Source organism: Mustela erminea, chromosome 1 (assembly GCF_009829155.1).
Source record: "Mustela erminea isolate mMusErm1 chromosome 1, mMusErm1.Pri, whole genome shotgun sequence".
NCBI lineage: Eukaryota > Metazoa > Chordata > Mammalia > Carnivora > Mustelidae > Mustela > Mustela erminea.
Genome location: NC_045614.1, coordinates 67,349,333 through 67,452,634, shown reverse-complemented (window position 1 = coordinate 67,452,634; position 103,302 = coordinate 67,349,333). Strand labels below are relative to the sequence as shown.

At 43.4% G+C, this 103,302-nt stretch overlaps 3 protein-coding genes and 2 long non-coding RNA genes across 7 annotated transcripts; 1 reads left to right on the top strand and 4 right to left on the bottom strand.

Annotated features, from left to right (window-relative positions):
• Positions 1-13,185: 13,185 nt before the first annotated feature.
• On the bottom strand, positions 13,186-17,707 carry LOC116568064. The gene is made up of 3 exons (XR_004276501.1): positions 17,616-17,707; positions 17,279-17,449; positions 13,186-13,214 (listed from the first exon to the last, which is right to left on the bottom strand). It is a non-coding gene; the product is annotated as an uncharacterized LOC116568064 (long non-coding RNA).
• A 12-nt stretch (positions 17,708-17,719) lies between these two features.
• SUSD5 (sushi domain containing 5) lies at positions 17,720-68,254 on the top strand. Its single transcript, XM_032302677.1, has 5 exons — positions 17,720-18,041; positions 28,544-28,721; positions 32,657-32,775; positions 47,478-47,666; positions 66,374-68,254. Exons 1-5 carry the CDS (start codon positions 17,735-17,737, stop codon positions 67,675-67,677), a joined length of 2,097 nt encoding a protein of 698 aa, XP_032158568.1. The 5' UTR covers positions 17,720-17,734; the 3' UTR covers positions 67,678-68,254.
• LOC116568027 lies at positions 33,648-54,486 on the bottom strand. The gene is made up of 3 exons (XR_004276486.1): positions 54,311-54,486; positions 36,854-37,234; positions 33,648-33,807 (listed from the first exon to the last, which is right to left on the bottom strand). It is a non-coding gene; the product is annotated as an uncharacterized LOC116568027 (long non-coding RNA).
• A 7,853-nt stretch (positions 68,255-76,107) lies between the features above and the next one.
• Positions 76,108-102,947, bottom strand: CRTAP (cartilage associated protein). Of its 3 annotated transcripts, XM_032302307.1 has the most exons (8): positions 102,378-102,943; positions 99,583-99,732; positions 96,243-96,414; positions 91,144-91,272; positions 87,657-87,802; positions 86,347-86,430; positions 81,037-81,089; positions 76,108-77,034 (listed from the first exon to the last, which is right to left on the bottom strand). In XM_032302307.1, exons 1-8 carry the CDS (start codon positions 102,846-102,848, stop codon positions 76,914-76,916), a joined length of 1,326 nt encoding a protein of 441 aa, XP_032158198.1. In that variant the 5' UTR covers positions 102,849-102,943; the 3' UTR covers positions 76,108-76,913. The 3 variants fall into 3 exon arrangements, with proteins under 3 accessions (XP_032158198.1, XP_032158347.1, XP_032158272.1); XM_032302456.1 differs by lacking the exon at positions 91,144-91,272 and having other exon boundaries at positions 102,378-102,947; XM_032302381.1 differs by lacking the exon at positions 81,037-81,089 and having other exon boundaries at positions 102,378-102,940.
• On the bottom strand, positions 82,718-84,440 carry LOC116567466 (general transcription factor IIH subunit 3). Its single transcript, XM_032302561.1, has one exon. It carries the CDS (start codon positions 84,419-84,421, stop codon positions 83,492-83,494), a length of 930 nt encoding a protein of 309 aa, XP_032158452.1. The 5' UTR covers positions 84,422-84,440; the 3' UTR covers positions 82,718-83,491.
• Positions 102,948-103,302: the final 355 nt, after the last annotated feature.

Sequence of the window (103,302 nt, the reverse complement as noted above, 5' to 3'; positions counted from 1 at the left end):
CATATAAAAGCATTAAGGACATTGTAGGGGAAGAACAATACATAATACTAGGAGTAATTTTGCACTAATAAATTTGACACCTCAGATGAAAATAGTCATTTTTCTATAAAGTGGTAAATTTCAAAAATAAATTGTGTATTTCAAAAAAAAAGTAAAGGAAATATAGATAACATAAAAAGACAACTAGTCACATGAGAAATGGAAAGACCTGGGAAACTTCCCAAATGTATCAAATGATGTTACAAACAAGTTTTGCAAAAACTTTAGGGAACAGAAAAATATTCTTACATAAAATATTCCAGAGCACAGAAAACATGGAACACTAACTGACTTTGTGAGTTTGGAAAAATCTTGTCATGAAAATTAGACATATACAGACAGCAAAAGAATAACAACTAAACAGAAGGCAACTCACTTATACACACAGATGTGAAAATCCTCAGTATTAACATTAACACATCAATTCCAGCAAAGTAATAAATCACCAATGATAATCAAGCTTTCATCACAGAATGCAAAAATAATTTGGCTGGCTTCCTGCATGTGCTCACTAACAATTTGCACTCATGCTCACTGTCGTTGGGGGTCACATAGGGAGGTGGCCATGGGGGTGGTGACGTGGATTGGGGGAAGTTTGTGGAGCTGGGGGTAGGGGATAAGGAGGAAACCCAAATGCCAGTTGGGGGGATCCACAAGTGAATCATCCTCAATAATTTGTGGGGAGCCTTCACAGTGGAGTCCACTTTGATCCTGTGGAGTGCCCTGGCTGCTGTTCTTGCCAGCCCTTCCTTGTCCTCCCCCACCCACCCACCCAAGTTGTGGAGCATACCTCCATATTCTGGATGGAGCAAGAAAGGAATGGTTCTCTTTGGCACCTCCCATACTCACTCTCTTCCATGGGAGAAATCACCTGCTGAGTAGGTTTCTCTAGGCACTGGAGCCACACAGCCTTGGGGGACATGTGGGTGACACAGGTAAAGTAAGGCTGTTCCTCTTACCCTCTTCAATGCATCTAATCTTGTATATTTTTTTCTCCAGTGTCCACAAAGTCACTTTCCTCTGTGGCTGATTGCCAAACTTTATGTTCTTTGGGGAAACATGATAGGAACTCCTATTTCAACACATGGTGCTGATGTAACTCTCCATTGTCTCTGAGATTCTTATTAGACACATAGTTTGACTTCTCCATAGGAGGCTAGAAAAGATTTGTCTTTCTAACCCTATATTTTCCACCTTTTATCTCATTGTGCTGTGTGCCGAGAGATAATCTCAGCTTGACATTTAGTTCTCTAATTACTCTTTGGCCGTGTCCAATCTGTTATTCAACCCATTTATTTGGGGTTTTACAAGTCCCAACAACTATGTATTGTGTTTTCAAAGCCTTTTTTAGTTTTTTCTCTCACAGCTGACTGTATTGCATAATGATTTTAAAACTTTTTATTTTGAAATGAATTTTAGACTTGTTGAAGGGTTGCAAAGATAGGACAGAGCTGTTATCATTCCCTTTAATGCTGACATCTTATATAATCATGGCGCAATTATCAAAACTAAGAAATTACCACTGCTACCATATTATTAACTGAACTGCAACTTTATTCAGGTTTCACCCATTTTCCATGGATGTCCTTTTTCTGTTCCAGTGTCAAATCCAAGATCTCACATTGCATTTGGTCTTCCTGTCTTGTCCATGTCAATTCCTCAGTCCTCTTCATTCTTTCATGACCCTAATAATTTTTTAAAAAGATTTATTTATTTCAAAGAGAGAGAGCACATGAGTGCAAGCACCTGTGTGTGTGAGGGGGTGGGGGGTACAGAGGGAGAGGGGAAGCCAACTTCTCTCTGAGCATGGAGCCGCAGGTGGGGCTCGATCTCTCAACCTAGAGATCACGACCTGAGCCAAAACCAAGGTCAGTCACCCAACTGACTGAGCCCCCCCCAGAGGCCCATTATGACATTAATACTTTTTGAAGAGTACTCATCAGGTATTTTTTAGAACGGTCCTCAACCTGTGTTTGTCTGATACTTTCTCATGATCAGATCGAGGCCATAGATGGGGAAGAATACAACAGAGGCTATGTTTCCTCCTCAGTGCATGGCACAAGAGAGTACATGATGTCAACAAGTCTTATTTGGGGTGACGTTAGAATTGAACATTTGGTTAAGGTGGTGTTGGTAAGAGTTGCCCTTTACTTATTCAATTCAATTATTCATTATGTTATTAGCTGTTTGATGCCTGTAAGTAGACATTACCAAATTTTATGCAAGTTTTAAATTGTCCTCATTGGGTGCCTGGGATGTTCAGTGGGTTAAGCCTCTGCCTTCGGCTCAGGTCATGATCTCAGGGTCCTGGGGTCGAGTCCCGCATCAGGCTCTCTGCACAGCGGGGAGCCTGCTTCCCTCTCTCTCTCTCTGCCTGACTCTCTGCCTACCTGTGATCTCTCTCTGTCAAATAAATAAATAAAATCTTAAAAAAAAAAAGTTGCATGCTCCATTGACTGAGCCTACCAAGCACCCCAACATACTGTGTCTACGGTAACTTACTCTGTGGCATTTCAAAAGATCCCACTCCTTCATTTTTTCTCAGTAATTTGGTCAATATTACCAGCTAGTCAATCCATACAACCTGTTCACTGGTAACAGGATCTTCCTCTGAATACTGAGTCATTCTTTTCATCCATTTTTCCCTTTGGATCACTCCGAGATCATGACCCACGCCGAAGGCAGCAGCTCAACCCACTGAGCCACCCAGGCGCCCCGGAGCATGCAACTTTTAATTTGTCTCAGGACCAAGCCCCACACTGGATAGACAGATTACTTAAACTCTCTTAAAAAATAAACACACTATGTTAAAAATAATCTGCAAATGCCAAAGAAGTTATCTGGCAAAGTGACACTCTCTTACGCAAAGGTCTTCTGTTTGTACTCCAAAATGCCCTTTTCACCAGTAGAACTACTCATGTTTCAAATGTTTAATTATATAACTCAAATTCATTCACCTTATAGAATGATCAAAATGTTATATAAAATCCAAAGTGCCCTTTGACTATTAACCATATAAAAAATCAAATCCTTACCTTACCTATCCATCATTCTGAATTTGGTGGTACTATTCAAAAAAGAATGAGGAAGATCTGTATGTTCTAATATAGAAGATCAAGACCTAATTGTTTAGAAAATAAAGGAATTTGCTGATTACACATTATATCATTCATGTAAAAAATTAAAATACATTCTAGACAATATTATTATTTTTTCATAAGAATGAAGAGGAAGTTCCTTAAAAACCAAGTCCAAAGAACTATAGAACAATCCTTTTATTTGCACATTTAGTCATACACAGACTATCTGGCAGGGCCCTCTTCAAAGTCGGTAGATAAGAGAATATGCTGTCTTAACATATAATATAATGAAAAACAATGGGTTTTAATTATTCTGTTTAGCAGTCATCTCTCTATTGCTGGAATTTACTGAACAACAAACAGAAGGCAACAGAATAACTCACAACATGTTTAATGACAGTCTAAGAGGGGGGATCTAGTTTTCTTTTCCTTTTTTAAAAAGATCTTCTTTATTTATTTGATAAAGAGAGAGCAATTGAGGAAGATCAGGTGCAGAGGTGCAAAGAGAGAGGGACAAACATGCCCCCCTCTGAGCAGGGAGCCCAATGTGGGGCTCAATGCAGGGCTCGATCCCAGGACCCCGGGATCATGATCTGAGAGGAAGGCAGAGGCTTAACCAATTGAGTCACCCAGGCGCCCCCTGAAATCTTGTTTTCTGATGGCCAGGCATCTTGGACCCTTCTATCAACATCATTTCTTGAAGTAAATATTAAAATATCTATGATTTGCCATACTTCAGCAAAAAGCAAAATCAACATATGGGCTAAGATGAGAGATATTTAATATGTCACATTATTAGGCTGAGTTTTCCCTGTCTTGCCACCATGCTTCATGTACATAATGACCATTTTTCTAAAAATAAAGATTTCAGTGCATAGCCTGACAAGTACATTTATACCAAAGGGTACAATAGGACTCTTTATTAACAATGCATGGACCATCTGAAGGAGATCTGGGATGAATGGTCCTCAGAACAGCAGCAGTCATCTTGTGTAATGACTGAGGGTCCAATGGAAATTGAGCAGGAGGTGCCCTGCTTACCCAGAGCAAAAGGATGGAGTTCAACCGTTTCTCTGTGATCCTTAAGGATGTGAGGATCTTGACATCAGACATGATAGAAGACTGCAGTGTATTTATCCTTCCTGCTGCCACAAGTTGTCCTTGCTCAATTCACCTACCCTTTATTGGCCACCTACTCTGTGCCATGTTCTGAGCTAGAAGCTGCAGATGTAGAGGAAGACACAGCCTTTGCCCTCATGTGCTTTACAGAGCAAGGCAATGTGCTAACATACCACGCACGTAGAAATTCTATGGATCATCATTTTATATGCAGGAAATGTTTTGATTTACCAAGTAATTCCAATCTCAAAAACCCTGAATGTTACATAGCATTATCACCTCTATTTTATAGGTAAAGAAACTAAGACCAGAGATGAAAAGTGAGGTCTCCATGAAGGATTATAAATTGCAAAAGTCACACTTAAACTCAGTTCTGCTGATTCCTTTCCAGAGTCATCCCTCTCAATGGCATCTGCATCTCAACCAGGATCAAAGTCTTCCATGAAAGCTGCAGGATTAAACCAGGCACTTCTGGAGATATTTGGGAGATTGGAGCATGGGGATCCTCCCTTGGTCCCTGAAAAGCCAGCACAGCAGTAACTTGTGATAACACATCCCTGGAAAAAAGTCTTATTCTGAGGGGTAGCCCTGCAGCCCACTGCTTGGCTGCCTGGAATGGTCTTCCTGTCAGGTCCAAAGCCTGTCTTCCTCTGGGGCCAGGGCTTCTGAATTGCTTTCTGCCGGCTCATTCCTACTTTTCATTAGATTAGGTGCAAACACTCTGAGTAAACAAAATAAAAATTTCCTAGCATTGGCAGTTCACTGCTAACAGCTATACCCTGGATGGTTTTCTTTTAGTTAATAATTCAATTGCAAAAAAAGCGGGGGGGGGGGGTGCTTGGCAGGGACTTGGCTCCAGCTGCAAATCAACTTCAGACCCCAAAGGAACTTGTAAGAACTACCAGTGCCCACAATGGCTCTTCAGTGCAGCCTGTGTTTATTCAGGACCAGCTCACAACCTCCATTGCCCCAAAGGCAGCCTACGTGTAAATGCTACATTGTGCAGTGATTTTTTTGGTTATGTGGCTTCAGGCTGGTGGCAGATGATTTGTGAGACTGTTTCAGATCCATCATATTTGAAATTCTACATTGGCTGGTATGTATTGCTTTTGAGGCTCATTCATTCATCCTTTCATTCATCAAAGCTTAATTAAATGCCTACTATGTGGTAGATACTGTAAAACCTACTAGAGATAGGGAGACATAAAGGAACATAGTCATTGCCCTAAAAAGATGCCAAGAAGGGATCCAGGCAATCCCCTGGCAAGTTCTTTATGATACTGAAAGCATGACCATGACCCTTAACATACTCTCTTCTTGGGGTCCTTTGATGAGTTAATAGCAGATTGGGATACATGATTAATTCATCAAACATAGGTTGAGAACCTACTATGAACCAGGTACTTCTTAAGGCAGTAGAGATGACAACACAGAAAAGACATGGATTCAGTCCTCAAGGGTATTCAGACTAGTGGGAAAGACAGATCTGCAAAACAACAGTTGCATAAAACGGCCACAATGACTAAGAGACAACTGTCCAGGCTACAATGGAAGCACAAACGGAAGAGTCATCCGTGGAGAGACTGGACTATGTTACAAAGAGGACTTCACAGAGGAGATGATGCTGGTATTGATTCAAGAAAGATGAGCAGGTGTTCATCCAAGTGAACTGTGGGAAACGGAGTGTCCCCACGACCATGGAAAGTACCTCACTCATTCTTTCACCAGGCGTGTATTCAGTACCTGTTATGTGTCAGGCATGGAGTAAGGGCTGTAGTAGGGACTGGTGATACAGAGGATGGGAAGACCACTGGAAACATCTCCAGAAAAAGGGACAGACCCATAAATTCATACTCACAATACGTGACCTAAGCTGTGTAGTCACAAGGTGCTCAAGAGGTTACTTAGGGTTTCTTTCTCACTCTGGACATAGACTGTCAACATTAGAGTCTGCCTTTCCAGAATTTAACCCTAATGTAATAGGAAGAAATGCTTACAGGGTACATAAGAGGTAAGGGTGGAAATTTTAGAATCATATACAGTTGTGTTCAAATCCCACTCTTGCCAAGCTAGCTGTGTGACCTTGGGCCATTTGCATAACCTATATAAGAAAAAAGCTCCATTTTCTCATCTGCAACCTGACTATGGAGTTGTTACAAGGATTAGAGATAAAATATGTATTAAAGTGCCTGGTTGTCATAGATGATCAATAAAAGACAGTTACATTTAACATTGAGAAGTGAATTTCCAGTACCAAAATGATGAGTTAAGTTTATTTCAGACAATCACTATTCATTACTTCACTGTTAAGAAAACTATGATCAATATTTGGCCTTCTGACTCAAGTGCCCAGGAGAAATCTGGACATAACAAGATATAAATGAGGCCTGGTAAGCTAATTAAATTTTAAAATCTTTAGTGGTTATTCTAATAGATCCTACTTAATGATCTAACTATTAGGTTCCCTGGTGAGATTTTTAGATAAGAAAACAACTTACCATAAACCAAGATAACAAGTTGGATAGTATACACTAGTTTATGGATTATCTAGGGATTTGAGCATAACCAGACATCTTTTTGAATGCATCAACCCTGAAATACCATAACCAAAGCAAAATATTTTCAATATAAACAATGGGAGTCTCAGGGAGGGTCTAAGCTTACTCCTTTAATTTCTGTGGAATGTTTATGAGTGGTGGGCTTATATGCAATGATGGGAAACTAGGCGAGATGGGAATCTGAAAAGGGGATGGATTTGGGGGTGGGAGAATGCTGAGGAACTGGGTGGATGGGAGTAGAGAACAAAAGGTGGATTCAGTAAATGGCAAGGTGACCAATAGGACTATTAACAATAAGGAAGTCTAATATTCTGTTTTATGTTGTTTGCACTTATGCAAAAATATGCTTTCACTTTTTAAGATCCTTTGATAAAAGACTATTTCATAGGTAAAGCCTTAAGTGAATAGTTTTGGTAAAAATAAAGAAAATGGTACTCCAACATGATTTCTAATTTGAATGGACACGAGGGTGAACATAAAGGGGCAGCCACTTTCTGTAGAACGGGAAATGAAGGCAGGAATTCAAAACCCAAGTCTCAGAGATTTTCAGAAACCTTTGGGTGGACTTTGGACTTTTCACAGAAACTTGTGACTTTGTTAAATTAACATGTGTGAAGTAAAGTCATAAAGAAGTTTATTACTTTCAGGTCCTGGAGTAGGTGGGTACTTAGTGTGTCTCAAGGGGCCATGTGGAAAGATCACAGCAGTAGAGGTGAAGGACATTCTGGGGGTAACTTTTTCTCCCATATTTGCTATCTCTATCTTTTCACTATATTTAACTGCGAGATTTCTCAACTTTATCTTCAAACCCATCTATGGAAATCTTTTTTTTTTATTTATTTCTAAATATTCTTTTTGTGGGGGGAAAGGGCTGTTATACAGAAAATCTATCCAAGTAAATACATAAAGATATAATTGATTTTATTAAATGACTGATGAATGATTCATGAACTAGATAGGCAGCATCCCACCTAGTTGAGGAACTCCCAGGAGTTGTACAAAATGGAAGGTTTTTATAAGAAAGAGGGTGGAGCAAAAAGTTATTAGCACCTGGGTGGCTCAGTGGGTTAAGCCTCTGCCTTCGGCTCAGGTCATGATCCCAGGATCCTGGTATCGAGCCCCCCATCGGGCTCTCTGCTCAGCAGGGGCTTGCTTCTCCTCCCTCTCTCTCTGCCTGCCTCTCTGCCTACTTGTGATCTGTCAAATAAATAAATAAAATCTTTTTTTTAAAGTTATTAGCAAAAGAAAAGAAAGGATTGTTTCAGGCAAGGTCACCTTCCTTAGGAGAAAGGACAGCAGGTCTTATTAGATGGATTACCTCATCTTCATTTGGGGAGACGGAGAGAGCATCTGTGATAGATTCTTCATAGAGGCTGATTAGAAGAAAATTTCTGACTGACCAGTTAAGACTACATTTTGAAGGAGGTTGAAACTACAATTAGGTATTAAGTGTGGATTGGGTAAGTTGACTTAAGTGACACCATTTTGGGCCTGTGATTTTCTTTTTCCTTTTATTTAAAGATTTTTATTTATTTATTTGAGAGAGAGAGGGAGAGAGACAGTGAGAGAGAACATGAGAGAAGAGACGGTGAGTGGGAGATGCAGACTCCCTGTGGAGCTGGGAGCCCAATGCAGGCTCAGTCCTGGGACTCCAGGATTATGACTTGGGCTGAAGGCAGCTGTTTAACCAACTGAGCCACCCAGGCACCCTGGGCCTGTGATTTTCTTTTTTAACAGAGTACAACACCCTGCTATACATTTTTTAATGTGGTTATCTTACCTTCATGAGAGCAGTAAGGTTACTGTGTTGAAATTTTCTTTTCCCTGCATTGTCTCTCTCTTTTCTGGTTTCTTGTTGCTTGTTTTTGTGGTCCCCCCGCCTCCATTTCTCTTTAGTTAGGTCTCCATCTGTCATCTTACAGGTTTTCTGCAGATACGTAGTGATTCCACATTGTCTACCTTTCGACAGATGAGGTCTTTAAGGGACGTGTGCTCTGACAACACCTACATCTAAGTCATTATACATCTCCACTTTCTATTTACATGGTTACATAACTTATGTGATATCTCCAGACACCCATGCCCCAGAATCCATAGATTACAGGTTTCTTTACCATAAGCAATCCTAGATATCCAGGTACATCCTTCTAAAAGCATTCCAAGGATAAGATACTCCCACCAGGAAAACCATTAGTTTGTTTGCTGATAAGTCTGTCATTAAATAGTTATAGAAATATTTGACTGGCTCACCCTTTCTTTCCCAAGAAAGACTCTGTGTCTCCCAAGTAATGAAGAGGATGAATTACAGACCTATTGCTTAGCCAATTATTTTGTTGCATTTACAGTGTTCTGGGATATCTCATTTAATCACATTGAGAACTATAAGGCATTGATATTATTATCCCCATTTTACAAACAAGGATAGGATACACTTAAATTGTTTCTCCAAAGTCATGACATCTGGCAAAATAAGGAGGCCCTCAAGTTCTCCCCCCCATTTTGATCCCAAGGATAGAGTCCCCTAGCCAAACAAACCTCCTTATCACAGGGACCCGGCATAGTTTCTGCTTTTCTCTGAGTAGTAGGCTCCAGCTCTCCACCAACCTGAGGAAATTATATAAATAGGGCAGCCACATCCTCCCAGAGGAACCAGAAGTCATGTGACCTTCTTGTTATTTCAAAGTCTACATCCCTTAGCCCCTACTTGTTCACCCTGTTCCCAAATGACAACCCCTATATGGCCCTGCATGGCATACAGTGTCCTTCCCTATGCTGTGAGTGTAAGTGACTATTAAACTGCTGTCAATCCCATCTGTCTAGTATTGGGTGTCATGTGTTCGGCCATCTTCATAACCCAAAAGAGAAAAAATAAGAAAACAAGAGAATGAATCCAGAAGACCCAGCATGTTAAAAGTAGAAAATCCAAAAGAAGAGATTTGACAAGGGGAGGAAACATCAAATAAATAATACAAGTTGGGGGTGGAGATAAGATTGATGTTGTTGTTGTTGTTGTTTTTTAAAGATTTTATTTATTTATTTGACAGAGAACACAAGTAGGCAGAGAGGCAGGCAGAGAGAGAGAGAGAGAGAGAAGCAGTCTCTGCACTGAGCATAGAGCCCAATTCACGGCTCGATCCCAGGACCCTGGGATCATGACCTGGGCCAAAGGCAGAGGCTTTAACCCGCTGAGCCACCCAGGTGCCCCAAGATTGATGTTGTTTAACAGTGTACTTTTGCTACTTGCAACAAGTAGTTAATAAGCCAAAGTGATCTAATACACTGTATAGCAAATATAGACAACAATATTACCATAATTATGGAATGTGATCAGCACAAAGGGCAATCATATTACAATATATAAATGTATCAAAGTGGCATTTTGTATACCTTAAATTTATACAATGTTACAGGTCAAGTATATTCAATAATAAATAATGCAAGCAAATCTCTCAAGTCTATAGGATATCACAGCTTGTTTGAAATTATGGATTATATGGGCATCATAATGTATTCAAGAATGCTAGAAACATCCAGTGGTTTCTTAATTTAGTGTAGAAATTATTTTTATCATCAAAATTTGTACTTAATCACCAGAAAAAAAAACATTTTATTATAGCCTTTAAATAATGTCAAATGTTTCTCCTTTGACAGAATGAGGCTCCAAAAAATTTATCTTGATTTCATGTACACAGTTGATGAAAAAAATTAGACCACTATTGGAGTAGACTGATTTTCTATTTAAAGTATCTGATAATATCGTGTGAAGCTGGCATCATTTCACCATCAATGAAATCAATGTATGCGTACAAGAAAACTTGAAATAAAAGAAATTAACTTAAAAGAAAAATCATTTGAATTGAAAAGCCATGTATCATGGAATGATGTGTAAAGTGATGTTGTGCGTGTTAAAATGTTGTCTTCAAACTTTTGGAATAATTGCCAATGCCTCTATAGCAGATTCATGTGTTCTGGTGTTGTTAGAGATATTCCTCAGGCCCATTATGGGTATTAAATGCTGATGAATATTTTGGACAACTAACATGCTTGTTATTAACTATCTTGAGAAATGGAAATACAGTACTTGATTTTCTTGAAATATGCATTTCCTTTTTTTTTTTCTTCTTAAGATTTTATTTATTTCTTGACAGAGAGAGCACAAGCAGGCAAATTAGAAGGCAGAGGGAGAAGCAGACTTTCCGATGAGCAGGGAGCTCAATGTGGGGTTCAATCTCAGGACCCTGGGATCATGACCTGAGCTGAAGGCAGATGCTTAACTGACTGAGCCACCCAGGAACTCCTCCTTTCTTAATTCATTGTTACCAAAAGGATTTACTGCAAAATAGTTACCAAAAATAAATAACTAAACAGTTGTAGACCATTCTAAGTAGTAAGGGCATTCAAACTACACCAAGTCCAAATTCCTCATCCCTATTTTCTGCACATATTTATTATAAACCTAACTGATAATGTCCCATTTTTTCTACTGACCTGTTGAGTAGTGGCCTCATGCATCTTTCAGGCTACTGAAAAACTGCCTAATAAACTAAGTGGCTGGCAGGAGCTTTGAATACTTTTCCCACAATGACCAAAGACTGTAAGGAGTGAGCTGTCTCTATCTATTTGGGACTCAGCATACTTGATTATATAATTGATTATATACAGTATGTATAATTGATATATACTGTCCTTGAAAGGGAGAAGATGGTTACATGGCATCAGAAAAAAATCAGGGGAAATGAGATGGGTCACTGGTTAGCTTCCATGTTTAGTCATTGTTCAAGTGAAAACCATGCATGCATCTCACACACTATTAGATGAGAACATTCACAAACTAGAAATACAAGATTGAGGATTGCCCTTTTGGCTTATCTTAATCCTACTATTAATATTTCTTCAGAAATTGAAAAATCTAGGTCAAATATGAAAGTGGATGGGATACTGGGACAACAGGTATAAATAGGAGGTATGAACCAGGATGTTTGGTCATTCAGTGTTTCCTGTTTGCCAGAGCAAAAAGCAGAAGAGTTTGGAAAATATTAGTGGCTAATCTTCAATATAACCAGGTGTTGACACCTGTTCTTCCCAGAATATTGGCATCATTAGAATAAATCAATACAGGCTTTGGTGCCTATAGGTAGTTATTAACTGAGTAAACGGTTTATTTTTAATTCCATCAGCAAATATAATCATGGATGGAAACCCATAAGGCTTACATTAAAAAGTACATAGCAACAGAGAACTCTGTAACAAGTACAAACTGCCTTGCCACTTGGCTTCATGTCACAAAAGACACAATACTTTACGTGTGTGTCGCAGATAGGAATGTCTTATGAAGCTTGGGCAGAAGAGACAGTAGAATGGCAATGCAAATCCCTAGAAGTTAAGAGTTGAATCAACTACTCTCCTTTGGATTAGCAGTTTGTATCCTGCTACTGGGCCCTGGTGAAGATTGACCACTGGACCACAGAGACCATCAAAGCCTGACACCTTAGCTGGTCTTATGAATGGGCTATTTTGAGTTGTATAGCAGAATTCCACTCTGAAATGGAAAGGTTATATACATCAGTAGGTCTGGAAGGAACAAGTAAATTGATGAGCAGGTGGCTCAGATTCCCATGGCACTTGGTTTTATTGATTTGCTGCCTCTACCTCCACCCACACTTAGGGATTCATGAGGAGTTTCACTTAACAGAGGAGAAAACTTGGGCCTTCTTTATATTTGAGTGTCTACAGCATGGCACTAGCCATCCCCACTGTGATACAGGACTGAAAAAGCAGTAGTGGGCACCTGGGTGGCTCAGTGGTTAAACATCTGACTTCAGCTTAGGTCATGATCTAAGTGTCCTGGGATCGAGCCCTGCATTATCTCCCCACTCAGCTGGTAATCTGCTTGTCCCTCTGTACCCTCCCACCCTGCTCAGGTGCACTCTTTCTCTCTCCCTAATAAATAAATAAAACATTAAAAAAGTAGTAGTGACACAAAAGGACAAACATTATATGACTCTATTTACATGAGGTACCTAGAACAGTCAAATTTGGAGAGACTGAAAGTAGCACAATGGTTACCAGTGGCTGGGAGGCTGAGGAAATGGGATTTATTTTTTAATGGGTACAAAGTTGAAACTTTAGGGATGCTGAAAAATTTCTGGAGATGGGTGGTGGTGATGGTTGCACAACAATGTAGATGTACTTAAGATCACAGATTACCCTTAAAAGTGGTAGGTTTTGGGCGCCTGGATGGCTCAGTGGGTAAAGCTGCTGCCTTCGGCTCAGGTCATGATCTCAGGGTCCTGGGATCGAGTCCCGCATCGGGCTCTCTGCTCAGCAGGGAGCCTGCTTCCTCCTCTCTCTCTCTCTCTCTCTCTGCCTGCCTCTCTGCCTACTTGTAATCTCTCTCTGTCAAATAAATAAATAAAATCTTTAAAAAAAAAGTGGTAGGTTTTGTGTTAAACATATTTTTACCACAATGAAAAAAAAAACAGTAGCCAAAGAAAATTCTCCCAATGGGTACAACTTTGGTTAATATGACCAATAGCCTTATGAATCTGCACTGATCTACAGATAATACCTAAAATAGTTGGTCAGAGACCTGAAGAATTCAAGACTGGAAGACTGATTACAAGGATATCAGTATGCGCCTCTGGGAATTAGAAATCTGTTAATATATGTGTAACGTAGGCTCCCCAGAGGCATTCAGTAGAGAGGATGCCCTTAATAATGGGGTGGACACCTTGGAGAATGAAACCCATTCTCTAGTTGTCAGGTACCTCTTTCTATAGCCATATCTGTGCTTCTATAGTAGAACCATATATGTAGAGATGATCATAGCAGAAGTGGGGGCCACACAGGAGTGGAATAATACAAACATCTATTTTTAGATTTGATCTGACTACCACCACTGCTGAATGTCTAACGTGCCAACAGCAGAAGCCACCATGAGTCCTCATACAGCATAACTCCCTAGCTGGTCCCTCCTGTTGGCTACATGTGGGATAAGTTGTTTGTATTGGATCCTTTATCCACAGTTCACAATTATTTGTTCTTATTGGAATAGATCCTTTTTCTAGATATGATATTGCCTTCCTTGCCTGCTTTGCTTCTACTAGTATGACTACCATGGACTCCTAGAATGCCCCATCCTTTGCCTTCCGATCATGTATAACATCATCTAGTAACAAGAAACTGATTTTGCAGTAAAAGCAGTAGGAGTCAAGTCCCTGAATTTTAGGGTAGCCATGTCCCTGAATTTTACCACATGCCTCATTACCAAGAAGTAGGTGGCTCGATAGAAAGCTGAGGTGCCTAGCTGGCGACAATACCTTGAGAGGTTAGGGCACTTACCCAGGATACAGATGTATCTTAAACCATCAGAAATGGTGTCATTTCTCTTATAGACAGAACACACTGTCTAAAACCAAGGAGTGGAAGTGGGTATGATCTCCCTTCCATTACCAATAATGACCCACCTACAAAAGCTTTGCATACCATCCCCTCAACCTCTAGATTGGTGAACTGAGAGGCTTGGGTGGGCAAAGAAATATACTTTCGTCAGTAAACACACAGGCATGTGCTGGTAACTTGGAAGCAAAGATTGCTCTCCAACAGACAGAGGAGAAGGTCACTGTATTGATCGGTGATTGGTCCTGATTACGAAGGGAAACTTGTGTTGCTGCTACATAATAAGGCATGAATGACTATGTTCAGATCCCAGAGATCTCCCATGTCCAATGAAAATAGTCAGTGAGAAACTATAGCCAACAAATAAAGATAGATCCTTAGTATCAGTGAAAGTTTGGATCCCTCCCACCAGTTAAAAAAAAAAAAAAAAAGTCATGCAGGCCAAGATGCTCAGAGAATGGAAGGACGGGGGGAGCATTGCCCTGATTATCAAATAAGACCTCATGACCAGTTATGGAAATGGTTCTCTAGCATCCATATTTTATAATTATTTACTTCTCCCCTTTTCCTTTTATGTGAAAGAACACATATGTGAAAATAACCACTGACAGTGGTTAATATTATAGTTTAGCTCCAAGTGAGAATATGATTGAATCGACATAGAGAAACTGATAGGACATTGTGTTTCCCCTGTTTTGCTTTGAATTCTCTTCATCCAAATGAAAGAATAGATGGGCTGTGTGGTTGTTTTCCAACTGTCTCTCCAGTCCCATTTTCTGCCTTTCTCTAACCAACTCCGTACCATGAGAGAATGACCTGGTAAGGACTCTGACACCTGAGCTCCTTTGCCCTGCAGCTGTCAAAAGGTTCAGCCAATAGGAGGCATAACAAGGAAGCTGAAGGGTCCAAGGAGAGAGATGGTGGGGTATTTCTTCCCCACTCCCTTCCTACCAGATAAGTGGCAGCAATTTTGCCCCTCTACGTATGGCTAACATTCCTTTCAGGCAACCTCTTCCATGGCCATGGCTCTTGCTGAGTTTTGGTAACACCTCAACCTCCCTTCCTACCCGTAGACCTCAGAGTTGTGATGGCTTCCGACTGTTGATGGTCAAGACCTCTGCCATTTCTTATTGGTCCTCTCAACTGTGCCCACATCTCTGTATGTGGTCCTTTTATTAAGCTTCCTTCTATTAAACCTACTTTTTCATAGGGGTGAATTTTGAAGTATTTGCTATTGAGGTATAAACAACATTCAAGAGAACACACAGATTTTAAGTGTACAGTTTAGTGAGGTTTAACAAATGTGTACATTCATGTGACCACCATCCTCATCAAGATATAGACTGTTTCCATTAGGTCAGAATTTCCTTTGTGTTCCTGCCTTGTCAAAGGTAACCACGTTATTTATTGTCACCACAGATTAGTTTTGCCCCTCTTGAGCTTCTTATGAATGGAATCATAAAGTATAATTCACTCAGCAACCACATTATCAAGCATACGAGTATTTCATTCTTTTGATTACTAAATAACAGTCCATTGTGTGAATATGATATGGTTTTTCTGTTCATCTGTTGATGATGTTTGGGTTGCTTCCAATTTTAATTGTGACTAAAGCTGCTGTAAAATTTGTGTACATATCTTTCTGTGGATATAAGTTTTATTTCTTTTGGATATATATCTAGAGGTGGAATTCTTTGTCACAGGAGAGATGTACATTTAACTGTATAGGAAAGTATCAAAGAGTTTTCTAAATCGGCTGCACCAAACCTTTAGAGCATACCATCTCCCCAAATTAGGACAAGCCAAGACAGATCTGAAAAATGACAAACTTTAAAATGTTATTAGGATTAGACAGTAATAGTCAACTGACTATTCTAAACACATTAGTGGCACAGATACTGAGAGAGTCAGTTAGTAGCTCCAGCAGGTGCCTCCCTCCCCTCCATTCTCAGCAATAATCAGGCTTTAAAACGTCCCCTCCTACTCAGACATGTGAAGTCTCACTCCTTAGGTTACCAGCTAGCTGTTAGAAGAGAAGTAGCTAAATAAATTGATTTACACTTACATGTGAATGATGGTCAGGTCTCACTGCATTTAATGCCCCAGAACATTTTTATTTTACAAGCACAGTTTTGTGTGTGTGTGTGTGTGTGTTTTAAGGGAAAGGGTAGGGCAGGGGCAGAGAGAGACAGAGACAGAGAGAGAGAGAGAGAATCTTAAGGCAGCTCCATCCTCAGCACAGAGCCCTAGGGCTCAATCTCACAACCCCTAAGATCATGACCTGAACTGAAATGAGAAGTCTGACACTTTATTAATGGATTGAGTCACCCAGGAGCCCCTAAAAGAAAAGTTTTATTTCACAAAGGAATTAATCACTAATAATAGCCTTGTCATTGACATTTGGAACAAGGAGAGGAGATTATCTTTTCCGTACACTTCAAAAATATATGAGTTGAAAAATGACACCCGTAGTAAACCAAATGTGCATTCAAATTCTAGTTTTTACCTTAGAAAAGAAAGTAGGTAGCTTTTCAATGTCTGTGTCCTAGTTCATTGTCTTGGGGACAAGCGTCTGTTCCTTTTAGCACCAATCACTTGTTCATCTTAAGTACCTATAATTTAAGTTTGAGCTTGGTTGTTTTTTTGGTTTTTTTTGTTTTGTTTTGTTTTGACAGATCGGAGCCCCCCACAGAGTCAGGCACACTCTGGGCACTCACTACACGTATCTGTTGACCAGTACGTTAAGGTTGAAGGGACTTGTAAACTATACAGTGTCACGGATGCCCCAGTTACAATACTGATCTTTATTACTCCACGTACGAAGAATGCAAATCATCCTCCTCCCGCTGAATGATGCTAATGCTATGAACAGGACAGGGGGTGAGCGAGGAAAAGGAACCAATCCAGAGCAGGGGCTCCTGCAGCAGAATTCGGTGGGACACTTTAGAATGTGTGTTCCCAGCCCTGACCAACAGAATCCAGAATTCGGGCCTGGGTCAAGGTCAAGGAAGCCCTGATTTGGAAGGTGTGAAAACGGTGACAACCGCACCCGCGCTGTCGGTGCTGAGAAATGTTAGGGCGTACCTTGAAAGGTCGTGAAGGAAGCGTCTGGAAGATGTTCCTCTGTGAGGGCCTTCCATGCCACGCTTTTAGGAGGAGTCTCGCTGTTGCGTGCGTTTCACTCCTCAGAGTGAGGCTGGCAAGTTAGAGTCTTCTTTTTCATACACATGCTCCTGCTCTACGGGAGGACGCCAACTGCAAAGTCAAGAGGCAGAGGACAGAATTAGACATTCGGTTTTGAACGGTCCTCCTGGAGAGCCCGGCCTCTCACACTGCGTCACCCTTTCGCCGAGGGTCTCCCGGGCAGGCGGGGGTTCCCTGCAGCCGGCTCTGTGCTCTCCCCGCCTCTCCGCGCCCTCACCCTCCGCCCCGGCGGCGCCCCGGGAGCTCGGCGTCCGGCGCAGCCTCTTTTGGTACCGAGGCCTCCAGGTGCCCGGCACGAAGGCGGAGCCGGGTCCAGCCGCCTCCCCGGCGCCTCGGATGAGACCCCCGGGAGCTCAGGGGCCCCAGCGCGGCGGCTCCTGGCGCCCGGCCTCCCTGAGCTGTGCGCGCTCCTCCCTCCGGCGAACGGGGCGCGAAGCCCGCGGAGCAGAGCGCAGTGCGCACAGTCGAGTGGAGCACGAGGGGCAGTGGCCGCGCAGCCGCGCCCGCCGCGGGAGCCCGCGCTCGAGCCAGCCGCGCGTGGACGCTCGGACCATGGCTGCCGAGGGACGCGGCCCCCTCGCCCAGCTCTGGGCGGCGGCGCTGCTCCTGCTCTGTCTGCCGCGTCTCTCGGTGCGGGCGGATGGTGAGTGTGCGCGGGGTGCCGGGGGTGGCGCGTGGGGTCCGGGAGGGGAAACCGAGGGTCGCTGGGGTGCTCTCCCCCGCAAGCCTGGCGGGGAACGACGCGAGCGGCGCCCGGGCGACCCTGTGTCCCTCGCCTGACCCACCGAGTGTCCGCTTGCCCCAGCGTCCCCCACCCCAACCCCGGCCTGTGAACCCTTCCTCCAGGCACTGGAGAAAGCCTGTGCGATGGTCCGGCAGCCCGCCGTTAGCTTTCCGAAAATCTTCATGAGAGGTCTATCACAATGAAATCACGTCTAGGGTGCCCTGGAACCTCTTCGGCAGAGGTAGAACTTTCCTGGTGCCAGGGCGGAGAAGATTCTTCCCTCGGTTGTTTGGCTAGGTCCAAGAATATTTTAAAGATGAGTGGGAATCAAGTAGATAAAGGGGAGAAGAGAATGTCTTGTGGGGGAGGAAATAGCATGTGCAAAGGGCCTGTGAATAGCAGGGGAAATGGAATAAATGATGAAGTGGCTGGGGCCGAGACTGCAAGGTGAGGATGTCATTTGACACAAAGCTGGAGAAGTAGATAAGGAACAGATTATTGCAGGTTAAAAGAATCGACCTGCTTATTTTGTTTGTTTTTTGCTTCTTGAACCTCAATTAAGCTTTCAGTACTTCCCTTAAATTGGCAGGATAAGAGCCTATATCGGCTAAGTTTTGAAAAGTTAATTCAGCTGTATTTTGATTTTGGAACAAAACCCTGTTGACTTGGTGGAGGAGAATCTGAGAGAAAAGAAGCCAGCTGTTCCCACATCCATGAACAGTTTCTAGAAAATCCAAGCTTGAGACAAATTACATTGATGAAGGAGGAAAATCCCTCACCTGATTTGGGATGCTTTGTGTATTTTTTTTAAAAAGATTTTATTTATTTATTTGACAGAAACACAGTGAGAGAGGGAATACAAGCAGGGGGAGTGGAAGAGGGAGAAGCAGGCTCCCCCCTGAGCAGGGAGTCTGTTGGGGGGGGCTCTATCCCAGGAACCGGGGATCAGGACCTGAGCAGAGCACACAAGGACTGAGCCACCCAGGCGCCCCCAGCTTTGTGTATTTTTAAACGTCATTGATTTTAAGTAAGCAATATCGATGAAATGAGAAGGCTCCACAAAAAGAAGCATGGTGATTAGGGAAAGGGGAAAAGTAAGAAGAAACTTCCAGATATTATCTTAGAATTTTTGGTACTTTTGTCCTTAGTGCCAGCTTGAAAAACTCTTTATTTCTAATTAAAGATGATGTCTTATTTCTTCATAACCTTAGATTACTAGAGAAGAAAACAGTTTTAACTTTGAAGGCTCCCCATAATAACTTCATTTTTTAAAATTGAGATGTAATTCACATAAAAGTTGCCATTTAAAAATTCACAATTCAGTGGTTTCTCATATATTCATTATGTTGTTCAGCCATCACCACAATTTAATTCCTGAAAATGTCTATTCCCTCAGACAAAATCCCATATTTATTAGCAGTCAATCCGATATTCATTTTTTACTGTAGTATTTTTTTTTTGCTTGACACAGAGTCATGAAAATTAAGCTGATTTTAAAGAATGTAAGTAGAATAAATTGGAGTTAGTATTAACTTTTGAACATTGTATACTATTGTACCAACTTAATTCCTTTTAAAGAATTATCTCTGCAGTCAAAGAAGCTTTAGAGTTTCACCCTATTGTTACTGCTTAAATAGAATGCCAAATGAATACGGATCAGTATTTTGCACCTCTCTAGCTTGAGGTGGGTATAGAAAAATGGAGGCAGAAATATTACTGGAGAAGGAGAGAGTAACAGCAGCACGAGAGCTTGTTTTCTTGTTGCTCCTTGCCAGAAATGCTTCCATTTCTCCCTTCTCCTTTCTTTCCTTCTCCCTCTACCCCAGTTATGGGTACACTTGCTTTCAAGAAACTCCATTTGCTGAGTTCCAACTTTTATAATAGAGCCATTCAAGAATTAGAGCCTATATTATGAAAGGATTCTTTTCTTTACCAAATATAAGTTTAACTACTACCACTTTCCACATTTAGTTATTTGTGTTCTACAGTGATGGAAGGAAGAAGAAGAAAGGTTCAGCTAAACTGTGATGTGTTATAGACATTTGAAGAGAGACTTGGAGTTCTTAAAAACTCTATTGACCTATTAAAAATAAGTCAGTGAGATAAATTCAAATGAAGAATATTTAGTTTACATTTGGCTAGTAAGATATGCACTTGATATATAAAAGATATCTGTGTTTTTTCCTTTTTTTCTACTGTACTTTTAAAATACTTTTGAAACTGAAAATTTTTCACATTAATTGGATGCAAATTAACTGCAATACAGGAAAGGATTCATTAATTCAACATATAATTTATGGAGCATCTACTGTAAGCGAGGTACAACTTTCACTGTTGGGGATAGAATGGTGAGGAGAAATAGGTCCTTGCTATCAGGTAGCTTAAAATCCAATGGGTTAGAGAGTCAGTAGGCAAATCATTACATGAATGGAATGTGAAGCTGCAAATCTGATAGGTGATGAAATTAAAGGATAGAGATACTGTGAGAGCATGTACTAGAAAGTTTGGATTTGGTGTAGGAGGGTCTGAGGGGGAAAGAATGAATGTCTAGGTAGAGAATATCATGATACAAACAAAACAAAACTGTGAGCAGGGAAAATGGGCCATGTGATAAGAGAATGGCTGGAGCCAAGAGTCCAAAGTGGCAGTGGTTTGAAATGATGCTAAGGAAATTGGAGGGGGTAGAATGAGGTGGGTCCTCATAAACAAAAGTTTTGTTTTAATCCAAAAAAGGGAAGGAAGCCGCTGGATGATTTCCAGTAGTAGAATGATAAGATTTGCATTTTGAAAAGATCACCCTGATTGTGGTGTAGGGAGAAATGGATGGGACCAGGGCAAGACTAGATATAGAGAGACTGTATAGGATGCCATTTTAGTTGTGCAGGTGAGAGACGGTAGAGGTATAAAGGTGGGTGGGGTGAATGGAAAGGGTCTGGACTGAAGAGAAGAATGGGAGTCATCTGTGTTAAGTATGGTCTTTGAAACCATGCTTGTGGATAGAATCCTAGGGAAAGGTTTCACAGTGAGGAGAGATGACCTAGAACTGAGCCTGGAGTGAAAAAACAGATTTAGGGTTATTGACTCTGTGTTCATGAGATATATTGGCCTGTAATTTTCATTTCTTAAAATATTCTTGGTATTGCCATCAGGATCATGATGACTTTCTTTTAAGATTTGTTTGTTTGTTTGTTTTAGAGAGAGTGAGCATGGGAGTGGTACAGGGAGAGAGTCTCAAACAGACTCCATGCTGAGAGCAGAGTCCAAAGTGGGGCTTGATGTCACAACCCTGAGATCACAGCCTGAGCCAAAAGCAAGTTGGATACTTAACTGACAGAGCCACTCAGGTGCCCCTGGGATTATGATGATTTCTAAAATAGGTTGGGAAGCTGTTCCCTCTTCTGTTCTCTGAAAAGATTGCTGCAAAGGGGCACCTGGGTGGCTTAGTCAGTTAAGCGACTGCTTTCGGCTTGAGTCATGATCCCAGGGGCCTGGGATGGGCTCTCTGCTCTGTGGAGAGCCTGTTTCTCCCTCTCCCTCTGCCTGCCTCTCTGCCTACTTGTTTTCTGTCAAATAAATAAATAAAATCTTAAAAAAAAACAACAACCACCTTAAAAAAAAAAGATTGCTGCAAGGTGAGCTGTTGTTTTGCTTTATTTAGTGTTTGATAGTGAGATCATATGTGTTTGAGGGTTTTCTCATGGGAAGATTTTAAATGAAGAATTTATTATTATTTTTAAGATTTTATTTATTTATTTTAGAGAGTAGAGTGGGAGAGAGAGAGAGAGGGAGGGAGGGCACGAGGGGTGGAGGTGGAGTGGAGAGGGAGAGGGAGAAGCAGTCTTCCCACTGAGCAGGGAGCCTGACATGGAGCTCAATTCCAGGACTCTGGGATCATGACCTGAGCTGAATGCAGACACCCAACCAACTGAGCCACCCAGGGGCCCCTAAATGATGAATTTAATTTCTTTAAGTAGGTAAAGAGATACTCAGATTTTCTTTTTCATTTAGAGTTGGTTTTGTTAAGGTTGCTTTTTTATGAAATTTGTCCATTTCATCTAAATTTTCGTCCAAATGTACTGCATATATGACATAAAAATCTTGTTTTCTTTTCAGTGTCCATGGGATCTGTAGTGATGTCCCCTTTCATTCTTGATATTGCTAATTTGTATTTTCTCTATTTTTGTCTTGATTAATTTTGCTAGGGATTTATCAATTTTATCATTCTTTAGAAAGAAGCAAATTTTTGCTTTATTTTCTCTATTGTATATCTGCTTTTCATTTCATTGATTTTTGTTCCATTTTTATTTTCTTCCTTCTACTTTTTTAGAAACTTTAATTTTATGTTCTTTTGTGTTTTTAAGATAGAAAATTAGATCATTGGTTATCAACTATTCTACCTTTGTAATATGAGCATTTGAGACTCTAAATGTCCCTCAAATACTACTTTAGTTTCTCTAGCAGTTTTTGTCACTTACATAAAAATATTTCAGTTGTGGTTTCTTCTTTGAACCATGGTTTATTTAGAAGTGTATTTTGTACTTCCTTGCACAAGGGGATTTTCCTAGTTATTATTTTGCTATTAAGGGGCAGTATAATTTGGTGCTTACGATTAAGGATGTAAACGCTGGTTTTGTATCCCAGCTGTGTGATCTTGGACAAATCATTAATACTAAATCTTAACTATAAATTGGGAGAGTAGGGGTGCCTGGGTGGCTCAGTCAGTTAAGCATTTGCCTTCAGCTCAGCTCATGATCCCAGGATCCTGGGATTGAGCCCTGCATCAGCCTCCCTGCTCAGCGGAGAGCCTAATTCTCCCTTTCCCTCTGTGGCTACCCCTGCTTATGCACATTCTCTCTCTCTCTCTCTGAGAAATAAATAAAATCTTTTTTATAAAAAATAAGGATAATAACACCTACATAACAGAGTTATTATAAAGATTAATGAGTATTTGTCAAGTAATTTGAATAACACCTGGCCCATAGTAAACACTGTATAAGTGTTCGATAAATAAAACAAGTGATTTTAGGTTATTTGTATTGTGATTTTAAAATATGCTTTGTATGATTTGAGTGTTTAGAAGTTTTTCGATTTATCTTGTAGCTCAGTATTTGAACAGTTTTACAAATGTCCTTTGTGTGTCTAAAATGAATGTGTATTTTGTAGTATACAGTATTGTGCATTGGTCCTTACATCAAGTGTGTTAATTTTGTTGCTTAAATCTTCTATATTCTTCCCAAGTTTTCCTGTTTTATCAATTACTGAGGAGGATAGTGTTTAAAATTATTAATTTTAACTGTGGATTTTCCAGTTCTCCCTGTAGTTTTGTTAATACTGCTTTCTTTCAGTCTAGAGTTGTTATTTAAGTGTTTAAAATTGTTTTATATTACTCATGAAATAACTATCATCACAATAGAACCTGTTCTTCTCTAGCGATGTCTTTTTTAATAACAGCTTTATTGAAATATGCTTCATATGCCGTACAATTCACCCATTTAAAGTGTGTGATTCACTGGTCTTTAGTATATACTCACAGAATTATGAATCACTACACACAATTTTAGAACAGTTTTTTTTTGCCCCCAAATAAACCCTATATCCATTAACATTTACTCCTTGTTTCTCCTCAACTCCCCAAGTCCTCGGCAACTACTTTCTGTCTCTGAATTTGCCTGTTTTGGACATTTCATGTAAATGAAATCACACAATATGTGGGCTTCTGTGACTGGCTTCTTTTACTTAGCATAATGTTTTTATCCATTTGCAGCATGTATCAGCACTTCATTTCATTTCACTGCCAAATAACATTCCATTGTTTGGATATTCATACCGTACTTTATTGATCCATTCATCAGTTGATGGTCACTGAGTGGATTCTACTTTTTGGCTGTTATAAGCACAATTTTACAATTATGAACTCAATTTATTATTTATTACACATAATTCTGCTATGAACATCCATATAGAAGTTTTTATATAAGTATGTTTTTAGTTCTCTTGGGTATTCATCTGAGAGTGTGATTGCTGGGTCATATGATAACCCTATGAGAAATTGCTATTAACTGAGAAACTTCTAGGCTGTTTTCCAAAGCAGCTACATTCTTTTACATTTCCACCAGCAGTGTTTGAACGTTCTACTTTTTCTGCATCCTCACCATCATTTTTGTCAAAATATGGTTTTTTTGATGATAGCCATCCTTGTGGGCATGAAGTAATATCTCGTGGTTTTGATTTATGTTTTTCTGTTGGCTAATAATGTTGAACATCTTTTCATGTGCTGATTGGCCATTTCTTTAAAGATGTCTGTTCAGGGGTGCCTGGGTAGCTCAGTCAGTTGCGTGTTTGCCTTTGGCTCAGGTCATGATCCCCGGGTCCTAGGATGGAGCCATTTGTGGGTCTCCCTGCTCGGCAGGGAGACTGCTTCTCCCTTTCCCTCCCCCTTTGTCCCCTGCTGCTCGTGCTCTTTGTCTCTCTCAAATAAATAAACAAAATCTTTTTTTTTAAAAGGTGTCTGTTCAGATCTTTTGCCCATTTTTAATTTTTTTTAATTTTTAATTTTTATTTTTTTTAAGATTTTCTTTATTTTTTTGACAGACAGAGATCACAAATAGTCAGAGAGGAAGGCAGAGAGAGAGGGAGGGAAGCAGGCTCCCTGCTGAGCAGAGAGCCTGATGCGGGGCTCGATCCCAGGACCCTGGGAGCATGACCTGAGCTGAAGGCAGAGGCTTTAACCCACTGAGCCACCCAGGCATCCCTGCCCGTTTTTTAAATACCATTTTAGCCCTTCTTAAATATACAGTTCTGGGGCATTAAGTATACTCACATTGTTGTACAAGCATCACCACCACTCATCTCCAGAACTTTTTCATCTTTGCCAGCTGCAACTCTGTCCCCATTAAGCATTAGTTCTCTTTCCTCCCCACCCCAGCCCTGGAAACTCCCTTTCTATTTTCTGTCTCTGTAATTTGACCGATTTACTTCACTTAATATAATGTCTTCAAGATTTATCCATGTTGTATCAAATGTATCAAATATTTCTTCTTTTTAAGGCTGATTAATATTCCATTGTGTGTGTGTGTTTATGTATATGTACACATATATATACATACATATATATACACAGATATATATACATACATATATGTATATACACCACATTTTGTTTATCCATTCATCTGTTGATGGACACTTTTGTTGCTTCTGCCCATAGGCATTGTGAATACTACTGCTGGGAATTTGTACGAATATCATTCAAGTGCCTCCTTTTATTTCTTTGGGCATATACCCAGAAGTAGAATTGCTGGATCACATGGTAATTCCACATTTAGTTTTTTGAGGAATCACCATACTATTTTCCACAGCAGCTGCACTATTTTATAATCCCACCAGCAGTGCATAATAGTTCCAATTTTTCTCTACATTTCTGCCAATACTTGTTATTTTCTGTTCTTTTTTTATTAATAGCCATCCTAATGGGTATGAAGTGGTATTTAATTGTAGTTTTGATTTGCATTTTGATTTGCATTTCCCTAATGGGAAATGTTGAGCATCGATTTTCAAGTTTGTGAAACGTCTTTGGAGAAACATCTTTTCAAGTCCTTTGCCCATTTTCAGTCAGGTTGTTTGGTTTCTTTAATTGTTGTTGAGTTGTTGGATGGAGTTCTTCACCCCTTCTGTATTCAAGTTTCTTATTTGATGTATATTTGTAGAAATTTTATTTCATTCTGTGGGTTGTCTTTTCACTTTATAGATTTTGTCCTCTGAAGCAAAAAGTTTTAAATTTTGATGAAGTTCAATTTATGTATTTTCTCTTTGATTGTTTGTGCTTTTACTGTTCTATCTAAGAAATCACTGCATAATCCAAGATGACAAAGATTTCCTATGTTTTCTTCTAGGTGTTACAGTTTTAGCTCTTCCATATAGGTCTTTGATTCTCTTTGAGTTAGCTATCCTGTAGGGCGTGAGGCAGGAGTCCGACGTCACACTTTTGCATGTGTCCCTACAGTTGTCCCAGCCCCATTTCTTGAGAGACTCTTCTTTTCCCATTGGATAGTCTTGACACCCTTGTTGAAAATCAGTTGCCTGTAAATGTGAAGGTTTCTTTATGGAATCTTATTCTCTCTTCCATGTCTCTTTATTATCTTATTATTTTCCATCTTTTTAAACTCTTTACTACATTTTGGATGATTTCTTCTGATTTCTGTTTCAAGGATAAGTTCTTTGTTCAATTGTGTCTGATATGCAGCCAAAAACACCCATTGCATTTTTAATTTATCACTGTATCTTTAATTTCTAGAAGTCCTATCTGGTTCTTTTTTGGATCAGCCAAGCCACTTTTTATGGTTTTCTATTCTTTGCAGGTATTTTCAGATTTGTCTTTTATTCCTTTAAGTATAGTAATCATCACTGTTTTATAATCTATGCCTATCAATACCAGTATCAAATTTCTCTTTGGATCAGTGTCTGTTGAATGTTATATATGTTGCTTCTTACTAGTGGTGCCTTGTCTCCTACAGACTTAGTTGTATTTTACTATCCTTGTCATAGTCTTTGAAAAAATATTTGCATGGAATTTCCTGAAGCATAAGATGAAAATATTTTTTTCTCTAGACAAGATTTATGTTTGCTCCTACCAGGTTTCTAGATAAATGTAAATATCATGTCACTTTAAGCTAAATTCACAGCTTAAAGTATTTTAGAGGCCAGTTTTTGTTAGTAGTCCAATTCCCAACGAGTATTAGCACTTGGGTTCCTAGCACCAGGACAACTCTTCCAACAGTCCCCTGAGAATGAGGGGAGGAAACGTTGTTTATCCTTGTTCACTCTTATCCTGAGAATTTAACCCTTCAGGGTCCAAGCTTTGTGTATTAATGTGTGCATGAGATGGTATGGAGTGGGGAGGAGGTCTATCGCATTCCCTACCCTGTGAGCCCTGGGTTTTCTCTTTCAGCCTCCTTGCTCAGGGGTTTGGCCATCATCACCTCAGTTAAATTTCATAATTTTTTTTCCAGAAGCAAATGCCATTAATACAAAAGTGTCTTGGGGCACATGCTTCTCCAGGCAGGGTCATCCAGTATAGTTGCTCAGGTTGTGTACTGCACCCTGGTACCAAGTCTGAGGGAAGACAAGTCACCTACAGATATGTTTATTGTGAAACATTTTTGCATTTTTCTCATAACTTTGGTTCCAAAGCTAAGGGATTGTTATATTTGTTATAGTTACTTTGCAGTTGATAACAGTTAAAGTGTCTCATTCTAATAAAATCAGTATATTACGAGAATTTTGCTAATAGAAGTGTCTCATTCTAACTGGGTGTTTGTATCCCATCTTTTTTTTTTTTAATTTTTATTTATTTATTTGACAGACAGAGATCACAAGTAGGCAGAAACAGGCAGAGAGAGAGGGGGAAGCAGGATCCCTGTGAGGAGAGAGTCCGAGGCGGGGCTCGATCCCAGGACTCCAGGGTCATGAACTGAGCCAACGGTAGAGGCTTTAACCCACTGAGCCACCCAGGTGCCCATGTCCCCACCTTAAACTTGATCAGGTAATCTAAGGCATTGCATCACCTCTACAGGAAACTCCTAGGGACTGCATTGCTCCCCTCCTCCTCTGTGGTTTTCTTGCCTAAAGCTCTCTTTTGCTTTCAGCCTCAGCTTCCACCTCTGCCTGAATTAATGTTCCCATTGCGCTCATCTGCCACACGTGTTTTGAGGCCCACTGCATCCCCACATGCTGCAGGAAGCCAAGGTGCACCAGGCATAGCATCTGCTACCTTGTCTAGTTCAAGAGAAATGGCAGCAAACACAGTGAAACTCATTGTGGGAAGGGCCTGGTAGTGTCCTGAGACAATAAGACAGAGAGCAGAGAATGGAAAGAGCTGTGTATGGGGTCACCCTAAGGCTGAGGCAGGCAGAAGAAGGGAGAGCTGAGATTTAAATCAGTGCCCCGGGTCACCAACTGACCCAACTCAGGGGAACGGAGGACACTGAACCTTACCACATGGTGTTTGTAAAATAGCTTGTAGAAAGGAAGATTTGAAGGGTTTATCCAGGTAAACACACCAGAGCAGGGCAGAGTTAACTTTTTTTTTTTAAAGAACACAGGAGCAAAAACAGATTAAAACACCAAAGTAAGGTGCGCCTCACTGGTTCAGTCTGTAGCACCTGCAACTCTTGATCTCAAGGTACTGAGTTCAAGCCCCATGTTGGCCATGGAGCCTACTAAAAACAAAAACAAAAAACCCACCAACGTTATTGTTATCACCTAGTCCCCAGGATGAGTGCAATAGGATAGCTGCTGCCCTCAGGGGTTCAGGCAAATGGTAAACTCCAGTTCTGACAGGTGTCTGCCAGAGAGTAAGTTGCCTGAGGTTAAACTCCCATGAATCCTGGAGTAAGCCTGTGTTTGTTCTTGTCCCCACACAGGGAAGCTTTTTGTGCTGGAGTCTCAGAATGGCTCTCAGGGCCTCGAACTGGAGGTGGCTCAGCTTTCCTGCAAGAGCAGGGGTGCTCACCTGGTGTCTGCGGAAGAGCTGCGGACGGTGGTCCAGGACTGTGCCTTTGCTGTGTGCACCACCGGCTGGCTGGCAGATGGCACCCTGGGGTAAGTCCGGTATGGGCAGGGAGTGGGGGAGATGCTCTCCTTCCCATTCAACCCCCGCTACCCCACCAGGGCTGATATGGGAGCTCAGTCATTATTTTATTGAGGTGCCAGGATAGGCAAAGTGCAACGGGCAGTAGCTTCCAGCACATTCTTGTTTTGAGTTCTCAAATAAAAACATTTTTGTGGAGTTCTGTCACAGTTTTCCCCCCTTTGTTATTTTGAATTTCCTTTTTAAGTTAAAAATAATACATGCTTGTAAAGAATTTCTAGCAATACAGATATGTGTCAAGTACCAAGTTTTTTTTCTCTTTTCTCTTTTTCTGCACCTCAAAGGTAGTGACTCTTAACTGGTATAATTATCTCTTTCTCTTTGGCTGTTCATCTACAAACATATGAATAGGAGGGTGGTATGGGCACAAATTCTTTCCCCTTACTCCCATTGAAAAGTGGGGTGCGTGTCCTCTCCCTTTGAATCAGGGACAGCACAGTATCACCTTGACTGACAGAATACATCAGGAGCGAGACCATGTGACTTCTGAGGTTAGGTCGGAAAAAATCTTTGCCCAGATTTCTGGGACAGTCACTTTTGAGATGTCATGTAAGACGTCTGCTTATCCTGAGTGGGCCACGCTGTGAGGAAGCCCAGGCTACAGGAAGATACCTCACATAGGTGTACCCACAGACGGCCCCCAGTGGTGTCTAGCCCATAGCCAGCATTAACTGCCAGAAATGTGAATGAGGGTGCCTTGGCATGATTCCTGCCCTAAGCTGTCGAGTTCCTGCCAGTCTTTGAGTCTTCCCAGCTCATGCCTGAGACCAGACACTAGAGAGCAGAGACAAGCCATTCGCATCGTGCCCTGAATTCCTGACCTGAGGAATCCTTGTGGAGAAATAATTCTTGTGGCCAGCTAGGAGAAAACTGCCCATTCGTTCTGCTAACTGCTTCTTTAGTTATACTCAGAAAAGGCAGGAGCCATTCCACTGTCTCCTTCATGCCACAGGAATGTGAAAGAGCAAAATGGACTCCAGCAACTACTTTGGCTGATAATAACATTGAAGATGGGCTGGCAGATGGCCATAGAAAACACACACAACCAGGCTGACTTACAACTCCAGTTGTGCCACATGTGAAGCAGTGGTTGAATAAAGAGGACAGCTAGGCTACCTCCAAAGCTTTTTAGTGACTCTGAAACTGTGGCCCTGTCTGCTGGACATTTTACATCCAGGTTCCTAAACAGAAAAAACAGGTCCTGCATGCACATGTTTCCATGGTGTAGTCAAATGTTTCCATGGTGTAGATATTTTTCATAACTCTGTTACTATCATTGCATCAGATAACCAGCGTTTTCCGGAATTCTGAAGAGCCAGTTTGGAACCAGACTTCCCACCTCCCAGGCATTACAAATCAGGACTGAGTCTTTGGAAAGGTTTGCTGTAAAGTGTTAGGACATTATTAGTAGATCTCTGCATTGCTGAGATGATATTTTTTTGTAGCAAACATACTTGTTTGATATATTTACTATAAAACATATTAATACTAAAAATAAAAGTATTTTATTGTTTCTGGAACCAAGAAGTATCTGATCATCAGTATATACATTTCACTGTGGTTATTTCCCATACAGCCATCCCCCTCCACACTGAAAATCAATTAATTAAATGCTTGGTGCACCTTGCAATTGATGGCATAGTATACCTATAGTAGGTCTGATCTGTATGTCCATGAATTTATGTTAAGTGTATTCATAAATCCAGAGGAGGTTGGAGACCTTGAGTGGTGAACACGAAATTGGAAACCAATTGTCTCCTAGAAGCTTTTGCAGATTCCATAAAGGATGGATGAAAAACAGTAGCAAATTAGATAGCCTCAGAGGACTAGGACAGAGATTTGAGTTCAGGTTTTGTGGGGCAGACCTGCAGAGTCCTTTGGTTTGGGCTGGGACTTTACAGGGCTATAACCCAGGAGTAAGAGTAAATTGGAAGAAGCATACAAGCCCTCATAGTAGCCACGGTATAACTTAAAATCCTCTGGAGCCCATGAATGTGGCTGGATGATACTGGAGTTCCAGTGTTCCTGATACCTAGCAGAACTGATTTAAAAATCCACTCTAGAAGGGAATAACATTATTCTAGCAATTTATTTCCACAAACAATCTTAGAAAATATAGGTTTTGTCCCCCAATATAAAATAATCAGTCACATAGGAGATAAGGCAACCAGAATAAAGACAACAAGTAGAAACTCTAAATATTTGTATTGGTAGATGCAGACTTCAAATAACTTTTTCAAATGTTCAAAGATTCAGAAGACAAGAAGGAGAATTTTGGAAAAAGACTGAAACTATGAAAATAACCAAATGGAAACCCTAGAAGTGAAGCACAGTAACCCAAATTAAGAGCATAATGGATGGATCTAACAGCTGATGTAAAAAGAGCCAAAGAAGAAATTAGTGAACTAGAAGATATTTCAGAGGAAATATCCAGAATAAAGAACAGAAGAAAAAAAGGATGAAAATACAGAAGAAAGGGTCAAAGGAAGCGATGCATGTGATTGGAATTCTGAAAGAAGGAGCAAAAGCAATATGAGATTTATATCCAGGCACAGATTTAAGAAGCCCTACAAAACCTGAGTAGGACAAATAAATTCAAACTTGGCACATCATGGTGAAACTGGTAAGAATCAAATACAAAGGAAAAATATTAAAAGTAATAACAAGTTCCTTCCAAGGAGCAATAATAAATGGACAATGAAAGCCCCAAAACAACTGAATGTTACTTTCGAAGTGCTGCAAGAAAGTTATTATCAATCCAGAGTTTTGTACCCAGTGAGAATATCTTCTTAGAATAAAAGTTAAATAAAGACATTTTCAGACAGACAAAAGATGAGAAAATCCATTATATTAGACCTGCACTAAAAGAAACACTAAAGATTAATCTTCATGCAGGAGAAAAATAATTTCAGGTGGAAGGCTGGAGATGCAAAAAAAGAAATCAATGACAAGAGTAAATATGGGGGTAAAATGAAATTATGTAATTGTATAAAGCAGTAATAATAATACTAAACACTAAAAAATGGCACGTAGGTTAGGTAGTATTTTAAGTATACTAATACATAGTATATTTTAAGTATTTTTAAGTTGTATTATTGGAGAAAGGGGTAAAAGTAATATTAAATACTAATAAGTCATAACCACTAAAAGGATAGTAAAAGGATATATAACTTCCAGACCAATATGAAAAAAAGAATGCCCAAAAAAGATTCAAGCAATCAAAATAGGGGAAAGAAAAGAGAAAGAAAGAATATGCGGAACTAATAGAAAGATGGAAGATTTCAAGAAGAGATCTGTGATTAAATGAGATTAAAATAGATGTGATGTTCCATTTAGAAAACAAAGATTTTAAAAATTCTACTATTTGCTGTTTGCCAATGACATTCCTAAATAAATCATGGGAAAAGAATAAATTATGGTTTGTTTATAAGTAGCATGTATGTAGAACTGAATGATACTTCATACTCAAACTTGTAAGATGCTACTAAAGCTGTACCTAGAGGGAAACGTAAAACATCTAGATGTTTGTGTTAGAACAGAGAAAAGGCTAAAGGTTTATGAGCTAAGTAATGATCCATTTTAAGAAATCTGAAGAAGAACAGAAACAAACCCCCTCAAAGAGAAAGGAACTAAGAAGAAGAGCAGCACTTTGTGAAATAAAACAAACCTACTCTGAAACTTGAACTGATATATGTGGCCTTGACTGAGGCATCACCTTTGTCTTCCTGACTGGAGGCATTTGTTGGGGGAGACTACTTCCCTACTGACGCTTTCAGTCAAAGATCTTAATTCAGAAAAAAATCTCTGCTGATTCAGAACTAACGGCAGAAAAGAACTGTTTTTTCCTATTCTTAGTCCTCCTAACACAGTGTCTTCTTTGTTTCAGGACAACCGTGTGTAGCAAGGGGAGTGATGAACAGCAAATCATGAGAGCCATTGATGTGAGAATTGAAAGCAACCCAGCTCCTGGTGCCACGTACAGTGCCCTTTGTATTAAGGATGAAGGTCAGTGCCAGAGCCTTTGTCAAGGTTCTGGAGGGTGCACATGGTGGTCGCCATCTTAAGTTGCATTCTCCAGAGGCAGACCTTGAGATGAAGAGGTCTTCCAAAGAAAAGCCAATAGGGCAGTGGGGCAGTGGTCAGAGAAAGGAAGTTGAGCAAGGGGTGTCGCAAAACTGCAAAGTCTGCATTGGCGGTGATGTGGGGGTGATCTTGGCTCAGTCCTACAGGAGATCTCTGGAGACAGTGTAGGTCACCAGTTTTTCTGATCAGAGGGGAGAGAGCAGGGATATTTATACCACTGCACCTGTCATTCATTGGTTAAGGGCTGCTACAGCAGATGTAAATTCCCAGGCATTTGTGGTTTGTGCTGTGTACTGGCAAAGGGTTCCAGTAGCTTGAGCGCCACCCTCCAACAAGGACACAAAGATGTCCACCGGGAACCCCTGTGCATGGAAACGGTAAAGGTATCTAGGTAAGAGTGGGCAGACCCCTGACGGCCATTTGCTACAGCTGCTGATGCAGCTTGCCCTCCAGTCTCTCTTCATGGTGGACTGCACATGAACAAGGAAAAAATCTTTTTTCCCCAAAAGGGAACTTCCCTCAGGCTGCATTGTAGAGGCACCAAATCCTAATCTCCTGGGAAGGGGTCAGAGGAGTTGGGAAATCAGAAAGCCAGATGAACCCCAAGGCCCTGGCTGGTGCTTGTTAGATACTTAACAGTGACAAGCTTCTCTGCTCCTCTAGGGTCTTCCCCCAGAAAGGCTTCATTTGCTCATTGCTATGGAAGAGTGTGTTATGAGAGTCTTCTGATATCTGTCCAGTAGAGCTCCTGAATGACATAGCTTTGCTCTGTAAAGCTTGGCAAGAGCAATATCCAAAACCACGTAAGGAAGTTAAGATGTTCCTTTGAATCCCAAACATAGGCAAAATTTCAGATCCCTGAGAGAGACAGGACAGAACCAGAAGAAAAAGAGCATGGTCTTCTTTCTTCAGTGATCTCAATGACTACGTGGGGCTTCTGAGTCTTCTCCTTCCCTGGTGAACAAAGGGTATCTGTTAGCTCTTGCTATATAACATACCATCCCAAAATGTAGTGGCTTAAAACGATGATTTATTTAGTCTACTGTTTTTTTGGATCAGCAGTTCGTGTTTTTCTGCTGATCCTCGCTGAGCTCATTCCTGAGTCTACAGTCAGCTGCTGGCTAGGTGGCCTTGCTGCTGGGAGTTGGTGGCTATTGGCTAGGATGCTGGGGGCCACAGGACAGTCTGGGCTTTCCACTTCACCAGCCTTCAGACAGGTTGTGTCAGAGCAAGGATGTGCTCCTTTTTGCCCACAATTGTAGGACATGAAGCCAGAGGTTGGAAACATCCCTTCATGTCCTGTAGGGCACCAAGCTCAAAGCCATGACAGCGACTCCAGAGTTGAATTTTTTGCCAAAATGATATAATGTGCTTTCTGATATAAAGCAATCAGAAGAACACAACTTCAGTTCAGTGGCATTCCTGCCAAAAATGCGTAACTTGGATCTACTCAGGAAAAAACATGAGCCAAACTCAAATTGAGAAACATTTTACAAAATGACTTTAAAAAAATATCTAGGATAAGAAAGGAAAACTGACTCTTCTAGATTAAAATAGACTAAAAACATTTGACAATAAAAATGTAATTTGTCATCGAGGATTGTATCCTAGACCAGAAAAATATAGCTATTGTTGATAAAATCTGAGTATGAATTATGAATTAGAGAATAACATAATAACTGTACTGCAGTCCTGTGAGCGAATACCTTTGTTCTTGGAAATGTGTACCAAGGTTTTAGGGACGAGGAGACATCATATCTACAACTTACTCTCGAATGGTTCAGAAAAGAGTTACAGGGTTAGATATACCTAGTATTTATACATGTGTATATATGCATACATATATTTGTCTCTGTATAAATAGATATCTCTATCATCCATCTATCTAGAGAGAGAGACAAATGGTAAAGCAAATGGGCAAAATGAAAATACATTGGTGAATCTTATTCTTACAATTTTTCTGAAGCTTTGAAATTATGTAAACATGAAAAATCTCCAACAAAAAATGGTCTCCATACTTCTAAAAAAACAACAGGAAAAACAAAAGCACCCTGAATCATGGGAACCAACAAAGGGAAGCCAATTCATGACAGCTGACAACCTATGTGAGGACTGATGCCCCTGCATGTGGCTCATTAGCATCGAGTGCTCTAGAGCCCTGCCTCCCAGAGTAGTTTGCCTGAGCCTGGTCTGGCCCCCCCTCACCTCCAGGTCAGTGGGGAGGAGCTCATATGGGGAAGACTGGAGTCTTGGCCCTACCGGCCCGATTTATGAGGAGGCTTCAGGTGGGTCATGAAGGGGACTCAGGACTGCATGATGAGGGGAGACTAGGGTGGGAGGGCTGCTTGCTCTTGAGCATTCTAGAAAAGCAGAATGGATTTCCCAGAGTCTCAGAGAGAGTGCTGTCCCTGTGGAGAACTGCCTTTCATCCTTTTGAAAGAGCCCGTCAACCCCTCCCACACAGCCGTCCACCCTCCTCAGGGAGCAGTAGCTTTTCCTCAGTGGAGCCTTTGTTGGCAGCGCAGGCAACAAGGGCAATTTGTGTGCTGAGGGAAGGTGTAGCGCCTCGGCCTCAGCTGAGTACAGGCAGCGCCTTGAGGTTCTGCGGCACCGTAGGTGAGGTCTGGTCCAGCGTTTGCGCCAGGGCAGTGTCATCCCCTAAGGTTGACTTTTTCTGGATGACGCCTGGGCACTTAGCTCTGTGCAGCTGCTTCTCTCTGGCAAGATGAGAAGAATGAAGTGTGATAACTTCAAAAATGGCAGGCATGTGCCTCATGAAGAGCCCTGAAGGAAAACAGAGCCTGTGGAACATCCAGGCAGCTTCCTTCCTGTTTTTCTCTTTTGAAATAAAGCTCGTCGTGAAAGTAGACTTTTCTCATTTGCTTCCAGTATTTTTGTTTCACTGACAGTGAATTTCCAGCCCTGTGGTGATCTCACTTAAACTAATAAGTGAAATTATTTTTAACCAGCTGGATGCTGATGAAATAACCTGCTTCCTCTTGGCTTCTCTGGCTTTGCTCCTCTTGGCAGCTGTCTGTGGGGTCGACACCATGGGGTCTGGAGGCTTCATGTGTCCTCTTGCCTTCTCCCTGTTGCACCCCCAAGGCTCTGTGTCGGGTATGCTGCTGTTCCTCCCTGGGCCTGGCTGCCCTCTCCCACCAGCCCACCTCACCTGCTTAGCACTGCATGCCCCTGCCCCGCGTACTCTGCTGTTGCCTGTATTTCCTTAAAAACTAAAAAGGAATTACTCCCTTCCTTTATGTCATCAAGTAGAGAGCTGATGCTCACCTCTTTGAGAGCAGTCAGGAATTTGTGAGAGTAGCCAGTTCCCAAGTCGGCCCGGAGGAGGCCCTGGGCCTCGGGATTGACTTTGGGGGAAATTCTCTCACTGCTTTGAGGAACTTGGAATCCATTAATCAAATGTTTTGTACAGCTGATAGAACTGATTTAGTTCAGGTTCTCCCAAGGGAGTGTGGAAGACTCTGAGCTTATTAGCATTAACCTGGTCTTAGCCATTTGTTTGTTTACTTGTCCAGTGTAATGCAAAGTCTAGTGCCCAGACTTGTAGGGGAGAGAGAGAGGACTCATCCCCACCCTTGAGGAGCTGACAGTATATAAAGATAGGTAAGAAATGAATTGTGCTTAGGAGGGTCATGAGGGAGATTCCTCATGGTGAGGTGGTGGCAGTTGAAGTGGAGTTGGAAAGAGTTGGTTTCGTAGGGATAATGATCAGGGAAGGGAAGAGAGGACACTGCAGACAGAGAGAGCAGGTGGAGCAAAGGCTAGGAGCATAGATCCCAGTTGTTCCGGGGAGACTAGCTCAGGGAGGGCCATGGTACTAGGGCTTCAGGAAGTGAACTGGGCTCAGACCATGCCTGTGAGCCTGCGTAGCAGCTGGGAAGGACTGAGGTGGCTGCAGAAGACAGCCCAAATAATGCCTCCTGCAGGAAGCAATGATGCCCTCTCCTCTGCCACCCATACCCCCAGGCCCAGGCCTCACCAGGTCTTACTTTCCCAAGACTGCAGTCTTCCATTCCAAAAACTGGGGCTCAAACAGTCCTGACGCACAGCCAGTTCCCGGGGATGCTAGGTGTCTGGGCAGGTGGAGAAGAAATGCCAGTGGGTCCTTAGCCTCTGGGGCGGATAACGGTGAGGTCTCTGTGACCTTGGGCTATAGGCACCAGCAATCTGGACAGATTCTCCACTTCCCTGCTACCCGGAAGACCTGGGGCTGCACTCTGAACCCATTGGCACATTTTCGGGAGCCTGTGATTGGCTTTCTTGTATGTGCTGTGAGAAGCCCAGAGCCTGGCCACACCGACACGCATGTGAGCTTCCAGTGGCCACTTCGTTCTTGAGGTTCTTGGGGGTCACACAGTTCCTGGAATGTATTAAAAATGTGACATGGAGCTTATGACACCTCTCTCATAAGGTTTTTACCAGAATTAAATGCCCACTATGTGCCTGGGGCTTAATGGGAAATAAGTAAAGATGAGTTCCATTTCCCAGGCAAACAGAGCTAGCTGTGTGGATGTTAGTCCCCACATCTGGGAAGATGGGCCTTTAAATGATCTTACTGTTGAGTAAACTGAGGCAGGTCAGGCCTTGATGGATATAGGGAGGTGCCCAGGAAAAAGAAGGAAGCAGCTCTGCAACTGAATTGTTTATGAGTCAGAATTCCTGGTGGATTTGATTACGGCCTCCCAAGAGGGAGTGTGCTTGAACGAAAACTCTTCATCACAGTCAGTGGGATTCTGGCCACACTGCGGGGTCGCCCGGGACCACCTGCTTCCAGCACTCAGGATCCTCTCCACACCCCGAAGTTTCTTTCTCTCAGCTCATCTTTACCAACGAAGGATGAGACATGAAGGGCAGGGAATCGACATTCTCTAATTATAAACATGAATAGGTTGTCATTGTAGTCAAAAATCTAAAGAAAATTAAAGTCGTTTATAAACAGTCCGCCCCAAGATAAGTACTTAAGCATCAGACCTGCTTACCCTGCCTTTTTAGTTCACCAAATTGGGATTCTGTTTTTTTCACTCAGTAATATATATCTTCCCATGACATTGAATATGCTCCAAAGGATGTTTTTTAATGGCTATTGTGACAACCCATTGTATGAACATATGTAAATTAAACATTCTCTTGTCATTAGACATTTTGGTAGTTCTTTGGTTTTGTTATAATAAGTAATACTGTGTTTGAACATCCTCATACATGCACCTTTCTGCTCATCTGTAATGACCAGTCTCTTTTTAGAGTTAACAATTTATTGAGAACTATGTGTCACTTGCACTAAGACCTTGTTTGCTGTATGCTGCATCAGGCATGGTTAACTATCTACATAAAGACAATCCCCTCCCCCTTCCTTCAACAGGACCCTCCCCCAACCAAGAGCCTGTTGTTAGTATTCAGCATGCCACTGGTCCGTTGGAAGAATAATCAAGCAGGGAAGAATTACAAGGAAAGCAAAAGGTGTCAACATTTCAAAAGAGAGGGAATCCCTTTAGGGAGTCAGAGCAAATGAAACTGTTCAAAACCGTTTAGAAAATAATTCATACTCATTGAGCAGCTACTCCATGTCCCTTTAGGTACATTTCCATCTCTCTCCTCCCCTTCCTTAGAGGAAGTTCCTAAACTTCCTCTACATTCCATACATGATCTCTATGATCTCACTTCCCATTTCTCCATTTCTCTCCATCCACTGCTTTCTGTCTTCTCTCCAGTCAAGGAAGTGAAACTGTCCTCACCAAGGTTTCTGGTAGCTTTGCTATGGATAACTGCAGCGGCTGCTTCTCAGTCTGCATTTTGCTGTTTCTGCAGCCTTAAGGACTTGATTATGCCTTGATCCTTGAAACATGTTTTCCTTTGACTTCCTTTGGCTTTTCTTCATATTTGTCTGTCTGCAGTGGTGACTTGTGTGAACTCTTCATTTTCCGCTCACCTCCTAGGGTTCTCACCTGAGCCCTCATCTCCCTTAACTCAGCATTTCAGTGGCTTCAGTTTTCATCTAAATGCTCATTAATTTGGGGCATCTGGGAGACTCAGTGGGATGGGTGTCTTCCTTCAGCTCAAGTCATGATCCCGTGATGCTGGGATAGAGTCCCATGTCAGGTTCTCTGTTCAGTGGGGAGCCTGCTTCTCCCTCTGCCACTCCTCCTGCTATGCTCTCATTGTCTCAAATAAATAAATAAAATCTTTTAAAAAAAAAAGTTCATTAATCTCAAATCTTTTTTTTCTATAAAGACTTTACTTATTTATTTGACAGAGAGAGAGAGAGAGAGAGAGCACAAGCAGGGGGAGTGGCAGGCAGGGGCAGAGAGAAAAGCAGGTTCCCTACAGAACAGGGGGAGCCCGATGTGAGGCTGGATCCCAGGAGCCTGGGACCATGACCTGAGCTGAAGGCAGTTGCCCAACCAACTGAGCCACCTAGGTGTCCCTAATCTCAAATCTTTTTCTTAAGCCTTGGTCTCCCCACTAAGCCCAGGATTCCAAAAACACAGCTGCTTATGGATGTTTCTCTTAGAGCCTCAAGCTCCACCAGTCCTGCACCAGTCCCTTAACTTGCTTACCGCCTCCCTCGTCCCATCCTCTCTTTTACTCCCACAACTTTTCAATTATAAGTTCTGCATATCCTTCCTTCTCAATATCCCCCATACCTACCTGGTTCTTGCCGTCTGCACCTCACCTCAGGGGCTGTCCTCTCCTGGACATCTCAAATGGCCTCCTAACTGGCCTTTAGGATTCCAGGGTGTTTCCTCAGTCTGTTCTCTACCCTGCAACAGTTTTCCTTCTAAAATGCCAAGGGGACTGTGTTATTTTCTATTTTTAGTTGTCCCCCCTTCTCCACTGGACAATTCCAGACTTCCTCCCTGGCTTGCAAAGGCCTTCCATAAACTCGTGCCTGCCTATCTCCCTTGCACTTTATGCTTCAGTTTTACTAACTTCTTGCCACTCCTCGAATAATAAGAAAGGCTCAGATACCAAAATACATTTAAAACTATGGTAAACAATCATTTGACACTGTAGAGAAACATGTAAGCAAATGCAAAAGCCTGGAAGCACCAAAACGGACCCAATGTGCCTAAGTTTATTTTATTTTATTTATTTATTTTTTTGTAGATTTCACTTATTCATTTGACAAGAGAAAAAGCACAAGTAGGGGGCGTGGCAGGCAGAAGGAGAGGGAGAGGCAGGCTCCCCGCTGAACAGGGAACTAGAGGCTGCGCTCCATCCCAGGGTCTCGGGACCAGGACCTGAGCCGAAGGTAACCACTCAACCAACTGAGCCACACAGGTACCCCTAAGTATAAGTTTATAGCGAAGTGGGTCGTGAGACTTCCAGTCAGTGGGAGAAGGATAAGTGGATTAATAGTACGAAGTGATAGCTTAAGAATTTGGGAAGTTAGGGACGCCTGGGTGGCTCAGTTGGTTGGGCGGCTGCCTTCGGCTCAGGTCATGATCAGCGTTCTGAGATCGAGTCCCACATCGGGCTCCTTGCTCGGCGGGGAGCCTGCTTCTCCCTCTGCCTCTGCCTACCACTTTGTCTGCCTGTGCTCACGTTCTCCCTCTCTAACAAATAAATAAATAAAATTAAAAAAAAGAATTTGGGAAGTTAAGACAATGCATTATTGTATACTGATATATGGAGATCTCTTGTAGATTGATAGGGTGAAGACCGTAATAGAGAACTACTTTTAAGAAATACAAATGGTCAATAAATATTCAACTCTTTTTTACCAATTCAAAGATAATGCATTTTAGTATAAGAAATCACCTTTTTAGGTTCATGAAGTTGTCAAAGTTTATAAAGATGGTTGTCCCCAGTGTACTGAGGAGAAACAGGCAAGTTTATATACCACTGAGGGGTATAGACTCTTAAATCCTCATATTCAACTTGGAACAACCCATCAGAAGATTTAAAAATACAAATGCCCTTTCACCCATCAATTTTACTTTGAGTATTTTATTCTAAGGAAATTAGCATGGGTTAAGTACAAAAGTATGACACCAAGATGTTCATTACTTAGAGAAAATTGGAAACTAAGTTAATGTCTAACAATAGGGGAGTCCATTATGGTAGAGCCTTAAAAGTGGACTAATATATAGTCATCTATAAGTAAATTCAAATAATACAAATATCTGGGGTCCCTGGTTGGTTGACTCAGTTAAACGTCTGACTCTTGATTTCAGCTCAGGTCATGATCTCAGGGTTATGTGCTGGGCATGGAGCCTGCTTAAGATTCTCTGGACCACAGGGGAAAGGAAGGAAAACTGAATGCAAAGTAATCAGAGAGGGAGACAAACCATGAGAGACTCTGGACTCTGGGAAAAAAAAAAAACAATGATGTACTCTATGTTGGCTGACTAAACATAATAAAAATGAAAAATAAAATTTAAAAAAAGATCCCTTCTCTCCCTCTCCCTTTGCGCATCCCCTCCCACCCCTCTCTCCCTCTCTAAAAAACAACAGGGACACCTGGGTGGCTCAGTCAGTTGAGCGTATGCCTTCAGCTCAGGTCATGATCCCAGGGTTCTGGGGTGGAGTCCTGCATCAGGCTCCCTGCTGAGCAGGGAGCCCATTTCTCCCCCTACCTGCCTCTCTCTCTCTGACAAATAAACAAAATCCTTAAAAAAGAACAATGAATAATACAAATATTTGTTGATGGGGAAAAATATAATGTTAAATTCTCAAGCTACAAAACAAAGCAATTACGTCATGGTGTGGCAAAATACTGTATAAGTGCGTGTGTACGTGTGCAAAACTGAAAACAAAACCCACGTTAACAAGGGTTATCATTGGTGAAATTCAAGGAGACTTTTTATTTTTCCTGTGGTATTCTTTTCCCAGTGAGTTTTTCGAGTTTTCTGGCTTATGTAAGAAGTATTGATATGGATAATTTAAAAACATTTTACCAAGAAAATCATCAAACCAACACAAAAGCAGCAAGAATAGTTTCACAAATCCCCATGTGCCCATCACCCAGCTTCAGTAGTCAGTACTTTGCCGACTTGATTTTATCTGTTTTTCCCAGTGATTTTCTCCCATTGAGATATTTTAAAGCAAATGCCAGACATTATATCATTTTGTTCTAGAATGTTTAAAAATTATTTTTTATGAGGGGAAACTCAGGAACTAGTATTGTGTAGATTCCATGTGACAGTAATTGATTTAAATTTATTGATTGACACAGAATTTAACTGCATATGAACTTGCCCACACACATACTGTACTTTCTACCGTACGTAGAAAGTCTACAAGTTGGAAACCACTGCCTGAAGGCATGGATCCTTGTCAAATGCAGTTCCCCTTGGGAGAGATTGTGAATAATTTTCACCCATTTATACCTCTCGCTGAATAAATTGCAGATTTTCTGGAGAGGAAATATTTTTTAAATTATTTCATGGAGGCAAAATTTATATCAGCAAAATGCACAGATCTTAAGTTTGATGAGTTTTGACAAAGTTACACACCTGTGTAATCAACACCCAGTCAAGGTACGGAACATTTCCCTTACCCCAGAAAGTTCCCTGCAGCTCTTTTCCAAATATCCTCTGCCCCTCCTCATCCCAGCAGAGCCAAGGCAATCTCTGTTCTGATTCCCATCACCGTATATTAGTTTTGCCCGTTTTTGAGGGTAGGTTTTTATCTATGACACTAGTTCTCCAAGAAAGGTCCCTGGGCCAGTAGTATTAACATCACCTGGGAACTTATAAATGCAGATTCTCGGGCCCGAACTATGACCTGCTATTGAGTTAGAAACTCAGAAATACAGCAGTCTCTGTGAGGGGTGTGTGTGTTGGCGGGGGTACAAGCCTGTGGGTGATTCTGATCACATTCAAGTTTGAGGAGCACTGATACGGAGACCTGGGAACTAACAATAAAATTGGACAGAACAGGGAAAGCAGTGCCGGTTGTGTGCCGGTTGTGTACGGGGTGACTAGGGTGGGAGGGAACTGTGCGGGTGGGCATGAAAGTCAGCTTCTTCACGTAGCTTAGATAACACCAAAAGGAAGAAGGAAAGGTCAAGCATTTGTGTCAGAATGTCTGCATCTTGGTTTTACAAGGGAATTATGAGGGTCTGTAGGCTTAAAATTTCTCAAAAGACAAGCATTAACTTTCATAGGAGTTCTAAATTCTGTGGAAACTGGTTATCAGAAGCTGGGATTGATTGGCAAATGAGTCCTTTATTAATACTATTTTACAGATAAGAACTTTCATAACATCTCTTTTCTTGGAAGGGAAAATGACAGAAATTGCTCTTTCCATTGAAATTGCTGAAACCCAGCTTTCGGGTCTAAGAAATTCACAAACCACCATCTCTACCTGCGGAATAACTGAGAAGAAACAGTGAAGGCTGTGCAGACCCAAGTTTCCCTGAAGGGAATAGGATCTAGGTCTGTAGCCAGCTGGTTTTTAGAGCCTGCTGTGAGGTCTAAGATGGGAAGGTTAATGAAAGGAACTAATTCCAGTTGCGCCTGGACATGAGTGGTGTTTTTGGCATGCCCTTGGCTGTGTTAACACATAGAACTGTTGTCCTGAAGTTTTTGAAATCACACCACCTAGAAGCAGTGTGTTTCCTGTCTTGAGCACTGGTGGGACATTCAGAAATACATGGTATGTGTACGCAGACTCTCGGGAGTATGGTTGTGGTTTTCCTGAGTCAGTTTCTAGCCAGAGCCGTCCTGGAAATTAACTGAAAGGAAGGAAAATCCCGTGAGTCTGCTAGGGTGTGAATTTGGCCTGAATTTCCCTTTTATCTGCTCTCAGAACAGTTACTCTGCTCTCAGGTTTTCCTCCTAAGGAGTTGGTGTTGTGTCCCACAGATAGAGCTGCATGAGACTTACAGTATTTACCGGTCCCTTGATGCTGTTTGACAAAGAGCCTCCAGTTTCCCAGAATTAGGTCCTGGTAAGAGGGGAGAAAATTGGGATGTCCAGCATGAGTCCTAGCCAGCTGAGGATTATGGAGAGAGACATGGAAGCTGTTGCCTCTCAGGTGCTAGCTGGAATTCAGGCCATTATCACGCAACGGAGACTTTGGTCCATTCCTTTCAGGATGCCCTGCTCAGACTGAGTGATGATGCCTCTCTCCTCAGTGGGGGGCACCTCTTGGATCTGTGGCAGCTTTCAGATGGCTGCCTGTCCCTGCTTGCTCCATAGATGAAGCAAACACTCATCTCCTGGGCTACACAGTCAAGATTCTGGGTTAAATGCAGCACTCTTTTTCAACTTCCCTGAAATGCAACCACACCATTTTTTCATTCAGAATCTCTTGTGTTGAAGAACATGAATAGCAATGATGCTCTTTGAGAAAGTGCTACTAAAATTACAAGCTGACAGGCCAATCAGGGTGGCTTAGAGCATGAATTCTGATTTCTATTTTCATCTTTTCTTAGCATATTTTCTTTTTTTAAACAATGTGTTTCTTAGGTGAAAAGCTCTCTCTTCCAATATAAAACCAGAAGAAGAAATTCAAATTAAAAATTCTTTTCTTTTTTGAAAAAAAAAAAAAAGCATCACCACATCACTTGGATGCAGCAATTCTACTTCAAGAAGGTTATCCTAAAAAGTATGTATTGAAATGTACATATGAGAAGTTCATTTTGTAGCATTGTTTATAATAAATAGTGAAAACTTGGAATCAACAAAATGTCTATGTAATGACCAAATAATGTGCTATAGTATAGCCTTTCAAAATATTGAGGTAATTTATAGTACTTATTTAGAAACAGCTCTAGAACATTAGGGGAGAAAAACAGACTTCTAGTGTCTAGCCCAACATGTAAGGACAGAAATTCAATCAATAATTAATAACCTTGCCAAACAGAGAGCAACAGACCCAGATAAGTTCCCTAGAGATTGAACCAAACATTTAAGGAAGAAATTATACCAGTTGTTAAAACAATTTCTTCCAGAAGTTAGAAACAGAAGGAATACTTCCTAACACATTCTATGAGGCCAGCATTTATCCTCATACCAAAATGAGACAAAGTCATTACAAGAAAGTAAAACTACAGACGAATAACTAATAAACATAAATGTAAAAATCCTCAACAAAACATTAGCAATTTGAACGTAGCAATATAGAAAAAAATTATACACTGGAACCAAGTAGGACTTATCCCAGGTGTGCAAGGCTGGGGCAACATTCAAAAATCAATTAATGGAACCCATGACATCAACAGGCTAAAGAAAAAGCATGTAATCATATTGATAGATACAGAAAAACATTTGGAAACAGCAATACCCATTCATGATAAAACTTAGCAAACTAGAAACAGAGGAAAACTTCTTCAACTGCCTAAAGAACATCTACAAAAAACCTACAGCTAACATCGAACTTATTGGTGGGAAATTTGAAGCTTTGCCACTAAGATATTTATACTTTGAAAGGAATTTATTCTTTCTGAGAGGATACAGTAAGGAGTTGCTTCTTTTTTTTTTTTAAGATTTTATTTATTTGACAGAGAGAGATCACAAGTAGACGGAGAGGCAGGCAGAGAGAGAGAGAGAGAGAAGCAGGCTCCCTGCTGAGCAGAGAGGCCGATGCGGGACTCGATCCCAGGACCCTGAGATCATGACCTGAGCCGAAGGCAGCGGCTTAACCCACTGAGCCACCCAGGCGCCCCAAGGAGTTGCTTCTGACCATGGCAGGAGCACCAAGTGCACCTTGAGGCTGGAAGTGTGACCTTTGGCCCAGGCCACAGCTCCCTGACCCTCAGCCTCTTCCCTCAGCTAGTAGTGAAAGCGTTTCTCCACGTGACAGCTCTGTGTCCGGGTCTGCCCCACAGACTTCTGACTCCTTGGGTCTCTCGCATGAGCTAGACCCCATGGCTCCCATCACTGCGGAAACAGGAAAGCTTGGTTCTCCCCTCCTCACCTTAGGGACTCTCTTGCTGGCTGAAGTCTTGGATTTTTTGTAAGCAATTTGCAAGTTTTAACACAAATCAGTCTACATTCATTCCTAGAAGGCTCGTTTCCAGTAAAAAATACATACCAGTCAAAACATTCTCACAGGAGAACTAGAACAGGGGGGTTAAAAGGAAAGCTGGGGCCCATACACCAAAAGTGACTCTCAGGGCCAGCTTGAGGGCACAACCCTGGTGGGGTCTCTTCTCCATCTTCAGATCCAAGCATGAGACTCACCTACAGAGTGAACCCGAATGTAAACTGCAGACTTGGGGTTATAACAGGATGTCAGTGTAGGCTCCTAGATTGTGACAGACGAGTCGCTCTGGTGTGTGATGTTGCTAATAGGGCAGACTGTGCCTTTATGGGGACCGGGTACATAGGAACTCTCTGTACTTCCCACTCAGTTGTGCTGTGGACCTAAAAATGCTCTTTAAAACAATAGGTTTTTTAAAAAAGCAGCTATCAGGGACGCCTGTGTGGCTCAGTTGGTTAAGTCACTGCCTTCTGTTCAGGTCATGATCCCAGGGTTCTGGATTGAGTACCGCATCAGGCTCTCTGCTCAGCAGGGAGCCTGCTTACCCCTCTGCCTGTACCTGCTTGTGCTCAATCTCTCTCTCTCTCTCTGATAAATAAGTAAGTAAGTAAATAAATAAATAAAATCTTTTAAAAGAGGATATCAGTAATACATATGATATAATCTTATTTATGTTAAAACCACACAGAGAGAGAGAACTATACCTATCTAAGGGTGCCCGAGTGGCTTAGTTTGGTTAAGCGTCTGCCTTCAGCTCAGGTCATGATCTCAGGGTTGTGGGATCAAGTCCTGCCCTGGGCTCCCTGCTCAGGGCGGAGTCTGCTTCTCCCTCCCCCTCTGCCTCTGTGCTTTCTCTCTCTCTCTTTCTCTCTTTCTCTCAAATAATAGATAAAATATTTTAAAAGATAAAAAGAAGAGCTATACCTATCTATACCTACCTAAGCCTGTATGTACGTCAGTGTATATCAATACCTATGTCTGTATTATTTGTATAGACTAACCCTGTAACAGTGTCAGCATCAGAGATGAGGGTGGGGGAAGGGAGAGGCACCTTCTGCTGCGCTTGATAGTTCTTAGCCTCTTAGCTTTTTAGCAAAGAGTACCTGCTCACTTATGTAAGTAAGGCCAAAAGGAGCTTGCTGTTAGGCACATGTTTCTGAGTCCTCCCTTCAAGGAGGCATGAGAGGGTAATGCTGCCTGGCAGTTTCAAAGCACAAAGTCGTAGCACTTGTAGCACACTTACTCACTCAACAACTATTTTCTGAGTGCCTCATTTGGACCAGGCATTTGTCCAGGCTCTGGGGACATCAAAGGTGAAGGAGAAACAGCCCCTGTGATCCCAGCTCAGGGTACAAGCAGCCCCCAGGGAAGGGGAGAGTGGTTTTGGTTTTTCTTTTTAAAGATTATTTATTTATGTATTTATTTGACAGAGATCACAAGCAGGCAGAGGCAGGGGCGGGGGGTGGGGGGAGTGAAGCAGGCTCCCGGCTGAGCAGAGAGCCTGATGCGGGGCTCGATCCCAGGACCCTGGGATCATGATCTAAGCCCCAAACAGACTTTAACCCACTGAGCCACCCAAGTGCCCCAGGAGAGTGGTTTTTAACCTGGTTTTCTCCCAGGCTGCCAAAGTTCTGCACGGTTTGGGAAAGCTGACTGTGACTCCTTGTCCTCAGAGAAGCCATGTGGAGACCCACCTTCGTTCCCACACACCATCCTGCAGGGCCGCACGGGCCTGGAGATGGGGGATGAGCTGCTGTACGTGTGCGCCCCAGGCCACGTGACGGGCCACCGCGAAACCGCCTTCACCCTGCTGTGTAACAGCTGTGGGGAGTGGTACGGCTTGGTGCAGGCCTGCGGAAAAGGTAAGCTGCCCACCAACCCTGGGAGCACAGCCACCCCATTTGTGCTCCTCCCTTTCAAAGACGCATTCACATCTTTCCCCTGAGTTCCGGGAGCTGACAGCATCTCCACTCTGACTTATCTAGAAAGTTAACTTGGAAATCTGATCGAGATGCTGTGCCAGGAGATAATGCTTGTGGTGAAAGTGACCCCAGATCGGTACACCACGCCAGGAAGCCTGTCATGAATGCAGGCTTGCAGGCCGGCTTCCCTGAGGGGCGAATCTTGTGACTGGACATAACCCTTATGGGGACCTTGTGGGCTTTGCTATAGCTTGTGACAGGAGCTTCTGGCTCTTTGGGGTATGCAGCTTGGAAACCAGGGCAGGTCCACTTGGAAGTCCTGCTCCCTTGCCCCGGAGCAGTCCTGCGGGGGTTGTGGGGGAGGAGGGGGAGGCAGGGAGAATGCTCTAAGACAGCTGTGTGGCCTGGGCCCACTGACAAGAGCCACCGGTCGCTGCCCTGCAGTCTTGCTGTGTTCCCTGGCCTATAACCCACGGCAGTCATGAGAGCTGACATATTTAGTTGAGACTGAACAGACTGCTGGTGGGCCTCGACAGAGACCTGATCTGGTTCCCCTAGATGGCCTCACTCCACTATTGTGGTATACCTGGGGGTCACAGGCTTCTGTTTCCCACTTCCACCCAGCCCTTTGGGGGTTCTCCCAGGAGCAGAAATTACTATCCCCAGCCATGGGCTGACCTGGCTTCCCTACTCTTGACCTGATGGCTTCATGCCAGGCTCTGAATTGTTCCCTGACCTCACAAGGCTCCTCTTACCCCAAGACTCCTGCAGGGACCACTTCCTGACCCCCATGATATCTGGGTACCAAGCGGAGGCTGGCTCCATGGAGGGGAACGACTCCAGCATCACAATGTGAATGAATTTATTGGAAGTCTGTGCCTAGAGAGTCCTGCAGATCCCATGGGACCTTGATGAGACTAGGGTGCTGAACTTGTCTTCGAGATTCATCCACGCTGTTGATTAAGCTGTGGTCTGTTGTCGTCACTAATGTTTACTCAGTGTGAAGACAGCACCATTTACTTTTCCAATGTGTTGGTGGACCTTTGGCTTTTTTTCATTTGGTAGCCACCACAAGCCATACCACTGTGATTGTGCTCACCCAGGTCATTTAGTTCACATGTGAACTTATTTTTGTGGGTTCCGGGGCGTGAAATTGTGGCTCATGGGGTAGGTGTGTCTTCAGTGTTAGTGGATGCTCCGACCACTTTACTCTCTTGCCTGAGAGTTCCCATTGTTCAGCATCCTTACCAGCCTTCGGGTCTTGGGAGACTTTCACCTGTTTACCCATCTGGTGACTAGCCTGGGATGACTTAGTTGTGATATTCATTTGTCTGGTTGAGCACTTACTACATTTTTTTTTTTTTTTTAAGATTTTGTTTATTTATTTATTTGTCAGAGAGAGAGAGAGAGGATGAGAGAGCGCACACAAGCAGGCAGAGGCGGAGAGGAGGCTCCCTGCCAAGCAAGGAGCCCCATGTGGGACTCGATCCCAGGATTCTGGGATCATGACCCGGAGCCGAAGGCAGCAGCTTAACCGACTGAGCCACCCACGCATCCCTCTTACTACATTTTAAATAGGCACTAGCATTTCCTCTGTAAAAGTCTATTCAAGTTTCTTGCTCATTTTTCTAATTGATTTAATTATTTATATAATGTAGGGTTTCTTTTTTATATAAAACCTTCATAATGTGTTGCAAACATTTTCTCTCATTTTGTGGCTTTCTCCTCTCGGAGGATCTTTTTTTTTTTTAAAGATTTTACTTATTTATTTATTTGACAGACAGAGATTACAAGTAGGCAGAGAGGCAGGCAGAGAGAGAGAGAGAGGAGGAAGCAGGCTCTCTGCTGAGCAGAGAGCCTGATGCGGAGCTCGATCCCAGGACTCTGGGACCATGACCTGAGCCGAAGGCAGGGGCTTTAACCCACTGAGCCACCCAGGCACCCCCTCTTGGAGGATCTTTTAATGAACAGGTTTTTATCTCTTAATTGTTTATTTCAACTTCTTGAACTGTAGAGCATTAAAAATTGTTTTCTAGTATTGGCAGACAACTACTTTAGCAAAATACAGTAAAAATCAATTAATATAAAGCTAAAATAGGGATGTCTGGGTGGCTCAGTTGGTTAAGCATCTGCCTTGGGCTAAAGTCATGATCTCAGGATCCTGGGGATGGAGTCCCACATAGGGCTCCTGGCTCAGCAGGGAGTCTGCTTCTCCCTCCCTCTCTGCCCTTCCCCCTTCTCATGCTTGCAAGCTCTCTTTCTGCCAAGTAAATAAAATCTTAAAAAAATATATGAACCTAAAATAAAGATATTCCAAACATACATACTATTTTTTGTTGAATTAAATAGACATAAAATTCCCCTGCCAAATGGTTATGAAAGCTTCTAAAAACATCCTCTCAGTGTATCTATGTGCCTCGTTGCAGACTAGCAAGAGAAGTCACAGTCTGGGACAAGCACTCGAAGCACTGTTTGAGCAATCTTCTGCCTCTTTCCTCATCATCATCACCCTGCTGTTGTTTAGCGGCAGGTAGAGGAGCTCCTTGCTAATACTGATCATTCACCTGCAGGAGAAAATCACACATAAGACCCAACCTTGCTGCTTGTGAATGTGTCACCTCCAAGCAGACCCTTAGCCACCCCAAGATTGCTAACGAGCTGCCTTTACTTCTGGTGAGGCTCGGGTGTGGTCATCTCAGGAGCCACACCCACCAGCCACATGGGCTGTTTACAGGCCCCAGCCAAATGAGACCTAAATGCAGGTTTTGTGTGTCTGCAGTGGTGTTTGTTTTCTCCCTGCCAGACAGAGCGGTTGGAACTTTCAGCTGGCGGGCAGGAATTCTGGTTTCTGTACTTGGCTGAGTGTACAGACTGTTCCAGTTTTCGTTGCCCTGTAGATTTAGCATTTCAACTAGCTGTGTCATTATAAGGGGAGTGTGTGTGTGTGTGTGTGTGTGTGTGTGTGTGTGGTGTGTGTGTTATAAGACTATCTTCACCAGGGATTTCACTCCATCTTGCACAGTGGGTTAAGAGACTGGCCTTAACCCACTGAGCCACCCAGTCACCCTGAACATCCACTTTTTTGATGAGGGAACTGCTTCAAATTGGTCAAAAGTCATTCCAGGAGAGTGGGGCACACAACGGTCTGCAGTTGGACCAGGCAGGTTTGGATAACATCAGCTCTTCCCTAGAGGGGCTGAATGGCCACTCACTCCACGTCCCTTCCTGCAGCGTGGCCCAGGTGCTGTGTGTGCAGACTGGAGCAAAGCTGTCCCGTCACTAAAAGCAACTCCACAAACCAGGTGCCTCCAAGGAGACAGAAGCAGTGGATGATGCAGTGGAAGGGAGAGCCGGAAAGCAAGGTGAAATTTTTAAAGGAAGTGTGCAGAAGTGCTCCATGATGTGACAGGCAGCAGACATCAAGTAAATGAAAGATACAAACGTGTGCTGTGGCTTCGTAGCATGAGAAGGTTCTGGCAGTCCCGTATTCTCATTGTGAATGCGGGGAGTGGACTGCTCCTGGGCCACACTGTCGCGAGTGCAGGAATGAACGAGGATGAGAAGAGGGTGGGGGGGCAGACAATTCATTCTTGAATCTCTGGGGCTCATGAAGAGCACTAGGCAGAAACATAGGTTAGAGCTGGAAGAGGGTCAGGGGAGCAAAGAGATCGTGGGGGTTTGTATTTGTTTGCTGGCTTTGTAATCAAAGTAACCTCTGTTACTTTGAGGTGGGAGAGACTGCAGTTAATGTGAATGACAGTGGAAGGGCTTAGGAGAGAGGGGGAAACCGAACTACTTTCTTGACTTCCCTGAGCCTTAATTTGCTCAGATGAAAGCATGGATACCAGTTTTCACATAGGTTCCCCCATAGAGCTCTTGCAGGTGCCTCACTTAGAGCAGGACCTGAAAGATCAAAGGGCCCAAGGAGGGTTGTTCTTTTCCTTCCACCTTCGTGCTGATCCAGGAAAGCATTCCGGCTCCCTCACTTAAGGGCTCTAAGGGGCTCTGTGCATGACTCTGACTCCTTCCTCACTTCCTTGTGGGTATTGACTCTCGCCCCTATTACCACAAGTAACCAAAGGCATCCTCTGACTTAGAACTGTCTTGTCTGTTCCTCAAGTGGGAAGTTAGGCTCGCCCAGCAGAGTGTCTCAGGTCCCGAAGGCCAGAAACTGGGGCCATAGCTGTGTCACTCGTCCAGGGGGTGCTTGTCCCTTCTGTACTGGGATCTGGCTAGTCACCCTCCTTCCTTCAGGCCCTCAGGACTTGAAACTTGCCCCTACTCTTCCCCCAAAATATTTCCTTTTATTTCCTTGTGAGCTGCTGGTGCCCACTCCAAACCCTCTGGTAGAGGCTGCCTGTAGATGCTGTCTTAGGAGCTGCTCTGCTGAGGTCCTGGTTGAGTCCCTGACCTTTATTTCCCCTCTCGACCTTTCCAGCCCCAGAGAGCTTCCAGGCATGAGTATCTTGGACATCAAGACTTAAAAGAACTTGGGGGCTCTGATGAGTTTGGTTTGGAGATTCTGGAGGCTTAGGAGGTCCAGATACTATGAAGACTATTCCATTCAAAGTTGGCATTGTGTAGACATTTGAAGACTGACTGGACATCTTGGGTCAGATTCTCTAAAAGCAAAGTCTGTTCAGATGCATGTGGTTTACTGGGGGAGGGAAGCAGGATAGGCGAGGAGAGGAGAGGATGTGACCTCAGAGGCATTCTCCCTTGGCTCAATCTCATGAACTGTGCCACAGGGTTGGTCCCACTTGGAAGCAAGGAGGCCATCTCCACCTGTCATTGGTTGCCGAGGCTCGGTGGCATGGTGTGTGCGTGGCACCCCAGCGAGGCTCCCATTCCCCCAAAGGCAGCCCTCTCCAGAGAAGGGGAACAACACTGAACTGTTAAGGGCCAATACTCACAGTGGCTGGGGGATGGGTGCACTGGCCTGGGAAAGGGGTCGCAAGTGGGCCGTCAATAGCAGCCACCACAGTGGAGAGCATAGTTGCTTATTAAACCATCAATCCCGGTTTTTTGTTTGTTGTTTGTTCTTTAATCCATTAGTAAGGTGGGGACTGGCTGAATGAGCTTGCTGAAATTTAAAATTCGTAATGATGAGCATGAATGAACCCATGGGGGCACATATACATGGGTTAGTGGCAGGGAATGGGGTATTGAGGGGGTGCGGGAGGATGCCTTGCTCACATGCTGCCTAGGTTGTGTGTTCATTGCAATTAAGATCCAGCCTCAAGTGGTGGTAGTGAGGTCTCTCATCTAAGCATGGTGACTTTGTCCTTGACCATTAACTTCAGTAGGTGAGGACTTATTTGATAGCCACTTTTTTCCTCTGTGTGTTGGTATCTCTCTAGCTTTGGTTTCTGACCCTTTAGCTCTCCATCCTCCTGTCTGAATCCACACATCTTCTTGGTTTCTGCTCCAAGCTCTCAATATCTAACTATAATTGGTTGTTGCCCTAATTACAGAAACATCCTGATGCTTTGTTCACTCCATGTGTATGCAGTAGACTTCCACACTAGGTTTGTTTTCTTTTGAACTTATTATGCCAAGTCTCATGTCCATCTTCAAGACTTTGTTTTCTCTCTGGTCACCTGTACCCTAAAAACAGTCTCAACCTCCCGTTCTCTCCTGACTTTGGTGCTCAGTGGTCCTGTGGCCTCTGCCCCAGTTCCAGGTGAGGCTGTTTATGCCGTCTGTGTGGCTGGCCTGGGAGAGAGCAGCTGCTGCAATGTAGCATAGGGCAGATGACCCAGGAATTGAAAGACTCGTAGACTCTTCCCCTGTGATTTGCCCCTTGTTTCTCCTTTAAAACTTGCCCTAACAAAGGGCATCTGCCAAGTGTTAACACAGGCTCAGAAAAGCCTTTAAGACTTTCCAGCCCAAGCTCCATGGGTTCTGTTTACACTTTCTCGTCTAAAATATCAGGAGCGTGAGAGACACCCAGTTTGACCTCACCCTGCCAGCCCCACCACCTCTAAGTCCAATAGACAGTGTCTCTTTTTCTCTTTCCTGGCTTGACACAGCTGTGGAAACGAGTTAGGAACAGAGAAAGAGCTGTCGTAAAAACCAGACACTTGCTCCATGCCATCTCTGTCCTGAGAGTGACTTTGTTGTTTTGGTTCCTTTTTTTTTTTTTTTTTTTTTTAGATTTTATTTATTTAAGAGAGAATAAGCAGGGGGGGCGGCAGGCAGAGGGAGAAGCAGGCTCCCTGCAGAGCAGAAAGCCCAATATGGGGCTTGGTCCTAGGACCCCAGGATCATGACCTGAGCTGAAGGTGGATGCTTAACTGACTGAGCCACCCAGGTGTCCCATATTTTTGTTCCTTTTTTTCAACAACTTGATAGGGAAGATCAATTTGCATATAATAAACTGTGCCTTTGCAACTACAAAAATCTGAGTTGTCACAGGTTCAAACAACCATGAAACTACCACCACAACCAAAATAGAGAACATTTCAGTGACAGGTATCTTACACATTTTACCTCATTTAATCTGTGCAAATCAGAGGGCAAGAACTGGCAAGATCCAATTTACGGATGGGGAAACTGAGGTACAGAAAAGTTCAGTGACTTACCTGTGTCACACAGCCAGAAAGCAGCAGAACCAGGGTATAAAAGCAGGCATTTCTTGTTCTAGCCTCTGTTTCATCTCTGTGGTTTCCTCCAGGGGCCTGTGACACTCAAAGAGAGAAAAGCCACAGGGCAGGGCAAGATCCCACAGACTAGTTGTTCCTTTCGTATGTTCTCACCTCTAAAGCCTTCCTTTTGTTTTCTTAAATTAACTTCAATTTCTGTTTGCCTTCATTTTTTGGATTTAACTTCCTTCATAGAAAAATGCATGAGACTGCAACTGAATTTAGAATTTCCTTGTCAATATTGCCATATTTGTTCAGAGGTTCATTGAGCCAGTAGTAGTTATTTCTGGCTTGTCTGGTTGTATTTTTCAGAATTACTATTTTTAAAGACTATGTAGCCAAGACCAGATTAAAAAGAAGGTATGTGTGGGCTTCTGGAAATGCAAGAGCATGACATCCTGGGAGAGAGCCTCAGGGCTCTCGGCTGTGACCTTGTGTCCTTCAGCCCGGCACACCTGGATGGACCCAGGCAGAACACAATCAAACCTGCTTTTATTCCCGAGTTCCCTCCATCTGTGGTCTTCTGTTTCCATAAAATAACAGTGAAATAGAAGTACCCAGAGGATAACCTGGTTTTTCCCATGGAGTTTGTATCTTCTGGATTTCTCGGTCTAATCAGAAGGTCCCGTGTTGTGTTATCACAGGTTTCAGGGAACATGTGGGAGAGGGAAGGGGGCAAGAAGGAGGGCTGGATGATTATGGGGAGTGTAGACACAGCTGAGGCAGGCTGAGAGAACTAGCACTTCAGCAGGTACAGAGCTGGGCTCTTCCTGCTTGCACACACACGCACATGCACACATGTGTCCATACACACAAGCACACATACACATGAACTCATGCTATCACACTGATTGTAAGGGTCCAGTCAAGGGAGCCCCCCTGCCCATACAGCCACAGTGTGCTGACCTTTCCCAAACCCTTGGCTCTAACTCTGTATGAGGCCAGTGTTTCCTGCAAAACAAGGGGTGGCAAGAGAACATGGCTCACAGACTCCCCACGTTCTAGGTGATTTTGACTGCATGACATATTTAATGAAGTTCTTGGCTTGGTTATACAGGAAAAGGGACTTAGCAGACATTCCAGTACTGGAACTCAGAGCTCCCTTACTCTTCTTTGCTATGGTCACAAATCAAATAATGCCCAGCTTGATGGACTGCCAGACCGAATCAAGCTTTATCAAAATGGTCTCTACCAGTCACTCATTTGTCTCTTCTCTCACTCGTCTGTTTGCTCAACAAACATTTCTGGAGTGTCTGCTGTGTGCCAAGCACCATGCTGTGTGCAGGGTATGCAAAGGTAGAGTTCCTGTTCTCGGTGCTCCTGGGCTGAGAGGAGCTGGGCGTCTTGGCCTTGAGCTGGAGAGTTGCACCCAGTGCACAGAAGGGTGCCACTCCCATCATTCCCGTGCATAACATGTGAGTCCCAGATGAGATCATTTGAGGGTTAAGTCTCACAATCAAGGTCTACACTGGAGTTATCCTGTCCATGTAAGGATGAGAAGTGCCTCCAAAGTATCCTTAGCCAATCCCCATTCATAAATAACTTGCATTTTATGAATCAGAGCCCATTTCTCATATGTATCATTGTAGTTAATATGCCACTAATTTTGCCAATAGTCATTTCAGATATTTGGGGCACTATTGAGCATAGCAGTGGCTTTGCGCAAGGTACAGATAATAGAAGTACTCGTAGCAGGCACAGCCAGAGGTGAGTTTCCCGATGAGAAAGCTAACTTCCCATTCTCTGGACTGTGAATTCTTTTGGGGTGGGGGGAGACTGTGAATTCTTAATTGGAATTTTTAGCAGCAGCTGGCTTACAGCTTGATGTAGGTGACACATGCATAACATCAAACAATATTTTCTTGAAATATTTCAAAGTATAACCATCCTAGGAAGAAGGGATACTTACTGTTTTACGATTGAGGGGCAGCTTAACAATGTGTAATATTATTGAATTATATAAAACACTCCGAGCATCACCTTCCAGTCATTGTCTTCCTCAGAATATCCAGACTTCCAAGACCATGAACTCTGTTTTCCCTGTTTAAATTTTATTTCAGTAGAAGCATAAAGGCTATACTCTTGGGTATGACTTCCTCTGTCCAACATCATGTGTGTGAGATACATCCATGCTGTTCCGTGAAACTGAAGTTCATTCTTCTTCCTTGCTGTGGAATATTCCATTCTACTGTTGATGAATATTTTTGTTGTTTCAAGTTTGGGGCTATTATAAGGACATTCTTGTGCAGATCTTTTGGTGTCTGTGTGGCATGTGTTCCTCTTAACCATATAGGAGTTAAATTGCAGAGTCAAAGGGTATGGATATGTTCAACTTTCGTGGATAATGCCTAACTAGTTGTCAAAATGGTTTTACCAAGTTATGCTCCCAGCAACAGAGTATGAGGGCCCCAGGAGCCCTATATCCTCACCAATAGTTGGTATTGTCAGTCTTCTTGACTTTAAGCATTCCAATATATAGGTATAATAACACTTAATTTTAATTTCCCCTATTATTAATGTGTTGAGCACCTTATCAGTATGTTTGTTGGCTATTTGAATATCTCATTTATGAAGTGTCTGTTCATTTCTCTCACTCATTTTTCTTTCCTCTTTTTTTTAAAGATTTATTTATTTATTTGACACAGAGAGAGAGACAGCAAGAAAGGGAACACAAGCAGAGGGAATGGGAGAGGGAGAAGCAGGCTTTCCACCAAGCAGGGAGCCCAATGTGGGGCTCAATCCCAGGACCCTGGGATGATGATGTGAGCGGAAGGCAGACGCTTAATGACTGAGCCACCCAGGTGCCCCTCTCACTCATTTTTGTACTGGATTGTCCATTTATTTCATACTGATTTGTCAGAGATCTTTATAGGAGTCTAGATACCAGAAATTTTCATATCTTCTGCTAGGTAAGTTGCCTTTTCACTTTCTCCATAGTATCTTTGATGAAAAGAATTTTAACATAGTCTAATTATTAATCCAGTCCTTTAAAAAATTGTGATGAAAAATACAGAACACAAAGTTTACCACCTTGGCCACTTTTAAGTATACAGTTCAGTAGCATTAAGTATATTCATGTTGTTGTGAAAAAGATCTCAAGAGCATTTTCCTCTCACAAAATTGAAACTCTGTACCCATTAAATCACAACCATCTGCCCTCAGCCCATGACAACAACCCTTCTCCCTTCTGTTTCTGGGTATTTTACTACTCTAGATACCTCATGTAAGTGGAATCGGACAGTATTTTTCTTTTTGTGACAGGCTTATTTCATTTAGCACAATATCCTCAAGGTTCATCTGTGATGCAGGCTGTGATCATAATCTCTTCCACATCAGTTTTTATATATCTTAAAAATCAGGTTAAGGAAAATTCTTTATATTCTCAATTCCTAAGGGTTTTTACCTTGTTGACAGCAAGTAGGGGCAGGAGAGGGATGAAAGGAAGCTGAGGGAGAGAGAGAGAGAATCTTAAGCAAGCTCCACGCCCAGTGGGGAGCCCAACATGGGACTCAGTCTCACAACCCTAAGATCATGATCTGAGCCAAAATCAAGAGCCAGACACTTAAGCAACTGAGCACCCAGGTGCCCCTAAAACTCCTTTTTTCAAATAAACCAATCAGGAGTTCCTGGGATAAACCTAGCTTGGTGTAATAGATTATCTTTTTAATATAATGCTTAATTATTCAGCCTATCAATACTAATATAGTACTGGTTTCAATTTGTCAATATTTTATTTATGGCTTTTGCATCTATTTTAGTGAGAATGGTCTGCAAAACTACTTTCTTAGCATGTACTCGCCAGGTTTTGTTACCAAGATTACACCAGCTGTATAAAATAAGTTGGAAAGTATTTCTTCTTTTTTTGTTCTCTGGAAGAGTTTATGAAACATTGGAATTATAGTCCTATATATTTGATAGAATTCATTGGCAAAGCCACCTGTGCCTAGTTTTCTGTGTGTAGTGAAATTCTATTTCATTAATAATTAATGGCATATAAGATTTTTTATCTCTTCTTGTGGCACTTTTGAAGAGCTTCTTCTAGGATGTTGTCTATTTCATCAGAATATTTGGTGGGGGTGGGGGGCACCTGACTGGTTCGGTCAGAGGAACATGCAGACTCTTAATCTCGGGGTCATGAGTTCGAACACCATGTTGGGTGTAGAGATTACTAATAAATAAATAAATAAATAAACTTAAAAAAAAGAATTTGGGGGGCATAAATTTAGTTTAATCTTGTTACTATCTTTTTTGACAACATCTGAAAGATCTGTGGTGATGCTTCTTTCTATTCCTGATGTTTTCATTTGTGTTCTCTCTAAGTGTTTCTGAAATCATCTTGCTAGGGACTTATTAATGTTTTGATCAGTAGTTCTTATTAATGTTTTGATCAGTAGTTCTTTTCCAAGAACAAATTTTGGCTACATTGATTATTGTATGTTTGGTTTTTATTTTATTAATTTCTGATCTTTTTATCTCCTTCTTTACTTTTTAAAAAAATTAGGCTCCACACCCAGTGTAGAGCCTAACACAGGGCTTGAACTCACACCCCATATTTACCTGCTTCATTGTTCTTTCTTTCCTACATCTTGGGACTTTCAGCAAAGAAATTTTCACAGAGCAAGAATTCTAAGTTGGCAGTTCTTTTCTTCTAACACATTTTTGTTTTAAAGCTTTATTTGTTTGAGAGAGAGAGCACAGGCATGAGCAGGAGGGACAGAGGAAGAGGGAGAGAGAATGCCAAGCAGACTCTGTGCTGAGCACAGAGTCCCATGCGGGACTCAATCTCAAGACCCTGAGATGATGACCCTGAGATCATGAGCTGAGCCGAAACCAAGAGTCAGTTGCTCAGCCAACTGCAACACCCAACTGTGCCCCTCTTCTAACATGTTAAGCCAGTGTCTTCTAGCTTTCTTCTTTTTCTTCTTTTTTTTTTTTTAATGTTGCTTTCAGTCTATTTGTTGCCTTTTTTGAAGGTTATATGTCTGCTTTCACTGGTTACTTTCTTTTCTCTTTGGTTTTAAGCTGTTTTAATTTGATGTGCCTGCATGTAATTTTTTATGAATTTATTCTGCCTCAAGTTTGCATTGACTCTTAAATATGAGTCTTCAGGTTTTTTTCTCGGTTTTGTAAAATTCTATTCTACTCCTTGCAGTTTCTGTTTATTTTTTAGTTCTACCATGATGTATGTCGGTCCTCAATTTGATTCCTGAAGTTTAAAATCACCCTTTCCATGACATTCTCTTACCACCACCCCTTTGAACTTGTTCTCTTGCACTCACTTTCTTTTTAAGTTCTGATTAGTATAAAGCTGTTGTGAGGAATTCATTCTGTTCCATATATTTTTTCTTCTAAGTTAGGTGCTTTGCCTTTTACATGCATCTTCCTTTCATCCAGAAGAGGGAATGGTAGCTAGAAGGGGACAACTCAGTAGAAGGGGTAGGTAGTTTTACTTTTGCTTGTTTATCTGTTTGCTTTAAAACATCTGGGATCTGCTCTCTCTTGAGAAAGGTTAAATGTCCTATGCCGAGATTTACTTTACCTTCACAAGGCAAAGTCCTGGGGTGCCTGGGTGGCTCAGTGGGTTAAATCCTCTGCCTTTGGCTCAGGTCATGATCCCAGGGTCCTGGGATCGAGCCCCGCATCAGTCTCTCTGCTCCCCAGGGAGCCTGTGTCCCTTCCTTTCTCTCTGCCTGCCTCTCTGCCTACTTGTGATCTCTGTCTGTCAAATAAATAAATAAAATCTTAAAAAAAAAAAAAAAAAAAAAAAGAACAGTCAGCCCTGCTGGTTACTGGTCTGGTTTTCTTCACCTGCTTGGCTTCTCTCTGGGTTGAATGCTCGGTCCAGTTTTTGAAGGGTAAGGGTAGGTTAGGAGTGGCATCATACTGCCCTTCTCTCATCTGCTCCAGAAACTTCTGTTTCTCCTCTGATAACCAGTTTCGTTGTAAAATATTATGTACTTCTCCATGCATGGTGGTTGTTTGTAAAAAACTTTCTCCTGATGTTTAATATAGTTTCCACATTTAAAAAAATTCATATTCAACAAGCCTAGTTGTGTGTCTGTGCACACACACACGTACTTTAAAAAATGTGGAGTTTTCTCATTCTGAAAGGTTTAGGGTAAAGAAAATACGTGATGCTGTTTCAGCTGCACCATTTGGATATTTTCAAGCCTGGCATATAATCCATCTTAATGGTAAGGTCATCTTTGCTTCTGCCCCTGGTGATATAGTCAAGTGGTCTGGAATGTGAGCAGTGAGACAAGAAAGAGAAAGCAGAGCAGAGGGAGGGGCCGTCAGAAGAACAAGTGTGTGGAACTGCAGCTGAGGAAATGGAATCAGGGTTTGGGCAGAAGACAAGGGAAGAAGCCCGGGTGGACGTTTCAGAGATGAGTCAAGGCAACAATTAGCTTGAAGGACTGGAAGATTCTGAGTATCCCTCAGCCACACTTTTTGGCTATTGCTTGTTTCTGTTCACCACAGGCCACCTCAGGGCTGGCGTCTGCTGGGATTGTAAGGCAATGGCTGTGATGACCATGAGAGAATACGTCCACCCACCACCCGCCTTCACGCGGGCCCCCTGCCAGCTTTCACGCTGGCAGAACTCTGCAAACATGGGTTTCTTTAGCTCTTAAACCCACCGGTCAATGAGCTCCAGCAGAGGACCTGAAAGAAAATAAACGCAGTGTCAGAATTTAACCACAAGTGACCAAAGTTCCATGGAATGAAACAGAACTTTTTGTGGGCTCTCAATGGTTTGGTGTCTTGGGCTACAATGAGGCAACCAAGAAATACTCCCTAGTAAAATAATGTGTGGTAAGAGGCCCTCCATTGCAGATCGTGCATGAGGTAATAGCCTGTGATTTCAAGTGGGGGAAAGCTTCTTGAGGAAAAATGGTCTTGGAGAGAGCTGCTTCCTGCCTTTCCCCATGGTGAAAGGGGGATGTGTTCTAGCTGAGGACACAGGGGTCATCCCCCACTTGGGAGACAACTGACGTATGTATCTTGTTTTGCAAACATATTAATTTTTTTCCGCAATGCCATAAAAGACAGTCTGGTTTTTTAGAATAAAAACAAGATGGATACAGCAGATTTGAGGCAAAGATGACCTGTAAGATGTGTGAAATGCCAAGTTTCTTTGCATTAGGGCTTCATTGTGGTGGAGTGGGCTCGCTTCCCTGCTTCACGACAATGAATCTGCTAGCAGTGGGGAGGGAGTTCTCCTGGGGCATCCTTTCACAATGGTGGGTGCAGGGGCAGCACGGAAGGGCTGGGAGGGGAACAGGTGTTCTCATGGGCCAGGCTGTGCACTGAGTCATGCTCACCTGCGTGTGAAAGGTGAGTATGTGTATGTGTTGCTCTCCCATGTGTATGTCTGTATTCAAGTAGCACTTCAAGGGTGGCATCTTTCAGGGGTGTTCTAAGAGTCTATGTTATATGTCATTAACTCCTCAGAGACTGGAAATGAGCCCAAAGTCCTCTTGTGTTCTGAGCCCTGTGTTCCTGGCACTAGAACTTAGCTCTGAGCCATTTTGAGGCAGGGATCAGGAGAGTCTTGGGAGCTGAGAAGGTGTTCCTTCCTGTTTCTCCCAGTGCCAGTTAATCTTTCACTCATTCAAAAATACCTATAAGAACACCTATAACGGGCTGGGCTGAGGATATAGTTCAGCTGTAGGGATACAGTGACTTGGTCCCTGTCCTCGAGCCAGCTCAGGGCTAGCATGTCAGTTTTCTCTGCATATAAACCACCCCCTAAAATGTAATGGCATCAACAACACTCATTTATTTGGGTACAATTTTCTGTGTAAGCTGTCTGGGCTGGGCTTACCTGGCTTGTTCTTCTTCTTCTGCCTTTGACCAGGCTCACTCACGTGCATGTGGTCCTCCCCCAGGTTGATGAAGCTGATCGGTTTATGAGGTCTTCAGTTGGAACAGTTTGCCTCTCCTCCACATGGCCTCTTACCCCTCAGTAGGCTGTCCTAGGCTCACTCACATGGCAGCTGGCAGGATGCAGAGAAAGAAAGAGCGAGCATATGAGACTTTGACTTTATTCTGTGGGTCAAAACAAGTGACAAGCCAGTCCCAATCTGAAAGCAGGAAAAAGAGACACCGCTTCTTGAAGGGAAGAGTTGCACAGTCACATTGCAAAAGGACTCGATGCAGGAAAGAGTGGAGAATTGTGGCCATTCTTGTGATCACCCTACTGCAGTCCATCAGCACACACATATTCAAGCAAACAGTATAACCACATTAAGGTCAGAGAGTAAGTAATGGCCTTCTTAAATGACCAGCTGGATTCAGTATGACTTGGTGCTTATTTTAGAGAAAAGTTGTGTTGTAGTGGCCTTTATTTCATTTTGTTGTGTTTTTAAGAAAAGACGGCACTTAAGTGCCAAAACTAGTCTTTATTCAGCAGGATGGGTGAGAATTTGTGCATACAAACACATTGTGACTCAAGCTGGTAGGTCTCAGGACCATGGAATTCCATTCTGTATGCTCCACAAGGCCTGGGACTGCTTGTCCTGTTTCTCAGTGACCCAGAGCCCTCGCAGTGTCAGATGGAGAGTGGGCACTCGAGGACGTTTGCTGAATGTCGGAATAGGTGACGGCAGTACTTGGAACGGCAGTGCCATGGAGAATGAGGCATGATGACATAGCAATGAGTGTGTAGGGGGCCACCCACCCAAACCCTGGGGACCTGTGCTGGAATTCTGTGATGCTCCTAAGCATGGCTCTGCTTTTGTCTGGGGACTGTGAACAGGACATCATGGGCTAGAAGGGTCCCCTGAAGTAATTACTAGGCCATTCCTTCCTTCCTCCCTTCTTTCCTTCCTGATTTTAATCTCTACACCCAAAGTGGGGCTCAAACTCACAACCCTGAGATCAAGAGTTGTGTGGCCTAACAACTGAGCCAGCCAGGAGCCCCTCGGCTATCTTTTTCTAAGCATAAAACATGACGTGCATTTTACATTTATCAGAGATGTTTGTTTGCTATCCACTGTTTTTGCATTTTTTACTGAAGACACAAAGTGCATGGGCTTAAATTTTAGGAGATCAGAAAGGACTTTTAAAATTTATTTATAACTTGCATTCAGAAAGCAAAATACGGAGTCTTGTAAGAAATAAGCCATATGCCCACTAATCCACTTTCAGAGCCCAGGAATGTACCACATGACACCTCAGCACTTTATCTAGACCTTGGTTTTGAAGCTCTTTGCATTTGTGCTTTCCAAGTTGCAGAGTGAAGAGTGAAGACTACTAAGATCTATTTCTTCCCATAGAACACTTGTCACACCAACAACCAATTCTCCAAGTCTCTGGACACCAGCTGGGTGTTCTACAATGTAATTCAATGCTAACATTAACTGCTCAGAGTTAGTGAGCCCCACAGGTTAGGGGCTCTGTCCCACAAGACTGATCCCACTCCAGACACCAATCCTCCATCCTGAGCCTCCTGTATTTCTGACCAAAAAAGTTATAAATTGGGGATTCTCATGCCCATCCTCTCAGGTGTATTGCTTTGCTAGAAAGGCTCACAGAACTTAGGAAAGTCCTTTACTCACCTTTACCAATTATTATAGAGGATATTATAAAGAATACAGACGAATAACTTGAGGTAGAGATATAAAGGGCAAGGTCTGGAAGGATCCCAAGTACAGGAGCTTCTGTCCCCATGAAATTGCGTTGAGCTACCCTCCCAGGATGTGGATACATTCACCAACCTAGAAACTCTTTGCACCCAGTAGTTTAGGGGTTTTATGGAGGTTTCATTATTTAGGCACAACTGATTGATTCAATAAGGGCCATTGGTGATGGACTCCACCCACTTACCCCTCCTCAGAGGTCAGAGGCTGGGGCCTCAATTTCCCACGCTCTGATTGGTTGGGTCCTCTGGCAACCAGCCACCATCCAGACGTCATCTAGGGGTGACTTCATTAGCATAAAGTCAGGTAAGGTTGAAAGGAGCTCCTTATGAATAACAAAAGATGTGATCTCACCCCTGTTGCTTAGGAAATTCCAAGGGTTTTAGGAGCTGCCAGGAACCTGCCAGGACAGGGACAAAGACTAAACATATACTTCTTACTATACTGCAGTGTCATAGGGAGCCTTTCTGTTTTAATAACTATGACTTCCATTAGGACTTGACTTTCAAAGATCACTGAGAGTAGGGAAAGCCCAGTGGGCTGCTCTCTTCCGAGGACACAGCTCCTTGAGCCTTCCTGACCTGCTGTCCTAACATTCTGGTCCCCTATCTATGGGGACTTTTGTTCATTCTTACTTGGCTGGATTTAAAATATTTCATAGCATAATCTCATGAAGTCTTACAAAGAGAAAATTGTGTTTTAAAAGATATGTTTTTACCTAACATACAAACAGAATCATAAGGGAACAGATGAATTAATTATCAGAAAAGAAACACTACACCGGTCAAGTAGCATGTTGCCAGTATCCCCAAAGCCCTGCGTGTCCCCAGACTTAGTCTTTACCCCTTCTCTCCATCCACCAACCTGACTTTTAACGTCATAGATTAGCTTTGACTATTTTTGCACTATTTTGCACTTTATGTAAATTGAATCACACAAAGTGTGTTCTTTTGTGCCTGGCTTCTTTTCCTCCACATTTTGACTGTGAGATTCATCTAAGTCCTTGTCAGAAGTAATGGTCGGTTCATTTTCATTGATGTACAGATTTTCCTTTTACAAATATGCTATGATTTATATCAGTTTTGCAGTTTATAGACATTTGAATTGTTTCCAGGTTTGGGTTATTAGGAACATTCATGTGCATGTCCTTTGATGCCCAAACACTAGATATCATCAGTTAACACTAGATATTGTAAGTCTGCTTACTTTTAGCTGTTGTGGTGCTATGGAATGGCATACTTTTATGCTTGTAGTTAGCATATCTCTATTACTAATAAGGTTGGGCATCTGTACACATTTTTAATGACTACTTAGGTGTCTTTTTTGTTATGCGCCAATTCAAGTATCTTGCCAGATATGGCTTATCTGCCTACTTAGTATTGACTTGTAGGAGGAGTTCTTTATGAATTCTGGATAGGAATCCCTTGAAAATCGTATGTGTCACAAATATCTTCAAGTCTGTGGCTTGCATTTTAACTCTTTTCATGAGTTTACAAGTTCCTAAAATTAACATAATCCAATTATCTATCCTTGGGCCAATACCATGGTCTTATTTATTTATTTATTTATTTAAGATTTTTACTTATTTATTTGAGAGAGAGCCAGTAAGAGGAAGCATGAGAGGGGAGAAGGTCAGAGGGAGAAGCAGACTCCCCATGGAGCCAGGAGCCCAATGCAGGACTGGATTCCGGGACTCCGGGATCATGACCTGAGCCGAAGGCAGTTGCTTAACCAACTGAGCCACCCAATACCATGGCCTTAAAAAGTATTCCAGTTTTAGAGTAAATCTTGAAATTTTGTAGATTTCAAGAGATCTTGGTTCTTTGCATTATCATAAGTTTTAGCATCAGCTTGTCAATGCCTGAGATTTTTATTATGGTTGTATTAAGTCTGGAGAGATCAATTTGGATGGAGTTGACAGCTTAACCATTTTATATCCCTTCATTTAGTGAGGTCTTTAATTTTGCTTGGCAATATTCCATACCACTCTACATTCAAGTCTTGCACATCTTTTGTTAGCTTTTTTCCTAGGTGTTTGGTTTTTCTAATGCTATGGCAAATGGTGTTTTTTAAAAATTTTTGTTGCTGTATATTGCTGGTATACAGAAATACAGTTGGTATTTTACATTGACAATAAAACCCATGTCCTTGATAAACCCATGTATCAATTGCAACAGTTTATAGTTAGAGTCTTTGGGTTTGTTTGTGATACACAGTCATAGCATCTGTGAATGACAGCTTTATTTCATCTAGAACAGATGGATTAGAACAGTCCTTATCCTTTTTATTTCCTTTTCTTGTGTTCTACTCTCCTGGCTCTGTAACCTTGGACCTAATGAAGTTTTTCCTTCTCCCCTTCCAGATGTGGCTGAGACACATATTGACTATGAGGATAATTTCCCAGATGACAGATCCATGTCCTTTAGAGAGCTCATGGAGGATTCCCGGACAGAGGCAGAAGAAGACAGAAGTCCAGGAGAGGCCCCTGAGGAGGTTTCAAAACAGGACGGTCTGGTCTCCATTTCCGTGGGGAGAGAAAGCATAACCTGGGATACAGCCTTTGTGCCAACTACAGGCTTGTCCATCGCGGGAAGCAGTGTCCCCACAGACTCTCCAGGACCCCAGCTAAACCAGAAGTACTTGTTCTGGTTTCCTGCTGAGAATTTTCACAAGCCTGGGCTGCAGAAGGAGATGAATGATGGCTCCAAAAAGCAGTTTCTGGCTAGAGACAACCATAGTAGCCTAACAGCAGCTCCGGGTGAACCTGAAGCCAAGGTGATCTATAGCAGCACTCATGGTCCCTCAGGACCATTTCTGGGCAGGACTGACAGCAAGACCGGGGACCCAATGGTGAGCAGCAGTGATGAGTCCTGGTTAGATGGTTACCCTGTGACGGATGGGGCTTGGAGAAAGATAGAGGCAGAAGAGGAGGAGGATGAGGAAGATGGGGACAAGGGAGATGGGTCAGTAGGGCTGGAAGAAAGAGTTCCAGTTACTCTTAATCAGCCCATTCCTGTCGAAGTTAAGAACCCCAGGAGTACCTCCATCACACCAAGTGAGGACATGACCCATAGTTCAGTTCTTCCATCTCAAACACTAGATGTAGAAGCTTTGGCTCTCAGACCCCGAAATGTGTCTGAAACTGAGAATCCCAGCATGGGAGATGGTGACTTGACCAGGTACCAGTCAACTGTTCCTTGGAGCTTTGCCACAGAGACGTCTCCCATGGCCACACTACCCTATGAACTCCCCAGCTCTACCCTGGGGACAGTGACAACTGCTGTCCAACAGTTGCCAAATCACAGTCCCTCAACTATCATGGCAGCCAGCCAGACTCCAGGGGAAACCATTGCTCCTGAGGTCCAGGATAGTTTCCCATACCTACTGTCTGAGGACTTCTTGGGACAGGAAAGCCCCGGCCCAGGTGCAAGCGAGGAGCTTCTTCCAACTGTGGAATCGTGTGTAGGGGATGGGTGTCCCAGCCTCAGCAGGGGCCCTGTCATTGCCACCATTGTCACCGTCCTATGTCTGCTGCTGCTCCTGGCAGGCGTGGGGGCCGTGTGGGGCCACCGTAAGTGCCAACACAAGAGCTCCGTGTACAAGCTGAATGTTGGCCAGCGGCAGGCTCGGCACTACCACCAGCAGATTGAGATGGAGAAGGTCTAGCCACCTTCAGAGCAGGCTCTCCCAAAGCCACTTAGGAGGAAAGGAAACTGTGCCACGTCTCACTGATAAACACTGATACTTCACTAGAGCATGAAACAGGTGGGTTAGGACTCATCTCTTTTTTTTCTGAGGTCCTTGTTCTGAAGGCTGAGAAGTGTCTCTGGAGGCACCTGGTAGGACAAGTAGGCTTTGGTGGCATCATCACACGCATCAGTATCTACTTAACCAAATCTCCTGGAATGTACTGTGCTGATCCCAGACCTGTGCTCAGGCCCCAATTCCAGTGTGAGTTCAAAACTCACCTCTCACTTCATCATGCTCTTGTCTTCTTTCCCTTGTTTTAAGAAAAAAAGATGAATCACTCCATGACCGAAATTTTTAGAAAAAGTGTGATAAACTGAGCACTTGAGAGCAGTGTTATTTAGGGTAGAGATATTTAATCACTGGACGTGGGGCATAGAAAAAATAATGGATTATTGCCTTTTAATGTTGTGACTTTGTGAAGGCAAATGAGCCAAGAACCAGGACAGAGTCTAGAAGCTTTTGGTTTCTTTTTAATTGTTGAAATTGGAGGGAGGAAAAAAAAAATCTGAGAGAATTTAGGACTGATGCTTTGTTGCAGGGAGAGGGAGGTGAAGGGAGTAGCAAGACACATCCACTTTGTTCCCTCCATTTTTTTTTAAAGCACGTGATTAGTTTTGGGGCCCCTGAGTGTCTTCATCGGTTAGGCACCAGCTCTTGATTTCGGCTCAGGTCATGACCCCTAGGTCCTGGGATAGAACCCCGTGTCGGGTTCTGTGCTCAGCATGGGGTCTGCCTGAGCATTTTCTCTCTCTCCCTCTCACATGAGTAAATAAGAACATGCTCTCTTTCTCTCTCTCCCAAATGAATAGACAAATCTTTTTTAAAATAAGAGGAAAAATTAATAAATGGTTAGTTTTGTACAAGTAAGCACCATTTCTTCTTGGAAGCACTGGTCTAACTGTCTGACCAGACTGTGCCTAAGACTGTCAGAATTTTTTGTTAAACTAACCAAACTCAGTTCTTGGCTTCCTCTATCAGGATTAACCATTTCTCTGAACCCAAGTAAGAGGGAGGAAAATACTGTACCGAAATAAGATGGGAGGAAAATACTGTTTTAAGAGGGCCGAGGACTGCGATATCAAGTATGGGTACCTATCTGATGGGAAAGCAGAGGAATTAAAAAGGAACAGGAAGTGCTCTGTGTGGACTCTCCTGCGCTCTGTTGTGGCAATCGGGAGCACCATGGGATCATCATGAGCCCAGGATGGACTCCTCCTGGCTGTTGAGCAACCCACGTCATAGTATCCACATCATCTTGGGATGACTCAGCACATTTATGACAGGGGTTCTCAGAGCACAAGCCTCAGACCTGCGGTCTCAACTCAGCCCCCAGCAGAAGACGTGGGGGCGGGGCTGTGCTGTGCGGAGCCCTCCAGGTGATCCTAAAGCACACTCAAGTTTGGGAACCGTTGCTTTGCCCTATCAGTTGTGAGCTTTGAGCCAGTGGAGGCTCTAGAGGCACAGACGATGAGTAACCCCCCTGGCTGGCCTCACCCGGAAGCCAGGCATCGCTGCATGCACCTGCAGCAGTCTTGGATGCTGCTGTCTCCAGTGGGCTCAGGTGCATTGGCACAGAAACGAAACACATTATCTATTTACAACATGAATCACTTTCTTAGAAAGAGTCTTCAGTGGTGAAAAGTGATGAAGCCTGTACCTTGATTTGGAGGCACTAAGTGTCTATGTGGTTGTATGGGGCATGAGAGAAATCCTGATCTTTACAATTGAAAAGTTGGTGGTGGTGTTTGACCTAAGGGAAAAGGAATTTGCATAACATGCTTTCCACCCTGCCACCTCTTTCTGGTGCAAGCTTTGGAAAAATGATAGGCTAAGTAGCTATAAAGGCAGTGCTGCAAACTCAAAGACCCTAGTCCCCTACTACTAGGGTGGAAGGAAGGCCTGAAACTACGGGACAGACTACCTCTGTGTCAGATGAAGTCTAGAACAGGACAGAAACACTTCCTGCATGCAGCCAAAGCAAAACACGGCCCAGTAGACGCCAGAGACTGTAGATATTTATAAATTAGATTCTTTTCTAATCTATGACAAGATAACTTTTCTATTTTTAACTAGATAAAATAACCTCCATCTCAGCATTGGGATTGTGTTATTCGACTATTATTATGTAATAACCCAAGAACACTGACTTAATACCAACACAAAAATAGGTAATGGTAATACCAATGTATTAATAAATTTATTACAGATACATTAGTACATGGAAGTGTATTATTCTGTAGACAAGAACTACATGAAAACAAACCCAACACGTCAGTTTCTAAGTTTTTATGGATTCTCTGTCATCTAAATTAATGTTCTAGGATCTAAAAATGCATATGGAAAAGGATGATAAAAACATTAGTAAATGTAAGTTACATGTCAGCATGCCTGTCTTGAAACTGGTAACCATTGAATGTTCATGAAAATTGAGGTTTGGATGGTCCATTAACACAAAGCTTCTGAGATCTTTAAAATAAATAATTATTTCCCACAAACGTTGCTAAATGTATTTTATATTTGGCTTACATCATGATGGTTTAAAAAGAAAAATGTTCTCTAGTAATCTTGAAATCCATGTCTCCATATTTGCTCTAAGACCACCCTCTTGGAGTCTCCACCCTCTTGCAGCAGGCTTTCAAGGACCTCCTCACAGCTCTTGCCCCTCCTCCTGCCCCCCTTCCTCTTCCTCACTTAACCGGGAAACCAAGCCCTTCACTACAACAGGAAGGCCTGGACAGACGCTCAGTGTGGTTCCTGGGAGCTTCCTAGAAATGCAGAATCCCAGGCCCCACCCCAGGCCTACAGACTCAAACTCCGCATTTAACAGGGTGCGTAGGTGTTGGGTGTGCAGTGGTGTCCAGGGCAGAGAGCCCAGAGTGGCTTACCCTCCTTCTCCTGATTGGACACTCAAAGGGATGATTCAAGAGAGTCAGACGGGGAGACCAGTCATAAAAGCATGGGCAGGGTTAACAGAAACATCCAGGAGTGCTGGAGGGCTCTTAGGGGACTGGAGGAGAGCACGATGACGAGAACAACTCTTCAGGACAAAACCTCTGGCCTCAAGGAAAGCACAGCCACTGTCCGACGGTGGCCTGAAGGAAGCAGGGTTCACCCTGCAATCTCTCGCCACCTCGTCCCAGTGGCAACCCAAAGTCAGAAGGTGAGGGAGCCCAGGGAATGTCGACAGCTGGGGTGCAGGGCAGGCTCTCAGCCTTCTCAAGGAGATCTGGAGAGATCAATGGAGAGATGCAGCTCAGAGAACATAGGCACCAGTCCTGTCTGCCTTTTGTCCCCTTTTAATTATGCGACCTCCAGGAGACCATACGTGCCTTCCAAGTTTGTCAATGTCATGGACACTGTGGTACCCCACCCATATCCCCTTCACTCTGCCCGGGAACCCATACTCCAGCCACCCAGAAGGTTGGCTGCTAAAACAACTCAAAAAATGCCTCCTCCAGAGGATGGCCATCGGCCTGATGGGAGTTCCTCCCCCAGGAGTCAGACCCACCCTGGCATCCCCAGGGAAGCATGCAGCTCGGACTGGCACCGGCGTACCTGAGGCCTGCCTCCCTGCCCGCAGCGGGGACAACCCTTGGTATCACTCGTGCTCCCGTGGAATCAGGCTGGGACTGGTTTCCCTCACACCCCACCTGAAAGCATTCCATCCCACACAAGGCTTCCCAAGCTCTGGTTCCCTGCATCTCCGCTCCTCCTCAATCCATACCTCTCCACTGTATCCTGCAGATTCTTGGGCCAACTCGAACAAAACGCCCGTGTCCCCCACCTCTCTTGACAGGCCGCTGTTGGAACGCTCGAGGCCAGGCCTCCGCTGCTGTCCTGGCTGGTCCCTCACTCTTTGCACCTGCTTCCTCTGCTCTTTGTCTCCTTTCTTGCCCTTTACTGACATGCAGAGAGTATGGAAGCTGTTAGCCATTGTACCTGAAGGTGTTTTGGTCCTTGTTTAAAACAGTACATATTTTATCCTTCTCTGGTGTTGGCAGCAAGGGACCAGCTCTGCAGATCAGAAGCCAATCCCGGGATCCCAAATGTTTTCCCAAGTGGGATGCCGATCTCTAACAGAGAACCTTGCTGGGAAGAGGAATGAGCCCCTGTCTCCTGGAAAGGCCCTCAGCCCACAAGACTAGCAAGGATCCCCTCCACTGAATAAGAGCCCAGTGTCCCTGGGGCAAGTGTTCTGTTTTGTCAGACAACTGCCAGAAAGCTCAGGGACCTGAGAAAACAGGGCTCCTTACAACATACATCCTCGAATGACGGGGTGTGGCTCGGTCCCACCTAGTAGATAAACAGTGGAAAATAAGAAAAATAAAACATTTAATGTGATTTTATTTTTTTAAAAAGTATTTGTTTTCAATGACTTTCCAAGTTCTCATTTCCTGTAAGAATGGGATTGTACATGCGACCCTAGCCAAGGGCAGGAAGGGGAGAGGGACGCTGCGACGGTGTTTGTAGTCTGGCCTCCTGATTGCCACCTCAACTAGGCCTTCAACAGATCCATCTTGTATCTGTTGGCCTAATTGTTTATTCTTTCTCACTCTTTTCTTATAAAATGAGGCACCATACTCTTACCTGTCAGCTCCGAGAGAATAGTGAGCCAACCTGCTCGTTCGAGCAACAAGCCACCAAAGCCAGATATGTGGGGGCAGTGAGAGGGGCGTGGGGGTCTGGTTGCTCCCACACCGGCCCCAGCGGGGGAAGAGCCCCACTGTGGGGCACAAACCACAGCGCTCCTCGCTGGCTTCAGGAACAGGGGTGGATTAGTCAAGGTGAAGCTGGGCTGTCCCAGTGTCTTCCCTGTTGGGGACACGCTACGGGGACGGGATGGGTGGGGGAACAGCCCTGACCCTGGCTGCAGGCACAGGAAGTCCTGTGCACAAAACCTTTGGCTGAGACCTATTTGAGGTTCCCTTTCCCTTTCCTCCGCCCCTTGTATATAGTTTAAACTCTTCACACTAGGTCATTCAGGCCTGCAGTCACCAGAAAAAAGGAGTCACTGTTCGGGCGATGGCAGCCGATCAAGCGTGCAGACAGCTGTGATGAAGGATTAGTTGTGGGTTCTTCTCCGGCCTCGCTGCAAACTGGGTTGCAGTTCCATGTGCAAACACTATTAAATGAGAATGTTTTCTCTGGCACTGGCCCACCTTTCCCCCACAGTTTCAGTATTGAATTAAAAAAAAAAAAAAAAACTGAAGTAGCTTAGGTTTATAGCTCACATTTAAAACTTAAAAACATTATTTCCATAAATGCTGGCAGGAACGGGCCGCTGTTTATCCCACCAGCAGTCATAATAAACCCTTCCCCATTGACAATCTAACAGATCATTTTCTGTTCGCCACTGAGTTTGGTTCAATAAAACGTCTGTGCTCTTAAAACTCCCTTAGTCAGGACTCCTAAAAGCAGCATTTCCCAAGGCAGCCTTCATGGCCAATGGACCGCATGGCTCTCTGTGGTCCCAGAGGTGTGCACAATGGGTTAGTGGCAGTCATCAGAAAGGCTCAGAACCCAGAAGTCCCAGCACACTGAACATGGTGGTGTGTGCGACATTTCAGTTAGTCCCTTTTACATCCGCGCCACACAAGCCTCCCCTTGGCGCTCCACTGCTAGCATAGACTGAACATTAATGGGGCCACAGTGGGTGGCCTCCGCACCCTTCCGGTGGGTGCTCCATCCCTGGCTGCCCAAGGGACAAGATGGCTGGACAGATAACTCCGTCCCCACAGTGGCCTGCCTCCCTGCCGGGCTCCATGCTGATGGGTCAGAGGACAAGCAAGGCCGGGTCTGGAAACTCCCACAAAGCTTACAAATGTGTTTGTTTTTTCAAAAGACAGGCCCAATTCATGCTGAACCCATGAAGTCTCAATCCAGGAATCTTCTAGGCTCTTCCAAGAAACATGCTCAGGGAGGTGCTGGGTTGAGGTCGTTGAGTGCAGCCTGCGTACTGGGTTTCATGGTAGGTGTGGAGGAATCAGCCCACCTTTTTTTTTTTTTTTTTTTTTTTAAGATTGGTTTGGTTTCCTTTGGAATAAAAAAGATCAGTATCTGGGTTCCAACAGTCTTCCATCAAAGCAAAGGGCTGACCATGTCGGCCATCCTGTTCCCAGGGCTTCTTCCAGGGGTATTGCTAGGACGGGGGTGGAGGTACTTTTCAGCGCCCCCATAAATAAAGGCCAAGATCGGAGAGTGGATGAGGACCCCTCCCACCACCGCCACCACCATCACTCAACCCTGTGTGGAACCACATCACCCACCAAGGGCGCAGTCTAGGCTCAAGGAAGAGGACAAAATGGAAACTCTGCAGGGCACCCAGAGGTGGAGTGCGTCAGACACCCCCCCAGCCTGGTCCCCGTGGTGGTGTCCTTGGCTGTTCTCACACAGCTGGGAAGGACAGCTGCAGCCAAGCTTCCTCCCCAGGAAGCTAACCAGCTGCCAGGTGTACCGTCTCCACTGACTCGGGCATCCCGGGGCAGGGCGTCCACTCACTGGGGCCCCTCCACTTTAGAGTTCTGCCCTATGACTCTCCTCCCCACTGACTTTAAAAGGAAGTTTCTCTGGTGGAGTGGAGGGCAGGGGGAGAGAAGGAGGACCCAGTGTTCTAAGGGCGGAAGCTGGTAGGATCTGACCTGTCACTGGGCTGCAGGGTGCCCTGACTAGGGGCTGCTGGGGACACCAGTGTGGCCACCACAGTGCCAATCACACAGGCTCCTTGGCCACACAGCCCCTGGGGGTGTTGGCTCCGTAAGAGGGCAGGTGCAGCCAAAGAGAGTAAGTAGCAGCCAATTGTGTTGAGTTGAGTGCCCCAGAAAGAGGACCTGGCAGAAGGATTCTTGTGCAAGTAAAGGAGGAAGTGGTCTTGGGATAAGGCGAGCAGAATGGCACTGAAGGACTAACAGAAGGGCCCAACTGCGTTCCCAGAGCTTGGAGTAGTGAGATGGGGGTGAGGGGAAAGACAGGAGTTTTGCACCCCCAATTATTCTTTAAAGACCCCAAACTCTATCTCCCTTCACTCCACACCACTGTAAAAAAAAGTCCGGTCTCCCCAGTGCTGAGCCAGCCTGCTCCAGCCTCCATCCCTAGAGTCTCAACTCAACTGGGCAGCTTGCTGGAGGAGGGAATAAGGTTGAAAAAAGAAACTCAGATTCTAAAACACCACTTTCCTGGGTTTCTCCAACCTCAAATGTGGCTCCTTTTCAGTGTCTTTGGTGGGTTTCTCATTTCCCAGAGAGCACCAGAGCTCTGTCCTTGGCCCTTTTCTCTTGCTTCTCAATACATACATGCAGTCTGGGGTACCCATCCGGGCTTATGGTTTTCCATACCATGTACATGCTGACGATTCAGCGGGGGCTTGGCATTCCTCCCAACCCCCCTTCACAGAGCAAGGACCCACATCCCCGCTCCCAGCCCCTCACCATGCCCATCCACTGCCAGTGGTCACCGTCCTTCCAGAGAACTGCCCTCAGCTGACCGAGCTTCTTGCCTTCAAAGGTACCCCTTGCCCCCTAGAGGACAGTCAGTAACTATGCTTGATGGAGGCCTTCACAAGTTTCCTCTGAATGTACCCCCAAAAGAAACCCATGTGTCTGGACCAGGCTCTGTCAAAGACCTGATCTGAGGATGCTCAGGTTTTTATTTGCAGCCTGAACCTTCCATCCCAGCCTCAGAGAGCCTACTTTGCACCAAATTCCTTACTTAACACGCGCAACCAACTTCCCTATACTCAATAATAGCAACTCCATCCTTCCCGTCACTTGGGCCAAAACCCTTTGAGGTCACTGTTAACCCCTCCTTCTCTTATGCTCCATATCCAATCTGTCACCAAATCCTACAGGCCCAGCTTTCAAAATAAGTCCAAGTCTGGCCACTGCTCACCATCTCCATTGCGACAGCTCAGGTTCAAGCCAGCACTCCCTTTGCCTGATGTCCCTGCATCTGCCGTTGGTCACAATATGGCAGCCAAGGCACTCCTCTCCCCAAACCTTCCAGTGGTTCCCATCTCACTCAGAGTAGGAGCCAGAGGCCTTACACTGGCCTAAGCCACCTGTCCTCCCTCCCGCCTCCGTTACCTAATCTCCTTCCATTCTTCCCCTTGCCCATTCCTCTCCTTGGTCTCTTTGCTATTCCCCCACCCCAGTGAGCATGTTCTCACGCATATGCTGTTCCCTCTGTCTGGAATGCTTTTCCCTGAGAACTGCTTCCTTAAAGTCTCTGCTCTAATGTCGCCTTCCCAGTGAAGTTTTCCCTGACCATGCTATTTAAAACTGTACCCTCATCTCCAGGCTTCCGTACCCATTTCCCTGCTTTATTTTTCTCCATAGCAATTAACACTGTTGATAGGTTGTATATATTTATTCTTATTTATTTGTTGTCTGTCTCTCCTTATAGAATGTAGACTCCAGAGGGCAGGGTTTGGTTTTGGGTTTTTTTTTTCTGTCATTCCGTACAGCATTTCCAGTGCCCAGGTCAATCTCTAGCATGTAGGCAGGTGCTCAATAAATATTTATTGAAAGAATGAATGAAACTAGACTCCCTCTGCTTTCTTCCATTTGGAACTTTGAGACTTGTAACTGACTATTTTCCCCAATGGGGACCAACCAACCATTGTAAGACTTCGGAGAGGCAGAAGTGTTGAGCAAAAGCCCTATTTCTGTAGCCTGCACTATCTACCCAAACTGTCTTTCAGTGAGGGCCGGAAATGGTGCAGGTCAGACCATGTGTAGGCTGTCAGGGGGCGTGGAGGAATTTGGCCCTTGTCGTCCGCTTATCTTTTCTGGATCAGGGCATGGGGATAAAGGAGTACAAAATCTGGAAGAGCGAAAACCCTAAGCCGGTCTTCACAATCACTTAATTTTAGGAGTATTTTTCTTATTTAAAAAATAATAGTGATTTTTCTGGGGGGAAAAAATGGAAGACTGTCCTTCCAACGAAAATGGTGAGAAAGGTGGGCGTGAATATGAGCAAGGCAGGTTTGAAGATAGGGAGGGAGATAGGTGTGGATGTGGGCCGGCCGTGGGGAGGCAGACCATGGGGAGGCAGTCATAGGGAAGGCAGGCTCACCCCTTATTGTATGTAGTGAGAGTTGAGGCTTCCCTTTCACTTCACAGAGCAAAGAGAAGGCTTTGAGGTATCAACAACATGGGCTACTGGGGTAAAGAAGACAAAGAATCTGGGTCTCCTGAACATCGAGAGGCATCTCTCCGCTGTGGACTAGCCAGTCTCCTCCAGCTCCAAGAGGTCATCCACATATTCCAGAACCTCTCCCTGTAAGAGACAATAGGACACTAGCGTTAGCTGAGCTACCTGACTTTAAAAATGCCAGTAATGACGTGCCTGGGTGGCTCAGGCATTAAGCATCTGCTTTCGCTCAGGACATGATCCCAGCATCCTGGGATCGAGCCCCGCCTTGGGCTCCCTGCTCTGTAGGAAACCTGCTTCTCCTTCTCCCTCTGCCTGCTGCTTCCTCTACTCTCTCTCTCTGTGTCAAATAAATAAATAAACATCTTAAAAAATAAAAATAAAAGTGCTGGTAAGCAGAGACTGTCTCTAAGATGCCCCTGCTGGCTGCCTGTGTGGGCTGGAGCAGCCCTTCTCCACTGCCCTTGCGCCCAGAGGACCTGACGTCCCCCTGGGAGGGATGTGGCTTCCCCTCCATGTGAACTTGGAGTCACGAGCTCTGGAACCCCCACGGATGGCCCGTGGGAAGCGGGCAATCCAGCCACCCACTTAAAGACCTGCTCAGTGCCCCCTCTTCTGGGCACCCCCAAACCCTTAGCAGTTATTCCACAGGAATACTCTCTATCTGTTCCCTTTCTGCCTTGATCAGCAGACCTGAGCTTCCCCAGGACCAGCACCTGGGTTGCTTTTCTCCCCCGGAATGTGGCACGCCGAAGGTGGGAAACCTGCTAACGGAAGAATGATGGAGAGAATTCGTGAACAGTGCTGGTGTGCTCAAGCAGTCACTCCCTTTACAAGACAGTCTCCTGGGTACGGTGGGACCCACTTGCCCACTGTCAGGACTAGGAGCCCACCTGCTCCCTCCTTCAGCAATCAGCCTTAAGCCTCAACCTGGAATAGCCCAGCATACTTTCTGATCTCCTTCTCCGCATTGATTTCTCTCCCACAACACATCTGGGCCCAGCTGATGCCACCCATTCTCTTAACTGCCAAGAATGAGTGAACCACCAAACAGGCCAAGTCCTGCTCCCATGAGGGTCAGCCCCAATCATACCAACCACCCCTGCAAAAGCTTGGCCTCCTTCACAGAAGTCACCATCTCGGGCCAAGTCACCATCCCAGCCTATTTGCTCTATCTGATATTTTAACACACTTCCCATTAGAAAAATCTCAGCATCTGAGGATAGTTAGGAAATCTCCCAAGTGCACGAGACACTAAAGGGAATCTTATTATTTTTACCAAATACATCTACCTTGTCATGCCTGAGATTAGAAACTGAAGTTATGGAAGTGGAAGACTACTGATTGAAAAAACGATGTTCTGGGGTGTCTGGAGGCTCAGTGGGTTAAGCGCCTGCCTTCGGCTCAGGTCATGATCGCAGAGTCCTGGGACCGAGTCCTAGGATCGAGCCCCGTGTGAGGCTCCCTGCTCAGCGAGGAGCCTGCTTCTCCTTCCACCTGGCTCTCTCTCTCTCTCGCTCGCTCGCTTTACTCTCTCTCAAATAAATAAATGAAATCTTTTAAAAAAGAAAAAAAGAAAAAATGATGCTCTTTGGTTGCTTTCTGGATCCCAAAAGGAAAACACAGTAGAAGGATTGTATGTATGGCCCTGACAGCTGTCTCCAGAGTTACTGTTTCCTGCTGTGTGGCTGCTGTGACATGGGGATGATGGTATTGTCTGCTCTTAGCTCACTACTAAGTACCCAAGACAATACAGATGAAAGAAACACAACCCCCTCTGTGCCTTGTTAGAATGGAGGCACCAAGAGCCTAGCTCAGATCTGCTTGGGGAATGCACCCATTCCCCAGCTGTTGGAAATGCCGATTACTGATGGCTGATAGCTGCCCCTTTTCTGGACAACTGATCTTGAATAAAAGGAGCAGCCCCACCTGGAAGCTTAGACACCAACCCCTCTGGGCTGCCAACAACCAAGGACAGAAGGATAAGCTGCCTGTAAAATGCAGGAAGAGCTCTGTGGTACAATCCATGCTCCAGAACTCCTGGGGGATCAGGCTAAGCTTGACTCCAGCTGAGACCATACATCTCCGTGGCTCCTTCCCTTACCCCTCGCTTCTCTCCTACCTGAGAGCACTCCCTCAACAAATCACTCCTGTAAATGATCATCTATTTCTCTTAGACATTCCCAAATCAAACAACCATCAGAACCTGAAACTTGAAGCCTGCTTTACAAAGTTTCTGAAACCGTAACAAGCGTCTGCAAAATTTTTAACCAGTGTTGTGCAAACTTTCAGGAGCTCTTACAACACATTTCAACCCCAGGAAGATAATAATAAAGGAGAATGCCCTAACTTCAGTAGCTAAATCGTATTGATGTTTTGTTTCAATGTCGTATTTTGTCCTTTGGAAATTTTAAAGATTAAATTAGGAATTTTATTGTATTGATGATACTTTGTTTTAAATAATTACTTGCCATAATTTGATATCTAGAAAAGAAAATAGCTTGTTCTTTAGAGATGGATTAATTCTTTCACAATTCTAAAGCTTTGATTAATAAGTTAATTTCTTCCAGGACCTCTGACAGATTCCTTTTTTTATCTTGACTGTGTCAAATCCAAGAATACTAGGAGTTTTAAAGTCCAGAATAAGCCTGGTGTTCAACAGGTGATTACCAACTAGCTGTGTAACTTTGAGTAAGTCACTCCACCTTTCTGAATTTATCACCTCATCTGTGACATGACAGAGCATTTCTGAATATCATAAAAATTCTCTTGTTCTAATATCTATGATTTTTTCTAAATATATTGTCTTTGTACTTCAAAAGCATTCAAAATGTTCATAGCCCTAGACCCAGGAATTCCACCCATGGGAATTTATCCTAAGGAAATGACCAGAAAAGAAGTAACCAATTTAGTCATAGCTATGTTATTTGTGAGAGAAAAAAGTTGGAAGCAACCTAAAAGCCTGCAAAAACAAAAAGCTTTACTTTAAAAAAAACTGATACCTGGGAATATTAGTCATTAAAAAGTCATGTTTATAATAAACATTAACAAGGTTACAAAAAACACACAATCCTCTCAGTAGGCGCAGAAGACAGCAAATGACAAAATTCAACACCACTTCATGTTAAAAATACTTGACAAACTAGGAAGAGAAGGGGAACTTTCTCAACCTGACAAAGGGCACCTACCAAAAAACACACAGCTAGCAACATTCTTAATGCTAACACAGAATGTTTTTCTTCTAAGACTGGGAACAAAACAAGGATGTCCACTCTCCCCACTTCTATTTGACATATTAGTGGAGGTTTTAGTTAGGGAAATTAGCAAAGAAAAATAAACAAAAGTCATCCAGATTGGAAGAGAAGAAGTAAAATCACCTCTATTCATAGGTAACATGAAACCCATGTTTCATGTAGAAACTCCTAAACAACACAGTCACACACACACACACACACACACACACACACACACAACTATTAGAGTAAACAATTCAACAAATTTGCAGAATTGCAATATCGATACACAAAAATCAATTGTATTTCTACATACTAGCAATGAACAACTGAAAAGAAAAATTAGAAAAAATTCCATTTGCAACAGAATCAAGAATAATGAAAATTAAGAAAACATTACTGAAGAAAATCAGAGAAAACCTCCAGTAGTGAAAAGACATCCCATGTTAATGGATCAGAAGACTTATTACTGTTTAGATGTCAATACTATCTAAAGGATAAAAAAATAAATAAATAAAGGATCTTCAGATTTAGTGCAATTCCTACCAAAAAATCCTGGCAGCCTTTTGCAGAAATTGGCAAGCAGGGGTGCCTGAGTGGCTCAGTAGGTTAAGCGTCTGCCTTAGGCTCAGGTCATGATCCCAAGGTCATGGGATAAAATCCCACATCTGGCTCCCTGCTCAGTGGGGAGCCTGCTTCTCCATCTGCCTGCCACTCCTTCTGCTTGTGGTTTTTTTTTTTTTCTCTCTCTCTCTCTGTATCAAATAAATAAATAAAATCTTTAAAAAGAAAAGAAAGAAAGAAATTAGCAAGCTGATGCTATAATTCCTATGGAAATGCAAGGACCCAGAATAGCCAAAACAACCTAGAAGAAGAATGAAGTTGGAAGACTCACATTTTCAATTTCAGGATGCAGTTCAAAGCTACAGTATTCCAGACAGTCTGGTACTGGCATAAGGATAGAAATATGGATCAATGGATTAGAATTGAGAGTCCAGATATAAACCCTTACATTTATGGTCAGTTGATTTCCTACAAGGGTACCAAGACAATTAAATGGAAAAGAAAATCTTTTCAACAAATGGTGCCGGGACAACTGGATATCAATATGTAAAAGAATGAAATTGCACTCCTACCTCACATGATATGTAAAATGAAGTCAAATAGATTGTAGAACTTTTTTTATAAAAATCTTTAAAAAAGAGGAGTAAATTTTCATGATCTTGGATTAAGTGAGAGTTTCTTAGATATTGACACCAAAAACACAAGCAAAAAAGAAAAAAGTAATTGGCAAGCTGATACTGTAATTCATATGGAAATGCAAGGGACCCATAATAGTCAAATCAACCTAGAAGAAGAATGAAGTTGGAAGACTTACACTTTCAATTTCAAGATGCAGTTTCAACCAGATACATTGGATCTCATTAAAATTTAAAACATTTATGCTTCAAGACACCATTAAGAAAATGAAAAAGACAACCCACAGACTGCAAGAAAATATTTGCAATTCATATATCTGATGGAGGACTTATAACCAGAATATATAAAGAACACTTAAAACTGAACAATAAAAAGACAAGTATCCCAATTAAAAAATGGACAAAGAATCTGAATAGACTAGACATCTCTCTAAAGAAGATATACAAATGACTAATAAGCTTATGAAAAAATGCTCAACATCATTAGTCATTAGGGAAATTAAAATCAAAACCGCCATGAAGTACTATTTCACACCCACTAGAATGGCTATAATAAAAAAGACAAACACCAAGAAGTGCTGACAAAGATGTGGCAAGTTGGAAATGTCATACACTGCTGGTGGGAATGTAAAATTGTGCACCCACTTTGGAAAACAGTCTGGGAATTCCTCAACAATTTTTTTTTTTTTTTTAAATTTAAATTATTTTATTATAAAAATTTATATAAACCATAAACACAACAGTTAAAAATAAAACCAAACCAGAATTAAGCCAGTACACAAAGCATCTCAAACAAAAAAGTAGTAACGAGAACCTGACCAGCTTCTTTGAAATTGTCTTTTAGATATCTGATGACTTCCCAGACTTAAAACAGTGATTTCCATTATAGTTACACTGTGAAATATTAAATATTATTTCTAAAAGACAAATAAGATTCTCAAACTCAAGGACTAACAAATATTGGCCAAGTGATCACCAAAGCCTCTGTGTATTTAACAAAATTATAAATCCAAAGTACAAAATCTACCTGAAATCAACTAGCCAAATACCAAATTACTTAAACGAGACTCAGCTTCTGAGATGGCATGAAGGGAAAATTAGAATCTTACGTACATACAAAGTTGTGTGCACAAATGGGTTTTTGTCAATTTACGATTGTTTGTTTGTTTTTGTCAATATACGTAAAACAAAACAAAGCAGCCACCATTCCTGAAAATCCTTCTTACACTGTGCTGGAATTTGAAAAGACTTCTAGTAACGTCAAGGTTCCATAGAAAAATAAGTTTTTTCTTGTTGAAATTACAAATAATTTTTGTTTTGAACCTACCGCACTTATTTTAGAGAACAGTTCTCCAACATTAATGCTTCTTTTTTTTCTCATTCCACCTGGGGGACAATACTGAGCCATAAAGGATCCATTCTCCACCAGGCCCCCCTCTGAACCCAGACAGCGGCTCTCATGCAGAAGCTCTTCACCCAACGATCTCTGAAGAAGGGAAGGTCACTGCCAGAGTACCACACCCCCTTCTCCACATTCACTTAAGATCAGACTTCCTATTTACTCAGCGACAGTTATTACATGGATAACTATGTCCAGACACACAGTGATGTCAGGCAAAAGAAAATCTGCTAGTTTCTGGAGCTAAATCTTAACTTAGAAAATAAGGATTTTATTTGCATGACTACCATCCAAGTCAGCTGTTGATTCAAGGAAGATGGTCTCTCTTGATTAATGCCATTAGTGGACGATCGCTAAAACTTTGCTCAAATTCCACTGGCTGTGCATTTCACAGGCAGAACCCAGACTAGGTAACAGAGTCTAAAGCCTGCAATCAGGCCAGGCTGACAGACAAATGATCACCCCATTAAAAAAAAAAAAAAAAAAAAAAGTCACTAATTTATGCTTTCTTCTCCCTCTGTGGACAAAAAACTATCAGAAAAGATTGCACAGAATGACTCCCTCAAATAAAGCAGGTCCCCCAAAAGCACAGCATGAGGATAATGGTCTAGAAAACTTTCCTGTAAGAAACTTCATTCAAAATCATCCCATACAACACTGTATTTTTTTCAGGGCTTCCTAACACAGCTTTCGCCACACAATTTCTCTTAATAAGCTCTAAGAGATTAGCTCGGGGCGTGGGGATCTTCTGATCACACGGACACTTTCAGTTTCTTTTTCTTGGCCTTCAGCACAGGAGGCAGAGAAATCTTAAAGGCTGTCTCGCAGGTCGTGCAGATAGGACTGAAATTGCAGAATATTGACAAGCACACAGAACAGACATAGCCAATTTCAATGAGATTTCTATGACAGAAGCAAGCTGCTCGGTAGTCCACATGGACTGGGGGAGGGAGGATTAACTGAGATCTTTGATCTTGATCAGGGAGAAAAACCCACAGCAGATACTGCAGAAGGGAAGGCATCTGAGGCACCTTCAGGTACAGTCCCCCCGTGATGTCACAAGCCTGTTGGAGGAGTCCTGAATCCGAGTCTAAAACACAGGCATCGATCAAAATATTCTGCTTCTGTGCTGCGAAGATGACATTCATGAAGTTCATATACTGCAGCGCGCTGTCTTCTGCAGCCTTAATCACCAAAATCCTTGATTTCATTTCCTGATTATCTTTCACTTCCTTGTTCATTCTATGAATGTAGCAAAGAGCTTTGGCGAGGGATCCTGCCAGCAGAGTTTCTGTATGTTGACCCTTTATGTCACTCTTGGTCATGAGATCCTTAATCTCTTCGGCAATGACTTCATTCGCGGCTGTGAACAACTCGTACTTCCCGTCCTTACTCCCTGACGGGCCGGACTCAGAGGAAGGGTTGCCAGGGTCTCCAAAAAAGTCTCCAAGTCTGCCATTCTTTCCAGGATACAAGAATCGACTTTCTTGAATGTGACTCGCTATCACAGCAAGTTTGTTGGAACGATTCATGAATAAATGAGAATTTCCCAGCACCATCACAGCATCTATGCATTTTGATAAAGTAAACTGAGATTCCTTTAACGCTTGCTTTCCCCACCAAATTGGGTTGGTATCAACTACGATAACCAGAAGATTCAATTCATCTTCGTCTGACACCATGGCTGCCAGGATCCCCCCAACGCACCCCTCAACAATTTAACTAACTACAGAGCACTATCTGACCCAGCAATTCCACTTCCACATACATAAGAGAATTTAAAACTTTTGTCCAAACAAAAACATGTGCACAAATGTTCATAGCATCATTATTCAAAATAGTCAGGAAGTGGAAACAACCCAGTGCAACTGTCCATCAACAGAGGAACACGTAAACAAAATGTGGTATATCCACAAAGTGGTATATTATTCAGCAATAAAAAGGAATTTTACATGTAACACAATATATATTACAAGATGGTTGAACCTTGAAAACGTTATGCTCAGGGAAAGAAGCCAATTGCAAAAGACCACCTACCATAAGATTCTATTTATATGAAATGTCCAGAACAGGTAAATCCATAGAGCCAGAGGCTGGGGACAGAGATGGGAAAGGGATAGACAGAGGAGAAGGAATGGGTTTGGTATTTCTTTTTGGGATAATGAAAATGCCTTAAAATTCTTAGCGATGGATACACAACTTTGCACATATACTAAAACCACTATATTTTGTACTTTATGGTGTGTGAATAGTATCCCAATAAAGGTGTTCTAGAAAAACATCACAAGGGAAACTTCTCATATTACAATTTCAAATGGAAAATCCATGATATCTATTACAGTTGGGTTCATTATAAATAGATATCAGAAAATATATAGAAAACATTGGAAGTATATATCTCAAAGTAACAAGAGTGGTTTGCTCTGGACCATTAGGAACTCAGCTCTTCCTTTTTATAAATATATTTTTCTCCACTCTCCAAACTAGAGCATCCAGCCTTGCTTGTGTGTAGCCAGCACTCCTTCCTTTGCAGCGTCCTTGTGACCTTATGTCAGGCTCTGCTTCTTATTAACCTAACCTAGGACTCAGGACACAGTGATCACTTCCTAGTCTATAAAGCCTTTCCACATGCAGTGTGATACTTCATTTTCCCAACCCTGTGAGGTCAACATTGTTAGTCCCATTTTATAGATGGAAAACCAGAGCTCTGGGGAATTTAGTGCCTGCCAGTGGTGGGTCCACCCCACGCAAATTTGTGCATGGAAAGCAAATTCCGTGATCATAACTTATTTCAAAGTGCTCCACCAAAAACCAGGGCAGTGGAAAGAGAAGACCCAGAGGCCCTGAGCTCACAGAACTTTTTTTTTTTTTTCCTCTCCCCCAGCTCTTTGTCTATGAAGTGAGGGTCACTGCCTTAGGAAGCATGCTCTGGTTTGTTTCAAACACATCTCTCTAAATACCCCCCATAATGAGGATTTTTCTGTGAGTAGGCTGCCCTACCCCAAAATGACTCCTCCATCAGCAGTGGAGTCTTTGTCAAAAAAAGGAGTCAGCTGAGGGGCACTCAGCTGGCTCAGTCAGAGAGCATGTGACTCTTGATCTCGGGGTCATGAGTTCAAACCCCACAATGGGAATAGAGATTACTTAAATAAAAACTTTTAAAAAAGGAAAAAAGGAGGCAGCTGAATGAGAATCAGGAATTTCAAGCAATCTCAGAGAATGAGAAAATGACTCACAGCAAGTACTAAATTTACAAAAAGAAAAAAAAGAAAAAGATAATAATCATAACCCAGAAAAACTGGGATGAGGCTTTCCAAGTGTGTTTGGAGCGCTGAGTCATTGAAAATCCACTGCATTTTTATAAAGTTAAAAAATTATCACTGGATGACTTCAATGATAGGTTCCTCCATATTCACCTTCAGGAAATGTGGTGCTATGTATGACCTGGGTGATCCCCCCTCCAATGCTCTTTCATTAAAACGCCCACAGAAATTGTATTTCTCAAGGTTCCTTCTCTTTCAGGGATGGCTTGGCCTTCCAGTGATTTCTGCAAAGATGTGAGTAATATTTTCTCTTAGCCAGACATGCGCTCAACATGAAAACTTACCTCATCATCATCCATTATATTTTCCTTCGCAAAGTCATACAGCTCTTTCTGGAGTGTAGTCACATTAAAGAACTGAACGGCTTCCTGTTCAGACACAAACACAGAATAGTTTCTATGACCAACCCTTTGATGTCAGAACTGGAGGAAGGGGAGACAGGGTATGAATTTTTTTGGGGGGTGATGAAAATGTTTAAAATTGGACAATGGTCATGGCTGTAAAACTCTGTGACTCTACTAGAAACCACTAAACTGTACATTTCAAAAGCATGAATTTTACTGTATGTAAACCATATCTCAATTGAAAAAGAAAGGCCACCAAGTTAGTGAGAGAGTGAGACAGAAAGAGAGAGCGAGTGTGTGTGTGTGTGTGTGTGTGTCTATGTTGGCCAGGGCATGAGGTGTGTATGGCAAACTGGGACAGCATATAAAAGTCCCAAGGGAAATACAAGTTTAGGGCAAAGACCAACTAGAAAAGATCTTTTAAAAGTAATATATAATCTGTGGAGTTCCCTGAAAACAAATACATGGAAAGCTGAGCTTGTCCATCAAATGAATTAAATGATGGTCCATCCATAAAGGAATCTATCTTGGAGGTGTTAAAAAATAAGTAGGTATGTAAGTGTGATATGGAAAACGTTTCTGATGAATTCTTGGAAAGACAAAGCAAGTTGCACAACAGCAGGTAAAGTGTGACCCTGTTTCTGTAAAAATAAATAAATACAAAAATAAATAAATACAACAACCCTAAAAACCCACGACTTCAGGGCGCGGGTTATTCACAAGGTCTGCAAGGTGGGGAAAGGTACTTATTTCACGGCCTCCCGGGCAGGGCTTCAAGCATAAATAACACCTGTGCTCAAAAAGTTGACTGTGGTAGATAATCTCAAAAGAGTTCACAACAGGGCTGACTTTCAAGAAGCTAGTTTCAAGAAGTATATCTTACTCATACTGTTCACTTATAAACCCAGAAAGCAAAGAGCTCCCGTGGAGCAGCGGGTAGAGCTGTATATACAAGCTGTATATACGAGCAAATGCATAGCTATAAGGCAGAGGGTAAAGAAAAAGTGTGGGATTTTGAAGGAATTACATTTTCTAAGTAAAACTATTTTGTAATGTTTGACATTTGTAGTTTTTACTGATTTAGGAATCAGAATAGAGCAGTAAAATGTTAAAAGACCACAAAAACCCACCCAGAAAAAAGGGGTTCCCCTTCATTTCTATAATAATGCTTTCCCCTAAGAGGCAAAGCAGTCGCCTAACGTGAGAAGGAAGAGGCCCGCAAACGTGGTGCCCCGCGCCCCGCCACCTACTGGTCTGGGCTGGAAATGCTCATCTGCGAGGCCCCACTTGTCCCTGTGGTACTGGTAATACACCAGGTTCTGCCGCATGACCTTGTCGTCGTGGTCAAAGAGCAGGTAGCTGACCGCGCAGGGGGCCGCGTTCTTCAGGTCGTTCACTGAGGCCGGGGAGAAAAGAGGCACAGGAAATCAGCAAACCGTGCCCTGAAGTTCCCCTCAGCCGCACTGGCTTCCTAAAAAAACATCCACGGGCAAGCCCCTTCTCCACAGCCCCTCCTTGGGAAAGCCTGTGACCGGCCAGAGCCATCCCTGGGTGGGCCAGGCACAGACTGGGTCTCCACAGCAGCCGGGAGTGGTTCTGAAACATGGGATTTCTCATTAGGTAGATGCCTTTGCCGAAATGTCTACTATGTTCTACTTCAGGCTCCACTGACCTGAGCGGGGAAGGCTGAGTCCCCTGGACTGTCCTGGGGCTGAGGGATGTAGGGAGGAGATGCCTGGGTCCCATCTGGATGGCACCATAATCCCCAGATCCACGCAGCCCTCCTACAGCTAACCTAAACCTAGAAGACGCAAAGGATGGTGGGCCTTCTGGGCTGGAAGCGAGGTGAAGTCACCCGGTATCGACGTCTCCTTAGCACCTTGAGCACAGGCGATCTGCAGGCGTTGGGATTTGTTTTGGAGGTAGGGGGCAAGGGGAAAGAGGTGATTAGCCGCAAGCCCTTGGGTATTTATCCTGGCACATGACCCTCCAATTTTAAAGCTCTAGTTAGCCCGAGTAACCAAAACGTGGGTATGAATAAATTGTGCCACCCAGTGGCTGTCTCCTGTAACAACGACCCTAAAAACCCACGACTTCAGGGCGCGGGTTATTCACAACGTCTGCAAGGTGGGGAAAGGTACTTATTTCACGGCCTCCCGGGCTGGGCTTCAAGCATAAATAACACCTGTGCTCAAAGAATTGAGTGTGGTAGATAATCTCAAAAGAGTTCGCAACAGGGCTGACTTTCAAGAAGCTAGTTTCAAGAAGTATATCTTACTCATACTGTTCACTTATAAACCCAGAAAGCAAAAATCTCCCGTGGAGCAGCGGGTAGAGCTAGAGGTTTTGGTCCATAGGTATCTACAGGTCACAGCCACCATCTCTGATAGGCAGGGCATTCTTCAGAGCGTGTGAGGATTCCAAGGAAAAGTGTGCTGCCAGAGCCTGGATGTATCTGGAACACTTCTAAAGGCCTAGTGCTCTGGCTTTGCACAGGCAGAGCCACGCCCTTCTCAGAGGATTAGAACACCTACTGGATTCTTTCCCTTTCAGAGTCCAACATGGTGTCTTGCTCAGGAAGGTGCCAAAACAGGTTTTCAGGAAAATGAAATAAAAACACCAGCTTATCAAATAACAACAGTAGCTTGTGTTTTCATCCACAGAAAACTTTTATTTCTTTTTTTAAAAGATCTTATTTATCTGAGAGAGAAAGAGAGAATGAGCAGGGGGAGGGATAGAGGGAGAGGAAGAAGCTGACTCCCCGCTGAGCAGGGAGCCCAACACAGGGTTCAATACCAGGACCCGTGATCATGACCTGAGTCAAAGGCAGCTGCTTAACTAACTGTGCCACCCAGGCGTCCCAACAGAAAACTTTTAAACTATAAATCCCAGACTGGCAAAGTGTTGACAAAAGTTCAAGTTGGATGATGGGCATACTATACAGTTCATTATACCATCATCTCTAATGTGCACTTTACATTTTCCAGAATAAGTTTTTAAAATATACACGACTTTCCATAATTCTCATTAAAATAGGGCTCTTCCAAGCATGGATAAATATAAACACAGAGTTAATACTAAGTGGGGATAAGTGGGGGAGATGGGAATGGGTGCTCTGCTTTGGGTGTTTCTCTGCACATCTCTGAGATGCTCACTTTGCTGTAACAAGCCTATACTACAAGTCTTTTCATAAGAAAGTGCTAATTGATCACTTAGACTGAAAAAGAGTGCTCTTCATAAGCAAAACACTGTCTAGGAGAAAACTGTCCCCTTGTCATTAGAACGCAGCCAAATAAATATTTGCTGGGGACCCATCGTGAGCTTGGTGTGTCTCATGTGAAAGCATGTTCCTAGATTATATAAAATAAGACTTGGGGTGTGTGGGTGGCTTGGTCGTTTGGGCATCTGACTCTTGATTTCGGCTCAGGTCATGATCTTGGGGTGGTAGGATAGAGCCCCATATCAGGCTCTGTGCTGACCATGGAGTCTGCTTAGGATTCTCTCTCCCTCTGCCTCACCCCCACCCCAGCTCACTCTCTACACCTCACCCCACCCCTCACCAAAAAGAATAAGACTACTCTCCTCTATGCTCAATAATCCTTTACCTAGTACCAGGATTACAGTGGCAAATAAAATATCCCTGCCTCTGCACGGGAAAGGACACCTGCTGAAGACACACCTCACCCTCCTGTTGATCTAAGGAACGTCCCAACCAAGGGACATTTCAGGATATCTCATCGCATCCTTAGATGAGGTTCAGGCTGTCATAATAGCAGGTTCACTGCTGAAAGGGGCAAGTTCCCTTACTCACAAAGCTCTGCTGTAAATGACAGCTACAGGGTCTTCTCAGGAATAATCCTGATGAGCAAAGTTAAATACAAATACACACACATATAGAAGAAAATTTTTTTCTTTCTTTTCTTTTTTTTGGTCCCTTTTCTAACCTTCAGCAGGAGGCACATCTTTCAGTCCTGAAGAAGATAGGAAGGGAGATAAAAAGGCAGGTGGCTATTGCAAGAAGAGGAAACTCAACAAAGAACATAATAGCCACAGTGGGGAAAGAGGGCTGTGGAAGCCAAGGTCCCTGGTCCCTTGACAGCATATCCCTGAGTCCCCGAGGACACCTATCCCTGAACGGGAAGGATCCTCCTGTGCTTGCCATCGCAAGGTTCCCACCACTCAGACAACATCAGTTATGGGGAGAGGAGGAAGGGGCAAAAAGACAGACTCTGAAGTCTCAACTCTGATGAACTTTCTCTTATATTTGTCTCCCTTCGACTCCTTGGAATGTTCTGATAGATTAACTCGAATTTCAGGCCCAAGAAGGACAGAGTGGAATAAAACTCAGTCTGGAAGGGAAGGCTGATGATAGGGAGGAGATAAGGTCGTGTGCTAGTGTACAAATACCCTAAGAATTCTACACGTATCAGCTCACAAGGCTAGAACAATTATCTCCAATTTACAGATGAGGAAACTGAGGCACGGAGAAGCTAGGAAGTGATGAAGCGGAAACATAAACCGAGGTGGTCTGGCCCCAGGGTCTGTGCCCTGAATCACCAGGTCTTGCTGGCTGGCTTTCTGTGCAAAGCACGGCACCAGGGCTGTCAACACAACCTTGACGAATTCTCTCAACAACCAGAGGTAAGTGTTGTTACCCCCGTTTTTTTCAGATGGGGAAGCTGAGTCTCAGGAGAATTAAGAACCTTGCCTAAGAGCTGGTAGAAGATAATTACTTACATTTATAATAAGCAAACTGCAAGTAATGATACATGGTGGCCACAAATTTCTCCACTGGGTAGCCTCCTATAACGGGCGTGAGGTTCTTTTCACACTGTAGTTTGCATTCCAGGACCTCTACGTAATGATCTGAAAGAAGCCACACAAATTCTCAGAGCAGCACATTCATCAGCCTCTCAGTATTCCCTCTGCCCCACTCGGTGATCCAGGTAAAAGGTAAAGATGATACGGGGAAAATACTTGCAACACTTATGATGAAAGGGCTAAAATCCTCAATACATAAACTTCCCTAAAACAGTAAGAAAAAGGACAAACACCCAATATAAAATGGCCAAAGGATGTTCACAGAAAAGAAATCATAAAAATGGCAAAGACACATTGTGAAAAGATAAACCTCATTTGTCATGAAGAAACACAATCCCACCTAAAATATTTTAAATTGCTAAATTTGCAAACAACAACAAAAATCCCGTTTTGTTGAAGTAGGGTTGACACACACGTTACGTTAGTTTCAGGTATACAACATAGTGATTCAACAAATCTATGCTTTTTGTTGTGTTCCCCATAAGTGTAGCTACTGCCTGTCATTTGAATGGGCAAACTTTTAAAAATTCGGTAACACCCAGTGTTAGGGAGAAGATGGTGAAATTTATACTCTCCTATTCTGTCGGTAGAAGCAAAATATGAACACATTTTTTGGAGAGCCATTTGGCAAAATGCATCAAAGGTTAAAATGCACATATCCGTTGGCCCAGCAGTCTACTTCTTCTTTTTTTTTTTTTAATTTCTTTTCAGCATAACAGTATCCATTGTTTTTGCACCACACCCAGTGCTCCATGCAATACATGCCCTCCATAATACCCACCACCTGGCTCCCCCAACCTCCCACCCCCCGCCCCTTCAAAACACTCAGATTGTTTTTCAGAGTCCATAGTCTCTCATGGTTCATCTCCCCTTCCAATTTCCCTCAACTCCCTTCTCCTCTCCATCTCCCCATGTCCTCCATGCTATTTGTTATGCTCCACAAATAAGTGAAACCATATGATAATTGACTCTCTCTGCTTGACTTATTTCACTCAGCATAATCTCTTCCAGTCCCGTCCATGTTGCTACAAAAGTTGGGTATTCATCCTTGCCCAGCAGTCTACTTCTAGGAAAGTTTCTTTAGACACAGCCACATAAAAGCACTGTTGCAACAAGCAGACCTGGAAATAACCTGACTGCCAATCAACAGGTGATTAATCAAATATGGTACATACAAATAGTAGGAATCTAAAAAGCCATTAAAAGAGAATAGGTAGACCTAAATACAATAATAGAGAAAGACATCAAAGACTACATTTCCCAACCTCCCCTGCAGTTGGGTTGGCGCCCTATGATTAGTTGTGCCAATAAAATGTGGATCGCAACAACTAATGAAAACTACTTCCACTGCTTTCAGGACTGATCACTAAAATCCTCCCACATGAACCATGGCCCCCTCCCTTTCCTCCGTTTGTGCCCCTACCGGCAAAAGATCCAGGATGATGGTACACATTTTGTTGGCCAGACTGTAGATGACAGGTACTCTCACACATTTTTGCTAGGAAACAACATGGTAACTTAAAATACTAAATAATTTACAAAGACATTTTCTCTTTGAACTACCAATCCAACTTATGTTGACTCTGAAAACACACCTCCACACTTAGCCAAAAAAAAAAAAAAGGCCTAAAGTTCTCCACTGAAGTATTACATGTAATAGTAGAAGATTGGCACAAACCAAATGTCCATCAGAGAGTTGAATAAACTGTGGTGCCTCATTCCTCCCACCCCTCAGTGGAGTAGTCAGCAACAACAAAAAGAATGACTCTCTCTATGTGCTAGCCAGGATATATTGCTAAGTGAAAAAAACAAAGAACAGAACAGTGTATAAAGTATAGTACCTATTCAGTGTGAGAAAAGCAAACCAAAAAATACAGAGAAATAGATGTACATATATACAAACTTTATAGAGAAAAAAGAAATCAGGCAAGAATCCTCAATATCTGCTCATTTGCTATGTGTATGGTCATAGGGGAGGGGATGAATACAATTTGATGAACAGCAAATTATCCTCATCATGAAGTATTTTTTTCCCAAATTATTTATTAGTATCAAAAGGAAATATAGTATTGCTGAGAAGCTGGGTACTGGAAACATTTTAACCAAATGCTTAAAAATCAACGTCACCAGTAAGGGGCAAACAGGTACCATGCACATCTGAATGGGATACCCCGAGAAGCATACTTCTGTAATGTTCCAGCCCAATGTGTACAACCTGAATATAACAGGAACCCATACTGAGGAATACTCTATAAAGTGACTGGCCCATGTTCTTATCCATTTTTTTTTAAAGATCTGACTTATTTATTTGACAGAGAGAGCACAAACAAGGGGAGCGGCAGTAGAGTGAGAGGGAGAAGCAGGCTCACTGCAGAGTAGGGAGTCCAGTGTGGGGCTCAATCCCAGAACCCTGGGAGAAGGACCTGAGCCGAGGGTAGATGCTTAACCGACTGAGCCACCCAGCCACTCCTAGCCTATATTCTTAAAAAAATATGAATGGCATAAAAAAATATGAATGGCATAAAAACAAAGGCCAAGGAACTGTTCCAGATTAAAGAACACTAAAGAAAAATGACAAATAAATAGGAAACATGATATTGGATTGGACTGTACCAGGAAAGAAAAAGTTGCTAGAGGGCATTTATGGAATAAGGGGCAAAACTGGAATATAAACTATGGATCAGATAAAAGTATTGTTTCAATATTAAGTTGCCTGAATTTAATAACTGCATTGTGGATTTATACAGAATATTGTTATTCTTAGGAAATTTACTGAAGTATTATGGGGTAAAGGGTCATGATGTATGCAACATACTCTCAAGTGGTTCTGTAATAAAAATAATTACATACACAAATCCAGAGAGAATGATGAAGTAAATGTAGCACAATCAGTGTGAAAAATTGGTGAATCTGGATAAATAGTTTATGAGAGTTCTTTGTACTACTCTTGCTACTTCTTTATAGGTTTAGATTACTTAAAAATAAAAAATCAAAATAAAACTGAAAATAAAAAAATTATTTTAAAATAAAATACAAAAATTTTAAACAAAAAAAATTTCTCAATTATCCATCTATCTCATATAAAGATATAGAGATATATCTTCGGTAGATCAAAGATAAACTGATCTTTGCTTATTTTTGTAGGAAAAAAAAAACTTTATAGGGGTATAAGCAGGAAGGTAATAAAAATGGCTACCTTTGAGGTGAGTGGAATGGGTAGAAGAGATGTGGATAGAAGCAAGACTTCCTAATAACTGTCTGTAACTCCTTCCTCCCCTTCAGCCTAGGAAATAATAACTCCGCTACTAGTAGCCCGAGGGTACCATTTTCCCCCTTTGGGGTTCACTTTCACCCACATTTCTATGAACAAATCCATATTGAGAAATCCTTATGTATGTCCGCCATCTATCTCCAGTCAGGACCCTGACTATACAGAAGGAGACTTATTTTTTACAGTGTATCCTTCTGTGGTCTTTCACAGTTTATACTATGTGCATATATGTTACCTATTCTAAAAATATAATAAGGTCCCAGATTAAGTATAATTTAGGTGAGGTGAGAGGATTTCACTGAGGTAAGACTCTAGTCAAGACTGCCTGGGTTCAAATCCCAGCCCTTCCCCAGAGAACAATAAGCACAGTACTTAACCTCTCTAGGCCTCAGCTTTCCCAGCTATGAAATGGGGAGAATGCTAGTACCTTTCTCATAGGGTTGCAAACTCAAAATAATACCCATAAAGAGCATAGAACAGGGTCTGGCATCTAGTTAGAACATAAAGTCACTTTTTCTAGCAATTGTCTATAGTCAAAACATGGTAACTCCAAGGAAGCTCTCTTTCTGTACCCCTCCTTCAGTCTGAGTGTGGGGAGTACTTCCTGACATTATAGGCATGAAGGGATGCGGGAAGGAACACGAGAACTGAGCACCAACTAGGAAGCCGTCTTGTGCCCCCACCTCCACAAAAAAAGAAAATCAACCCTGAGCCTGATCAAGCCTCACCATCCAGCTTCCAAGTTATAAGAAATACAGGGAATAGAGGACCAAGGAGGTACAGTCAGCAAAATCCAGACTGTGGGAATCTCTCAGGGGCCAATGATCTCGTTTTTTCAATAGCCAAGGGGAGAAAATAGATGTAGAGGAAAAACCTACTGATGATTTAAAAGGCAACCAATTTGCTACAATATTTTTGAGGCTGGAGGACATTATGCTAAGTGAAATAAGCCAGTCGCAAAAGGGCAAATGCTATAGGATTCTACTTCTCCAGGGTACCCGGAGTAGTCCCATTCACAGAGACAGAAAGCGGAGTGGTGGCTGTCAGGGAAGGAGGGGAGCTGCTGTTGAATGGATACGGGACATCCATTTGGGAAGATGAAATGATGGGAGGCTAAGATGGACAGCGGTGGTAGGGGCACATCAGCGCGCATGTATTATACACCACTGGAATGCACCCTTAAGGGTGTCTAAACTAGTAACGTTTTATACAATGTGAGTCATGAATTGCTCTCAGACCGATTTTTATTTTTTCAAAAGCCTGCAGGGGATCTGTAACAGGGCAGGGCTGATCTGCGGGACCCCCTTTCCAAGCCTGTGCTTGTCTGAACATTGTACTCAGGGATTTTTTTCAGAAACCCCTGCTAAATCAAAGGCTGGACATGTGGGTTACATATTACTTCCCCAGCCACCATTCATACTGAAGCTCAACAGCTCCTCAGAGGGACACCTGGTTGGCTCAGTCAGTTAAGGGTCTGCCTTCAGCTCAGGTCATGATCCCGGGGTGCCAGGATCAAGTCCCACATTGGGCTCCTTGCTCAGCAGAGAGCCTGCTTCTCCCTCTACCTCTGTCTACCACTCAGCCTACTTGTGCTCTCTCTCTCTCTTTCAGATAAATAGATAAAAATCTTCCAAAAAAAAGGGGGGGGGAGGGGTCCTTGGAGTCCCTCCTGTGTGCCAGGAAGGCACACAGATGCCACAGGACAGCTGTCCTATTTACATGTGGAATATGGCCTGCCACCAACCTGCGATGGAAAGATAGAAATCCTTGAAGTCCTTGATCTCCCTGGAGCCCTCGCAGGCAGCGAGACACTCGTAAAAGGCTTTGAAGAAATCGGGAAGGGCCAGCTCCATGTCTGTGACGGACGTCCTCCAGTTCTCGCCATTGTAGGCCCGCACAGCCCGGATGAACAGGCTCTGGAAAGCAAGGAGAGGGGGTGAAGCTCCCAGACATGAAGGTGCTGGGCCGTCCAACCAAGAGCAGGAGCTCCACTCTCATTAGTCCCCAAAAAACCACGCTGACCCTAAATTGAATAGGAAGCCGCCCAGGAACTGACTTATATCTAGCTTTTCTACCCTACGTGCAATGGTACGCTTCTTATTTGATTCAAAAAGTAGGAGGTGCTTGATAATAAAATCAAATTCAAGTCAAGAAAAAAAGAAAAACTATAGTGACAGAAATTAGGGCACTGGCTGCCAAAGGTCAGGGGTTGGGACAACGGTGTGATAGGAAAGGGGCCTGAGGGAACATTTTAGGGGAGATGAAAATATTCTGTGATGTAACTGTGATGGTAGTCACACACTCGCATACCTTTACCAAAACTCATTGAATTATACACTTAAAATTAGTCAATAAATTTTAAATAAGTTCTACGTCAATAAAGCTGGTTTTTACAATTGAAACACAGAAGAGATATATACGCTTGACAGCGGGCGGCAGACACCCTTCCCCCAACAGTTAAGTATAAAATAGGAATGCCAAGCCTTAGTACTAGTTCCTGGGGAGGGCAGGCATGTGCCAGATGGTGGAACGTTAAGACACTTCTGCTAATTGCTGACTGGACCAGATAAAGATGAATAACTGGGCTGAGGAAGCCGCTGGGTCTCACAAGAAATGAGTAAAGATCTCAGGTACATGCACTACCCCGCTCACCTGGAGGGTGCTGCGGAAATAAGCACGGCATGCTCCACCTGGAGTTCTTGTTCAGCTGCTCCAGGATGGAGGTGTCTAAGGACCACCCCTCGGACCTGAACCCCAAGCATCAGGTGTCAGATAGAGAGGCTGATCTCCCTGAACCTCCTGAGCATGCAGCATCCCCCGGAAATAAGGCAGGCAGAGAACCGAACCGCATGCCCAGAGGCTGGGAAAACAAGCAGCAAGTCCAGGCAGCTGGCTCTGCAGGGACCGCTGGGCGGCAGCAAGAAGCAAACCACACCTGGAGGCGGAAGCCCTGGGCACACAGTCGGGCAGCCCCAGCCCACCCCGCAGGACTCCGAAGAGGGAGAGAATGGTCTAGCCCACCTGCAGTTAGACGCAGTGCACTGACCACGAGCTCTCAGCTCTGCTCCCCAAGTGCAGTGAAGACCACAGTGAAAAAGATTCAAAGGCAGAAATCCTTTTCACTGAGAATGAAAAAGGAGCCAGCAATAGACAGGACATTTCAACAACTTTTGCAAGGACCGAAAGCCAAATTATCACAGAGGAGGGTCTGGGGGGGAAGTGATCCCCCCACCCGCCCCCACCATGCACTACACTACGTCATACACCTGTCGGCATTTGCAGGCACTAGCGACCACAGAGACTGGTGCTAGGCACAGAAGAGAAAGCAGCGCCAAAAGTCTGAACAGCATTGTTAGAGCCCCAGGTTTCCTTGCACACCCACCTGTCCACCCAAGGGATCATACCTCCCAAAGGCGCTCCTCACCAGAGAATGGAGATTTATTCTAGAGACTCCATCTATAAGGGCTGGAGGGTCAGGGATCAGGCATAGCAGAGTGGGGGTTGAGGCATGAGGCTAAAAACCAAGAAGCAGATAAAGTCTCTGACTCAGCTGTGAGGCCCCCACCGCTCTCCCCAGACTGGCTCTCAGACACAGGTAGACAAGCATGGTATTTCACGAGTCCTACAAGAGCCTGGAGAATGCTTCCCTGGAAAACTGATCAAGACTCTATACTCTGGGGGCACCTGGGTGGCTCAGTGGGTTAAGCCTCTGCCTTCGGCTCAGGTCATGGTCTCAGGGTCCTGGGGTCGAGCCCCGCATCGGACTCTCTGCTCGGCAGGGAGCTTGCTTCCCTCTCTCTCTCTGCCTGCCTCTCAGCCTGCTTGTGATCTCTCTCTCTGTGTGTGTCAAATAAATAAGTAAAAATTAAAAAAAAAAAAAGACTCTGTACTCTGTATGTGAGGGTCACCACCAATGACAATGTGAGCTTGCAGTCTGGCTGCATGACAGGTGACCCTAAAGTCAGTCCTTGGCTGGGATCTATCAGCTCCTCATGGATACTTCCAACACATCCCTCTGTTGTTTTTTTTTTTTAAGATTTTATTTATTTATTTGACAGACAGAGATCACAAGTAGGCAGAGAGGCAATCAGAGAGAGGAGGAAGCAGGCTCCCTGCTGAGCAGAGAGCCCGATGTGGGGCTCGATCCCAGGACTCTGGGATCATGACCCGAGCCGAAGGCAGAGGCTTTAACCCACTGAGCCACCCAGGTGCCCCGCATATCCCTCTGTTTTTTAACCATGCCCTAAGCCTTCCCGGGTACCCATGCCCCTGGCTACCAAACTCAGTAGGTCTGAACAACAGTAAGTGCTAAAGGAGTTAGATGCTTCCTCATTCATTCCCATCAGACTCCCCTTCACAGATGCATAGATTTCAGTACCCTCTAATCTGTCAAGTCAGTCCTCCAAGACCCTCGATTCCCTTTCCACCTCAGTACATATGTGTGTGTGTGTGTGTGTGTGTGTGTGTGTGTGTGTGTGTGTGTAAAAAGATGTGTCTTCTAGTTTCATCAGAAATGGAGACTTACGCTCCTGTTTCTTGTGTTTCTGGTCATTTTTGGATGATATCCAAGATATGTGTATATTCCTCTATCTTAAAACTAAATTATCCAATGAACTTCTTAAAAAACAAACAAACAAAAAAAACAAACAAAAAAACCCTCCCTCCTTACAGAGGGAGATAGAGTAGGAGTGGAAGGGTGCTTAGAGGGAGAGGGAGAATCCCAACCAGACTCCCCATTGAGAGAGAAGTCTGACCTGGGGCTCAATCTCACAACCTTGAAATCATGACCTAAGCAGAAATCAAGAGTCAGACACTTAACTGAGCCACCTAGGTGCCCCCAAATGACCTTATTTCTAAAATACAGCATTTAAAGGAAATGTGTCTTTAAGTGCATCATAGAATGTAAAATCTCATTCTCAAATGGGTCAATTGTGCTAAAAAGTCAGTCATTTCCATTGTCATAAAACTCAACAACGCCACCAAAAATCATTAGAGGTCCTGGGATGTCAATAGCTATTCATCAAGACCCGCTTCTGCAGCCACTCACACTGCAACTGTCTGGCAGTATAAAAACCCAAATATACCTCGTATGACTTCGTTTCCAAGTCCTTAATGTAGTCCTCGGCATCGGGCAAGCTCTTGTAATACGCCATGTTTCTCTTCATCATTTCGTCATCAGGGTGCTTCAGTAGAAAGGTGTGAGCGGCAGCAATGGCTTTTGGAAGATTATTCGCCTGAGTACAACAAAGAAAGGGGAGATCTGCTCAATGGAGGATGAGCAGTGATTTTTGCAAAACCTTCAAGTAACTCTGTGTTTCAACACAATGCTTCCAGATGAGGGTTCCGTGACTTCCATGGCCCATCAAGACTTGCACTCTCTTGCCCTCTAGCTTCCAGTGGGGTTCACCAGTGAGGAGCCCCAGTGGAAGCTTGAAGGAAGGCAAGAGGGTAAAGTTGCGTTACTTACCTCCTCGCTCCCTCCCTTCAGTCATCTTGGGCCACTACTGGCCCTTATCTGAAGGTCACAGCTCTTCTGGAAGTGGCCCTCTCCCTCCTTCCTGCTTCCTGGAACCGTCCTCTCCTGAGCCTTTTTTGGCCCTGGGTGGGGGTCACCCCCCACCATTACTAGCCTTTGTAAATAACCACTTTTCAACATTCCTCCAATTACCCAGTGGGACTACATCACAACTTTTCTGCTGGAAAAAATATACTAATATTTTCCAACATATAAATATATTGGAAATATATATAATATATAAATATATATAATATATAAATATATATAATATATAAATATATAAAAGTATATAAATATAAGTATATAGAAAATATATAAATATATAATCAAATATATAAATATGTATAAATATATCATATATAATATATAAATTTACAAATTTACATTTATATATTTATATATAAATTATTTATTCACTTCAACTTGGGCCCTGCCCTCTGGAACATGGAGCTACATCTTGGCAGCTAAGCCTCCGACAGAAACCCAGGCAAGTTTTGGAGAAAGGGACTACCCTCCCAGGTGCTCTAGAGAGACAAGCCACCTACATGAGAGGACCCCAGCCACCTACCAAATGAGCCACTCCTAAATCGGCCTCAGTGTGTAGCAGGAGCAGACAGCTTTGTCTCCCACACCAGCCTCCAGACTGTAGGTGCCTGGGGTGGGTGGGGGGGTGTATATGCATACCTCCAATCATGTCCTCCTCCACCCCATACACCGAGATTGACAAGAAAAACATCGTTAAGGCAACAGTAACACCACCTCAAATCACTTCTTCAGTGACTTTCTGTTGAAGCAGCTAAGATCCTGGCTTCCTAATAAAATCTTGAAACTTTCCTGTCCTTTGGGAGATCTCAAAATACCAAGACAGATGGTATTTCACTGACTTCTAAGTAAGTGATTATATCAAGACCTGTTAAAGGTTTTGAAGAATAGCTGTGACCATCCTGATGTTTGAGGCCACCATCATGAAGGAGAAAACCTTTGCCTTCCGGTCACATTAAGTAAAATACTCTTCCCCTCCTCCCTATATCACTTGTTTCAAATTCATCTGTAGATGAATCAGTTTCTACTAGTCTCCACTTTTAAAAATAAAATATTTCCCCCTTGATTATATGACTCAAATTTGGTTCAGACTGTATCTGACAAAAACTAGGCAAAAAAAAAAGAGAATTAAAGGAGTTATTTTTGTTAAAACATAGTCCTTTAAGAGCCAGCCATCATTTTTCAATGTCCTGGAGCTTTATTAATCTTATCCCCCGGTTTTATTTTAAACTATTTTTTTATTGCCAGGGCAAACATTAACAAAAGTGATACTTTATATAAAGATATGAACACAGAAATAACTCAGCTTTTCACCTATTTGGGGTTTTGTGCTATTGTACTGTTCTTATGAAGGCAACCTAAGGTGGCTCTGTTTCAGAAATATGAAAAACAGATCTTGCAATCCAAAGACTCAAAGCAAAAAACAAAAAAAAAAGAAAAGAAAAGAAACAAAGACTCAAAGCAAAGTTTCAAACAAAACAAAACAACTTCTACTTCCAGAGTCTGGAATGCGCCCTGAATCTATTTTTGTAGTCATGAAAATGACTACAATATATTCCCTTAAAAATCATTTTCAATTAGCTAAAGTAGAAACTGGACTTTGAGAGGGCTTTCTTGGCAAAAACTGGTAACGACCCGCGAAGTTAAAGTCGCTTTATCCAGTTAGGGCATTCAGCCCATTCTTAAAACTTGAGGGTCCGCAGAGAAAGGACTCCAAGGATCAAGAACTGCCATTTGTGGCTATTTTTAGCCAGCAATCACAGAGTTTAAGTAGCCACAGAGGAGTATGACAACTGTGTTAAATTCCAGATCAAAGGGCCGAGAGCGCCAACCTTGATGAGTCACAGAGCACAGTTGTGCTCCTCCAGGCCGGTGTGTGCTCCCGACAAGCCCTGGTCCTGGCCAGGCCTCAACCTCCTTTTCTTTAAAAGGAACTAGTCGGCACCTCAGGTCCTCTTCCCCTCTGTTACTGAAAGTCGCCACTTATTTGAGAAAAGGGGGTTTTAACGGTATGCACAGAAAAGAGGAGTCTGTCTTTCAAATAACAGGTAACATTTATCAGGCCCTGCTGGGTGGTTGACGCTCTGTGTACGTATTCTCTGCCCCAGAATAACCCTTCTAGATAAGTATTTTCATCTCTATCTAAGATGAAGAAGGGGGGACAGGATCTGGAGGCGTCCTTTGGCAACGCTGGGTGGGAGCAGGCTGCACGGGGGAAGGCGGTGCGAGGCCACCCCAGGCGGAGGGGCGGGGCCAGGCCTGGGGGCGGGGCCGGGGCCGGGCCTGGGCCTGGGGGCGGGGCCGGACGGGCAGACTTGCCTTGAAGTAGGCGAACTGCAGGAACTTGTAGGGTTCACGGCGCTGGAAGTCGGCCAGCACTTCGCGGCTGGGCTGGGACTGGCGGAAGGCTGGCAGGCCCTGCTTGCAGCGCTTGAGGCAGTGCGCGCGGCGCAGCAGGCCCCCGAAGAGGCGCAGCTCGGGGTAGTGGGCGAGGCCGGCGGCGGGCTCGGGCTGGGGCACCGCGCTGCAGTTGCGGTGGCAGAAGGCCTCGCTGTCGCGGAGCAGGCGGTGCAGCCGCAGGCTGATCTCCAGGTAGCCCACGCTCTCCGCCCAGTGCTCGCCGCTGTACTGGTCCAGCGCGTGCCGGTAGGCCGACTCGAGCGGCATCAGCTCGTCCCGCGGGAAGCTGCGGAAGCTGTAGCGCTCGTACTGGGCGCGCCCGCAGCGCAGCACACAGCCCGCGCATAGCAGCGCCAGCAGCGCCGCGGCCGCCCGGCTCCCCCACTCCATCGCGCCCGGCGGAAGGAAGGAAGGAGGGAAGGAAGGAAGGGGCCGAGAAGGCAAGGAAGGCGGAGGACTGCGCTACGCGGCGAGCCCCAGGCTTGGGAGGCGGGGATACCAGCCTCCGGCCCGCCCCGTCCTGCCGGCCGTCCCCACCCAGCGGGGGGTCCGGGAGAAGCTCCCGGCTCCGGGAGGGTGCCGAGGGGGTGCTGCGCTGCCCTCTGGTTCTCTGCACGGTCTAGCCCGAGCTCCCGGGCTCCACTGTTCATTTGTTTGGAGCTGGCAGTCTGCAAGCCAGGCGCGGCGCTAACGATCACAGCGCAGCTTAAACTTTCTCATCACTTTGAAGACTCGTGAAAGCACAAATTTCTAGGCGGTGCTCTTGGAGTTTTTGACTCAGCAAGTCTGAGGTGAAGGTCTGAGGATTTGCATTTCTAACCGGCACCCTGGTGAGGCTGCTGCT

Excerpts from the sequence above, each read along its gene's own strand:
- LOC116567466 (XM_032302561.1), bottom strand. The coding sequence starts at position 84,421 with ATGGTGTCAGACGAAGATGAATTGAATCTTCTGGTTATCGTAGTTGAT.
- SUSD5 (XM_032302677.1), top strand. The coding sequence starts at position 17,735 with ATGAGACCCCCGGGAGCTCAGGGGCCCCAGCGCGGCGGCTCCTGGCGC. Across the intron at positions 18,042-28,543 it reads TCTCTCGGTGCGGGCGGATG|GGAAGCTTTTTGTGCTGGAG; the intron begins GTGAGTGTGCGC and ends GTCCCCACACAG. Across the intron at positions 47,667-66,373 it reads GGTGCAGGCCTGCGGAAAAG|ATGTGGCTGAGACACATATT; the intron begins GTAAGCTGCCCA and ends CTCCCCTTCCAG.
- CRTAP (XM_032302307.1), bottom strand. The coding sequence starts at position 102,848 with ATGGAGTGGGGGAGCCGGGCGGCCGCGGCGCTGCTGGCGCTGCTATGC. Across the intron at positions 99,733-102,377 it reads TGCAGTTCGCCTACTTCAAG|GCGAATAATCTTCCAAAAGC; the intron begins GCAAGTCTGCCC and ends TGTTGTACTCAG. Across the intron at positions 81,090-86,346 it reads ATATAATGGATGATGATGAG|TACCAGACTGTCTGGAATAC; the intron begins GTAAGTTTTCAT and ends TCCTTATGCCAG.